Raw genomic sequence first — 144,179 nt, 5'->3', positions numbered from 1 at the left:
GCCAAGACAAGACCTGACAGACATTCCGTTACCAGATCCTGACCTGACACTTTATGTGGATGGTTCATGTATGAGAACTAGTACAGGAGAACTAGTCGCCGCGTATGCAGTGACTACTGACACTGAAGTTATTGAAACACACCGTATTGATACTCTGTCCGCTCAAGCAGCAGAGCTGGTTGCTCTGACACAAGCCTGCATACACGCCAAGAACCTGAAAGTTAATGTTTACACAGATTCACGTTACGCATTCGGAGTTGTACACGACTTCGGAGTGCTCTGGCAGGAGAGAGGTTTCATGACTTCTCATGGAACCAAGATTCAGCATGGTCTCCTTATTCAAGCCCTGTTAGATGCCATACATTTACCGACATCTATTGCTATCATGAAGTGCAAAGCACATACGAAAGTTACTGACATTATTTCCCAAGGTAATGATTTAGCAGACCGCACAGCCAAGCTTACAGCACAGACTCCAGACATTCCAGTTAATCAGACACATATTCCAGATCCGACTATATGCATGACAGTTAAGGACCCTACTCAAGATGTCATAGATATTCAGTCACATGCTACTCCCGATGAAATCAAGAAATGGTCTGTACAAGGAGGGGTCCAGACAGATCAAGGATGGTTAACGAAGGGTAGAGCCACATGGTTTCTCCCCGATTCTATGGTTCAAGTCATTATCAATACCGCACATAGTCCAGCACATTTAGGAGAAAAAGCTATGCTAGACAGTATCCAGAACATTTGGTTCAATAAGCATTTACGAGCTGCAGCCAAGCAGAAAGTCCGTACCTGTATGATATGTTGCCAGTTTAATCCAGGTAAAAGTGTCCCGGTGGAACAAGGTGGTTTCCAGCCCCCTGACCACCCTTTTGAGGTCCTCCAGATGGATTATATTCAAATGGAGCGATGTCGAGGTTTCAAGTATGTCCTTGTAGTTGTATGCGCCTTGTCCAGATGGACAGAAGCATATCCAGTCCCAGATTACACAGCCGCGACCACTGCCAAGCAGTTGGTTCGTGAATTCTTCCCTAGATATGGACTCCCTAGAGTCGTATATTCTGATAACGGTCAGCCATTCTCCTCAGAGTTAATGAAGCACGTTTCCCTGTTGTTAGGGTACCAGTGGAAGTTCCATTGTGTACGCCATCCAGAAGCAGCTGGACTAGTCGAAAGGCATAATCAGACTCTGAAAATCCGTATAGCAAAAGTATGTAAAGACAAGGGTGTGGATTGGTTAGTAGCTTTGCCAGTCGCTCTGTTTTACATGCGTATGGTCGCACATTCCAGATCAGGTCTGTCCCCGTATGAGGTCGTTTTCGGCCGCCCCCCTAATATGTGGGGTACTCCTAGACCCCGAAGTATTACCGATGTTTCATGTAATATGCTGACAGATTACCTAGCTTCCTTGATGTCTGCCCTCAACTCATGTCGTTCACAGGTTGCCGCCGCATTTCCAGACAATACCGAGGTGGCACCGCACGAGATCGTTCCAGGATCCTTGGTGATGATCAGAAATTTTGACAGATCAAGTCCGCTGGAACCACGTTGGAAGGAGCCACGTCAGGTCCTCTTGACCACCCGAACTGCCGTCAAGTTGGAAGGCAGGAAGGGGTGGGTTCATCTTTCTCATGTAAAACTTTTCAAAGGACCGAAATCAGTCTTCAAAAACACTTCCAAGAACATTTCCCAGGATTCGAAGGATTGCCAGAATATTGTTTTAAAGGACTGTCCCGCACCGGACATTATTACAACCCCTCCCTTGTTAGAGAAAACTCCGCAACAGGAGTATAAGTTAAAGCTCAGGTCTAATAAGTCAGCCAGTTTGATTGTATAAGTCCTCCCCTAGGTGAAACGGTTAGACTGTTTCTGACATGTATAAAATAGACCCCCATAGTGAGAGAGTCAGTCAAAGTTCACTTAAATGCATCGTTTTTCTAAGTTTCATATTGTTTCTTAGCATAATGATTTCCTGCACCAGTTATGCTTTCTATCTGTGTTTTCCAGTTCCTCATGTAAATATGTCTGCTCATGCTACAGTAGAGCACACGTTTAGTGATCTGCCTCCTCACGAATATTCATACCGCCTCGCCATGCGTAATAACACATTCATCCGTATGTTACATTATTCACACCAGACCAGCAATGCCACTAATTGTTGGGTGTGTGGTCGACTCCCCCCTTTTCAGACACCGAAGGGAGTTCTGCCACTCTTTCCTTATCCATTCTCACACAATGGTTCGTGTGGAGCATGGTCCACGTTAACGTCATCCTCAACAGATATGTCTTTTCTTAACAGTACATGTTTTCCAGACAAGCAAGGTTTCCCCCACAGAACAGGTTTAGATTTAGAAAATGAAGTATATAATTTAGGAAATTATTCGTCGAATTTCATGGTTCTGAATGTTCAGTCTGATACTACTCCAGACTCACCCGCTATTTCAGTACTACCAGTCAAAGGCGAATTATGTGTCCGTAGTTATGGTTCTGTACATATAGGTCATAGTGAATGTACTACTGTTATCCAGTATAGTGACAGTGGGAAATCTATTTTCAAAGCTTCACGTCATTCTTATTTTGTTTGTGGTCAAACTGCATATGTTCGTCTGCCCCTCGATTGGGAGGGAACCTGTTACATTGCTTTCCTACTGCCACCTGTTTTTCTAGCCCCACCTGACTATCATAGGAATTCTTTCTTAGTACACACTAGACACAAGAGAAATCTCCCGATTGTCGATTATACTGAAACCGCCGCAGAGCAATTCATTGATATAGATAAAGGTGTTTTCCCTTATTTAGGTACAGTTGTAAATAGTAAGCTAATCCGTAGGTTAACAAGAACCCTTGAAGCAGTAGTAGATGAGACTGCCTCCGCTCTAGGTAACTTAACTGAAGAGCAGTCCTTTATGAGAATTGTCGTTTTACAGAATCGTCTCGTCCTTGACGTCATACTGGCCGATAGGGGCGGGGCCTGTAGAATTCTCGGATCCAGTTGTTGTATTTTCATTCCAAATAACGCGCCGTCTGTTTATTCAGCTATAACCAGACTCCATAAAATTGCCCATCTGTTACACCAAGATCCAGGCACCTGGACATGGTCCGGTTGGTTCTGGAATATAATTTCCGCATGGGGATGGAAAGTCCTGTCCTTCTTAGGTATTGCAGTAGCGATCATATTTAGCTGCTGCCTCTGTATACAATGTGGCCCTGCGATTTGCAGCATGTGTGCTACCTCTTGTATTCCTAGTCCCAAGCCCCGTTCTAAATCTCGTTCCAAGACAATTCGAGACGAGCAAATGGTACTGTATGAAATGATAGACGGTATCATGAATATTGATGTTTCCTGATGGAAACGTAGTGACAAGGAGGGAATGTGGAAAAGTAAATTTTGCCATGTTCTGTGTCCCTACGCCTCATCCATCATGTGTTATGTGTGCATGACCAATATGCATATGTTATTCCCTATGCCCGATTAAAGACGCAATTACAGTTGTGTCCACCTCTAGTATGTTAGTTTCCAGTCCTCGTGAATACTACGAATATCAGGCCTATGTAAGTAATGTTGCCACGTTTCTCAGTGTGCACGTTATTCAATTATAAAGTCCCCGTTTCCAGGCCTCAAAAGGGCCCGGACCACAGATTCAACTCCTGTCTCCTGAAAGCCTCGCTGAGGAGCGACACAGCCCCCACCTGTATCCTCGACCCTTCACTCACTTCCTGCCTTGCAGTGCCCGGTGCAGCCCGGCTCTGCCTCTGAGTCTACCAAAAGTATGTTATAGTTCCTGCTATCAGTTCAGTCCTCCTCCTCTGCATTCCTGAGCTACTGAACTGCATCAATAGTTTCCATCATTGTCTAGCCTTCTCGTCTCCACGTTAGAGTAATACTGTATTTAATAGTCATTTAATATTCTTCACGCACTACATGTAGAATAATGCATGGTCCAGTCTTAGAATCAGGTTAGCTTTTCCCCTCATGACTTCTAGTTTATATCAACATGTTCCCTAAACAGTAGATACCAGATAGGGTTTAGGTACATGTCGCTCCGACCCTCCAGACTCTAGTCTCTGCTCCTAGCACAGAGTTCATAGCCCCCAGCTTCTCCTAGTAACACGTCATTGCCAATTTTCGCGCACCATTAGGTTAGAGGTCCCGGCTCCTTAGGTAGCCCCCTCCAATGTTTCCGCCCATTCATGACATATTCTGTTACGTTTGCATCACATGTCTAAGTAAACTCCCAGTTACACCTCTTTTTACTGTTATCTCTCGAGACTGTTACATGTCACGCCTTCTGCTCCACCCACTGCTACGCCTACTGCAATGTAATGCTATGTGTTTGCGCTATGTATATAAGTCAATGTTTTGTTATTAAATGTTAGCGCGCTCATCCCAGACCAAGCCCCAGCAGCTGCTGGGCCTCTTTTCCCCTGCTGGGCCCCAGTTGTCCTGCTGGGCCTCTGTCATTCTGTTCCTATGCAGGTTGTCCTGATCCTGTCCTTATGCTGTAATAAACCTGCAGAAACTCCTACTACCTCGAATCTTGACTCTTATTTATTGAGCTATCTGTTATGCTATAAGTCTAGTCAAAAATAGGGTATTATTTATTTATTTACCACAAGGGACACCATGTAAAATCAGTATCATTAAACATGTACTGGAAGCAAAGTGGATTAAGGGGTAGAACTTCCGTTTTTGATAAATTAAGCTTATAACCTGATATGGAGGAGTACAGACTAACCTCATTCAAAAAATGTGGAAGGGAGGATTCCGGATTGGACATATATATTAGGACATCATCTGCATAAGCAGCCAGTTTCGTTTCTGTAGCGGAGAGCATTAGGCCAGTAATATTAGAGTTAGAACGAATAAGCTCTAAAAAAGGCTTGAGACATAAAATAAATAACAAGGGGGAAAGGGGACAGCCTTGTCTTGTGCCTCTATTCAATGAAAAAAATCTAGAGAATTGGTAGTTAACAAAAATACTGGCACGAGGGGAAGAATAGAGAAGTTGAACCAAGGAAATGAAAGAGGGACCAAAACCAAACCATTTGAGGGTATGGAACATGAATTGCCAATTAATACGATCAAAAGCTTTTTCAGCGTCCAGGGAGAGGGCCGCCAATGGGACTTTAACATGTTTAGCATGCGCAATGACATTGGAAAACAGGCGAGCATTATCAGCAGCAAGTCTACCCTTCACAAAACCCACTTGGTCTGTTTTAATTAAACAGGGAATAATAGAGTCTAGACGAGAGGCAAGGATTTTAGCAAAAATTTTGCAATCATAATTAATTAATGATATGGGGCGATAGTTTTTACATTGCGAATGGTCTTTATCAGGTTTGGGAATAATGACAATAAGAGCGTCCAAAAAGGACCCAGAGGCTTTGGCATCTGAGATAAAAGAATTAAATAATTGAAGGAGTTTAGGTGCAAAAAAAGATTGAAAAGAGGAATAAAACTCAACAGGTAAACCATCAGGGCCAGGAGCTTTCGATTTTTTAAGACAGGTAATAGCTGTAGTAATTTCCTGAAGAGTGATTTCCCGTTCTAAAAGAGCAAAATCCATCGGAAGGGATGGGGGAGCTGGGAGGCCCTCAAAAAATGTCGATAAGTTCGCTTCAGAGGGATGGGTATCATCTGAGTATAAGGCTTGGTAATAATTATGAAATACTTTGGCAATGTCTTCATCAGAAGTAACTAATTTATTTAAAGAGTCATTAAAGATCGGACCAATCGTTTTACGTTCAGATTTAATTTTTAAATAATTTGCCAACATTTTCCCTGCTTTATTTTGGCCTCCATGGAATTTAGATTTAATTTTGAGAAGGGTGTGACAAGCTTCATTAGTAATAATTTTGTTAAGGTCAGTTTTGGCTAGGATTAGCTCCTGGAGAGCCGAAGAGGACTTAGAGGAAAAATAAGAATGTTCAAGACTTTTGATCACTTTAAGCTCGTCTTCATATTTTTGTCTATTAAGCTTCTTCCTTTTGGAAACATAGGATATAGTAAATGCTCTAAAGGAAGCCTTGAAAGCATCCCAAGTGATGGGAATGGAGGTGTCCAAAGGATTATTAAAGGAGAAAAACTCATTGAAATATTCCACACTCTCTTTCATAAAAATGGCATCAGATAAAAGAAAAGAATTAAATTTCCAACGACTGAATTTAGAGGAAATAAGGGAGAGATCCAGGGTAGTATACACAGGAGCATGATCGGAGATAAAAATAGAGCCAATAACAGACTTTTAAATGGAGGGCAAAAGAGATTTACTAACCATAATATAATCAATTCTTGAGCGGGTGCGGTGAACATTAGAAAAAAAGTAGATTCAAGCAAATCTGGGTTGCACATTTTCCAAGAATCATATAAAGGACGAGAAGCAATGGCAGATTGAAAACTCTTATGGGATTTGTCAGGTTGAAATTTACTAGAGGATAATCTATCGGAGAAAGGGTCTAACCATTGATTAAAATCACCAGCAACAATAAAATCAGGGCAATCTATGGACGAGATTAAAACTTTTATATCTTTCCAAAATTTTGGATCAGGGCGGACAGGACCATATATATTAAGCAATACCATCGTCTTGTTTTGAATGACAACCTTAGCCATTGCCCAACGTCCTTCATCATCATTACTAGAAGAAATAATTTGAACATTTAATGCTTTGTGAAACAGTATAGCAACCCCTCCTTTTTTTTTAATAGCAGGCGAAAACACAACCTGGCCCACCCATTGTCTTTTAAGCTTAAGAGATTCAACATCAGAACAATGCGTTTCTTGAAGAAAAACAACCTGTGAATGAAATTTAGATAAATGAGACAGTACCTTTTGACGCTTGACAGGATGACCAAGACCTCACACGTTCCACGAGACAAAGTTACACATGGTGGGAAGAGGGGAGGATGGGTGACAAGTGGAAGATACACATGGCAAGGAGATCACTACAAAAGGGAAGACAAAAAATGCATAAACAATTGAAAAAGGGAACTCCCAAAACGCTCACAATAGCAAGACCAAAGAAAACCATGGATATAAAAAATGACAATATGAAAAACAAAAAGAGAAGTAGAGATCGCTTAGGAATAGAATCGCATAGAAAGTGGGAAGAGAAGCAAATAAACCAAAAAGAAAGAGAGAAAAAGATACAGAAAAAGAAGAAACAGAAAAGAGAACACGGGTCAAGGTAAGATATCCTGACCCGTAAAGAGAAAAGCAACCAAGATAGCAGGGACGTAGAAACACCAGAGATGGGACAGAATCCCGCTTACTACCAATGAAAGGACAAATATAAGAATAAAAACAGAAAAAGATAAAAAGGCTGAACGTTAGGGAAGAAATGAAGAAATAGAAGGAAGAAACCAACAAAGACCATCAACGAGGCATGAAGCACAAAAAGGAGAAGAAGAAGACATTAACGAGCAGTGTCCATATTAGAAGGAGAGACACTCTGAAGGAATGAATGCAGCTTCTGTGGATCATCAATGGAGCGGGTGCGTCCATCGTAAGTTATTTTGCAGAAGCAAGGATGTAGGGTTCCATATTGAATGTTCAATTGTCTCATCAGAGGCCGTAGATTCAAGAATTCCTTGCGTCGAGCATTCGTGGCGGACGAGAGATCCTGTGAGATAAAAATGTTGTGACCAGACCATTGGAGACGTCGTTTAATCCTCGCTGCCTTCAAAACTGACATTAGTTCAGTAAACTCAAGGAAAAGCATAATAATGCCGCGAGGCTTGGAAGAGTTGGAATTTAGACGACCCAAGCGGTGAGCTCTTTGTATGTTTAAAGGATGAGTAGATGGTGAGAGATCCAGAAGTTCCTGTAGGAATTTATGGATAAAAGACACCATATCGGAGCCCTCCAAATTCTCTGGAACACCATAAACGCGTAGATTGTTCCTACGGTTACGATTTTCAAGGTCCTCGGTGTGTAGCTTTAGTTTGAGGATTTCTTGTTCCAATTGAGGGATTTTGGCAGAGACATCTTGTATATCACTAACACGCTGTTCCAAATTCAACACCTTGCCCTCCATACCGACCCACCGCTCTTCTATCTGCCTCAGCTTTTCATTGGTGGCAGACATGAATGGTTGTAGACCCCGAACCTCTTCCAAAATGGAGTCCAGAACAGGATTAGAGGAAGATTGGATGGGGGAAGGGGGGTCATTTTTGAGTCTCTTCGGTTTAGTGCCAGTCTGGGACAATTTTGTGGTAGGTGAAACATTCGCCATTGCGCTATACAAATGATGTATCACTGAAAATGGCTAGCAAGTAAATTGCTCTGGAACGGACACAGCACGAAAGCCAACCAGGCGCAAACCTCCTGAGTGCTCCTCACAGATTCTGAGATATGAATAGAGTCATAGGGGCACGAGAACTCAGCAAGGTAAATGGAAACAGAAAGTACTGGAACTGAGGACAAAGCACTTGAACTTGAGGGAGAGCGCTGGAATGAGACAACTGGTTGAAGCGTCGCAGCTTGAAGAACTGGATAGTGCGTCACTGCCTGAAAAACTGATCAATGCGCTACAACACGAGAAACAGAACCTGCCATCAAGACCTCTTCATGAGCCAGCAGTATTGATACACCCAAGTGATAAAAACCATCCACAGAATGCTTTAATTATGAAGGCAAGGACACTGGTAAGGCAAATAGGGTATACATGGGAAGCATACCGAAAATGGCAGTCATAGTAGTGAAGCAGGAGAGATAGCAGGTGAATAGGAACCTCAGCATCAAACAATGTAGAATAACAGCAATAGCAGAGACATGTGAGGAAAGTACATCAGCGCTGTCATATTAAAATGAAATAACGAGGGAAATCCAAAGCGGCAGAGCTCACCTCAGGAGCATTACGAAACGCGGGATCGGCGGCTCAAAATGGCGGCCACCCGCGTCTCCTGTGACAGAAAGTTACCGCTGGTGAAATAAAGCGCTCCTCGGCAACAAATCAGCCGCCGACGGGTAATATTTGCTCCCCGTACCTTCCGCCGGCATTTATAGACGAACAGCCCATTCAAAAGTCCGAGAAAATGTCATTTGCGGGACCCGGTGTCACGGAGCTCACAGGGAATCCGTCCGAGCTCTCCGGCGCGTTAGCCACGCCCCCCTTAATAAACAACCCTGACATTCATTTTATGAACCCTGGCAGGGACAACTCAAACTTCCATCCTTTCAAGGGCATTAAGTTGTGTACCATTAAAATCGGTAATAATAACACCTCTCATTTCGGGACATTATCAACTTGAAAAATACTGTACAAAACATTAAAAAAAAGTAAGATATTATTTATTATTACAATTACTACTGCTGCTAATATTTGTATTTTTATTATTATTTTAACATTATTATATAGCAAGAATTTTAGTGCTAGCCATATATACGAGGCAAACATCCTCGTTATGTATTAGAGGCTTCCGTACTATGGGGCAGATTTATGTTGGTAATTCGCCACGTTTGCGTCACGCAATTGCGGCGTAAACGTGGCGCATCCCTACGACCAATTTACAACGTGACACATCTAGGCAGATGCGTCACGTTGTAAAGCCCCGCGCCACATGTGGGCGTTCCGGCGCAGGGTGGGCGTTCCGGGGCAGGTGCGCCTCGCAAAAGTGGCTGAGTGAAATCTATAAGATTTCACTCAATCACTTTCAGGCCAATGCTGCGTCAAAACCCTGCGCCTACTTGAAGCAGGCGTAAGGCTTGACGCAGCATTGGACAGATAGGGCACCCCCGAGCCTTGCTGGAGCTGCGTCGCGCTTGCGACGCAACTCCAGCAATGCGCCACCTTTACGGCACAGATGCGTCACGCATCTGTGCCGTTTTTGCACCATGGGTGGCGGAGCAGCGGCGCAAAATAACTGGCGCATCCCTGGGGATGCCCCAGTTATCATAAATCTGCCCCTGTGTCTATAACAGATGCTTGTATTTGGTGCATATAACTGAGACCTCTACAGTGTCTTTTATCAGAGGCTAACACCCTATGCATACATAGGATACACCTGAAGCTTCCATACTAAGGATATGCTAGAGACCTGCACAGTGTACCTGCATCTGAGTCAGGTATTTATAGACACATACTCAAATGTAGAAAAAAGTATTAAAACAATAACAAAATAAATACATGTCTCTTCACCAAATAGCGGGAGCGCAACTTTATGTCGTGTGTGACAAGGCTTTCATGTGACTATAATATAGCCTTATAGCCCGAGCCGAAGGCAGCGGGACTTTACTAGCCATATAGCCCTGCTAGCAAGGGCTATAAGGCTATTAGAACATTCTGCCACTAGAGGGCAGAATGTTCTAACAAATAAAGCAAGGCCTTCAGAGAGCCCGGGGGGATTGGAATCCCCTCAGGGTCCTTGAAGCCTTTGTTCACAGCCAGAGCTGTGAACAAAGAAACATTGGAATGTTGGAGCACGCCATTGTTTTCAATGGAGCTACCAACATTCCAATGTTCTAATATAGCCTTATAGCCCGCCTTAGAGGGCTATACCGGCTATTAAAGGCCCTCTCCAGCGTTAAAGGCCCCGAGCCGAAGGCGAGGGCCTTTAACAAGGGAGAGGGACTTTAATAGCGGTATAGCCCATCTACGAAGGGCTATAAGGCTATTAGAACATTCTGCCACTAGAGGGCAGAATGTTCGAACAAATAAAACAAAGCCTTCAGGGAGCGCGAGGGGATTGGAATCCCCTCAGGCTCCCTGAAGCCTTTGTTCACAGCCAGAGCTGTGAACAAAGAAACATTGGAATGTTGGAGCTCCAGGCTTATCGCAGCCATTATAAGCCCGGAGCACTCCATTGTTTTCAATGGAGCTCCCAACATTCCAATGTTCTAATATAGCCTTATCGCCTGCCGTAGAGGGCTATACCGGCTATTAAAGGACCTCTCCAGCGTTAAAGGCCCCGAGCCGAAGGCGAGGGCCTTTAACAAGGGAGAGGGACTTTAATAGCGGTATAGCCCAGCTACGAAGGGCTATAAGGCTATTAAAACATTCTGCCACTAGAGGGCAGAACGTTCTAACAAAAAAGAACAAAGCCGTTTGGGAGCGCGAGGGGATTGGAATCCCCTCAGGCTCCCTGAAGCCTTTGTTCACAGCCAGAGCTGTGAAAAAAGAAACAGTGGAATGTTGGAGCTCCAGGCTTATACCAGTCATTATAAGCCCGGAGCACTCCATTGTTTTCAATGGAGCTCCCAACATTCCAATGTTCTAATGCAAGTTACATTCAAGACAGACCTGACTGCATGTTAACATGGTTACATGTAAAATAAGAAACTTTATATGTAGGTTGTGGCCTAGAAAAGCAGGCCAGCTGTTTGAATGGTTATGCAAAGAAATGTTTGCTCAGTCGTCATGTTTAAGAAACCCCATGTTTTCTCACATCATTAAAGCTTTATATGCACAGAGAAGGACATTTTCTTGCTTGTCCGATGCATACACTCTTAATGCAGCTGCAAGGAAAGATAACTTTGTAGAGATCCATGTTAGGAGAATTACCTTCCATCAGGTTCTGTGTAAGGCAATTATTTGCACATTTTTGTAGCAAAGAGAGTCCCGAGCACAAGTGACCCTTCCTTACTACATAAGTCACCTTTAGTAAGAAAGATACATAAGGTACCGGTGCAGAGGCAAGTTTAGACACTCAAGATTACATTTACTACTATATCATGTGGTGCCGCAACCAAAATTGCTGCGCTGCTTCGTGTGAGAGGGAGAGAGAAGGACTGAACCATATCTACAGAGATAGGGCACACCTGCTCTTTTCGATAGGTGCACAATTAGTCTGCCTAGTGCCATGCAAACCTTTGCGCCAGCACAGGATGCTACGGGTTTTGAATTGCAGGTACACCCTTCCATAAAAAAATCCTCCAACACTTAGAATGAAGAAATGCAGTATAGTCCTGGCTCTTCTTTAACCCCTTGCGTGCTTGTGAAGGAACCGTTTTGTCACAAGCCTCGGGTGGGCTGTGCTGGTGACGGAACGGTTCCGTCACGGCCCGCTCGCCGCGCCTGCGCGGCGCGAATTCAGCGCCTGCGCTGAGGGTTCTATTGGGTGGGCGGGGCCGTGACAGAACCGTTCCGTCACAAGCACAGCTCAACCGAGGCTCGTGACGGAGCGGTTCCGTCACGAGCACAGGAGCGCCGCGCGGCCCCCCCCCCTTATCACTGCGTCGGAATAGCCCCCGCAGCTAAGGGGTTAATTGCTGGACATCTTATTGTAAACACTACCAGACTAGTATCAGACCATGGCAACCGCAGTGAAGGAAGGTTCTGTAGTCGGTCACCCATGTTCTGCTTCTTTCTGTCCATGATAAAGCACAAGTACAAGTTCACCATGCCACAAAAGGACCATCCCTCTAGCCCTCATGCACAACATCAAACTCTCTGACATAGGCAACTTTTTGACCCTACACTCTAAAAAGCTATCCACAATGAACAGGGTAGTGGTGCTGAGTTCAAATCACAGCACGGCCAACATAGTCTTCAATCCTTCTGAGGTCAGTGAACTGAGTAATAATAACACCTTCTCTTTACAGTGTTTAGGAAACAAAAGGCTGCCATGATAGTGTGTGTCTGCCACACCTTTGCAAGGGCCTGACAACTGAACTATACTCTCAAGTATTTGCTTACTAGGCTGCTTCTGACAACAGGATATATCCTCATTTGTCAACCCACAGTACAGTTTTCAGTTTGATATCCTAATCAAAACCTAACAACACTTTATACCTGCATACCTAGCAACAGTTGAACCTGATGTGTGTAAGAGAGAGGAAAATAATGCAGAATGCACCATAGTTACTTCTCAAATTATAATCCTTACAAAGGTGTAAATGTTATACCAGTTCCCTATACCGTACCCAAAAAATAGGTATTTTGTGGTAAATACCTAAGTCATGCAAATTATTAGAATGGGGCCCGGGGGGATTCCGGCGTCAGCCGGTGTCCCCCTGGGATGATTCGCGCGATTGGAACAATCCACGCGCAGGGGATTGTGGGTAGGTCAGGGCTCGCGGGCGGGGGCAGTCAGGAGGCGCGCGCAGAGGCTGAGGAGAGCGGCGCTGCGAGGAAGAATACGCAGCTGTTATTTTCGAGCGTGCCGTTTTATTTGAACTTTGTTTCTGGCACAGTAAAGTTCATTTAACCTTTAATATCGGCGCATTTCGCCGTTTTTGGCGATTGTTTTGCCGTTTTCGGCGGGATGACGGCAGAAGGCATGCAGGAGGAGGCCCGGAGCAATTTCTTTCTTTCTGAAGCACCAGTGGCAGTCTTTTCAGGCGCGCAGAGGCCAAAGAGGATAGCGTCTGATGGTGTCCTGGATGCGGTGGCAGCCTGCAGAACATTCCGGGGTCGACAGTCCAGCTCCTCGGTCCCCCCTCATTCAGGCAAGTCCAGTGGTCGCAGGGGTAGGGCAGTAAGGAGAAGCCCTGCTGGTAGGCTGGTGTCCAGGAGTTGCCCAGCTGTACCTGCAGCTACTAGGAGGCGGCTGGGGGGGGCACAGGTTTCGCAAGTCAGCAGGCCTATGAGGCAGTCGAAAGGAAAAGGGGCTGCACATGTCATGGTGGGGGCCCCCGATGAGTTACTTAGTGGGGGAGTGTTTGGCACCCAATTTTCACCCCTCGTGGCTGGTGCCCCCAGTGTGCAGAGTCAGCAGTGGTTGGGGCCCGGTGCCTTGCGCCCGCAGGTTTTGTCTAAGGGTGTTCGGCCCCCTGTGGATTTGGCCCCCCCGGTCCCTGCAGCAGTTTTGGCTTCCCCTCAGCTGGTGGATTATGCTGTCGATAGCGATGATGAGGAGGAGCTGGAGTTGGTAGACTTTTCGGGCAGCAATCAGCCCGCCCTGGTGGGTTTCTATGGCGAGGAATGCGAGGAAGGCCAGGTGTTGGATGTTTACTACTGCAGTGTCTTTCACTCAGAGAGGTTCCCAGAGAGCCGGCAGACTGGCAAGGCGGTCGCAGATGCGGCAATATGTTTTGTGTGACTTGACTTCCTCTGACAGGGTCCAATTTTCACCCAGGCCCCAGCCTTCGAGGTCTGCTTCTGGTTTTGCCCTGGCCCCGGATGCGGAGGAACAGTTGCATGGGTCAGCGGATGTAGCGCCTGTAGTTCCTATGTCTGGCACATCTTCTTTTCCTCCACAGGTCGCATTTGAATCACCTTTGGGGCCGCAGAGCGGTCAATGGGTATGGGTGGAGCACTCTGCCCCTCTGCAGACAGTAGTGGGTGTTCGTGGGCAAGTTCCGGCTGTTCCTTCTGGTAAGTCCGCGGCTTCTGTCACGAGCGGGCGGAGGTTGTCGCAATTTTTGCGAGACACGGCGATGCCTGGTGCCTCGGGAGTTTTGAGGTCAGGCCAGGTGTTTGCTCCTGCAGAAGTAGCTTGTCCAGGCGAATCAGGTGCGGATTTTAGGACAACGGCCAGGTTGAAGGACCTTTTACCTGTGACCAATTGGGAGACATATGATGGGGGTGTTGGGGATGGAGTGAGACCAGGGACCAGCAAGGACAATTTGCAATTGAATATGGACAAGGCTTATCAAGACGATGCATTAGACGATGTTGTTGAGGATATGGTGGTGAGAAATGTGTTGGAAGGTGTGGAGGGTTCTTTGTTGCAGGTTCGGGGTCGCCCAGCAAAGGGCGGGGTTGCCAATAATTGTTCTAGTTTGTTGCAGGAGTCAAGCACGGGCTCCTCGACGGTTCATGAGCGGAATCCGAGTTTTCAGCGGCGAGAGGACCTCCCAGAGTTCTCCAAGCGGGCGGCCCAATTACCTTCAGGTGAGCCTTGTTGGTGGGCTGCTTGGTCTGAACCAGCAGTGGGTCCTCCAGTGGGGAGGGGGGGGAGGAGTCGGGTGGGTACGGACAAGTCCACTACTGCCAGAAAGGGGTCTGTTTTGGATTTCCCAAGGGTAATTTCGGGTGGGGGTGATCCCGTCATAACACCTTCTCGGAGTGACACAGTCCTCTCATCTGATGTGTCGGTCTCTAGTGGGGGTAGGACGAAGTTGCCTTATATGGGTTTGGCCATGCCGCTAGGTATACACCTTTCCGACATGACTAGACAGCGTATTTGGAGACATGATTTTGTGGATGTTTTCAAACTTTTACATAGGGACATTCAAGCCAAAGAGGGTTCCAAGGAGGAGGAGTGGGAGATTGCTCGTAGGCCACGGGTTCCTCGTTCTATTGATAACTGGACTGCTGCATTTTTAATTTATGCTAGTGTGTACTGTGAGAAATACCCAGACAGGGCAGTGTCCTTATTTAAATACATGGATACAATACGCAAAGCCTATTTGCAGTTTGGAGGTTATGCTTGGCTGAACTATGATGAGGAGTTTCGGGCGCGGGTGGGGTTGTTTCACGATAAGCCATGGGGGGAAGTGGATCAGGAACTTTGGCTCCAGTGGATGTCGGTGTCCCAGCCTAATGCTACTCTTCACACTGCAAGTGGTTTGCCTATTACCTATCGGCCCTTTCTACAGCGTCCCGCCCACGCAGGGGCGGGTTTGGTGGGGAGGGGACAGCTGCCTCCCTTGGGTGCCTGCTGGAACTTTAACAGAGGATCTTGCATTCGACAGTTTTGTAGGTTTAAACATGAGTGCTCCCAATGTGGTGGAAAGCACGCCGTCACTCAGTGTTTTGCCCAACGCCCCTATGGAGGAACAGGGACCCCTCAAAGAGGAGGAGGGGGTGCTTTTCCAGCAATTATGCCAAAAGGCTCCTACACCCATTAGGTTACAGGCTTTGTTACCATGGTTGGAGCTTTATACGGATTATGAGGCTGCATCAAAACTATTTTGGGGTTTTTTGGAAGGTTTCAGAATTGGTTACCAAGGGCCACGTTCTTCACGATGGTCGGAAAATCTGAGATCTGCCAAGGAGCTCCCTCATGTTGTTCAGAAGAAGCTGTTGAGTGAGTTACAAGCAGGTAGGATTGCAGGTCCTTTTCCACATTGTCCTTTGCCCAATTTGATTGTGTCACCGTTGGGGGTGGTGCCCAAGAAAGCGGCGGGTGAGTACAGATTAATCCATCATTTATCATGGCCTGAAGGACAATCTGTCAATGACTATATTTCCTCTTCTGATTCCAATGTCTCGTACGCGTCTGTGGATGATGCACTCCGGATGGTGAGATTGGCTGGTGTTGGGGCTGAATTGGCTAAGTGTGATGTGCAGTCCGCTTTTCGTTTGATCCCGATACACCCCACAGATTTTGAGCTTTTGGGAATGTATTTTGATGGCGCCTTCTATGTGGATAGAGTACTTCCCATGGGTTGCTCGATTTCTTGTGCTCTTTTTGAGATATTCAGTACCTTTTTACAATGGTGCTTTGTACAAATCAGTGGTCATCAGTCGGTTTGTCACTATTTGGATGATTTTTTCTTCATTGGCGAGGCAAAGTCAGGTCAGTGTGGCAAGGCGATGCAGGCTTTCCAAGGTTTGGCGGAGGTTTTTGGTGTTCCGATGGCTCCTGATAAAACGGAAGGGCCTTGCACACAAATCACTTTTTTGGGGATTGAGATTGATACCTCTGCCATGGTGGCCCGTTTGCCACGTGACAAGCTTTTGGAGATCCGTTCTTTTTTGCTGGAAATCTTGGAAAAGACAAAAATTGAGCTCCGTCAGATTCAGCGTCTTTTGGGCTATCTCAATTTTGCTTGTCGGGTGGTGCGTGCAGGGAGGACTTTTTGTAGGAGGCTTGGCATGGCGATGGCTGGGGCCACTCTTCCGCATCATCGCATTCGGCTTTCCAAAGCGGTAAAGGAAGATCTTCAGGTATGGGTGAGATTTTTGGAGGACTTTAATGGAGTTTCAATCTTTTTTCTGGAGGACGACACGATTTGGCAGATACAGATTTTCTCAGATGCTTCTGGTGCGAATGGTTTTGGAATTTTTTGGGAAGGGCGCTGGTGTGCGGAGCCTTGGCCGAGCAGTTGGTTGCAGCAAGGTCGCAGCATCGCCTTTTTGGAGCTGTTTCCCTTGGTGGTGGCCATGTTGGTTTGGGGGAAGGAAATGCGTGACAGGTGTGTGTTGTTTCACGTAGACAATTTGGCTGTGGTTCACCTTATCAATAAGCAAAAGGCAAAAGACCTGCGGGTGCTTCAGCTGTTAAGACATTTTATGTTTCAGAGTTTGAAGTACAACATTGTTTTCAGGGCCAGGCACATCCCAGGGATCAATAACTCAATAGCGGATGCTTTGTCTCGTTTTAATTGGCAGAAGTTCCGGGAATTGGCGCCAGGAGCGGATCTATGCAAGACTGCCATTCCGCGAGACATCTGGGTCCTGGGGCACTCCGAATAACCGACCTGGTTGAGAACTCTATTGCACCTTCCACCAGACGTAGTTATCGTCAAGCCTGGTTTGAATATTTAACTTTTGCTGATTCTCAAAAAAGTTCGGGGCTAGTTCCTGGAAGCAGATCTTTTATTCTGCAGTTTGTCTTACATTTGATGAATAAAGGTCTGTCTCATACTACGATTGCTGGGAAATTGGCTGGGGTTTCCTTTTACGGTCAGTTGTTTTTGGGGCAGGATTTGGTTTCGGATGTTCTCCTGAAGCGAATGTTACAAGGTTTTAAGAAGGAGCGTTTTTGCCCAGAGAGAGTGCGGGAACCGATAACTTTTGACCTGTTATGTGTGTTATTGGGGCATTTGCCTGTTTGTTGCTATGATGCCTGGGAAGTTTCTCGTTTTCGTCTTTGCATGATTTGGTTGTTTTTTGGTGCTTTTAGGGTTTCAGAGTTGCTGGGGCTTAAAGGGCAAATGGGGATATCTTCCGGTGCCATTCAGATTCAAGAAGGGGTTTTACAGATATGGTTAAGTCATTCCAAAACGGATCAATTGGGGAAAGGGACGTTGATTTCTTTACACGCCAGTGGTCGGGAGGGGTGCTGTCCACTTGCGGAGTGGTCCTCTTTGCTTCGCTCGCCTCATTTTCAGGTTGGTCCTATTTTTGTTCACAGGGCAGGGGATAAAATTACCAGTTTCCAGTTTTTGTCAGTGTTGCGAAAAACATTGTCATTAGCTGGGAAGGACCCTTGGCTTTTTGGGACGCATTCTTTTCGCATTGGGGCAGCGACTGAGGCTTACAACTTGGGTTTTGGTTGGGAAGGTATCCAGAGGATTGGTAGGTGGAAATCGGGTTGCTGTGCTCGTTATGTTCGAGTGTAAGTATATATGCTGTTTTAAGTGCCTTTTCTAACATTCCTTTTTCTGTTTAGGTCGTGTCTACCATGCATTGTCCAGGGGAAAAAACACCACGTGGCTGGTGGGACATTCTTTTATTAAATGGGCTGCGTTCTTTGCAGAAAAGCAGATCTATGGCAGAGAGCTTGGTCTTCCTAGCAAACGCCATGAACTTTTATGGAATGGACAAAGTGGGATGAAATGGTCTCAATTGTTTCCATTGTTGTCGAAATTAGCTTCGGTCAGAGGCATTCCGAATCTCCTTATAATTCATTTAGGTGAAAATGACCTGGTCCAGCTCTCAGGTTTGTCCCTCTTGAAGCAAATGCAGCTTGATTTAGCGGTTCTCACGGAAAATTGGGCTGGTACTAAGTTAGTGTGGACGGAGTTTGTTTATCGACACCATTGGGTGGGAGCACGGAATCAGGCTGCAATGGAGAAGGCCCGTAGGAAACTGAACAGGGCAATGAAGTGTTACTGCGACCACATGTGTATTAAGGTTTTGAGCCATGCAACCATTTCAGGTAAGGATATGGATCTGTTCCGTCAGGATGGGGTTCATCTCTCTGACTTGGGTCAAGCCTACTATTTGTTGGAGGTGAGGGAGTTTTTGTCTGCTTTCTGGGGTGACAATCTGTGGTGCTCTGCTAAACGTGAGATCTAAGCCTCATATTTGCTGCCTTTGTTCCCGGGTTCGGGTGGTTGGGGACCAGGAAAACTCTTTGGTTTTCCTGGGTGGCGCTTTTTTGGGGATGGGATGGTCAGGAGCGGGCTCATCCTTCCCTAGGGGGTGGGGGGGGAAACGAGAAATTGGAAGGAGGAAATAAACTAGGGCATGGTTCTGTTCATTTGGGGAAATTGCTGATGCAAAGTTTTGTGGGGAAGTTTTAAAGGTTTTTGATATTTAAAGGTTTTACATAAAAGAATGTTTTAATGTACAATGTTGCATGGCTATACTGTTTACCTGTCTTAAATAAAGTGACCTTTTATGCTAAAGAAAAACTTGGAGAGTGTGGGTTGTTCTTGTGGCGCGATGGGGCCCGGGGGGATTCCGGCGTCAGCCGGTGTCCCCCTGGGATGATTCGCGCGATTGGAACAATCCACGCGCAGGGGATTGTGGGTAGGTCAGGGCTCGCGGGCGGGGGCAGTCAGGAGGCGCGCGCAGAGGCTGAGGAGAGCGGCGCTGCGAGGAAGAATACGCAGCTGTTATTTTCGAGCCCCACCCTCCCTTCCCTTCTTGTAATGCTGTTACCATTTGTTATATTTATTTATTTATTTTTGTTGTCACTATAGGACAGGTGACAGTGCCATGGTTTTGTTATTTGCTGAAGGCGCTTTTTTGGGGATGGGATGGTCAGGAGCGGGCTCATCCTTCCCTAGGGGGTGGGGGGGGAAACGAGAAATTGGAAGGAGGAAATAAACTAGGGCATGGTTCTGTTCATTTGGGGAAATTGCTGATGCAAAGTTTTGTGGGGAAGTTTTAAAGGTTTTTGATATTTAAAGGTTTTACATAAAAGAATGTTTTAATGTACAATGTTGCATGGCTATACTGTTTACCTGTCTTAAATAAAGTGACCTTTTATGCTAAAGAAAAACTTGGAGAGTGTGGGTTGTTCTTGTGGCGCGATGCAACCTAACTTTGTTGGAATCCAGTACTGATTGTTCAGGGATGTTCCACCTACCGCAAGACCCTTCTTGACCTTTGACAAAACAACCAGGTCTCTGAGCATTATCCTCTCCCAGGAAATGAAGCTTCAGCTGGGTTGATAGCCCTTCTGGCTTGCAATTGAGGCCCCTCTGCTTGGACATCGAGCCACAGACTTGAAGAAAGACCCCATTTGAGCAGTCAAGGGCATGCTGGGACGACTGGGCCTCAGCCTTTGGGATCTTGGGTCGTTTGCATCTACTGTCCTGGGGTCCCTTCGACTATGGCTTTGCAAAATTTCGGCACTTGCCTCTCAGTGATAACAATGGAGAGCCGCCACTGGCTTTTCGGGTAGGTTAGTGTGGGGGCACAAAAGGCTAAGATCTCAACCATGCACCCAGAAGCACAATCATATTTTTGTCAATCCCATCAGCACACATAGAAGTTGAAACATGTAATTGTTTTAATGATTGTTTATGTGCAGTAAGGGGCACCTTCCTGCACATAAACAATCATTGGAGGTGATTTCCCCGTTCTATGCGTGCTGCAGAATTCAGCACGCATATAAAGAGGTAAAGAAGAGGAGGAGAAATTAATACATTTCTCCTTGTTGCGCTTCCCTACGTCTCCCCTGGGGAGGCGTGGCATTCACACGCATTTTCAGATTCACGATTCCTCGTAAATCTAGAAATGTGCCTGGTTCCATGGGTGTTGTGTAGGAACACCCACGGAACTCCGCTTTCACACAAAGTGCTGCGTGTAATGGGGCCGTATTTACAAGGACAGGGAAAAGTGGCTTTTCCTGTCCTTGTAAATATGGTGCAGAGAAATGCGCTGCCAGTACATCACAAAAAGTGACGTACTGGCAGCGAAAGGGGCTTGTAAGTCTTCCCTTCTGCGTGGAGTGCAGAGTCAGCTTACAGCCACAATAACTTAAAAATGGAAGGTTAGCAAAAATAAAAACAAAAACAAAGAATATTATGTAAAGTTTTTCAGCAATAAAGGGACCCCAGATTTAGGGTGGTAAATCTGAAATAGCCCAAAAAACAACCAAGATGCCAGTACTGATGACAATTTAAACAATGAAATAACTGGTGCAAGGATATCGAAACCAAGCAGCCGTAAGCTCGTTAGTAGCCTTTTACTTTCAAATATTCAAAACTTTCTTCAATGGAGAGACGCACATACAATGAACATATTTATACATAAAATACAAACACCATATAATAAATACCTTCTACAAACTACAAATTTCAATCACTATCTGCACTGTTACAAACACACTATCACATCCATTCTATATACAGTCAAACATTCATCGCTCACCGCACTCCACAAAGTCCTTTTTGGGCCAATACGATTTATTCAACTTAGATAAAGGCCCTTACACCCTCCAAACAAAGCATTGATATGCTCTAATTTGACTGCATGCAAATTATAATGGCATTTAATAACCAGCAAACACTTTCTAGATTACTAAAGATAGCATGCTTCACATGATGTTAAGTACAATTGTTTGGTGGTGTAAATAGAACCGTCTACGCGTTTAAAACCCCGACCATTACTGGCATTCTCATCAGACCCAAGAAACACAAACTTAAAGAAAAGCCCCAGCCGTGGACTTCCTACGTTTTTGACTTGCTGAAAATTTTTCGTATCAACAATGCCCAGTAGATGATGTTTAAATGCCGTGTATTCAAACGTTCCCCGCGTATCAGATGCGTAGGCACCTTGTCAATGCGGTGCCTTCACGTGAAGTCACCTATTACTTGCACTTTCCCTTCGCTGTACTCACTTACTTTCGTTCGCGTGATGCTTCAACGGCTGCTAATTCATCCGCCATTGGTCCAAACATTTGTTTTCTGACATATGGGAGTGTGCGGCCCTCGTCGGCCCCCCGTGACTACAGCCCTGGCTCACTGTTGTAAGTTTTAAGAGACAAGGTTTGAAGTTGAACAACTGTGGGGTGGGGAGTGCGTGGCTTGGAGCCCACGGCAGATGGCAGCGCATGGGTGAAGCTCCTCGGCGCGGTGCAAACGGACTGCGTTTAGCTGTCAGCACTTGAGAGTCGGTGAGGCGTTTTCAGCAACAAAGTCCGTCCTAACAAGGAAGGAGTCCTCCGATGTTTATTTCTTGGCTCTTTAATCTGTGTTTTTGCACTATGTGCTCCAGTTCAGACCAAAGAGAGTTGCGGCCACCATTTTGAATATATTTCTCAAGACCTCGCAACAACAGAATGCTGCATCATAGTCTTGGTAAGGCTTGCTAATTTATATATCGCACTAATTATGAAGCACATGCCGTGTTTCTAGCGTGTTGAGAGCTTCAATGATGGTGACTTGGTATTATTATAGAACGCTTTGGAAGAAGTTACTCTTTCCACCTCATGGAGTTCTCTCAGTAGCCGCCATTTTGTACTCTGGATAATCTTGGAGATTTTGCAGTTTGTGAGAAGAAATAGGGGTGATTGCTCCTGTTTCAGGTGCATTGACTTTTTTTTTTCTTTATTTCTTTTTTATTCTGAAGTCGTTGTATGCTCCTACTTTCTCCGAGCCATTTTGATTACTCCTCATCCTATGGGAAGATTAAAAAAGTTTGGGCCACCTGCACCGCGCTCTGCATTATCTTTTGTAAAAAACTAATTTTTTTACTGAATTCACTAAAATGGAGGACTCCTTGGTTTCCCTGTCTAAAGGTTCTTCACCTCCAGGCTTAATTCCTCAGGCAACAGGGAAAGCAACCATAAAATGCTTGAAGAAAGACCCTCTGTCCCCGCCGGAGCCTTCCTCTCCTGTATCCCTAGATTCACTATTGGAGGAGATACGAGCTCTTCGCCCTTTTATAGAGTATTCTAGCAACCAATTGCAGTTTTTCATTGACAATTGGTCAAAAATGGATGAACGCCTCAATACAGTATAGCAAAATGTCTCTTCTTTTGTTCCCACCGTTGCTAAAGTCAGCTTTCTGTGAACAAAAGTTTCTTTACTTCAAAAACAAGTCGAGGAGCTCGAAAACCGAAACAGAACAAATAAACGTTGCATTTAGCTTACTGGACGATATGGAGGGTTCGGACCCCGTTGTTTTCTTCAAATCCTTTCTTCCTGAACTGCAACATCTACCGGAGGATACGGTGCTCAATATTCAACGAGCCCATAGACTGGGAGTTCAACAGGCTGGAACAACAAACTCACAAAAACTAAGAGAAGTAATCCCTTACTTCCTTGAATACACTGATCTGCTAAAAGTTCTAAATGCTGCCAAGTCAATTCAATGCATTGTGTGGTCGGAATCTACCTCTTTTTCTCAAAACTATGCCAAAGCTACTGCAACCAGATGTAAGGAATTTCTAATATGAGACCGGAAGTGCACACGTAGGGGGCCTGATGTGGACTTTTTCACCCTTGCCTCTTCAAAGTTACTTACAAAAGCAGAATCACAACATACAAAGTTCCAGTCAAGTTGCAGAGCTTTATTGACTCATGCAAAACAGAATTCATGGATTTCTCTGGAGCTTTGACTTCCCAGACTATTTAACGTTATTGCGTTCCTACTGTAACCTACCGTTTCTGTATTAACATGTTCATTCTTTGACATACAGTTTAATAGTTTTGAATTGCTGTTATGCTATCCGTTTCCAGCACTTCATTGTAATTCCATAACATTGTTCTTTTTTTATTTAACTTGCAGATTTGTTGCTGTTTGTGCTCGCCCTGTCTCCATGTCACATGTGTTGTAGTCCTTTCCCGGCCGTCGTTTGGTTGAATCTGGGTGGGTCATCCGTTCCCTGTGGCTTCACCTTCCCTCACCCTTTTCATAGTTGTACTAGGTATGTCTCTCTATTCTCATATTTTTCCTTTCCTTTCCTTTTTTCATATTTTTTTTTCCCTTTCCTCTCTGCTTTCTTTCCCTATCCTTTTCATATTTAATCTCTTTCTTTTCTTAAGGCCTTCTTTTTCACAATGGTCTCTTCATTCACTTTTTTCATCTCTCTTGTACTGTATGGTTAATTCATTGTATTGCAGGACTATTTCATGTTTTTTATGTATTCACTGATGGTCTGCCCAAACTGGTGTCTCCTGTTCTCTTTTCTGTTATCTTCATGTCTCTGCAAATTGTTTCTTTGAACGTCGGAGGTTTAAACTCTCCCATTAAAGGACAGCAGATTTTAACGCACTTGGACAATTAGAGGCCGCTGTAGCTCTTATACAAGTGTCTCATTTCACAGCAAAGGAGTCTTTAAAGCTGAGGAGGGGTTGGGTAGGAGAGGTTTTCTTTTCACCAGGAAATGGTAAGCGCAAGGGGTAGCAACTTTGTGTCATAAATCGCTCTCTGTTAAATTAGTTTCTCAAAGTTCTGATGATGATGGAAGATGGTTGCATAAAAAATTGATGTTTGGGAATGCTCCGATTTCTTTATTCAACATTTATGCTCCTACCATTGGGGATCCCTCTTTTTGGTCATCCCTTGCTTGTCGTGTCTCATAATGCATTGATGATAACTTTATCCTCGGTGGTGATTGTAACCAAATTATCAATCCAATCATTGATCGCAACTCAATGGTTTCTTTTCTCCCACATAAAACACACAAAATCTTCACTCAAATGATTCAGCAATACAAGGTTATCGATGCCTGGAGACTCTGCAACCCTACCACATAAGAGTATAATTTCGACTCTCCGACTCACCATACTCAATCACGAATAGACTATTTCTTTATATCTCATAACATCTCCTAATCCTTAAGAGCTGCGGACTGTGGATCTATTCTAATATCTGATCACGCTCCATCCTCTATTCAACTATACATTTTTCATAAACCTAATATCCCCAGTAAATGGCGTTTCAATAATGCTCTGCTCCGAGATTCTAAGTTTACTTCCCCCTTTGTTTCTTTCTTTAATAAATATTTTTTGTTTAATCAAACAGATACCTTACCTTTTTCTGTTGTTTGGGATGCTTTCAAGGCAGCTGTTAGGGACTTTATTATTGGCTTTGTTTCCAAAAAACACAAAACTTCGCGTAAACTAACCAAAGACCTCTTAATTGAAATAAAGCGATTGGAACATTCATATTACACTTCCAGATCAAAAGATTCTTTAAATGAACTTATCAAAACCAAATTTCAATTTAACCAAGAATGGATAATGCATCAACATATTTATTAAAATCTAGTGCAAAGGTTTAAGGTGGTCAAAACAAAGCGGGGAAAATATTAGCTAATTATTTGAAAGTGAAACATAATCAGCTTAACTTAGAGTCAATTTTTGATGATCATCAATCGTTGAAGTTTAAAGATGTTGACATTTTGAATGAATTTCTTACCTTTTACAGAACACTATATACATCAGACAAGTCTTCTTCAGAAACCCACAATTCTCAATTCCATTCTGATATTCAACAGTTCCCTGGCACCCAAATTGATCTCACCACTTAGAATCTGATCTAACACGAAAAAGAGCTCTTGGCTGCCCTACAGACACTCAAAAAAGACAAGGCCCCAGGGCCAGATGGTAACGCCAACATTCAAACTGCAACGCCAGGGCGGACGCAGGTTTGCTACTCTTGCATCCGGACTTTGGAATTCCCTTCCTTTGGGGATGCGTTCCTGCACCGACCTCCTGGCATTCAGGAAACAGCTGAATACCTGGCTCTTCTCATCGGCTTAGGCACTCTCCCTCTTCCATCAGGATGCTCTGTTGGTTAGCGCCATGAAGCCCCTGGGTGTCCGTGCGCTTTACAAAAAACTAGTAACATAACATAACATAACATTACAGATGGCTTCACTGTTGAATTTTTTTTGTATTTCGCACAGTTACTCTTACCCAAATTGCTTTACCTCTTAAATTCTTTTTTTAACTATGGCAGATCCTCTGGTTTGTTTACAAATGCCCTAATTTGCCTTATCCCTAAAGAGGGGAAGGATTTACAATGCTCTAAAAATTATAGACCTATCTCGTTAGTAAATATAGATTATAAAAAAAATTCTAAAGCCTTGGCCATACATTTGGATTCGAAACTATCCGAATTGTTAGGTGCAGGACAATATGGCTTTGTTAAAGGACGTCTCATTACAGACAACACCAGTTATTTTTTTACATATTACCCAAATCCTCTCATTTACCTCACTCGGGAGCAATAGCCTTAGATGCGGAAAAAGCATTTGATCCAGTTGAATGGCCCTATCTTTTTCCACCACTTACATGGTTTGGTTTTGGCCCTAAAATTATCTTGCTAATTTCCATTCTTTACTTAGAACCGCTGCCAGCCGTATGTGCAAATGGCAACATCTCCTCATACTTCAATTTTGGTAGAGGTGTCCATCAAGGTTGCCCACTATCTCCCTTTCTCTTTAACTTTGCCTTAGAACCTTTTTTATTGAGAATACGTCGACACCAGGATATACATGGATTTGATCACAGGGAGCAACAAATCAAATTGGCAGCATACACTGATGACGTACTAACATTTATTTCACAACCATTATCCTTTATCCCTGCCTTTCTACAAATAGTCAAATCCTTTGCTTCTGTGTCTTGATATAAACTAAACAAAGACAAATGTGAAATAATGCGCTTAAGTAAGTATACTGTCAAAGAGGATTTTGCTGCTTCCAATCTTGCCTGGAATCCTAATCACATAAAATATCCAGGTTTATACTTCACCCCTTCCATCCCAACAACAGTCTCTTTGTGTATGAATAAATGTATACAATGTGTCTCCACATTGACTGCTAAATGGCACCCCTTATACTTGGTGGTGATGCCTGGACACTATTAAGATGATTGTAACCTCTATAATACTCTATACCATTTTTAACATCCCAGTGCCAATTTCTTTAAAATATTACAAGAAGGTAAACTCAGTGCTATCTTAATTTGTTTGGAATGCTAAAAAATCAAGTATGTCTATATCGAAGTTATTTAAAACCAAAATCAGTGGGTGGCGTCAAGTTCTCTGATTTTCTGACATATCAGAAATCATTTTTACTCTGCCAGTCTTTAAGATGGCTTTTTGAAAGTCTGTTAGATTGTCACTTATGGGTGAAACTCGAACATTCTTTTCTCTTCCCCCTTCTCATTTGAAGCGTATTTATCCTTTACTCGTAGACCTCAATCTTTATCGACCCCTATTATTAATTACACTGGAAAACATTTGGAATCTCATTCCCTGATACTCCAGACAAATTTAGATTCATTTCTTAAATCCACAATTCGCTTAACAAGATGGTATTGATATGAGGCAACCCTTTGTATTGGAAGGCTTGAAAACAAAAGGGTTTAATCTGGATCCATCAACTCTTTATACATGATGAATTTATGCCTTTTTCACAAGCTAATCAACTATTTGAACTCCCCAACTCCTTTCAGTTTAAATACAAACTTCTACAGCAAACCTGTCAGATTTCATGTGTTCAACTTTTATCCCTGTGAAGGGACTTCATGATCTTCTTCAAACCTATCCTAAGGCATCTGTTTTATATACATTTTTGCACACATCACATAATGATAGAGAAAAAACTAAAGTAGAGCTCTCCTGGGAGCAGGATTTTGAAGTGTGTCGGTCCATATCCTTATTGAACAAAATATGGACAAAAATTAGGAAATCTTCTAAAGCAGCAAACATCACACAAACACTTTCTTTTAATCTATAACAGACTCCTGTTGAGCCCGGTAATCTTAAGTAAAAGACACAATGGTCTCCCCAATACTTGCAGTACATGAAATTACCTATTTGCTGATTTATATCACCTACTTTTCACTTGCCCACTTGATCACAAATTTTGGAAGAGCATCTGGACTCTCTGGAGATTAATTTAATTTTTGGTTCTAGAATCCCTATTTCTAACACATATTTTTTTAGGGAGTCTATCTCCAATATGGATCCTTTCTAATTGCAATACGAAGATTATAGACCTTTTACTGGCAGTTGCTTTTCAACAAATAACCATGAATTGGAAGGATTTCACTAAATTATCTTATCAAGTTTAGTGGTATGCCATGTGTTATAATCACAGACTAGATACAGCCTTTGTATACCCTTTTCGGGAAACAGCGTTTACAACGCTGCTGTTACCACGCAGGTTGGCAACAATGTGGTCGTTACAATGACCGCGTTGTTACCACACGTGGCTTTACATCGAAAGTCATTTCTTTGACTTGTGCTAGGTGGCGTGCAACACCAGGGAATGTGTTGGATTTTACATCTAACACATTCCCTGCTGTTGCACTAACCGGAGTGGGAATAGTAATTTATACTATTCCTAAATCCAGCGCGCCATCTAGCACAAGTCGTAGAAACGACTTACAATGTAAAGCCATGCGTGGTCTCAACATGGTCATTGTAACAACCACGTTGTAACCTACTGCGTGGTAATAGCACGCATAGTAAAGGGCTACATCTCCCTATTCATATGGCCTCGAAGCGCCTGCATTTGTGGGCACCTGTTATATCGTTCATGGATGCAAGCGCCAAGCGCTCTTTTTCCCTAACCCCTGCTCAATAAGAAGTTTCCCAACCTTGTTGACTTTCCACATCTTAATTTTATATTAACTTGTTCATATCAATATCATTAATACGGTTTTTGTTTTTATTTTACAATATCTTTCACTTTGCGGTATACATCATTGCAGCCTTTCTTTCACAATTTTTTTAACTGTCTTTCTTTTTCATATTATTCTTTAAACCATGTTAATTAATCTAATATTTACTCCTTAGAATTTTGGTATGTACTCTAACCTAATATTTTATTATTATCCATTGTTTTGACTATATCATGTACCTTTATCCTAACATTTTCCTTTTTAATAAAGTTACTCTTGAACTTAAAAAAGAAGTTGAACAACTTTGGTATGCAAATGGAATGAAATAATTCTAAACTTTAAAACACCAATGAAAATATCAGTATTTACTGTGAATAAGGCCGTTCACCTACATACTGCCGCAGGATCTGGCCCAGTGGATATGTTTAATCCAGGGAGCTAGGATACTGAACATCTGATCTCACCTTTACCACTTCTCCTACATATTCTCGAAATTACCACGGGATTCTAAAGGTGGGCAAGGACGACAACACAGTGACATTTCCCTGGGAAGGACATTCCATTTGTCTTGCCATCAGAATCACTGCCACTCAAGGTGTGGTCAAGTGGAGTAGTATGAAACCTGAAATCAGGTGACACAATTTTGAATCCAGACATCTGATTTGGCCACACTCTGTGATCTTAAGAAATCACTACCAGAAATCACTTTTCAACTTATTTCTGCGTTTGTGTTTTGGCAACACTGAGCCTATTTGGAAGGAACATAAAAGCTCCTAGTAAGAGTGTGGTTAAAAGAATATGGACTAGATATTATTTGGGGGAGTGGAAAATTGCCCAGTCTGCTGCAATTTGGTGGCAAATGCAGCCAGTAACATTCTCTGGTGTACTACTTTAACAAACTGATCCTGAGCAGATCATACTGTCCTTGTGCCTCTGTCCACTCATCTGACTTCACTCAAATGTGAGTTTGTGTCCTATGCCTTTTGTTCCATCCATCCAACATTGACACACAAAGGCTGACCCATCTTACATTGTTGATTTTAGCCTCGCTATGTACCTTACTGCGCTGTGGATTAGCTTCGTACATGGGATTGTGTGCAGAATTCATGGCCTAGTCACGGTCATCACACAACAGAGAAACATGTTGATAAATCCTATAGTCCAGCTACACCCACACATGCATCCAGTGGCGGCTCCTTCATAGGGGCGTTTGGGCCCCGCCTCCCCGCTTACTCGCAGTGCGAGTAGGCAGAAGCATAAATGGTAATAACTACCATTTATGTTTCTGCCTTCTCGCACTGCGAGAAAGCAGAAGTTGCCTGATTGGGGTGGCGGTCCTGCTCGAGGGCGGGGGGGAGTGGCTTGCCCACTGTTGTGCATAAGGACTGTTTGGTCGGCCCTGGAGCTGACCAAACAGTCTGTATGCACAACAGTGAGCAAGCCACTCCACCCTGCCCTCGAGCAGGACCGCCCACTCTCCCTTTTCTCTATGTAGGCTGCCTACATAGAGAAAATTGCCCAGGTGGGGCGCGCTCAGATTCGCACCACCAGTTCTGATTGGCGGAGGGGAGGGAGGTAGGCTGCCTTTAATGATGACGCGAGGAGAGCGGCAGCTGGCTGGCCCGGAATTGAAAAATGCGGGAGTCAAGACCCATCCAGAAGATGGCGCGGGCGGTAAGTTTTATTTTATCAATATTTTTCCATTAAACCTCTCCCGCCTCCCCCCGCCACACTCCCCGCGGCACGAGGACCCAATTTCAAATTCCACCCCCCCACCCGCCCGTAATGCAAGCCGTCACTGCTTGCCCTCGCAGAGAGGAAATTGGTGGAATGTCTTTAGTGTATTCATACGGGGTGGAGCCGGGTATATTCATTCTTTGACAGGGCTGAGAGTAGAACCCACGTGTTTCCCTATGTCAGCCTCATGCTACCACTTACCGTCTGCTTTACTCCTTAGACATATTTTGGTAATGGGACCTATTGATGTGTATGTTTGAATTGTGATGTTACAGATGCACCGTGCTTTTTACATTTTTCATTTAATGTGGTATGCTGCTGAGTTCCTTTCTTTCGGTGCTAGGTTGTGTGTTGGGTGTTTGCTGATCCTTTTGTTTAGACGTGCCTGAGGTGAGTGCTAAATGTAGGTCTGCATCATTTTTTGTTACTTTCCAAATCATAGCTATCCATATTGCTATTCATCTGCTGACTTTGCCAAGCACTGACTAAGGCAGTAGGTCTGATTGTGATGTGGTATCGCATGCACACTGTGACATACACACATGTGTACATTGTGTGAGAAGTCTTTCTGCAATGTGTCTTGGCCTGCCTCTTCATGGCCATTGTATTGTATTACCCAAGATTGTGGTGCGTGCATTAGCACATTAGGACAGGCCTATTGACTTTGACACTGGTTGCTACTCTTTCTAATCAAGCAAATATTGCAATACAAAACTAGGAAGTAGTGAATTCACCAAAGCCTGTCTAGGCTTCCTCCTAGTCTGTCCTACATGTATGTTCAAGTGATGTAGGACTGCAGGGATGTGCCTAGGAAAGCACTCCACTGTGTTTGTGCTTCATCTTTAGAGGGGCTTTATGCTGAAAATGTATCTATATTTTTTGTAATCAATTATATACTGCAAAAAGCATGGATTAGAGAAAAGAAAGTACCCTCGATTTATGATTAAATTTCTCCTATGGAAAGATACGACTTCTCAGGAATAAGATTCCCTATTTTTTACTTCATAAGATATATTTTTAGTCCAAACATCCAGAAGCAGGGAGTACAATATTCCAACTTCAAAGCCTCCTCTTTCTCCCTTTATAAAATAAAACCTTTAGCTTGACTCTTTAACAATTAATCGAATTGAGTTGCAAGGAAGGGTCCAATGCTACATTGAGGGTGGCAACCTGTGACAAATTACATAGCTGCCATTGTATAAGGGAGCACACAAATGGCAAAATGTAATCTTGCACAAGCCAGAGAAAATCCATAACCCTGAGCAGCGCATGGAAAGTAATTTCTCTCACACATTTGCTGGCCACAGTCGGGGGAATATTTTCTGGGTGCCTTTACGCAGGGCACTGCTTCTTCTTCTAAGCTAAATACAAATTCTTCATGGTCTGACAGTTTCAAAGAAGGCCTCAGACAAGGCTTCTCCTGATTTTTATCGTAGGTCTCGTGAGTTTATCAGGTCCTCCTGGGTAACCTTAAATTGCACTGAGGAGTCATAACAAGAAGTCACCTGTACTGCGTCCCCACTTTCTTCAAAATCACCCCAGTTCTGTTCACACACCACCACCTCTCATCGATGTTGCTGAATTTTTTCTTTTGGTTGGCCAGCTCTGGCCATCTGTTGCCCCCTCAATCGCACTCCCGCCCTGTAGTGAGGGCAGGGTCTTGCTTGCGTACATTGCTATGTTAGTATAGGCTTATTAGTGCACAAAGAGCAAAATGCAAAACAAAATCCTGTTCCCGAGCATGATGCAAATTTTTAACATCAGAGAATGAATCCAAGAAAATATCAGTCAAAATCTTATTATATGTTAATAGTCTTCTTTATTCTCGCATCATATTCAGAGCCTTAGATGTGTTACAGATGGCTCCTGATAGCAAATTGGCGTACCTGGTATAGCCAAGTTGTAGACAACACATGTTTCGTTTTGGCTATATCGCCTGTTGTGTTGTGGGGCCCTAGGCCCACATGCTGGAATAACTGCGACACAGACACCAGTATGTTAGTTGGTCAATGAGCCACGAGCACGTGCGCTCGGCCCTATTTATTAGCTGTGTCACGTGATCTTGTGACATCAGTGATGGGTGTGTGTAAGTGTAGCATTACAGTAAAACAACTAGACTGTGTCTGCTAGGACACAACATTCCTCCCAAAATTTGATAAAAATTAAGGAATGACAAAAGTCCGACTCTGTGGGAGGAAATACACAAATATACAATAATTACAAATTTACATTGAGTCTCTTCAGCTGCTTACTTGACGATGATGGTGGAAATTGCTGCTGAGACTTTATTTCTTCTTGGCTTGACGTCTTGGTTCTCGGCGGGCGTGTTCTTCTTTACTTGCGCCGTGGAAGTGTGTTGGTCAGTCCACTGAGATCTTGCTTTTGAGGATGACGTCAAACAGGATGACCAGACGTTAGACTTGGATGATGTTGTCTTTTGCTGATCCGTCGGTTTTCTTCACTGTAGGCAGCTTGGCTTTACTTGACAAAGGATGGAGTGTTCGAAGGACATTCTTTTCACTAGGACGTCCCTCTCTCGGGTGTTCTCCTGCCACGAGATGTCCCGGAGGCCCTTTTCATCAGGTTTCCACTGGGCCGGGTATTATTCCACAGCGTGGCTCCAACTCCACAGTCTGCGTGTGAATGCAGGAGTCGATGGGGGTACTACCTCACAAAGTCCGTAGCTCCACCTGAAGGGTAGTTGTTGACTCTTGCCTTTGCACACAAGTTCCTCATCTTCCTGGGACGTGCAGGATAGACAGCAATGGATTCATCTCTCGTGTCGGGACTCTCTGCCACCAATGTCCCTGAGGCCTTTGCCCCTTGAATCTCCACGGGCTGTTTCCAGACTTCCGCTCGATCCCAAAGGTGGGTGTTGCCAATGGTCCGGCCTGTGCTTTCCTGCAGTCCACGGGTCGTCGTGGTCATGGGAATAGGTGCCTGTTCTGTTCTTGGTGTTATCAGTGTTCTCCTGGACGTGCGTGTCACTGTACACGATGTTGTGGTGTGTCACCTCTTCTTCTTCTAGGTGTGTGGACTTGTTACACCTCTCTTCACCTTTTCCAGATGTTCCTGATGATGGCGTCGTGCCACATGACTTCTTACTTCAGTTCTTTTCTTCATGGCGTTGTGCCACACTTCTCCCTTCTCCTTTTCGCGACACGGTGCGGTCACCTTTCTTTCTTTGTCTTGCTGACCAGGCTTCTTCAAGCAGCGTGCACTCCTGCCTGTTTCCGCCTGGTCTTGTCCTGTCTTTAGGACACTGTCTTCTCTCCACTCTTTGGTGACTGGACCGGTCATTACGATCTTCTCTCTTTCCTCCTATTACTTCTAGTTATTGTTGGTGTTGCGTCCATCTCACTAGGTCTTCTGATTTCTCAGTTCACGGACGTCTTTTGGCAGGACATATTCATCCTGACTTGGCAGAATTTCTTGGGCGCCCCTCTGGCTTGTCGGATCATCCTTTTCTTCTTGGGCAATCTTCTTTGCTACTAGATGGGGTGGACAGCTTCCTCTTCGTGAGTGTTTTCGCTGTCCGCGATCATTGGGATCGCCATGCGCTTCTGCTGCAGTGCTTTTTGCGTTGGCGCAATTTCTCCTGCGCTCTTCATGTGCTCTGCGTAATTATTATTTTTTTTCCGGAGGGTTGACTTCACCTGCTCCATGGACCTTCTCCGGTGGGTGCACTTCACGTGTGCGCTTCCGGTGAGGCTCTTTAGCTTCTTGGGGCGTTGACCTTGCTTGGTTGTTTCGCCTCCTTTTGGCTGCGGGGTAACTTTGCGTTACTCTTCCGGTGCATGTCAGTGTGCAGTGTAGTGGCAAGTTCTTGCTTCACTTGGTACCGTCATGATACATTTTCAGTGTAGCTTTGTTCCTTGCGGTTGATTTGATTCTTTGGGCATTGTTGCTTTTCAACTTGCGTGTCGCACTTTTCTTCTTCACACTTGGGTACTTGCCTCGCACGTCTTCTGGTGCTTTGGGTGTGGCTTCCTTACTTTCAGGCGCTGTCTTGTACTGTCCGCGTCTGGAGTACACTTGCATTCTTCCAGTTGGTTGCCTTTGGATCTTGCTGCTTGCGGTAGACGTTTCTGACGTTCCCTCGACGTCCAGCGTGAGGTTGTCTCTCCTGCTTTCGCGATGAACACCTGTGGCCACAGGCGTCACTTCTGCAGTGGTGATGTGTCTCCGTCTACTTCCGCGTCGCTGCAGGCTTGTTCTCCCTCGTAGGCTTTCCCTTGTGCTTACTTGTGCTTGTTTGGTTCTTGTGGCTTCTTTTGGGGTGCACTGCTCACCAAAGTCCACTAGATGGCAGTGTAGCTTGGGCTTTTCTTCATCAGCAGCTTTTCTTCTCTTGGTGACTTTCTTTCTTGAAGTCCCGGGCTTGCTAGAATCTGCTGCTTTCCCTGGAGTGTGCTTGAGAGGAGGGGGTTGGAGTCACTGCAGGTAAGTCCTTTCTTTTTTTTTCTTTGTAACTTGGGGCAGTTGGGCACTACAGTGTTCTTGGTGCAGGCATCATTCTTGTTCTTTTTGTTTTGAATGGCAGATTGCACTTTCTTTCTTTTGTCTCACGTTTGTCTTCCCCCTCTGTCCCTGCTCGCAGCCGCCTTTCAGTGTTTACACTGCGCGGGGGAGAAGACACCGGGCTCTTGTTTCTTCTTTGGCTCTCTCGGTGGCAGCTATCCTTTGCAGCTACTTCTCCCTCCCTGCCCTCCTCCACACAGCGCCGCGCATGCATTCAGTCCACCGCGGCAGCAGCTCCGGTCACACGCTGCGCGGCAGGGCTCTGGGTCCATGCTAGCAGGCCGCGGGTGGACTCCGCTGTCCTTGCTGAGGTAATTGTTCGTGGGGGTCGCCACTGGCCGGCCGCGGGTGGGCTCCGCTGGCGCTGCTGTACAAAGTTTATTTGTCGGGCACCATGGCCACGCGGGTGGGCTCCGCTGTCGGCCTACAGCGCCTCGCAGCACCTCACACGCTGGGGGCGTTGTTCTTCACCCCGCCGCCGCACTGCTCACACGCTGCGCAGCAGGGACGCTGCAAGCAGGCCGCGGGTGGGCTCCGCTGGCGCTGCTTTAAATTAACGTCGATTCTCGGCTGCTTCACGCCCGGCGGGGCGCCTGACCATGCGGGTGGGCTCCGCCAGTGTTTAATCACAGGGGGGATCGCTCCTGGCATACGCGGCCCCCCAGGGGCATTCGCAGTCCCCGGGCTCACCTCCGACCTACGGGCCTATCTTCTCCTGCGACCGTGGCGAGTGGGCTCCACCCGGTCAGCACTCCTCGCATGGGCACTGTCGCGGCCGGTGCAGGTGGGCTCTGGCCGGTCCGCTATTCGTCGGTGACTCGGCCCGGGGCACAGCACTCGCCCCACGGGCCTCCCGGCGGCCGGCGCCACCTCACCAGGGGGTGCCCTTCACACGGGCGACATTCTCCCCCCTTTTTGCAGTGGCTGCGTCGCGTGGGGTGTAGAACCACTCCTCGTCGCCAATTGTTGTGTTGTGGGGCCCTAGGCCCACATGCTGGAATAACTGAGACACAGACACCAGTATGTTAGTTGGTCAATGAGCCACGAGCACGTGCGCTCGGCCCTATTTATTAGCTGTGTCACGTGATCTCGTGACATCAGTGATGGGTGTGTGTAAGTGTAGCGTTACAGTAAAACAACTAGACTGTGTCTGCTAGGACACAACATCGCCCATCAACTTGCTCAGGGCAAATGTAAATTAAGGAAAGGTTCTGCCACAGTCCCGCAAACCCTGTCAGAAGTCCCATTCAGCATGGGTCTTGGTAGGGCTTGTATCCCAGGGGAAAATAAATATTTTTACATGCGTATCAGCAGATATCCAAAGGCAGAGTCGAGCAAAGAATCGGACCATCGTCCTTGTGTTTCCTTGTAGTCCAGCAAGGTCGCTTTATGTATATATACATATATATTGTGTTCCGGAGAGTGCTCCAGCCGTAATCCAATACCAAGTATGAGTGAAAGACAACAAGTCACTGCTGTCCCAGGTAAAGACCTCGAGCCAATTATAAGGGAGGCTGAGAAAGGGGGGACTGTCGTGGTCATGAATCAGATAGACTATCTGGGAGAAATAGTTAGGCAACTATAGAATCTTGACTACTATACCAAACTGAATGAGAACCCCATTAAGAATATTAAGAAAAACATTGATGCCTGTTTATGAGACTTGCATGAATCATGCCTTATATCGGATAAGGAATGCAAATATCTCTGGCACATGAATCAAGACACCCCTGCATCTATATCCTCCCTAAAATTCATAAAGGGGGAGGCTTCCCCTGTAGACCAATTATTTTGGGGAACTGGGGTCAGACAGAACATCTTTCCGGATATGTTGATGGGTTTTTACAAGATAGTAGGGACGTACTCTGTAAGACTTTGCCTGGGGCAGCAGCGACTTATTATTTGTCACTATGGACGTGGAAAGTCTGTATACGTGTATCAAACTTGAATGTGGACTGGATGCCCTCAAACAATTCTTGTACGAATGTAATGCATGTCATCTGAAGCACACGCTTATGTTGCTTGAGATGGCTCGCATGATTCTAATCATGAACGCATTTTTGCATGACGGTCCGTCTTATGCAAATCTCTTTATGGGATTGTATGAGAGGGAGCATGCCTGGGGACCGGGCTCTCAAGACTGGAATAACAACCTTATAATCTATGGGAGATACATAGATGATGTTCTACTAATTTTGAATGGAGGGGTTGAGGAGTTACTTGCCTATCATGAATATCTTAATAAAAACAGATTTAATGCTAAAATGACTATCACCTACTCCATAGAATCCATAGACTTCCTTGACCTGAAATGATACATAGCTAACAATAAAATACATAGTGACATTAACAAAAAAACAACGGCCTGTAACAGAGTTTTACACATGGAGAGTGCCCATCCTAAAACAACGATTGATGCAATACCATATGGGGAAATGATTAGAGCTCGACATAATTGCAGCGAAGAAAGAAATTTCCGAGTAAATATTACAAATATCAAACATAATTTCTGGTAAACGGGGTACACCAAGAAATGTTTAAACCAAGCTGAAGCTATGCCTTACAGATAGATTGGAAATCAACGCTAATGTCCAACAAGGGAGGAGATAATAAAAAAGAAACATCTCAGGGGATTATGTTTATAACAAAATACAATGCATACAGCATTCATGTATATAACATTTTATGTAAAAATTGGCATCTAATCGCCTCAGGCCAAATGCCCGCTGGCACAATCTAAAAAAAAAACCATGGTGGTATAAAGGAGAGGGAATACTCTTAAAAAGATATTGTGTCCCAGCTATGTCAAGAGAGCAGCACCATGACATGGCTACCGTGTAAACCCCCTGGCTTCCATGTGTGTGGAACATGCAATATCTGCAAATTTGGTTGCAACAAGAAAAAGAAATTCAGATATAACACTAGAAAAAAATACACATTTAATACATTTATTAATTGTAACACCACTCACACCATTTATGTACTCGGCTGCGCCTGCAATAAAATCTACATAGGCAGCAGTATTCAGAGTCTCAAGGTCAGAATCCAGGAGCATGTAATGGCTGACAAAACAAGGATGACAGATACCCTGTGGCTATGCACATACATGAAGACCACCCGACTGAAATGGAAATATGGTTCCATGCTTTGGAACATATAATGATATCAGAAAGAGTTGGTGATAGGGAAGCAGCATTAAGAAAAGCTGAGGCGGACTGGATATGCCACCTGCAGAAGACAGTATTTGGACTTAATACAAATCATGAATGTTATCATTTTCTATAGAACATGATTACTAGGGTGCTCCACATTATCACATAAACATGAATATAATGACATCAACTTGATTGATGGTTTGAGTAACTTCCTAAGCCAGGAAAATGGGTTCCTGGGGGCGACACTTGCAGAGTGTTCGCCCCCGGGCCATTTCGGGCCTTGGTACGCCCTTGGCCTCGTGGGTTGGGAGGCAGCTGGGGACAGGGGCACGAGACGCGGAGGCCGGCCCTGACGTCAGCGCTGATTGCACAGGTGGCGCGGGGCGCGAGAGCCGGCTCTCCAGTGTCGCATGTTCCAGAAGCAGCTCTCGGTGCCTGAGGAGCGGAGGGAGCTGTATTTTTGGGACATTCTTTCAACGGAGCTTTAGCGCGATATTTCTCGGGCTATTGTGCAGCATGGAGCGAGTTTCTTCTTCTGTTCGGGAAGCGCTCCGCATGCTTGCTGAAGCAGGACGAGAGGACCTCCTGATTCCTGGTACTCTCTCACAGGCATGGGTTGACCTGGAGAAAGGGGAGCGTCCGGCCGCCACACCTGTCGCAGCAGAGGTTCCAGCATTGTCGGCGAATGTTGCCTCACACGGTAGTTCGGGGAGAGGTGAGCCTTCGATGCTGCATGCGTCTGACGTTTTTTCTCCTCAATTTCCACAGCCTATTGCTCCTCCAGCCCCTTCTAGCGAGGTGAACACTGCTAGACAGAAAGGGAAGGTTGGTAGGCCACGCACTACCACAGGACAGGCCAAGAAAATGCCCTGTATAGCGAATACGAACAGTAGCAAACCCCCTTTGAAGCTGGCTACTGTTTCATTGTCTCCTTTGCCACCGCCGCCCTCTAGTGGTTCCATAGAAAATGAGTCTGCTTTACCTGACGCTATGCAGGGCTTGTCCGAACCCCTTTTCATTTTTGGGAAAGTGAAAGATGCTGACAAGTTTTCTTTTTCTTCAGAGTCATCGGATAGGGGGTTATCTCCCATTATTTCAGGAGTGCAAGGAGATTTTGTGATGCGTCAGGGCCCTCTTTCACGACGTCCTTCCAGAGACATTTTTTGCGCCAGTAATAGTGTCCCATCAGACTCTCCAGCCCCTGCTGTTCCGTTGTCATTTGTGCCAACGCCCACTGAAGGTACCATCAATCCCTTGGTGGGTGGTCCAGGTTTGGTTTCAGAGAACTGCGAGGTCCAAGGAGAGTGGGTCTGGATTCCCAAAGACATTTTGAATGCGACTGGACTGAAGAAGACGCAGGGAGTTTGTTCTTCACAGGCGGCAAAGTCCAGCGCTTTGTGGTCCCACGAGGGTTCGACGCTGCCGGCCTTGTTAGAGGGCAGCGAGAGTACTTCTGGCAGGTTTCTGGCGTCCTGCTCCTCCAACGCACAGAACACTCGGGGAGTTGGGGCGGCTTTCTCGGCACCGGTTGACCCCAAGAGAGCAGTTCGCTTCCAGAAAGCAGTTAATTGGAGGGTTTTTGATGGAGGTGTGGGTGATGGGGAAATACCGGGGAGTAGTGGTTCTGGTACTAGGTCCAGCAGGGACGGGGGGAGGCTTTCTGGCTCTGAAGAGCAGGCTGCTGGTTTGTTGGAAGAGGGGGATTTATCTGAGCAGTTTGATGAAGGAGGGGTGTTCACAACAGCTGTGGGGGGTCTGGGGGGGCCTCTAAAGATTTTTCCAGTTTTTATTCCTCACAGGCTAGAGTCCAGGACACAGAGGCTGCCAAGGGATGGAAGAGAAACAAGGTGATGGCGGGACGTGTGGCTGACTACCACCTTACGAATACGTCAGGTGAGCAGGACTTACAGGTTGTTAAACGCATGAGATTGGACAAGGGGGTAGGCACTGATCCAGGTGATGCTATCGCTAGCGTGGTTTCAACATTGCCTGCCAAGAATGCCGCTACCACGCTAGAATCTGATGCCAGACAGACTTTTCCTTTCAAACGCTTACCATACATGGGTGTGGCTATGCCCCTAGGTGCTCATTTGAGCAAGACTACTAAAGATGAGATATGGAAACGTGATTTCATTGATGTGTTTAAGCTCCTTCACAGGGATATCCAAGCGAAAGAGGGTTCTAAAGAAGAGGCTTGGGAACTTTCCAAACGGCCAAGGGTTCCTACTAATATAGAATCCTGGACTTCGGCTTTCCTCATATTTGCTAGTGTTTACTGTGAACAATTTGCTGACAGATCTGTTTCCCTCTTTAAATATATTGATGTCATTAGGAAAGCAGCTCACGAGTTTGGGGGGTTTGCATGGCTTCATTATGACGAGGAATTCAGGGCCCGGTTATCACTGCTGCCTGACAAACCTTGGGGGGAAGTTGATAATGAGCTATGGGTTCAATGGATGTATCCTCAACGGCCTCCTCCTTCCTTACACACGGCCAGTGGCTTAGCGGTCTCATATCGGCCCTTTCTGTCTAGACCCACCCCAGGGGGGGTGGGGGGGTGGAACAAGCCTCAATCCTTGTCGACTGGCGCATGCTGGAATTTCAACAAGGGTTTCTGCGCTAGGAACCCTTGCAAATATAAACACGAATGTTCCAGGTGTGGCGGCCGGCATGCGGTCACTCAATGTTTCGGGGACAACGTGCAGTGGGGGACCAGTTTTGCCAACAGGGGGCGAAGCTTTACACCTCAGTTTGGCAACAAAGGCTTTTACACCAATCAAAGTGGACATTCTATGTAGCTGGCTGCCTTTGTATCCTGATGCTCAAGTTGCTAACTTGCTGCACTGGGGTTTCAAAGAAGGTTTTCGGCTGGGTTATCAGGGTCCACGGAACCCCCGTTTCGCACAGAATTTGAAATCTGCTAGGGCCTTTCCTCACATAGTTCGGGGCAAACTTCTGTCCGAAGTAAGTGCAGGTAGGATGGCGGGGCCTTTTAATCACTGCCCTTTGGATAATCTGATTGTGTCTCCCGTGGGCGTGGTTCCCAAAAAGACGGAGGGGGAATACAGAATGATTCAACACTTGTCCTGGCCTCAAGGTTCTTCTGTGAATGATTTCATTGCTAGGGAGGATTCCATGGTTCACTTTGAGTCCGTGGATGCTGCTTTGCTAATGGTAAAAGACATGGGTGAGGGATCACAGTTGGCAAAATGTGACATTAAATCTGCTTTCCGATTGTTACCCATACATCCTGCAGATTTTTCCTTGCTAGGAATATTTTTTGAAGGGCACTATTTTGTGGATAAGACACTTCCTATGGGCTGTGCCATATCTTGCAAACTGTTTGAAGCATTCAGTTCATTTCTCCAGTGGTGTTTTTCTTTCCACACAGGTCATACAGGGATTACACATTATCTGGATGATTTTCTTTTCCTGGGTCTGGCTAATTCACAACAATGCGCACTTGCCTTACAGGATTTTCAATTGCTTGCAGAGACTCTGGGTGCACCGTTAGCTGAGGACAAAACTGAGGGTCCTTGCTGTTGCCTCACGTATTTGGGCATTGAGATAGACACTATGTCGATGCAGGCTAGGCTCCCCACATCGAAGATTGCAGACATTAGGCAGCTGTTAGAACATGCTCGCTCTGTGCAGAAATTGACTCTCGCGGAGGCACAACGTCTGCTAGGTCATTTGAATTTTGCTTGTAAAGTCATACGTGCTGGCAGGTCTTTTTGTAGGAGACTTGGTTTCTCTATGTCCGGCCTGCAGCTTCCTCATCATAGACTCAGAGTGACAACACACATGCGTGCTGATTTTGAAGTGTGGTCCACATTTTTGTCTTACTTCAATGGCATTACGCTTTGGTCTCTGGGTGATGATTTTGTTTGGCAACTGCAGCTTTTTTCTGATGCCTCTGGCGCATATGGGTTTGGCCTTTTTTGGGACGGTCATTGGTGTGCGGAGCGATGGCCCGCCATTTGGTCTACCGAGAAGAAGTCCATTGCCTTCCTGGAGTTTTTTCCTCTTATTGTCGCGCTCAGGGTATGGGGTTCCAAATTGGCCAATAAAACTACTATTTAACGTAGACAATAAAACGGTGGTTGATCTGGTTAATGGTCAGAAAGCAAAAGATAAGCAGATGTTGAAGTTGTTACAGCGCTTTATGTTAGGATGCTTACGACTTAACCTTGTCTTTAAGGCAAAGCATATTGCAGGTACAGCTAATAATATCGCGGATGCCCTGTCTCGTTTTCAGTGGGAGAGATTTCGTGGTTTGGCGCCCGGAGCAGACTTGCACAAGACTCCCATCCTCTACGACCTCTGGAATTTGGGGATATGACTGCTTATCTGCTCATCGAGAACTCTCTAGCACACAGCACCAAAGTGGCTTACAGAAGAGCTTGGCTGGAATTTTTGGGGTCAGGTGCCAGTTTTAGACCTTGCAGTGGTCCAGGTTTATGTCACCGTCGAAATGATATAGTGAAGTTCATTCTGCTTAATATCAAAAAGAACGTCTCCTCTACCACTATTGCTGGGAAACTGGCAGGTATTGCCTTTTATGGGAAAGCCTTTTGGGGTTATGAGCCTTCCGCTGGTGAAATGGGTAAGCGCATGCTCCAAGGTTGGGCTAAGTCCAAACAGCGGGGTTCATTTCAAAGGGAACCTATATCTCTTCAACTACTTGCTAGAATTATCAAGGTTCTTCCCCAAATTTGTTTTTCCCAATTTGAATGTCAATTGTTTAAACTGTGCATGGTTTGGCTTTTCTTTGGGGCATTCAGGGTTTCTGAACTGTTGGGGTCTTCTCTTCATGATGATTTGAAACTCCTCAATGTTTCAGGTTTTTCTTCGCACATTGAAGTTTTTCTGGAACATTCCAAAACTGATCAGATGGGCAGGGGTTGTTCGGTTGAGTTACAGGCTACAGGGGGTCCCCTTTGCCCGGTTCAGGCCAGGTCTGAATTTTTGCATATAGGTGGTGCTTTCTCCAAGTTTGTTTTTCGCCACCAGAATGGCTCTCGCCTTACAGCGCCCCAAGTTCTTGACCTACTTAGGAAGTCTTTGCACCTTCTAGGAGAAAATTCCCGACATTTTGGTACTCACTCCTTTCGCATAGGGGCGGCTTCTGAAGCTGCGAGGTGGGGGTTTTCTGGGGGCGACATTAAGAAGTTGGGTAGATGGTCTTCTGATTGTTTTTTGCGTTATGTTAGACAGTTGTAATTTAGATTTCATTTTTCAGGATATTAATTATCCTTTCTTTTCAGGCTCACAGTCCCATCGCAAGAATGTCTGGGTGATCGGCCATTCCTTTGTTAAATGGGCAGCTACACAGGCTAACAAAAGACACTATGGCACGAGCCTAGGTTTTGCCTCCGAGGCCGTTGCTGTTTCCTGGTGGGGTAAGAGCGGTATGCGCTGGGGGCAGTTGCTGCCTTTGATTGCTGAATTTCCTCCATCACATATGCCAGACTTTTTATTAATACACCTGGGGGAGAATGATCTCGTTCAGTTATCTGGCTTAGGTTTGCTGATCGAAATAAAGACTGACCTTGAGCTTTTACTAAAGACTTGGCCGGGCATGCGGCTCATATTCACTGCTCTTGTGACTCGCAGAGTGTGGAGAGGAGCGGATAGCTACACGGCAGTGGAAAGAGCGCGCCGGAAGGTTAATAGAGAAATGCAACGTTTCTGTTTTTTCAACAAAATTGTTTGGTTGCTCCATGATGAGATTCAGTCAGCTGATTTTCAATTTTTCCGCCATGATGGGGTGCACCTGTCGTTCATTGGGAATGAGATATACTTGTTGAATATAAAGGACATGCTGGCCAGCCTGTTGGGCATAAATCCATGGTGTTAAGTTTTTTTTCTACTGTTATAGCGACAGCTGGTACTTGTTTTTATACTGTTATCAAGAGTTTTATGGTTGTTAATATTCTGTCCCTGTCTCTCTTCATTCCTCTTTCTACCTTTGCTTCATCTGAGCCTCCTTTTCCTTTCCGGATCCTGCTCCTCTATGCGACTCCTGCTTTTATCTGCATTTCCTATTTTTTCCTCGTTTTCCTCGTTTTCCTAACATTTCTATTTTGCCGCTTCCTTTATCCTTTTCAGAGTGCCTTTTATGACTTTTGCGCCTTTGTTACAATTGTCGGACAACATGATGTTTTCGCTGTTCTTAACGGCAGTGTTTTTTCCCCCTTTTCATCATGTTTTTGGCTCACGTTCCAATAAAGTGTTTTTTCCTGTTTGGCGACAGTGGTTATTGTTTCTGGTGGTACACTTTCACAGGACTATGCAGTTGCCGGAAGGGGGGGACAGGAAAAACACCCGTGATGGGGTTTTTCCTGGTGGCAGATTTGGAAGTAAGCAAGATAGGCAGGAAGGGTTGGGGGGCATTAGGATTAGGTTTGGGCAGAGGGAAGCAGGGGAGATTAGTAGGAGCCAAGAGGTAGGCAGGAGACTGAGTTAGGCGTTAGTTGAGGAGCTTTGGGATGGACAAAGGGGGAAATAGGTTGAGGGGGGTATTAGTTGGGGAAATGTATGTTTTTGATATGTATGCATATTTATTTCCTGCCTACCTGTCCAATAAAGCGGCCTTTTACCCCATTTTGGCGTAGGGTGTGGTTATTGCCCGATGGAAGAATATTCACACACTTCCAATTAAAATTACATCTATATTTGGGCACCACAACTGTAATGAGATTGCCGTTCTGATTGCCATGATGTTTTTATGCAACTTGATATAATTGTCTCATACTTAAACTATGACATCGTGATGGCGGGTGTATATAATCGATATCATTTCTCGCCTAAATCTAAATATTTTTTCATAATCCTTATTTCTCGTTATAATGCGTTTACGTGAAAAAGTCCACAAAATGCTCTTGCTTTAGAATTTCCTCATTAATTAGAACTAATCTTTGTTTTTTTATTCAATTACTTAACATAAAATGTGAGTAAGCACCGGGTATTTTGAATCGTTTGCATAAACTCAGGTGACAAGACCATGCGTGCTCCATTCTAATATGACGCCGCTGGAAAGATATAATGGTGTAGTTCTTAACTAAGTGACGAATATGTACGAGTGCTGTGATAATCATCTACTGACTATTTTGTTAACATAATGATCTTTTTTGAATATTTTAAGCAGCACTAATTTTGGGTCGAATTATGATTAAAAACAGAAATTCTTATATAAACTCAATTTTGAAAAATATCGAGTGAGTTTGTATATCGAACATCTACTCCAACAGCTGCTTAAATCAGTAAACCGCAGCCTTCATGCAAATGATGATCAGGTGAAAGTAATGCGACCTCCGTGAGTGGGCTATTTAAACCGAATGCCCTCTTATTATGGCCATACGAACACGGACCCCATGCTACTCTGCCGGCCGAACTATCGTTTGAAGTAAGTCCTTTTTGAATGCCCGGGCCCTGAACTGATTTTTTATTGATTTTAATGTTAGCTTCACGAATTAAGGGTCGTGCGCATTTTCAAGTTTATTTTGATAGCTGCCTTCAGACTTGAAAGTACCTTTTTTTATTTAAAAAAATTCTTTATGTAAAGAAATGTAACATTAAATACATCTGGATCGAGTATTCAAAACTGGCTCCTAATACTTCTCTTGGCTTTGACCATTCATTGACTTAGAGACAGCTTTTACTATAAAGACACGAGCTCTCTTTATACTGTCTAAACATGTCAGTCTATCAGAATTGAGCATATTTTCATAGGGGTATCGGTACTGCATGATATTGCAAGTGCGGTTTTATAATACACATCCCTCAACAATCAATCAAAATAAGCTTTAATCGAAATCACAAAATGAATCATAAAAGCTACATATTTCATCCATGAAAATAGAAACTTTAAAGAGACCAAGATACAATTTAAAACAAAGTGCAAAATTCTTCCAAATAAAAAGCAAGATGCTCATAATTTTCAAAAGACTGACATCACAGCACAATCATATGTTTACTATTTACAGCTGCTTTCTATCGGTGATGACAGCCAGCAAAAAATGTGACATTACTATACAGGTAAAAATATTTGGTAACATTTGCAGATACATATAATCCCTAAACAATAACTATCAGAGTTGGTAATATTCTGGGGTCTGGGAGAAATAACAAAAGTGGATAAACATAGTAAAGACCTTTAGACAAGAGTGTTCTGTTCTGGTAAGAACTGCTAACTTCTCTTGCATGATATAGGATTAATATAATGTGTTCCAAACCATACACTAGTATACTAACCCACCAGGACTGCTGTTGATAATACTTGGTATCCAGAGAAATTAGCATGTTTGGGCGTAAATCAATGCATAGAAAGGACGGGAGGAAAGAGAAAATATACACACGGAGCAGCTTTAAATAATGTGCTCTCTGCTTCATGCTAAGTGCAACACAGATTCTGTTGTTTTTTTAAAGGAAAGAACTGAGGAGCGAGCCAAGTCCTCCTGCGCATGTGTTGGCCGGGGCGAGGGCTATCACTTGGCCTTGAGGCACACACGGGGAGAGTGATGTCAGCATGATAGGCCTGGCCGGTAGAAGTGGCAATAGTTAACTTTTATATGGGGCGCTTATGCTGTGGGCCAGGCGTTTTCAGCTGAGCGCCATTGAAATAAATGGTCGGGGGCAGGGCTGGCCTACATCGAGGAAGTGAAGTGGGAAGCATCCTGATTGGATGTTGGAAGCTGGGGGAGTGGGCTGTGGAAGAACTCATCTACGCAGCTCCAATTTCATTTCGGGGATAATCAGAAAGCAGGAGGTGTGCTGTATTTTACGTGTTCGAGTACCATGTTGGCTGTTTATTATCAAGGAGGGACAACGGCTTAAAGTATGTACTGCATAGCATTACGTGGGGGGAGGGGCTGCTCGCCCGCAGGTACTTTATGCCCCCTTTTGTACATACTCCCAGACAGACATAGCAATGTAACAAACAGATATCACAGTTACCAAATTATTGACAGTACGTTTATAGAGCGCTGCATGATAAAAGGCTATTTGCTTCACTCTTCAAATATGAACTTTGCAAACGTCAGCAGTGAGCGTGTATTTCATCAGGCCACTTTGGGTCTATGAACAGTCAAGCGATAATATTGTGATTGTTGAAGTTTGTGTGTGTTTCCTCTGCGTGCATGCATGTTTGTGTGTATCTGTAAGAAAGTAAATCTTTATTAGAGTTAATTAAATCCATAAAGTGTATCTGTGTTTTTTGAAGCGAAGGGCTGCACGGGTTGAGTTTAGGTTTTAGAGCAGATAATTGTCACGCCATCATGAACACCATTTAATAAAACAATATAGACGTGAATGATGGTGAATGTGTACATGTGCTTTTCACAAGGATGTCCAGTCAGGAGATTCCTACATAAAGCAGTTAATAGCTAGTAAATGAGACACTACTTCCCTGAGAGGAGTTCAGGCCCTAAATGCTTGCCTCCATTCCGCTGGTTGTTGCAGTGATCCAGCTCGGCTCCCTTTTTAAATGGATGTCTGTTGTACCCGCTCTCAGTCACCACTCCTTGGTCATTCCGACAACCTGTGAAAGTGTCTGCAATGAATGCCCCCTCATCCCCACCTATGACATGGCAGACTGTGCTGACTATAGGAGAGGCTATCCCCCCACCTCCCTCCCCCGTGCAGGGCGGCAGCAGGCACTCCTCATGGAGGGTCAGGGAGTGTTGTCAGGGCAGCACGTGAAAGGAGGGTAATCTAACTGACACCTGTGGCTCACACACCCTCAGGCACCAAAGGGCTTCTGGCATCTGCAACTACAGCCCACACCTTAGAGACAGCAGTGCTTAACCCCTTGCCTGCGGGGCTAATTCTCCCGCTGTGCTGGGGTGCGGGGTGCGCACAGCGCCCTGGTGTTCATGACGAGCTCAGCTCGTCATGAACCACACTGGTCGTGTGCTCATGACGAGCTCAGCGCGTCACGGCACCACCCGTTTCTTCAGAACGTTCAGCACAGCGGGGAAATTAGCCCACCGTGCGAGTGTTGCGGCCCTTATGACGAGCTCAGCTTGTCATGAGCACACGGCCACCGTGGCTCAAGACTAGCTGAGTTCGTCATGAGCATAGGAGGGTTGAAGTAAGAGTGACTTCCTCTCCTTGGGCTTACATGACAATGTTTAAATATATAAGGCTGTCATTCACTTATGTTCTAGTGTATTTTCTATCCACGTGTGACGTTTGTTACCCAAGAATAGAATCAAATGCAACTGTATTTTTTAATCATAGTTGTTTCAACTTGAAACAACTATGATAAAAAAGTAGTGTTGTTTTCAACCCAAGAAGAGCATGCGCTGTGTAAGGTTATCCATTAAAAGTAATAGGACAGGGCAGCGCAGAATGGAGGTGCGTGCCTGCAGAGGGCCCTTTTGTTTGGAATTGTCAATAAATCTGCCATTGTCAGATATAATTGACTCTGTTTTGCATGATTTGAGCCAGGCCAACCTAACAGATAGAGCATATTTTGAAAATGTAACTTGAATTATAATGCTTGCTGCGTTACCCCCTGCATCAAGGGCGGCTGGCTATAGTGTGGATCAGGCGTTTCCAGGATGGTCAGAAGGGTTTTGTAGCAGTCCAGCTGTTTTAAAAGCACTGCAGAGCTCCTTGTATCCAAGAGTTTTCAGGCAACTATAAAAGTGGCAAGATAACTCTGGTGATTAATGCACCTGATGGTGAGAGATCAGAGTTTTGTCTGGTAGCAGTGTAGGCTCGTCTAAGGAAGCGCGGAGGGCTAATGTGCTGCTGCAAAGACTGTGTACTATGCAGATCAGAGAAAAGTATTTTATTGGCAATGCTCAGTGGGTACTGCTTTTGTCACAGAGGTCCTTTTATTACTGTGCAGTTCATAAATTACAATCACAATCTAGCACAGTGAGCTGTGACTGTCAAAGAGCTGCATCCAAACTCCCTGGACAAACAAGTAAACCAGGTAATAACTTACTGACCCCTTCCTGCATGTTACTCTTAAAGATCTCCCACTTATGTATTCTCAGCTTGAATTTCTTATATCTGTAGAATGTTATATCAAAGTCAACTTTCTGTGACCCAAGAACTACTTGTCATCTTTGTAACTAAGGTACAATAAGTTGCTTTATAAGAGGAAGTTCTGTGGCATTAAAAAGGCTCATTATGGGGAATATGTTGTGAGTAAAGCAGGTTCGGTGGCATGTTGTATGTCATTTTGATATGTTTGGGTGTTGATGCAAACCAGATCCCAATGCAACGCTTGGTAGTTTTCAATAGCTTTGACTGCACACTGCATGTACCTAAAGCTACCTACGTCATCATCATATGAAATGCCTTTATTGATGTCATATTTACATGTTCTCAATTGCTTTATTAACTTTCTTGCTCTCTCAAATTTGCTTGAAAATGCACAATTTGCCCAATGTTTTTTTAATAAATTCTCAGGGACACCCCAACCACCCCCGCCCCAAACTCCCCTTATGACTGTTGAGTTTGCTCGCTACGCTCGCTCACACACACAACACTTTGTACTTTTACGCCTCACCACTTTCAAATGTCATCAGCTGCCACTGTTCAGCTCATCAGCTGTGCAGGCTCCGCCGAGTGTAACACTTTTGCGTGACAATCTCAGGCAGCGCGTTAATTCGGGGACACTGCCGAAGATGCGTGACACTTGACCGGGCCTCCTTCGTAACTTCTCGAACATATGACATATTCACAAACAAATAACGTGTGTAAAGTGATGGCGGTTAAAAGAAGTGGTGATGACAATATTTTGTTGCACATGATGTAGCAGCGCCGCCTAGCGGCAGAGGTAGATCTCTGCATCCTCAGTGCTGCAGGTGTGTTCAGTCATGAGGACTCTTAGTACAGATGTAGGGTCTGGGGAGATGACACCCATTCACCCGCAGGGCTCCAGCTCCGATGTAAGCGCAGTCCCCAAAGTCTGTGATTGTACATCTGGGAAGAGAGAGAGAGACAGAGACAGAGTCAGACAGTGTGAGGCTTGTACCTCTACAAAGGTTTATTTTATTTGTACCATGTCAAGTATTGTGTTCTTTTACTCGTCAGTTGCACACAACAAGGAAGTTGGAAAAATCTGACTGTGAGTGCATTAATGCTGACTCCGAAGTGTGAGCAGGTGGACTAGAGCCTGGGTCAGTGCCTGTGGCGATGGGCCCTGTCAAGCACCTCGTTATATTTCTTAAGACCCAGGCACTCTGCTTAGGGCCCCACAAGGCTGTTCTGCGATATTGTAAGCATTGCACCCGCTGTTAAGGGCAGACTGTCAGCAGGAATGTTCCAGAAATACACCGCAAACTCATGTGGGCGGAAGATTCAGGAGATGATTAACACCCCTTGCACCATTTTTGCGTCACTTTTCCCATGTTAAAAGTGAAGCAAAAGTTGCTCCAGGGGCTTGTAAATCTGCCCCTCACTTTCTAAACTAGGAAAAGTTTGACTCTGGAAAAAGAAAATGATCCATTCCAAGCTTTTCTGTTGAGCCAAAGTTTACAGGAGGTGTAAGTCACTGATTAAACCATTGGCAGCCTGAGCAAAAAACACTAAAGTAAGAGCACCTATAAAGATTCGTATCTATGGGGCTTATTTACAAGCCCCTTGCGCCACCCCTACGTCACTTTTCCCATGTCAAAAATGACGCAAAAGTGGTGCAAGAGACTTGTAAATAAGCTCCTTAGTCCGTAATCGTTTCTACTTGTTTTATTCCATGGTCATACGTCCATTTGTCAACCTTCTTAACATTTGTTGTCCAAGCCACAAAAATACCTGGCTGTTAGGAAACTTGTTTTATTAATTCCAAAGTCGGTATGATTACAAATATGGGAATGATAAGATGGAAGTTGACTGCGGTTTAATGACCCTGCCTTCCTTCTTGTGCTCGGTCTACATGTTGCTAGGCATGGTTTGTGGCTTGGACAACAAATGTTAAGAAGATTGACAAATGGATGTATGACCATGAAATAAAACAAGAAGAAACTATTACGTACTAAGAGTTGAATCTTCATATGTGCTCTTACTTTAGTGTTTTCTGCTCAGGCTGCCAATTGTTAAATTTGTATTATATGTGGACCTTGTTCTACATCTTTACAACGTGGGGTACTCATTGCATGTTAGCCTTGAAGCATTTACACTTATTGGAATATTTGACCTGTAGAAATGTGTACACTACCCTGTGCAGGATTTCCCCTACTACCTACCTTTGTTCAGTTTAAGTCACTGATTAGTAAACAACGGTTTACAGATGGTGTAAGTCATTGATTAGTCAACATAGGTTTACAAGGGGAGGTGTGCCTGATTAAAGTTTACTTAATTGTTAAGTGGTGCACATTAAGTCATTTTAATACTATCATTGAACAAATATCTGTTACAAACGGTAAACAAATAAAGATCTGAAAGTAACATGTCAGGGACTGGATTGACTAAAGTTAATTGATAGTGACTGCCTCTTAGGCTAGTAAACTTATCCGTCTCTCAACATATGGAGATCAGCGCCATCTATCGTCAGGACGATGAACCGCTTCTATAGGTGTTTCACTGCACTGCTTTGTGTGCTTGTACCTCTTGCATACGTCATACGCTGCAGGTCCCCACCCGTACACCCATGTAGATCGAGGTGATTTGCAAGCAATGCAGAGTGGTGCAGAAGGGGGTTCATAAAGGAGAACAATCTACCGACTGAGAGTAGAAGAGACACAGAGCGGTGGACTTCACGCTGCTCTCACATCCGGGCTCTTTCCATCCTCATACTCTTAGGGGGGTGGGAGCGCACCAGACACGCCCCAACGTAATTACCTCTTGCATGATGGTTCACGTAGTTCATAATTTCTCGCTTAATTCAATTCAAAGTGTTTATAGCCAGTGCTGTATTATTAGTTTCAATTTGTATACCTAGACACGTGTTTCATGATTCCACTAGGTCTGAGAACAAGAAGGAAAGGGGGTCGGGGGGAGCCTAAAGCTAGACACAGAACGTCCTGCAAACCCAGCACCGTGTGACTGACGGTACAGCTTAGTCTCAGCAGACTGCATGTGCAGTAAACCTCCCAGCTGCACAGCATATTATCTCTTGTCAAGCACATGCCCACAGAACACCACTGACGCTGCACGAGCCCTCTGTGAGAGCCCACCCGTGCTCGAGTTGGGGTACCACGCGGGTGGACGGCGTCCCCCCACTTATTTTACAGGGAGCTCGATAACTATAAACTGCATCTGAGTGCAAGCCACCTTTCGTGACGTCACTTCTTGTTGTGACGTCAGCGTCCCCCCACTTCTTTTTTTAGGACTTGTGGGTTGGTGCCCACAGACACCCGGTGGATGTTGGGCTCCATGGAGAGGGCAGAAATGAGAATACGAGGCATTAGGAAAAAACAACAAAGAGGTGTGGCGCAACGGCCAGGGCGCTCTCTCCAGAACACGGGGGTTCACGGTTCGATCGCCGGTGGCAGGTTAGCCCAGCACCATGTGACTCTGGGCAATAGCTCTCTTAATCTTCCCGACGGCACCCAGCCCAGGGACACCTCTCCGGAGGTAGCTGTGCGCTTTAAAAAAAAAGAAAAACACATGATGGACATGAGAGACCGCACGTACATCTTTCGTGACCATGAGAAAATATTCAATCATTTATTACATAATAATAACAAAAGCCCTGGCTCCTCAGATCGAATATACTGATATCAAACTACGCCTTGAGATCTATACATATTGATTTGGCTACGAATCAGAATAAACCTCTTGTTTGGCATCAACACTCCTCAGGAACTAAGGGGCATGTGTATGAAAATCCGTTTTTGCGATTCTCAAATAGCAATTTTTTGAGAATCGCTATTTGAGAATTGCAAAACGGGATGTATTTAAAAATTCGCATTTTTTTGCGATTTCTTAGTATTCCTTAATTGCGATTATCAAATTGCGAAATCGCAATTAAGGAATACCTTCCCATTTATTCCCATGGGCCAGGAGGCCCATAGGAATGAATGGGAAGTCATTCTCAAATTGCGATTCGCAATTTGAGAATTGCAAATTAAGAATAATTTCAAGGGTTCAAGGGTGTCATAAGGACTCCCTGATGAACCCCTGAAATGAACATGTGTGCACATATGGCACACATACATGCCCTAAGGGCATGTATGTGCGCCACACGGCACCTTTAAAAATACCAAAAAGTGCATTTTTGAAAGAAATTGCAAATTGCCACCAACTTGAGGTTGGTGGTAATTTACGATTTCTTAGGGAGAAATCGCATAACTTTGGTGCTTGTTGCATAGCATTTAAGGATTCGCAATTTGAGATTCCTTAAATGCTTATGCAAAATTAAGGAATCGCAAATTTTGCGATTCCTTAATACTGCGATGCGATTTTGCTCATACTGCTAATTTTTAGTCGCAACCGCTGCTTTTTCGCGATTCGCAGCGTTTGCGACTATAAATGAGTTTCATACATATGCCCCCAGATGTTTAGAAATAAACTGAGACCCACATTAAAGAATAAGTTGACCTGAGTGAGGGAGTTTGCGTCTCACCTCGAGAGTTATGGGGCAGATTCAAAGCAGTCTGGAGGGGGTGAATCTCTATCAATGCTGCGGGCCTTTGTAGATTGAGGCCTTGTAAACACGCGAGTGAGGCAGGACCATGACAGTGTGAGATGGAGAGCCCACCCTGGGGAAAAGGTGGCAAAGAAGGTGCAGCAAAGTGGAAACATTATGTGGAATGGCTGGGGCCTTACCATGTAATATTAACACAATACCCAAAAGTGGACTCCAGGATCGTACTAGCAATCCTCTTCGTCCTGGCTAGAGTGGCAAAGGCAGGCTTACTTAGAGGAACACGTGTAAAGCATTTGAAAGTACCAACAGTGATGGAAAGTAATTGAAACAACTCAGAAGAAATCCAGCACTTATCTTTCGAAATAGAGCTTATTTGTATGTAAATTTAGACACCAGAATGAAGTATGTACAGTTTTTATACCCGGACTAATAGAATTTACAGGGTACTTTGTAGAGCTGTCAAACTTTACCATTCAAGTCCATGAGAGAAATACAAGGTGACATTGGGTCACTTGCGGGGTGAGTTCAACAGAACCCACTTGGAGTTGAGGTCTTGTGGGTCCTCTAACCAAGAGCTGAGACTTAACTTGCCCAAGGAGTCCGGGGGCAGGAGTGACTTGGCTGTCCTTGGTGCTAAACGGGATCTGCGGGAGCTGTCAAAAACGACACTCAACAAAACAATACTTGCAAGTTGAGTTCAAAGGGGGCCCTTGGAGATAAAGTTTGGAGGAGCCACAGACCAGGAATCACCAGACAGAACATCTTTGGGATGCAAGGGTTTGACAACTGTGCCACAGGAGAGGTGGGGAGATGATGCCCGATGTCCCTTCTATGTGGGGCGTTGAGTTAAGCAGTTAGTAGTCAGATATACCACCAACAAGCCTTGGCCCCGGTAAGAGTCATAACAAGGTCAACTTCCGTTCCGAGGTCCGGGTAATGCTGTAGAGGGCTGAGACTCAAGGAGGTTCAGGATTATGCTTCACAAAAGGCAACTGGCTGGTTACTTTCAGGCTGGTCCACAGTAGGTCCCGGTGGTTGATCCTTCTTTAGATTGTGGAAGTGCGGTTTGTGTCTGCTGACTACAGGGGGGCTAGTAACCCTTGCGATGCAGGGGGCGCTACGAAATTCGTTTTATTTATTAAATTGCTTACTTACCTAACATTATCCATATTCTGGTGTTTAGCACCCCCTCACCCTGCCCCTCCCTGCCTCGCCTTTCTGCCCCACGGAACTCCCTCCACGGGCCTTGGCTGATTACGCATCTACCTACATTGTAAAAAAAAATTGATTTTGCTGTTTCAAGTGTGATGTTTTAGGTCGCGTTTTGGGGCATCTTGTTATATGGAGGCTAGGCCCAGCCATACAATTGGGGCACTGTTTTTATCAGGAGACATGTGAAAACAAGGAATAGTAGAACATTTGTTATTAGATTTGTCTGAATTTTTGGTTTCCAACTAACAGAATATTAATAGTGTGAGCCCTGGAGGCAAGTGTTGTAGTTTATGTTGAATACATTGAAAGTTAAACAAAGCACCGTATGAAACTGGTAAAGGTTATTGTGCAAGTAGTACTCAATGTCAATCAAGATAAAGGCCAAATCCACCTGATGTGGGTTTGAGAGTTATGTTTCAAAGTAGTTTTTGGCCCATTTCAAAAGTCTGACGGTAAGCATCTGAGAGAAAAGATTATTAACAGTGAGTAACCGGCAGCTGCACTGGTCATTCAACCATCTGTTGCGGGGCTTGAGAGAAGTACCCGGCCTTCTGGTAAGTCTAGCGCCCAACTTCCACTTGGGTCAATTTCAATGACCCGCTTTTAATGCTAATCTACGTTCTAACTTTCTGCCACATTTGGTGTAGTTCTATTCAGCTGTTTTTTGTGTATGGGAGAGCAAATTTTCCTATGGTTATTAACATTGGCGTACGTTTGACGGATCAGCACAAAATTTCCATGTAGGAGCTGTCATGAATCAAAAAATACTCTTTCTATGAAAACTCTTATATGTTTATAGTCTTTTAAATTACATTTCAGCTCATTTTAAGTAATTAATGTCTAGAGTAATGAGAAATATGAAATAATATGATTTAATATTTATAATTAGGATAATATTTAAAACATTTTACAAGTATAATTTAGTGCATGGCTATATGGTTTTAGTTTTTTCTATTTAGATCAGGGTGGCAAGGAATTTTCAGGGTTCAGGTAGGAGTAGTACAAAGGGATAGTAAGGAGTTTTAAGGGTTCAGAGATGGATACTGAATAGGAATACTATGGGGCTTTTATGGTTCAGGAATTGGTAATGTGTAGGTAATAGTAATGGGTTCTTAAGGTTCAGGGATGGGTAAGCAGTATGGGATTTTTAGGCGCTCTGGTAGTTATTGTGTTAATTACATGTAATTAAATTGAAAAGAGTATTAATTTAGTATTTAGTATTATTTTAATTTGGAAATAAATTCCTAGTTTAAAACAGTTGTGTGAGTGTGAGTTAAGAGAGGAGGTGATGGGTTCTGATGTTTGTTGGCAGCAAGTTGCTAACAGATATTGCGGCTCAAGATAAGTATATATTCGGTTCTAGGAGGTCTTCAATCTAGGAACATGAACTTCTTCCTACTCTGAAGGTTTCTTTGGCCGCCTGAGATGGGTGGAAGAGATGAGAGGTATGTGGGGCAGTTGGGGTGCAAGGCCTCATAAGTGAGGCAAAAAAGTATGAAGAATATTATGTTGTGCTACAACATATTTATAAAGTTCACATACATGGAAATGGTTGATGGCACTGAGGCATAGAGACAAGGAAGACCCAAAAACTTCGCCATGAGCCTGTTTAAAGAGCCAGGATTTCAATAAGGCCCTGAAGCTTGTTTATGGAGTTGTGGCTTTAATATGTGGGGGAAGAGAATTCCATACATTTGGAGCAATCACAGCAAACCTGGTACCACCCAATCTCTTCCTGTTTAATTTGGGGACTTCAAATAAATTTTGGTGGGCTAATCTAAGATTACGTTTGGTAGTGTATTTTTGGACTCTAGAGGTCACACAAGTTGGGCTTTTTCCATGTTCAGATTTAAAGTTGGTACACTCGGTTTTTAACAGAGCCCTCTGAGTGACAGGATGCCAGTGTAATTTTGCCATTAGTGGTTTGATGTGGCAGTTTCTGGGCTGGCGCAATGCAACCCTAGCTGCCTGATTTTGAAACAACTGCAGTCTCTGACTAAATCCCTTTGGAAGTCCCATATAGAGGGAGTTAAGGTCATCAATCCGGGACATAACAAGGGCAAAGATAATCTGAATGATGACTCTAAAGCCAAGGTCTTTATACTTTTTGATGCCGAGACCCCCTTGTTTTTAGGCGTAAGTACCCCGTTTTGATTAAAATTTCTTGAACCTGGTACTCCTCATTATAGACAACTATCGAAAACTATAAACGCCTACAATTCCCACAGCAAATCATTTTTCAGTGGGGTAATAATATTAAACAATATTTAGCAAACCAAAGCTCAGGTAATGTGGGGGCGTAGTCAAAGGTGTAGCTAAAAACAAACAGTCTCATTTATGAGGAACTGGCATAGGGCAGTGGCACAAGTCTTCTTGCTGCGCTGCCCTATGCAACATAAAATACGGCGCATTTCTGTCCTTTTCCTTTGTGTTGGCGCATAAATTGCTGCCTAGTACCAACATAGACAAGATTGTTTTTGTACAGGAAGGGGCGCCTTCAACAAAACAACACCAAGAGGAGTTTTCCTTTTTCGATGTGAGCTGCAGAATGCAGCACACATGGAAAGAGGAAAAAAACGGAGAAAGGAAAACATTTCTCCTCATTACGCCTCTGCTGGCGAAGCGTCCCTTTTTTAGCTTCCCCAGGTTAACGTGATATTGTATATATGTGGCAGCATTAAAATTCATGGGTGTTGAGTGGGAACCCCAAGCAAAGCCCATGGAACACCTCTGTGACGCAAAGTAAGGCAACACAGTGACTTGATCTGCAATGTCTTACGTATTCAGACTCTCTTGGCTACCCTGGTGATTAATAACTCATCGGTATTAGTCCTGGGGGATTTTAACTTTTGGCCCAATGACCCTGCTGAGAGCCTTCAATCTAGGGAGTTTACCAACCTCATGACCAGTTTAAACTTTTCATCTCTGGTTCACAGTCCGACTCACACGCATGGCCATGTACTGGACCAAGTTTGGGCATTAAATATCCCATCTACACCCCCCATAATAGCCCCTTGTTCCTGGTCGGATCACTCCACCATCACTTTCTCCCTTGCCTTAGCCCCCTTGACCAAACCCCAACTTCCCAAGAACACCTGGGTTAGGAAATGGGGGAAAACTGACATGCCTTCCCTTCTCTCTACCTTGGCCAAAACTAGCCCTGAGCTAGCTGGCCTTACAGCCAATTCCCAGCTGTCTGCCTTCGACAACTGGTTGACCTTGGCAGGCGATGAGTTTGCTCCCTTAAGGCGACTCACAGTCAGGCGAGCCCATGCAGCCAACCGTTGGTTCACCTTGGATCTAAAAGAAAAGAAACTGGCTGCACGGAGGGCCGAGCGAGCTTGGCGCAGAACTTATAGTCCCGAGCAAAAGACAGTCTACCTGTCTGTTCTACAAATCTATAAAAAGGGCATCCTTGATGCTAAAACAGAGTTCTACACGAGTAGGGTAATGGCAGCAGAGTCTCATTCGAAAGAAATATTCTCGACTGTCCATGAACTCGCATCATCTGGCAGAGCTACAGCCTCTATTCCTCCCTCCCAGTCCCTCTGTAACTCACTCAATGAGTTTTTTATCGACAAAGTCGCAAAAATTAAACTCAACATCTCCCTTCCTTCCCCTACATTTATAAACCCTTCCCCACCCCTCACGGTTTCTAAACTGTTTTCTTTTCCTTTGTTGACCACTGATACTCTCTCCCCGCTGCAGGTCCGAGTCAAATCAGGATCTCCTCTGGACTTTGCCCCGGCCCATATCCTTAGGGAAATTTATTTAAACTGTCCTATTCCGCCCCTGACCCTCCTCAATGATTCACTCATATCAGGCACCGTTCCCAGCCTACATAAATCAGCGGTTGTCGTCCCAATCCTAAAAAAAAACGGCGTCGATTCATCTTCCCCCTCTAATTATCGTCCTATCTCCCTTTTGCCCTACCTAGCTAAAATTCTTGAGACTCACGTCACGACTACCCTGAGTGCCCACGTAGAGGCAAATCATTGCCTCTCCTCCTGCCAAGCTGGGTTCAGGCCCCTGCACTCTACGGAGAAGGTGGTAATCTCGGTAATGGACAGGCTACGGGAGGGTATTGATACCAACGTACCACAAGCCCTGATACTCTTAGATCTGTCCGCCGCTTTTGACACGGTGGACCATTCCATCCTCCTCAACCGTGTCAGGGCGGCGGGCATAGAGGGCCTGGCCCTCTCGTGGCTTGAGTCCTTCTTGGCTGGGAGAACCCAAGCGGTCCATCTGGCCGGCTTCGCTGCGGCCTCCCGCAAGGTGGAGTGCGGGGTCCCTCAGGGATCGTCACTTTCCCCCCTTCTATTTAATTTATACATTTACCCCCTCATTTTTATGTTACAGCAGCTGGAGGTCACGGTGTTTAATTATGCCGATGACCTCCAGCTAATCTTTAACCTTTCCCACTCCCCTTCATCTGCCCAGAATGTCCAGTCAGTCATGACGCTTGTTCAGGATTGGATGAACTGCAACCACCTCAAACTCAATCCAGACCAAGACCGAGTTGGTCTTGACCGGAGGTGGTTGCAGTCCATGGTCTCCTTCCTTCTGGCCCCCCTCACTTGGTGCCCCCCCACTCCCTGTTTCTAAAGTTAAAACTCTTGGGATTTTCTTAGATTCACAACTCTCTATCCATTCACATATTGGTTCAGTTGTTTCTTCTTGTTTTTTCTCCCTAAGAATAATTAGGAAAGTGTCTCGTTTTTTTTCTCTCCCTGCTCTGAAAATCATTGTCATGGCCATGGTACTGTCCCGTATTGATTATGGCAACGCAATCTACAACGGGGCTCCAGCCTACGCGATTCACCGTCTGCAGTTGGTGCAGAATCAGGCTGCCCGCCTGATTCATGGCCTCCCTAAATATGATCGGGCTACTCCACTACTTAAAGCTCTACACTGGCTGCCGGTGCGAGAGCGTGCCCTTTTTAAACTTGGCTGCCTCACTTTTCAGGCTAGGTCAGGCACTGCCCCTAAATTTATATGTTCTGCCATTGTGCCTTACCTCCCAGGCAGGGAGCTACGCTCCTCTCACATGGCCCTCTTAGTCACCCCCCGTTTTAAAAAACAGAGGGCGGGTGGAGCGAGGTTCGCTGTCCTGGCCCCAGCATTTTGGAATTCTCTCCCTGCCGCCCTCCGCACAACGCCCTCTTATACTCAATTTCGGAGGGATCTCAAAACCCTCTTATTCGGGCAAGCTTACTCTGTCTAACCCCCTCCAACTGCTGCCGTCTACTGCAATTTAAATAGCGCCATGACACCGCTGGGTATAAGTGCGCTGTATAAAAGTTTTTAAATTCAAATTCAAATTCAAATTCTATATTAATGAGGTCATTCAAAGCCATGCAGGGTGACTTTGCACAGCCTCATGGGTATGGATGAGATGTTTGCGCCGCCGGAGCGACAAAAAAATGGATGCTCTGGCAATGAAAGCGTCTCATAAATAAGCCCCAAAATATTCTGTTTGTCTTTTAGGTCTTTCATGATCAGGTGTCTACATATAAAATAATTGGCAGAGTAAATGAAAAATAAATTTAAAAAGTTGTACTACTTTATGAAACCTCTATTACTGCAGATGTCTGTGTGTAACCAGAGAGCCACATAATTAAATCTTAATTGGTGCAGTGGAGAAAAGTAACACGTATTTTTAGTGCTTCGTGGTCACAGCCTATGACAGAAGCACTGGAAATATGTAAGTGATTACTTTATAGTTTCATTACACACAGTGTAGGATAGAATGCTGCAAAATGTGCAAATAGTTTTGCAATAAAATGGTGCTCTCAATATGTAGATTTTAGTACTACCAGAGAATATGAAATTCAGGGGCATATTATCAAGGGGGTTTATCTCAGCTTTTTTGGCTTTAAAAGCCAAGAAAGCGGAGATAAAATTATCTCCCTATTACCTAGCTGTCGCTAACACCAGTTAGCGACAGCTAGTATGAGATAGCGACCATCTTGGGCCCCGCTTTGCATGTTAGTGATATTTATCACTAATGACATGCAAAGTGGGCGTACCAAGATGTTAGCGACTGGAAACAATTGCTAACATCGCTATCTCCTATTATCAACTTTTGGAGATATTCGCGCTAAGCACGAATATCTCCAAAAGCTAACACCTGCCCTGAGCAGTTCTTAGCCATGTTATCCAATGGTAGGTGGATAACATGGCTAAGAGCATTAGCTCGGTAATGCATGAATATCGCTGACCTTTCAGCGATATTCATGCATTTCGGCCGATTTTTATCGCTTAGGAGATATACCTTGATAATAGCAAGGTTCCTAAGCGATAAAAATCGCCGCAGCTTGGCGATAAAAATATCCCTCAGTTTTCTTTTTTACATAGTTGTCCCTTCAACACACCTTAGGAATACTAAGGGTGGTGTATATGCAGTTAAAATTAAAAGCGCTCAGTTCACAGCTCAGTTGTTATCTCTTTGCACTACCACTCAAAAAAACAAATCTTTGTCATCCCATAGCTTGGAGTGAGTTGATCAATTAAAGTCAGAACTGGCTCCCAGGCACCCTTTACCCTTGCAGATTAAGTGATAGGAACATTTACATTTCACTCGGGCAAGCAGGCACCTTGGCACAAACTCTTTTCACAACACAAGAGACTCAATTGATGGAACATCAGCTGATAACGATCTAAGTTAGCCATCCCAGGACTGCTGTCTTTATCCAAAATGAAAGCAAACATTTTAGATTGCAGGCACGAGTGAAGCTGGGGAATGCGTGACCCCCTTTTCAGGTCTCCACTGGCCCCTGATTGGTCACGCCACACAGATTGAAGACTTTTGCTCTAGAGTAAAGTATTTCTGAATTTTTTTATCTTCCGGAGCTGGAAAAAAACCAAGACGAAGTTACTGTGCCTATCTGAGGCTTAATAGAAAGGTATTCATCAGCTAGAATCCCAAAGCTTTTGACAGTTTTTTTGGAACAGGAGGATCCCCCATCTCTGAAGGCCAGAGGGAGGAGTTCCAGCTATGCAGTTTGTTTTTATTCATCACAATTTCAGTTTTTTCAACTTAAACAGATGGTGGTCCATCCAATTTCGGATGTATGGAATAATTCTCTGAAAGCACTCGGTAGATACCATCGTATCATCAGTGTTGAAGAGCAACTGCATGTCGTTGGCGAAGTTGTACATTTTCACCCCTCGCCTCTGTAAGGTGTGAACAAGCAGCCGAATACAGATGGTAAATAGATGGGGGATAAAGAAGAGCCCTGTGGTTCTTCGCAATTAAGCCTGACCTTGGATGAGCAGAAAGGAGCAAGACGGACTGAGTGAGAGCGGTCTGAGAGGAAGGATATCTTCCAATCTAGTGTGGATCTCTGCAAACCGGCGTCGTTGACACACTTAATTAGGATATGATGATCTATGGTGTGAAATCCCACCAATAAATCCAAAAGAACAAATGCATGGGCCAATCCTTTGTCTGCACCTTCTTTTATATCATATCATCACCTACAGATAGTATGACACTTTTTCGGAGAGTAGACGGGACAGAAAACCCCCTGGTGGTGATCTAGAAAGGAGGACTCCTTTAAGAATGAGGAGAGAAATTGGACAATATGTGCCTCTAATGCCTTGGTTATATAAGGAAGGAAGGAGAAGGGATAATCGATCTTCAAAACCACATGATCTCCAGAAACATATTTTTGAAGTGGAATGACTACCATCTTCTCAAAAGTGTGGGGAACAATACCCAAGGAGATCACTGGATCCGGAATGTGTGAATAAGCATATCTGAGCTCTAAGAGTTAGCCGGTGAAGTTCACCTAGGATGGGCAAAATTTAGGTAAAAGTTCCTTGATGAAATCAATAGTTTGGCTGTGGAAGTAAATGTGGCTTTCTTTGAGGGAGGGGGCAAAATTCGATTGGGGAACCCCAACTAGCAAAACGTTATCAAAGTCCAGATGAGATATCACTAGGGATTGGACAGCTGTTTGAAATGTTTTTTGGAAGTGAGGTCTCTTACTGTTTTGAGGTTGTTGATGAAGACGTTGGCACTATTGGCCACACTGTTAATTTTGGGGGCAGAGAATAAAGGAAAAAGCAGGTTTTAAAATAAAATATTGGAGTTTCACAGTCGGCTTTAGGGTGGGGTGAATCCTTCACATTTTAGGTTCTCCAGAATTCAGAAGTTTAGTCTGCATTTCCTTGAGCTGGAGAAGAGAATAATTTCAGTTTTGTTTGAAGTGAGCAACAAGATGTTTGTTATTACCTCAAAGCTACTGTATTTGATATCCTAGAGCATTTAGTTGCTTCCTTCATATCGAATAATTCTAGATCTAGTTTCCTGCTAAAATTCTTATTCAGTCGTGACCCTGAAAGAGGAATGGATCTACACGGTTTTTGGGTATATTATCTTGCAATATACCTAAGCAGAGATCAGTAGGCCTGTATGAGACATAATATGGAGGAAAGGGACCTGATACTGGCCAATGCGTATCTCAGCAGATTGGTGGCCTCGATTCTCAGATCCTTGAATATACAAGTGATTGGACTTGGAATTAAACTTTTCCATCAATATATAGCAAGATACATTTTATCTGTGAATTCCCAGTAGTGATGAATTTAGGCGAATCAGAAAAGTTAGGGAAGGAGCAACAAATCATTTCAAATTTATTCCGGGGAGGTTCCATTTAGTAACTCACCAAGAGTGACCTGGATTGTCAGTTGCATGAAGCTGAAACAATCCATCCTTGGGCAATGCATCTCACTTTGGAAATTACAGAGAAGAGGAATGCTCTTCCATCACAGCAATACGGTTGTAAAATGTCAATTTTATGCAGTTTTATTAGAGTCTAGACTCACACAAACATGGTCTTATGAGTAAACGAGAGAAATACTCAGGAAGGGAGATTGTATGTGAGGAGTGAGACTCAGTAGTACATACATGCAAGCACCACATGTGTGGTTCACCCTACCATATTCTATGTTTGGTATCACAGACCAGCTATGTAGCGGCATATGTGCTCAAGTACTAGTCCACATTGCAGGAGCGAGTTTGGGCAAACACCTTACATGTATGGTGTGGATGTCCAAAGATGACCCAGTTATTGAAGGAAGTGTTCAAGGCACCGAGGGATGTATTACGCTATCTATCAAATGCCATCTGATACAGGTGTAATACTGAAGGAATTGACTGATGGGGGTTTTATGAGGCTAGATAGGTCTCTGATTTGGAATGTATGGAGGTTGCAACATTGGGAATCATGTCCATCTTGAAAAAAAGAGACACTCCATGAATCAGTGGTATTGGAGGCTGTGACACAATGTGGCTTTGAAGCATTTGATTGAAGACAAAAGAGAACACTTGAAATCTGATATGAAATATAAACTACTGCTGGAACATATGTGATTTGTGCTGTATCAGCCTAGGTACAGAGCTCTGAGTATGTTCTCCAGAGAGGGAAGTGATGGGTTGAGAATGAGACTTTACTGGAAAGAGTTTGGTGGGCCTGCTGGGTTTCTTATTTTTTTTAACTGTACGCCATGTGATTTAAGCAACTGATTTTTGGGGAGGATGAGCTATAGTTGGGGCTATATGTGTCCTGGTCAGAAGTGCAGACATATGAGGTACTGCACCTATATGCAGTTTATTTTACTGGAAATTATTGTACTTAAAATGCCCTCCCCAGCTTTCCAAACAAAGTTAGGACACAGCCTCATCCAAATTAACCCCGAAACCCAAACACAATTATATCACAACAGCGTCAAAATCACCTGACCAACGGCAAACATATTATCCTCCAGAAAAGAAAGTTCAGAGCTTACCACATTCCTGGGTTTGACAAACACATTAAACACACTTGTGACAGAAAGCCAAAGTATGCAGATAGGCTGGTGCAAGACAACAACACTATCTCCACGATACACTTCCCAAACACATGCACCACTGACCACAAACTAATACTTCTCTGGAAGAGTGAGAACATCCATCATAGTCTCTTGACTCTTCAAGCTGGTGCAGCTACACAAACACTGTAATGCATGACAACTGACATCCTTCACACTCAAGAACATTGAGGCATACTTCTCACTTTATTCACTGACAAAGTTTAAGAATTAAATTTGCACATTGCACCTCCCTACTACTACTGTCACCTACCAACAGTTTCTCTGTCACACCAGCCAGCCCTGCAGAACACTAGCACCACAACATCTTCTTTTCTATGATCAGTTATAACAAAGGAGCAACTCGACTGGCAGCAACAGGTAAGTTTATTCAAGAGAAAACAAGAGGTGAATCAATAAGGTGTAGCATCTTCAAGCTCCAGGCCTGAACTGAGTCCGAATTCAAAGTTTTCCCAGCATTCTAACATCTTAACAGTCACAAAGAACCCGATAACATTCAAGGCTATGTGAGTTCAAGAGCTCACTACAACAATATGGGGCACATGTACAAGCACCTATCGCCACCACAACCTCAACTATATTGACGTTGTGGTGGCAATGGGGGCCTCACCTTATTTACAAGGCAGCGTTGAGCCGCTTAACGTGGCTTAACCCTGCCTTGTAAATAAGGCCCCCTTTCACGATATGGTTAGCATGAAAGGGGTGGGCAGTGGGTGTTGCGGTGGGCATTCCATGTTCGCATAGGAAGGAGCTGAGCAATTTCCCATGGAGGGTACCACATAGTTGCTGAAACCAGTTGTGGTTGACTGTAAAGTAGCTATGGTACAATGTAAATCACATCAACTCCATGAGTAAAACTTTCAAGTCTGTGTCCAATGTCGATCCTGCTAGTTCTTTTTCTACAGCTTCAATCCCCAGGTCGTGGGGTATGGACGTGTATAGGGAACACACGTCCACAGTGTACAGCACTAGGTCTTGATCTGTTAACTCATCCGTGCATTTTTCTAGTTTAGCCAAAAAATCGGTGGTGTCCCTGATGTATGAACTGTTACTGAGTACAAACGGTTGCAGATACTTTTCAAGGAATTTGCCCGTAGCTTCATGTATGCTCCCTTTGGTGGATACTATGGGCCTTAACGGAGGACGGGTGGGATGTTTATGTACCTTTGGTACCATGTACAAGACCGGGGCAGATGGATTGTTAGGCGTGAGATATCTTCTTGCTCTATCTGTAATCGTGCCATTGTCAAATGCCTGTTTGATGATTCCATTAAGTATGTTAGTGTACTCATTGGTACGATCCATAGGGAGAAGAGCATATGTGTTCTTGTCTGCTGTGTGAGCTTCAACTTGTACTAGATAGTATGTCGCATCCATAATTACTAGAGCTCCCCCTTTGTCGGCCGTTTGGCAAACAATGGATTTATTATTGGCCAGCTTCTGTAGGATGTTTTGTTCCTTCTTTGTTAAGTTTCCACGTTTCACAGGCTGTTGAAATGGAAGGGTAGCAATATCATGTATGATCAAGCTTTCAAAGGTGTCTATTATCTTGTGGCTTTGTGGAGGCAAAAATTTGCTGTGGGGACGAAGTCCTCTCAAATCATCTTCTACTTGTATGGGTGTGGACGCCACATTTTGAAAGTAATGACGCAAACGTATGTTGCGTACCAGTTTGAAGGCACTAACTTCCAATTCCAATGTGTTAGTCTTGGTTGTAGGAACGAACGATTGACCTTTTTGTAAGGTATGAGTTTCCTTTTCAGTGAGTTGGTACGACGAGATATTAATCACCAAGTTGTCATGCTCATTTATCTGTGGCGAGTGCCCTTCTTGTTTTTTGGTTTTGTTGGTGTTTTTTCCACCTCTGCGGGTTTTTCCCCGCCTGGGTCGGTGGGTTGTTCTAGACCTGGCTCCAAAAAATGCACCGCAGCATTAGATGTGCCAGGTTGTGGATGTTCCAAACTTGTGGTCTGCCGGGCAGGTTTTGGCCTGGTATCTCCATCGGAAGATGAAGTTTCCTGTTCGGAATAGGGATAGTAAGACCGGTTCGGGCGTCGGCGGGCGTACACTTCTGCCCAAGTGTACACCTCGCCGAGCTTGTAGTCGATGGTATCATGCTCGAACTTGCGGATCTTGCGTTCTTGAGTTTCACAAATGTGTTTGTCCAATTGGATGTTGATGTCTTACAACATTTTGGTTAATGCGGTGGCTTCCAAGGTATTGGTCAGCTCGGCACTTGTATTCTTGATTTCTATGGCCAGATCTTCTAGCGTCTTTGACAGTCCCTCAATTATAAGGAGAATTAAATCCAGGGAACATTTGTTGAGTATGGCGTACCAACGCTCAACAAACCTGGTGTTATTCTTACAAAGAAGAGGTTTTAAAGGGACCCTGAGGCCTCTGGGAATCCGTTGGGCCCGGTGATACCGGACGAGAGTGCTTGCGTGCAGTTTTTGGTTGGACTCTTTCTTTAACAGGTAGAGTAGTTGTCTGATGTTACTTTCGGTGCTGCGTGGGTTGGTGGTTGGAGTTATGTTCTCCTGAATCATTTCATAGATTTTACTCGCATCATCCGAGGTGAAAGCGAAGTGTCCGCTTTGAGGTCTGTCATTCTGGTGATAGAATCGTAATTCATGGTGTAAACCAAGATGTGCTCAGTCCCAGGGACAGAGGTCGTGTGTACACAAAAATGATAGATGAGACTGGCACCGCTGGGTGATTTCCAATGTGTGCTAGAATGGTTAGTACATTTGCGTGCTCCAGTGGAATCGCTGTCTGAACCTCACAGCGTAGGTATTCACAGAGACTAATACAAAGCTTCCCCTGTCAGAGGGGAAGACTCCTCCGTGCACTGCTTCGAAGATTGAGTCTTTATTCTGTTTATCCAAAACTAAATAAAGTTTAAACAATAACTGTGCATTCAAAGTTTCTGATTGTTCTTCATGGGTCTATTTATTTTTCTTTGTCACGTAACTCATTTAATTTCATGGTTGTAGCCAAAGCTTATATATCCTCGTAATCTCAATGATGCCAAAATAATGTCATATTTCCCAATGCATTTCGGGCTTCCTGGCAGCCCTTCGTCAGGGGATTACTCTACGGGTAAAGAAAGTGAACATCCGTCAGTGGTGGTATATTAAACGGTTATAAGTGCGCGATGCGTAGTTAATGGGTGATAGGTGATTCTGCGCTGCAGTATAAGGTAAACATGCATATGAGCAGCATGCTTCAGTTCGGCGTGTATATTCAGGTGCAAGTAAGTGACTGGAAATAACACACTAAATCAACATGTGACCTTTTAATACAGGTGGTGTTAAAAACCGCGTGATCGCTAGTGCTCGGTTCTGAAGGGAATGTAAAGAGAAAAGTGACCCCAATTAGACCCCATGGGTGAATGCTCTGTACTCACGGAAGGAATTCAAAGCATGGTGAAGCCTGAAATAAAGATAATGTCTCAGCGTGCTGATAACTGACCGTGCTCGAGGGTTAAAGTATGAAACCGGTCCTCATGCGAGGTACTTACTCAGGTGAAGACAGTTCTGCGGCGTGTATGGGCTTGAGTGTGACTCGTGAAGAGGTGTACGGAGCCCGGGTGAAATGGAGAGTGTAACCGACGCGTTTGTGATTAAAGACTGAGAAAGGACTAAAACGGAGCTGGTGCTAACAGTCGCCATGTTGGAATGGAGTGATGGAACAGTGAAAAGAGTCTATAGTACCCGAGGGGTGTGTGGGAAAACAAATACTGATGACGGGATTCTCAATGAAAAATAAAGAATACAAACAGAATAACACATCTTATATAAGAATACTGCTAAGACCAAAATAACAACATTGCAAACAAAATGTACAGTAAAATTCTTAAAGATAACATAGGACTTCCATCCTATCATTCAACCCGTTCGGTTGCATCGTGGCCATGTACCGGATCCAATAGTTCTCACGTTTTAACAATGTGTTCTTGTTGTTTCTGCCAGGTTTAATCTGTTCCAAAACCAAGAATTTCAATTGTGCCACTGTATGGTGTTTTTCCAAAAAAAGTGCTGCGACTGAAGATTTCAAGTTGTTAATTCGAATGTTACTCTTGTGTTCGAGTATACGTACTTGAATTTTTCTCTCCGTATGCCCTATGTAGCAGAAAACACACGGGCATTTCAGCATGTAAATAACATTGGCAGTGTTGCACGTGGCATTGACTTTGAGTTTGACTTTGTGGCCTTTCATGGGGTGGTTAGTAAAGTTCTCTGGTATTATATTATGGCAATTGCTGCAGTTATGACATGGCAAAAGTCCTTTATATGTCTCTGGTTGTTGTGGTTCACTGGGTCTCGTCAAGATCTCCTTGATATTCCTTCTTCTTGTATATGCAAAGATAGGTGGTTGTGCGAATGCGCCTTGAAAATCTGGTTCAGTACTCAAAAGTGGCCAATGTTTGGATATAATTTTCTTGAACTGATTGCTGATGATGGTACCCCAAAGTACACTCAACGAAGCGGCCTCCCGCTGTAAGAAGATCACACGCAAAGAATTGCTACAGGTCAAACCCAAGACAGAAAACACACACATGGTGGTGGTATCCAAATACACCATCATCAGCAATCAGTTCAAGAAAATTATATCCAAACATTGCCCATTTTTGAGTACTGAACCAGATTTTCAAGGCGCATTCGCACAACCACCTATCTTTGCATGCAGGTACAGGGGTTTCTCTCTCAGGTTAAGCCTCCTCCCGGACCATGGAAACCTATGGGGCAAGTTTCCTGTGCCCCCTACCCTTTCTCTTGGCAGGAACCTAGGCCACTGTTTCAGGCTCTCGGTCCTTCTGATCACCCTTTCCGTCCTTCGTTGACCCAGTGGTCACGCATGACCACTCTGGCAACCCAAGCATCTCCAAGTGACATCTGAGCTCAACCTATGATCGGCGTTCGATACAGAAGTTACTAGAATGTCTTGAACATAGGACGGGATTAGGGGGAACTGTCCTTTAATGGTTTATATCCTTCCTCCAATCACAATCGGAGTTTCCCAAGGTTCAAATGTCTCCCCTATGCTTTTTAACCTCTATCTGGAACCGTTAGCTGAAATTCGGTGTATTGCCAACATCTCTTTCCACATGTGTGCAGATGACACAAATCTATATCAAAATCCCATCACTAGAAGAGTTCAAAACAATGAACGAAGCTCTAAAGCTAACCGTGCGATGGATTGATAGCAACCAGTTGAATGCGTAAAAAACAGAAATCTTGCTAATCTCCCCTCCTTTAAAAGTTCACCTGACATACTAGAATGGACCAACTCAATCACCGCACTGAACTGCACCCCGACCATAGTGGACTCACTCAAATCACTAGGAATCAAACTGGACAAAAATTTGAATACGAGAGCCCACCGCAACACACTGGCCAAAAATGCTCAACATTCTCCACCCTACCCAAGATCTCAATGGCTCCCCTAAAAGCTTGCCTCAACACAGCCACAAGACTCTTATCTCTCTGTACCTCAAAGCACCAAACGGTCTTTTGTACGAAGCCAGAATACAACTCAAATTGGCCTGTGTCATACACAAATTGTTACACTGTAACTCTCCAGTGTATGTCACGCAGAAAATCGTGGTCTTAGGAGGAGAAAGGCATTCCTGGTCTGCCAGGGCTTTTGTTCTGAAACCTCCCCTCTTCCGGAAAAAGAAAGCATACAACAGAGCTTTCTCTGGGGTCGCACCCAGAATCTGGAATTTGCTGGCACCCAACATCAGAAGTATACCATGCTTGTCTAAATGCAAAAAAAATCGCAAAGATTTTCCTAATGGGCACATTCCTACCTTAACACTCTCAGCACATATACAGCTTAGCTGCCTAGCAATATGCTCTCTTCTTGACTTCTACCAGTGTATTCCAATCTGGATTTCCTTGATGTTGCCTATGCAATGTCTTGTATCATGGTTGTTGCTATTTCCTTTTGCTTCATTCATACTTCACTGTCATTTTATTGGGCAGAAACTGGCGCTGTGCAGTCTGTCTCTGCTCCAGCTGATGTTTTATTTTCTCCCTTAAGTTGTACCCATGTTGCCTATTGCCTCTCATTGCAATATCCTGTTTAGCAAGGCACAACATTCACATGATATCAGTCTGTTCTTAACTTTTGTAAGCGTCTTGCATAGCCTTGCAAAGCGCTCTGACACCCTAGCGGGTCACGTTTGCGCTCTATACAACACTAAATAAATAAATAAATAAAATAAATAAACATCCTTGCACAGGTAGTGCTGCCGTTCGTTACCTAGCAGAAAATCTACAGGCATGATAGGGCTCACAACCACCCTCAAGGGACCTAAGACCACCCCATTCAAAGGGAACCTGCGTCACCATACACTGACACTCTGAGTTGTCCACAGCAACTACTTTTTGGAATGCCCCGGGGACTACTTGCTCCTCAGAGACCAGGTGACACCGGACACATGTTACACTGGTCCTAGTATCTCTTAGAGCCTCTACCCTTTTCCCATTGAGGGATTTTTTTGTTAGCTGGCACCTGGTTTCCTGAGACCATCTCAATTTCCCCCAGTGAGACAAGGGTTATTTCTGCGGGATCCCAACCCTCCTGTGGGCACCCTTCCTACCCAAGTGCTACACTAGCCAACACCTTGATCTGCCCTCCCATGGTTTGCTGTGCATCTCAGGACATTTAGGGTCCCCCTTCAAGTGACCCATCTGCTCACAGGCATAGCACTTCAGGGGGCCAGTCTCTGCAGGCTTTCCTGAAGAAGACCACTGCTTTCTTGTCTCCTGGGGGATGGGAACCTTTACCCTGGGTGTTACTTTGGGGCCTTTTAGAGAACTCCTGTGCTTTACCCTTGTTCGCCCCCACTGTTCTGCTGAGGACCCTCCTCACCTTTGGCTGAGTCTCACCCAAATCCTTTCTGGTGGACCATGGTACTCACCCAGCGGTCCGCCTCCATAGCAAGCTTCCTGGGGTCAGTCAGCTAACTATAAACCAAGTGTTGCCACAGCTTCTGCAAAACAAACTAGACAAGTGGTCCCATGCAATGAAATTGTAGAGCCCCTGAAAATCGGTCACTTCACTTTCCTTCACCTAGCCATAAAGTGACCTGCAAAACAAATCTACACATTCTAACTAAGTGTTCACATCAGTTTTCTTACTGGATCTAAACTGATCCCTCTACTTTTCTGGAGTTAGACCATACCTGGTGAGAAGGTTCTCCTTCATGTCAGCATAGGTGAGGTACAACCCTTACCCAAAGCCACTAAAGTGTCCCTTGCTTCTTCTAGGAAAAGAGTCTACAATCCTGCCCCCCAATTTGTTCCTGCCTCATGCTTGTGATGTAAATAATACAAAGAATAATACAACGCTTTAAATTGCACAGGGTCCTTAATCAGCCAGACCTCTTGGTCCAGATAAAAAAAAGTTTCTGCTGACGCTCTTACATGCCCTTGGTGTTAACTAAGGTACAGCTCGGTGCAGACAAGTTTTACTATCCTATTATTAAAGCAGATTTGTGGAGGTTGTAATCTGGAAGAAGAATATGTGTGAATATTTGTTGCAGACATGGAAGTGGGGAAGTTTAGTGATTTATTTAATTTTTATTTCATTGTCTTATTGTGTTAGTACTGTGGTTGTTCTCTTGCGCTCTGTTTTGACTGTTTTTTTGCTTTGTGCTATATAGTTCAATATTATTTTGTGGTGTTCTCGTATGCTCTGTAAATATATTAGAGATGTAAAATGAAAAGAGGCACATTCCTTTAATGTTCTAGTGACAAAGTGCTTAATTAGTTTCCGACCCCGTTTGGGATGCCACCGGCCAAGAAGGGCTACAGGGCCTCAACGGTGGAGAGTGAGGTTGTTTGCCTCTGAATCCTGTGGTCCATCTACTATTGAAGTACAACTGGGCAAAGTACAAACCTTTCCTCATTTGAATCAATGCCCAACAGGGGCTGCTTAAAAACTGCAAATCCTGCAAAATGCAGCAGCCCGCCTGATCACAGGTACACCTAAATTTGCCTCTGTTGCCCAGGAACTGGTAAAACTACACTGGCTACCGGTACGCAAAAGAATAGCATTCAAAGCTCTCTGTGTAGTTTTTAAGGCGCTCAAAGGTGTGGGCCCTCACTGCATGACTCAGCTTTTTCAGTGGTACACACCAGCGAGATCACTTAGATCAGCCGACCAGGGGCTGAAGAGTTAAAAAAGCTCGATGGGGGGGGAAGAAGTTTTTCCCTGGGAGCAGCCAAGGCCTGGAACGCTCTGCCAGTGGCCCTCAGGCAGGCACCAGATTTGATGTCCTTTCGGAGAGCCCTGAAAACTTGGCTTTTTAGACAAGAAGTTTCAGGTCTTGTTTTGGGAGTGGTCAGTCAGCGCCAGGACACCGGCTGGTAACAGTGCGCTTTACAAATGTAAAAAATAAAATAAATAAATAATCTCAGGGGTGGTAGAACGAAAAGTCACAGGTGTATAAGGGAGGTAGTGTAGGAGTGTTTGACCTCAGAGCTGTACAACTAATCTTCAATTCTGTAAGCAAATGCCCAGTAGATTGCAGAGGTTTGAAGAAAGAAATAATTGTATTGGGAGCTATTTTGTGTCTCTTGAGGCTATCTGGGTAGATACTGTGCTCTCCCACTCCCTCACAGTGCACCCCTGTTCCCAGTTTTGGGGGGTTCTCACCTCTTTCTAAGGGTATTACAGGGGTCACATGAACATAGCTCAGATGTACATGCAATCACTCCGACTATTATAGGAGGATGAGGGAAGCTTGGTTGGTGTTGAGATGGAAAAGTCCTCTGAATAGTAAAGTCAAGTACCCCTGCCTTGAGTGCCCAATTGTACTGGTGTTTGTACCCATAATGCTGATTTTTGTCTTAGGTGAACACAGATCATGCATGTGCGCCATGATATAGGCCCGTCTCATGGACAGCGGTCTTGTTAGACTGAGAGGGACCCCCAAAGCGCTACCCTCATAGTGGTGGAAGGCTGCTGCCTGCACCCAGAGTTAAACAGCACAAACACAGTGGTGGCAGCATGCAGTACAATGATTAGTAGTAGTGACCAGGTCCTTTTCATCCTGTATAACTAGAGTGATGCCTACAAGCTCACTCACCATTTTACATTTTTGCTTCTGTGTGTTTAACTCAACCTTGGCCTACATCAGGTTGATGTAGAAGTGTATGGGTAGCAAAACATGTGCTGAGAGCATGTGAGTGATCAAAACAAACTACACAGAGGGTGCAGTGTGAAAGTGTGCACATGGTAAATATGTGTGTGCTGACAGAGGGTGTTTAAGGGGACACTCTGGTGTGGTTCAGAGAGACTGTAGTATTGAACAGTGGGCACAGACTGAGTGCATGTGCTGTGTGTGGAAATGCTGGTGGTAGCATGGTACATAGGCACAACAATACCAGACAGTGGAGTGTGCTGTGGATGTAAGCTGAGTGCAGAAAGGCCTGCATTAGTACAATACAAGGAGGAACTTGGGTCCCATTTTTAGGCCTGCCTTATGGAAACGTGAGGAGCAAAGGAATCTTCCCCAGACAGAATTGTTTATTGCTGCATTCCTGTAAGTTAGGTGAGACAAATACTGCGCGAGAGAAAGCTAACGTCTACCTGTCGATTTATGAGGGCTCTTCGATTCAGTGACAGATCCCAAGGAAAGGGCCTGGACACATCTGAGGAAAAGGGAGATAAGGCTGATAAAAGAATCATGAAGGGTAGGGTTGACCTTTGATTGACATCCACTTGTGAACTCTGGTATCTCCTATAAATCTTGTTGTGGGTTAATCAGCTTCAGAGTCGTGTCTGCTGTGACAGACGTCTTTCAGAGGGAAGAGTTGTCCAAAGTCTAAGAGGGAGACTATATGTCCCAGGAGGACTGAGGACTGAGGAGACGCCGTTGGAGCCCCCCACCCCTCCGGAACAAGAAGACTGATCTCATCCCCAAAGAAGGGAGAATTAGACTTACGGCGTATGGCTGGAGCCTTTGCAACTCCAATAGAGAGGGCATTAGTGAGTGCGAATCAGGAGAGAGAGAGTTGACGCCTGCCAGGAGCTGAGCCAGTGAACACATGCAGCCCAACTTTGTAGACGCAGGCCACGACCACACGGTACTGCTGCCAGGGTTTGTACAGACAAAACGGGTAAGCAGCGATCTGGGCCTACAAGGCCCAAGTATAGTGATACTCTAAGTATTGACCAGGGGCCACATGCAACCCTCCAGGGGCCACATGCAACCCTCCTGACCTTTTCATGTGGCCCCCCTATCAAGAGCAGCACTGGGCTGTTGTTCACTAAACTCAGCACCAACATAAAAAAACAAACTATACAGGCAAGCTTTTATCTAAAGATTAATTGACGTTTAAAAAAGTAAGTAACTAGGTTGTCCTACACCACTTAACTTCAGGAACACCTTCATTTTCAAAGCTAATTTGCAGCAAAAGTGCACCAATAGGATAATGTATGTTAAAAATTTTAAAAGTGTATTTTATTCCACACAATTTGGTAAAGTGGGGAAGCTGGGACTAATCTCAGGTTTTCTGGTTTCACATTGTGCAGTTCAGCCACTAGATGGAAATGCTTTGCTTTCCCTATACCCACCTCCCCCGCCCCCAAATTACCACCCTGCTGGTATTGATTCAGCCCTCATCACATAACAGACCAAACTTTGTGGACCTTGAGAAAATGTTTCTGAGTACCCCTGCCCCAGAGCATACACTGCCTTTGGCTTTTGCAACTCTACTTGACTCTAAGTGACTACACCTTACAGACTGAGTCAAAGAGGGCCAAGCCCCGTGAACAGGGCCCAGTAGTTTACATTCCCTGGATGTTTCCACATGTGAGTGGGACAGAACAGCACACCAATTACTTTGGCACTTACTAACCCATGAGGTTGGCCTGACAACTCCAAAGGGGCTGTGGCGTTGCTTTTGAATGTCATTTAACCTTGCATTTGTAGAATAACAATTAAAATACTCCCCAAAGAGATTTTGTCTAAAGTCAAAGCTACCGAAATTTATCATGGGAAAAGCCCTAAAAAAAGGGCTATCTAGCTGAATAAATTCAAAGTGTTATCTACCAACTATGGATATTATGCCTCATTTTCAAGTTGACCCCAGTGGGTATTGTTTACTGGGCATAGTAAATATCACTTTATATCCTGTATATCTTGTAACAAAGGCGTAAGGTAGTAAAATAAACATCCAAGCTGCTTTGTGTCACCCACAAAGTGATCCATGGAACAGGGACGCTCTTCGTCAGGAATAAAATCACCAAATAAGTTCAAGAAAGGAATCTCAGCTCCAGAGTGGCACCTCACCTCCAAATCCCACCATACACAAAAGAAAGCTATGGGTGGCAAATCCTTCTTGGTTCAAGCAGCCAAACTATGGAGCTCTTATCCCCCAACACAAGATCCAGGGATAACTACCTTATCTTCATAAAACTACTAAAGAATTTTCTCTTCCCTACATAAACACCAAAATCTAACATGAATATACCACATTTCCCTCTGTATATAAGAAATTATTTGGACTATAGATGTGCACCTAAATATGTGTATTGCTTTGTAAAAACGGCTATAATAATTAGGTTTTAAAAAATATAGATAATTATTAGTTCTGCTTAACAAATTTACTTAATACATATAGTTACATTATTCTATGTTTTTAACATGTGTATAGGTGACTGCATAAATACGTACATCTTTTAGCATACTTTTCCTCTACCTCCACTCTCTCATTCATTCCAAACTCCATACCACTACTATGATGCCCAAAATAACCCTTTTTAGACTCTTCCTTCCTCTACTCCTCCTTGAATCATCTCATACCCCTTTTACTAACCAGATCTCCCAAACAAGCCTTATTAAACCCTTTCGTTTGAATCTTCCCCCTTCACCTCATCTTTACTCATCCCAAATACCCCCTATTGCTAAGAACTCAAAAAAAACAAATACAATTCTAGACCCTGCCCTCTTCTATCCCTCTTTCCGTCTTCTATCCCTCCACTATTCCTTTTCAAATTAAATAGCAGACTAACATGTCCACCACTCAAATTAATTACATATTTCCTCCAACTAATTTCCCACTAATCCTTTTTGAGTTCCAGAGTAGTGTGATACTCACCGAAAAGCACTTCAACACATCATAAGGGTTAGCAAGCTCTATATAAATGCAAACCTTTTCTTTCTTCTATCCATCAACTCTCCTTTTCAATTCAAATAGCAGACTAACAAATCCACTGCTCAAATTACTTTCATATTTCCCTGACTAATTCACCACTAATCCATTATGGGTTCCGAAGCAGTGTGCAGCTCACTGAAAAAGCTAATTGACGCCTCATCAGCGGTAGTAAATGCTATATAAATGCAATTACAATACAATACAATAAAGCACTATGAGTACTTAAAACACAACTCAGCCCAAAAGTGTGGTATAGAACAGGGGTACTCATAGTACGGCCCGCGGGCCGCCAGCGGCCCGGCAAGCCTACCTTGGCGGCCCGCGGACCTTGCAGACATTGCACCAATTTAAAAAAAAAAAAAAAAAAAAAAGTGTCAGCCTGGACTGGGAGAGGCTCTGTTCTATGGAGGCCGGGCTGGGAGTGAAGCTGCAGGGGCCTCCGAAGAGGTGAAACAAAACAAAGCCTCATTACCAAGTTAATGGTCTTTTAACGACCAGTGAAGTGCTCCGGTGCGGCTGTGCTGTGTGCGCGCCGGGGAAGGAGGGGGGGAGGCGGAGGGGATCGGGAGCTCTTTGAACTCAATGGGCGTTGCACGCCTGTATGTGGCACATGTATTTTCTCAGGGCTTTGGCCTGGCAGGCAGGTTTTTGGTGGTCACATATATAAGCTTGCTTGCCCCTGGCTTAAGGCAGGGCTGTCCTTCACAACCTACTCTTAACAGTGCCCAATCTTCACTTTTACACCCAGCGCATGGCTGGAGCCGGGCCTTGGGAAGCATCTGCGGTTGCGGGGAGCTGCCCTCCCACTTTGCTTCTTTTCCTGCTCTCATGTAATCCGAGAATTGTTGGACAATTACAGTGATTGGACTCAAAGACAAACCCCATGACTGATTGAACTGAGCATGAATTTAGACATCACTCTGCGCAGCTCGTGCTCCCCCCTAGTAGCATTTATTTTATCGACACTGAAGGGATGAAAGTCTGAGTCAGCCCAGCCTTACTTGGAATCTCTGCCCTCCGGATTACACCTGATCTTTGACGCGGCGGTCCAGCCAGCTCTCTTGCACCCTCTACATTAGGGTATCATTAATGACGTGCTGCAGATTTTGAGAAGGCTGGGGAAGGTGGTTCGATGTGTGAAGCAAAGAGCTCTTACTTTTCGTGATATTTACAATAGAATTATTACACCTCGCCTAGACAGAGATAGGGAGAGGGAGAGAGTTAGGGGAGGGCAAGGGAGGGAAAGGGGGAGAGTCAGGGAAAGGCGAGGGAGGGGGAGAGAGGTAGAGTCAGGGGAGGGCGAGGGAGGGAGGGAGAGAGAGGGAGGGCGAGTCAGGGGAGGGCGAGGGAGGGAGAGAGAGAGGGAGGGAGAGTCAGGGGAGGGTGAGGGAGAGAGAGAGGGAGGGAGAGTCAGGGGAGAGGGAGGGAGAGAGAGAGGGAGGGAGAGTCAGGGGAGGGCAAGGGAGGGAGAGGGAGGGAGAGTCAGTGGAAGGCGAGGGAGGGAGAGAGTCAGGGGAGGGAGAGAGTCAGGGGAGGGCGAGGGAGGGAAAGAGACGGGCAAGGGAGGGAGAGACAGAGGGAAGGAGAGTCAGGGTAGGGCGAGGGAGGGAGTGACAGAGGGATGGCGAGGGAGGGAGAAAGAGGGAGGGAGAGTCAGGGGAGGGCGAGTAGAGAGAGGGAGGGTCAGGGGAGGGTGAGGGAGGGAAAGAGTCAGGGTAGGGCGAAGGAGGGAGAGAGAGGGAGAGTCAGGGGAGAGAGAGGGAGAGTCGGGGAGGGCGAGGAAGGGAGAGAGAGGGAGAGTCAGGGGAGGGCGAGGGAGGGAGAGACAGAGGGAAGGAGAGACAGAGGGAGGGAGAGTCAGGGGAGGTCGAGGGAGGGAGAGAGTCGGGAGAGGGAGAGAGTCAGGGGACGGCGAGGGAGAGAGTCAGGGGAGGGAGAGAGTCAGGGGAGGGAGAGGGAGAGACGTCCGCTGCAGGGGCCGGTGTTCAACCTCATGGTCAGTTTTTTTCGTTGCTCTAGCCCTGCCCCCTCCCCCACTGACCCCGCCCCCACCGGTGCGGCCCTCGGTCACAAACCACACTGTAAATTTGGCCCCTGAGGGAAAGTTTGTGAGTACCCATGGTTTAGAACATGTCTTAGAACAGCACTTCTAGTGCTCACTTTATGTAATACGAACCCGTGTCTGTTCCACGATCGCTGCTTGTTACTTCCCACTCAGAGCCTGTCCTAGTGTTCATTACACACTGATATACATAAAACATAGTGTTTATCCAGGTGGGACACAAACACATAATGTTTTATTATCAAATTATTAACAAGTGACAGAATCTCACAGGCTGCTGCTGCAGGCGGTCCCATTGGCCCAGTGGATTCCATCCTGCCTCTTCCTCAGACCGACCCAGATGTGGTGCTCGCAGGAAACAACCATCAAGAAATTCTGCATCAGAAAAGAAGTGTTATATATTAAATAATATTAAACGGAATGAGCAAATCAATTAATATTTCTATGAAACACGTCTTTTCTTACGCGATATAGTAGGAACCTCTTTTTTATTTTTTCTCATTTCTTTTTTGAAATTTTTTATTTATGAACGTTTTGTACAGACATAAACATATTACACATTATTGTGCAGTTTTGTGTCTAACAGTTCTTAGTAGTATTTGTATCCACCCATGGCTAACTTACAAATGATTACCAAATTATATCACATTGCACCATGCGAAACCATAAATGTTTAACATACAGTGTTTACTTGTCCCTCCAAAGCACCGGTATATGAAGGGTTTGATTAGGGGTTGGCTTATATGTCTTGAAACAGTTACAGACAGTGTTTACAAGGCTAGTTAAAACCGTGACATAGCATTTTCTTGATACATGCACTGTGTGTTAACCGTGGGATCAAACCAGCACAGGGGGCAGCGACTCCTGTCTATTCCAAGTCACAACAGCAGAAAGTGTACGTTTAGTGTTTCGGGATTAGTGACGTATTCTGGGCTAACGGTGAGAGTCTCTTCTTTTACTTTTAGCCAGGACACAAAGGGTTCCCAGATGTCTTTAAGGTGAGAAGCCATGGGCATCAGGTCCCAAAACGCGGCAAGTGCTCCTGACAATAGATAGGGGTGGGCAGACATCTCCGTTCCGCCCACGGAATGTGGGGAGATTTGCCCCTTCCGCCTTTCGCAATGTAGGCGGAAAAACAAGGCACATCTCCGCACACTCAGGGCATAACAGAAGTTGGCCGCCCGCAGTATTACATAACATTAAAAAGCCTTAAAATAACATTTAAGATAAAACTTACCTTATCGGCGGCCCATTCGTGTCCATTGCGCCTTCTTCTGGGAATGCGCATTCCTGATGAAGGAGGCGGGTGTCGCGTAATGGAACTGTGCGGAGACTGCGAAGATTGGTTCAATCTCTGTGCCTCTCCGCATAAGTCCTTTACGCGACTTACGCCAACCCCTAACAATAGACAACATCCTGTATCCAAATATTAATGCAGGGTGATTGAAGGGCACCCCAGTGTATGGCCATTCCACGCTTTGCGAGTAAGAGCACCATTGCAATGAGACAGCACTTCTCTAGCGGGGCTTCCTCAATGTACACACAATTGGCGTGCAGTCAAGTGTCGGCCCTGTGACTTCCCCAATTGTAACATATACCTCCTCCCAGAATCTAGCTATGGAAGGACATGCCTATGCCACATGCAGAAATGTTGCATTGTCCTGTTTGCACTTCCAACACCTAGAGTCCAGGCGCAATCCTAGCTTCTATAGCTGTGAGGGGGTGCTGTACACTCTATGAAGGAATTTAAAGTAAATTAGTCTCCGTTTATAATTAGGGGAGAGGTAACTCAGCTGGGAACAGCAAAATGACAATTGCTTATCTGTGGGCAGTTCATCCAGATCAATTCTCCACTTAACCAGGGCTTCAAGGTAATTTGTAGGGTGCTTTGATTGTGTGTGATTGCATAGTCTGATAATCAGTTTCCGGGGGGACGGAGTGACTAATAGGTGCTCTAACAGCATCATAGTGGCCGGAGGCACCGTGAGAGTAGAATGAATCATTTTGCAAGTCGCTCTAAGCTGGTGATATAGTAATAATTCAAGATTAGGAGTTGGGCTGCCCTCTTGGTTTTGTGGTGTCCCTAAGAATGTATCCTGTGGGTATAAGTCACCCATCTTGGAGATCCCCATTTTGCGGGTGCATTCTATTGTGCCTTTTTCCTGAAGAGTCAGGAACAGTGGTTGATGTGCAGGAGGGGTTGAAGGAGCATAGAGCAGTCAGGCGCCGACCCATTTTCCTAAACCCTCCTAGGCCCAATGGAGAGTCTCGACTGTGTTCACCTCTCCAGTGGTTCTGTGATATGGTTTGTAAACAGCAACGAGTAAAGGAATAGGATCCTCCATATCCTTTTTGTCCACTACATATGGCTGAAATGGGATCGGGTGTATCCAGAAATGGAGAAATTGAGCTTGTGCACATAGTGCATAGAGTACAAGGTCCGGGGCACCCAGCCCTCCCTGCGATAGCAGACGGGTCAGTAGTTCCCAGCTCTCACGAGGCTGCTTACCAGTCCATACCAGGGCTATAAGACTAGAGTGAAAAGAATTCGAAATGGCTCTGGTTAGGGGGATATGTATATTCGCAAAGAGATATAGAAACTTGGGGAGAACTATCATTTTGGTTATGGCAATCCTTCCAGCTAAGGACAGAGGGAGGGCGGACTAGAATTTTGATTTATTTTCTAACCATTCCATCAGTTTCCCGAAGTTAAAACGCCAGACTTCTTGCAAGTCTCTGCTGAGCCACACCCCTAGATATTTTACAGTGCCGTCAGCCCAAGTCAGCGGGAATTCCAGGTCAGTTTCAAATGGTGCATCGGTTAGTGATAGGATTGATGATTTGGATCAGTTTATTTTTATGCCTGACATGCCCCCAAACTGAAGTATTTCCTGCAGCACAGGATTTAAATTTACAGCTGGTTTACAAATATATAGGATGATATTGTCCTCATACATTCAGATTATGAGGCTTCTACCTGAGAACCCTAGTATGCGGGCGGAATGGTGTTGTTGTATTCTAGCCTCTAATGGCTCCATTGCTATTGCAAAGAACAATGGCAAAAGTGGACTGCCTAGTACCTCGTATTATATAAAATGATTCTGAGTGAAGTCCATTAACTCTTAGCTGGGCCATAGGTCTAGTGTAGAGTAGTCTGATGAGTTTGATAACGTTGGGGCTGGGCCCCAGTCTTTGCAATATTGTAAATAAGATGGGCCATTCCAGGGAATCAAATGCCTTAGTGAAATCTAAGACCGTGGCGATGGTGGTAGTTTGGGGTCAATTTGGTGGACTGTAGCGAAGGAGGTACACACATTATGGGTTGTTGATCTGCCCAGAATTAATCTGGATTGGTCAGGTCTAGCTATAAGTGGTAAGATCGGGTGTAGCCAATTGGCAGTCAGCTTAGCGAGGATCTTTGCATCCACATTGATCAATGATAGGGGTCTATATGAGTCACATAGGTTGACCTGTTTATCTGGTTTCAAAAGGGAGATGATCACCTCCTCCCACATGGTTGGCAGCAGCAAACTGCGTTCCAGAGATTCCTGATATACATCAAGCAGACGGGGTGCAAGCTCCACTACATACATTTTGTAGAAGGACATTATCAGCCCATCTAATCCAGCCGCCTTAGCGCCCGGCAGGCTATTTCTAACCTGGGTGATATCTTTCACAGAGAATGGGAGCTCTAGGTCGACCCTATGGGCTTCGCTCAGCCAAAGAAGTTTGATGTAATCAAGATATGCAAGTAACTGAGGGCGTGAAGCGCGCTTTGTGGCTGTTTATAAAGCAGAAAAAAAACATATGTGAGGTGGTTTTGTGTGGCTTGTTGTCCCCTGATTGGAGTCAGGTCATTATCTAGTAACTTTATTTGAAGGCTGGAGATGAGTGCTGTTTAAGTGTGGTGGCAAGGGTTCTGCCTGGCTTGTCGCCTTTGCCATAATTGTGTGCTTAAGCGTCTTTCCCCAAGAACCTGGTCTCCCTGACAGTCCCTCCCTCAAATTCTGATATCTTCTCCCTCATGGAAGCAAGTTGTGTGGGCGCCGCCGACTGGTAAAACATCAATTCCGAGGATCTGATCTCAGTTTACAAATGTAATAGTGTGGTCCTTATTGACTGTCACTGATTGTGTGCGTTACTCAAATGTAGACGCATCCTTGAAACTGGGCACACCATTGGGGTTCATCATGGGAAGACAGACTTCGTTTTGTTTTTAAACAGTCAATTGTTTATTCAATCATTTGTTGAAAAGTTCCAAGAATCATATATTCCACTTAATTGTTAATTCACAAGAAAATCAATGTTCATGATTTCAAAAACGGGCTCCGATGCATTTCGGGCAGGAAATGCCCTTTATCAAGGAGCTCTGTAAACACAATGATACACTTTTACAATGCAGAACACAACTCAAAATAACATTGCATTCAGAAAAATAGCGTTTATCTCAATATCTGGGAACATGCAAGGATGCATGCGAAGTGTCGGGTGTGGTAAAAACGAAAACCTTATAAACCGATGTGAGAGAAAAAAAACAAAAGCCTTATAGACCGATGTGAGTAAAAAAACGGGGGGGGAGGGAATGACACTTACAATCCTTAGTCATTAGCGATGTTTCTGAAAGTGAAAAGGTGAACATGCGGTTAAAATGCAGGTCAAACCAGGAGTTAACCAAAAAACCGGGTCTCTGTCGGAACTTCGACTTACTTGGTGACAAAAGTGGGGTCGGTCAGCTCAAGGAACCACGGCGCGGAGGCTCGTAGCTTGCGGAGTTGTGGCGGAGTGAAAGTGAAGGTTAAGGGGCGGCTCACGGAGTGAACGTGGTGAGATGGTGAAAAAGAAAAGGGGACTAACCCGTGGCGGTAAAAGTGTCGGCCATATTGGAATGGGGGACTGACTAGAGGTGGCTAATCAGAGGCCATGTAAACAAATTAAATAGCATGAATGCTCAAGCTAAATGATACGAAAGAAACAGTGTGAAACATATGTACCACGTAGGGTACTACAAGAAGCAACTAAGTTCAATTCGGTCAATAAGACCGTGTGGCTTCATCGCCTGTAATCTATAGATCCAAGCTGTTTCGCGTTGTAGACTGTAGCACCCCAGCATGCTTAGAGATACAAGCTCCCCCAATAATTGCCTTGAAGGCTTCCCATAGAGTGGAGAGAGAGTCCACCGACCCCTCGTTTGTGGAGAAAAATTTAGTTATCTCGGTTCTAATCTCATCCTTAAATGCTGTGTCCAGGAGAGAGTGGGGGGGGGGGCTCCAGCTGAAAACATTGGGATTAGTCTGCGGTATCGTCCAGCGTAATGCAACTGGGGCATGGTCTGAAAGTGTACGGGCAAGTGTAGTACATCTATGGTCCGGACGCCCATGTCACCAGTGACCAGCCATTAGTCAAATCTGGACCTGTCCCTGTGATCTGAAGTGATACATGTTCCCTCCTTAACTGTAGGGTTTCTGCTGCACCAGATGTCAATGAGATAATGGTTGAGGATAATAGTGTTCAATTGTTGGGCTGCTCTAGTATGCGGGTTTGCGAACAGCTCCCACTCTATCTAATGCGTTATTTAATGTGACATTAAAAACGCTGCCCCAAATGACAGTAAATAAGAACAATTCCCAACAGGTGTCAATTAGAAGACAGTTTCAAAGGTGTATGCAATATGCATTACAAAAAATGAACAGAAAGGAGTCTCTGCGTTTTTTTTGAAAAAAGGGTATTATTCACCACTTTAAGAGCAAGGCGGGTCTATAGCATAGTAATACAGTTAAACAGCACTGTACAGATCAAATCGTGTGACAACCCGGTAGCACTTGGTGAAAAGTGATATATACATAAATATATACAGTGGGTGATAGTGATAGTGCAAGTGCTGGGGTGAAACAGCGTGGTTGGCGCGTTGTGACAATTGGTGAAATATATACAGTAGTGGCTCCAAGGATCAAGTTGTAATCACTTAAAACAAGAATAGGTCAAATTTCCAGGAGTACAAAACATAATGGGCGCCATAGAATTTAAGCTGTGTGGTCGACGGCGTTTCGATCCCCGTCAGTCGGGATCGTCATCAGGACTGGGTTGTCGATGAATAAGTGCTGTGGGGGTAGAAAAGGGCAGGTAAGAAGGGGGGCAGGGAAGCGAGTGCGGGATGGGATGGTAAAAAGCCGCGCGTATGTTAATTGGGAGCGGGAGGCGCGCAGATTGGTGGTAATAGCCTCCCGCTCCCAATTAACATACGCGCGGCTTTTTACCATCCCACCCCGCACTCGCTTCCCTGCCCTCCTTCTTACCTGCCCTTTTCTACCCCCACAGCACTGTTTCATCGACAACCCAGTCCTGATGACGATCCCGACTGACGGGAATCGAAACGCCGTTGACCACACAGCTTAAATTCTATGGCGCCCATTATGTTTTGTACTCCTGGAAATTTGAACTATTCTTGTTTTAAGTGATTACAACTTGATCCTTGGAGCCACTACTGTATATATTTCACCAATTGTCACAACGCGCCAACCACGCTGTTTCACCCCAGCACTTGCACTATCACTATCACCCACTGTATATATTTATGTATATATCACTTTTCACCAAGTGCTACCGGGTTGTCACACGATTTGATCTGTACAGTGCTGTTTAACTGTATTACTATGCTATAGACCCGCCTTGCTCTTAAAGTGGTGAATAATACCCTTTTTTTTTAAAAAAAACACAGAGACTCCTTTCTGTTCATTTTTTGTAATGCATATTGCATACACCTTTGAAACTGTCTTCTAATTGATACCTGTTGGGAATTGTTCTTATTTACAGTATACACCCATCCCAACGTGGTCTCTGGGTCCCCTCCTGTTATTCTTATACCAAATGACAGTGTCATCACCAGCTGAAAGTACCTTGGCCCAAGCTGTTAGGAAAAATTGTGGGTCATCCACATTTGGACCATATGTCGTCACCAGTGTCATTTTTGTGGACATCAGCATGCCTCGTATGATAATGAACCTCCCTTCCGGATCAGTCTGTACTTTAGTGGTAGTCCAGCATATTCCGCGCCTTATCAGCACCGAAACCCTCTATGTGCAGTTGCAGTATGGGGCTGAGTGCACCTCTTCACAATATTTATTTCGCATCTTGGGATCCGCGCTCCCCCCTCAAGTCCGTTTCCTGCAAAAAACACACATCTACACGATGTCTGATTAGATATGCAAGCATTAGTCTAGACTTCCTGAAGTCGTTAAGCCCTCTGATATTCCAATTTATAAATTTGACCTCTGTCATATTACTTAGGGACGCTCTGAGATGTGTGCTTGTGCAGGACATTTTCACCATGAAACTTGAACCAGATTCTTTGATCTTGAATCATAATCTTTAAGTATGCATAGATCAATACAACAGGTTGACATTTGGATAAACTTTGATCTGTGGTAAAACAAGTCTACAAAGAAATGGACTGTATGTCTGTCAAAGTTATAACCTCCCCCCCAGCTCACCGCCCACACCAACCTCCCAATCATGTTGTGACTTGGTACTGCCCCCTCCCTGAACCCCCCCCTGTTAATACAAACTAAGGAACACATGGGAGATGTCCCCGTGGTGCTAGGGTCACCGGCATAAACCTGCCTGGTGGCAGGGTGGCCAGGCCATGTCAGGTTTTATGGAATCTGTTAAATTTAAATGTGAGGCATTAAGAAATTGAGACAGAACAAGGTTGCTCCTGACATTACAGTGTTGGAAAGCAGTTAGGACTAATGTTGTTGGTACAGTACATGGTGCATATCCAGGGGGTGCCAAAAACAGATAGTATAATCAGTTATTGTCGCTGAGATTTAGTTCTGGACTGGGTTCCTGCTAGGTTTGAAGTGGCGTCTTCTTGGCACATATATGCTTTGTGTATTTGAGGGCCGCCTTGGCATCCGTGAAGAAGTGAGCTTGATCGTCATATGTTATCTTCAACATGATGGGATACAACATCACGTATGGAATTGAGGCGCTTTGTAGTTTGCGTTTTGATGGTGCTAACTCTATGCGTGCAGCCTGCACTGTAGTCTGGGAAACAGGAAAGTGTGTTACATAGATGAGTGATAAGGCTCTTGGTTCTAGTGGCTTTTAGAATCTCATCTCTGTCCCTATTGTTCAAAAGCCTCACTATTATAGGATGGGGCGTCGCGGTTTAGGGCCCAGCGAGCGATGCACGCGTTCAACAATCTTTACTGAGCACCAACCCAAATAATTCACGCAGTAGGTTCTCGATAAATAGCTCCATTCTCGGGATAGCAATGGTCTCCAGCAGGCCAATATTTCTAAGGTTGTTGCGCCTAGACCACGCTTCTAAATTCAAATTTTTCGCTTTAATAACAGCCAATACTTTTTCCATGTCAAGGATTTGTGCCCTAGATTCAGTTTGGAAGTCATGGGTGTCTGAGAGCCTGTTCTCCAGGGTATCTAGACGCGTTTCATGAGAGTCAACTCTTTTTTTGACCTTATCTAGGCTCGTAGTGAGGGCATCGATCTTGTTATCAATCTTTTTGATACTGGAGCGAACATCTAACAGTATCGTATATAGGTCTTCCTCTTTGCTCTCCCCCATGTCCCTAGTGCCATGATCTGTGTCTGGATCGGAGCTGGCCTCCATGGTGCGCGGTCTGGCGTTTATTTGCGAATGGGAGCTTTGATTGTTGGGGTCTGTCTTCCTCATTGCGCCTGCTGTCCCACCTGAGCACGCGGTAACTTATATATGCAGTCAAATTTCCACTCCATTGGTTTTTAGCTAGGTGCACTAGTTTGAGGACTGTTAGCAGGTTACCAGAAGTCAGCTCTGCACAATTTCAAATGTATGTAGTATGGCTGATATTTTTCGGCAGAGTGGAGCACAGGGAGCAGCTGCAACTCAGAGTATGCAACAGTTGGGGGGTCTCACCCAAGTGGTCTCAGAGGAGGAGGGTCCGCACCCCCACACATGAGCTAACCGCTGACCATGCGTGGAGGATCGCAGAAGCTGGCCTGCAGCCCCATTAACGTGCACAGGAGGCCCTATAAACAGAAATTGCCCAGTAGAGGGGGCTGCACTGAGCGCCACAGAGCACGAGCTCACACGCGCCCTCTGTCTGCCTGGTCCCAACGCCACAGTGTGGAGAGCCCAACACATCAGGCAGGCTAGCTTGAATCCAGTGGCAAACTGAGCTAGGGACCAACGTCTGGGCATACTCTGTCAAATGACCTGAAAAACTACCGACCCATCTCTCTCCTCCCTATTGCGGCCAAAGTCACAGAGAGACTTGTGAACGCCCAGCTGACCGCCTTCATCGACGAGAACTCCATCCTAGACGCCTCCCAGTCTGGATTCTGCAGCAACCACAGCACCGAGACCGCCTCCTCAACGCCACTGAAGACATCGCATGCTACTCGACCAGGGACACACTGCGGCCCTCATCCTTCTAGACCTCTCCGTAGCCTTCACCACCGCCTCCCATTGCACGCTCGCAGCCAGACTTCAAGACACAGGGATACAAGAAGCTGCCCTCGACTGGATCCAATCCTTTCTCTCCAGCAGAACCCAGAGGATCAGACTCCCTCCCTTCCTCTCGGAACCCACCGATATCAACTGTGGAGTACCCCGAGGATCATCGCTCAGCCCCATGCCCTTCAACATCTACAATGCCCCCCTCGCCGCCATCGTTAGACAGCATGGGCTCAGCATTGTATCTTACGCTGACGACACCCAGCTCATCCTCACTGGCTCCCCGTCTAGAAGAGGGTCACCTTCAAACTCCTCACCCATGACTACAAATCCCTCAACAACATCAGACCCAAATACCTCAATGAGAGAGTTTCCTTCCACGTACTCAAGAGGAACCTCCACTCTGCCGACCTCGCCCTGGCAGAGGTCTCACGCATCTGGAGAAACAGAACTGGCGGGAGAGCCTTCTCCTACATCACAGCCAAGACCTGGAACGAGGTCCCTATGAACATCAGACGCTCCTTGACCCTGCACACGTTCCGGAAGTACCTCAAGACCTGGCTTTTCAACTGATCCGGACCTGCTCCCCTCACCCCAGCACCTTGAGAATCTCACGGGTGAGTAGCGCACTTTATAAACCCCTGATTGATTGATTGATATGCTCTTCTAACATCCCTCAGACCGATGAGCTAAACAATCCTAAAGGAGGTAAAGCCTTGCAAAAGCCAGATGTGACGACACCTTCCCAACCCAACAATCATGCTTTCCATGCCTTTTCTGCCCTGACGCTAGATCACGTTACAAATTTGTTTAGGCAAATCAAGTCTGGTTCACCACTGGAACCTTAACCGCCCAGAGCTATCCAATTGGGAGCAAGCATAGTTTCTGAACACCTCCTAGGAGTTTTTAATCTTATGCTTCGATCAGGCTACTTTCCCAAAAACTGGAAAGTCACGTCAAATCTCCCTCTTTTAAAAAAGGCTAACCTGGACACAGACAGTCCCAGCAACTACAGACCAATATCTTGACTCTCCTTTCCAGCAAAACTGATAGAGAAAGCCATTCTTTCTCTATATTCAGGAACACGATCTACTGGATTCCTCTCAGTATGGCTTCAGAGGTCAACACAGTACGGAGACTGCTCTTATTACAACCTCAGAGTATGTCAGAGCCACCTTAGACCAAGGTGGGAATGTTGTCTTAATTCTACTTGAACTCTCAGCAGCGTTTGATTCCGTAAACCATCAACATTTGATCTGTTGGCTGCTGGAGATTGGTGTAGGAGGTGCTGCACTCAAACTTCTCAGCTCGTTCCTCTCGGAAAGAACACAGTTCGTGGAATGTAACGGCCACAGATCCACTCTGTTCACCCTTCCCTGTGGGGTTCCACAAGGGTCTTCATTGAGCCCTACTCTTTTTTATTTGTATGTTACACCTCTGGCTATGATAATCAAAGGCCTAGGCTTTTCAGTCTCCTACGCTGAGAACACACAGATTGTGGTGTCAGTCATGGAAAACATCGACAACACAGCCAGCTGTTTCCATGACTGCATGTTGCAGTTCGGGACTTGAATGTCCACAAATTGTTTGAAACTAAACTCCGACAAAACGCTTTTGTTTGGCAATAATTCATCATTCTGGGGCCTCAGCTGGTGGTCTCAGGAATTGGGTCCAATTCCCACTCCTATGCAAAAGGTGAAAAATCTGTGCATTTAATTTGATGGAAATCTTTATTTTTGTGGGACATGCTAATGCTATTACTTCATCCTGCTTTTACATCCTTAAATCACTCAGGAAGAATTTCCTGTGCATCCCTCTGAACCTGGGGAAAGCTGTGATTACCACCTTAGTCTTTTCCAAAATTGACTATTGCAATTGACTCTTCCTGACGGCCCACAAGAAAGCATTAGACAGACTGCAACTGTTCCAGAATGCGGCAGCTAGGCTGCTGTTAGAGATCCCAAAATATCAGTTGGTATAAAAGTTTCTTCCCTCACTTCACTGGCTCCCGGTTAAGAAAAGCATTATGTTCAAAGCCTTATGCTTAGCCTTCAAAACTCTCCACTCAAAAGGACCTGCCTCCATTAGGCAACTCCTCCATCGCTATATCCTGAGCAGAAACTTAAGTTCGGCCTCCCAGGCAAAACTGGCTGTCCTGAAGTTCAGAAGGATCACTTGGGGAGGAAAGAGTTTTGCAGTCACCACTGCTAAACTATGGAACACCATGTCACACACACTAAAAATCTCAAGTAATCTGCACTTTTTTCGTAAAACACTAAAAACCTGGCTTTTCAATAACTAGATCCAACCGACCTCTGTACTTGGCAGCTTTCCACTATCTGGGACTGCCACACAGTTTTTTTCCTCCAATCATGAAGCTTCAGTGCCTAGACACCCGCAGGTATTAGTGCGCTATAGAAATTATATTTACATTACATTTCATTTCATGGACAGAGTGCTGAAAATTTTCAGACACTCACTTTTGAGAAGTAAGGGAAGAGGTGTGGGCTTGAGGCCAGGGAGACTGACATAGAAACTCAAATCCAAAAACGCCGAGGAGACCTTACCCGAGGAGACCCTACCTGGGACGTTGCTGCTGATCTCCCTTCTGCATTCACCTCTACGACTTGCTGTTTGCCGCTTTGGGATCTTGCTGACTGTGCCTGGGGCAGAGGAAACATCGTACCAGGGGCGGTGCGCTGCAGGGACTCCATTTCCCAGGAGTCCCTGCCTGACCTGGGTCATCTGGTCTGCGCCCCCTGGTAGCCCCGCCCCCCGGACGGCACAAACCTACAAATCTCTCAGCACTTCCTGAAACAGGCGGGAAACTCAACGCCGAGGAGACCTTACCCGAGGAGACCCTACCTGGGACGTTGCTGCTGATCTCCCTTCTGCATTCACCTCTACGACTTGCAGCACCCGCTTTGCGGGTGCCGCTGCGCGGCTTGCTGTTTGCCGCTTTGGGATCTTGCTGACTGTGCCTGGGGCAGAGGAAACATCGTACCAGGGGCGGTGCGCTGCAGGGACTCCATTTCCCAGGAGTCCCAGCCTGACCTGGGTCATCTGGTCTGCGCCCCCTGGTAGCCCCGCCCCCCGGACGGCACAAACCTACAAATCTCTCAGCACTTCCTGAAACAGGCGGGAAACGTAAATCCAAAAACGCCGAGGAGACCTTACCCGAGGAGACCCTACCTGGGACGTTGCTGCTGATCTCCCTTCTGCATTCACCTCTACGACTTGCTGTTTGCCGCTTTGGGATCTTGCTGACTGTGCCTGGGGCAGAGGAAACATCGTACCAGGGGCGGTGCGCTGCAGGGACTCCATTTCCCAGGAGTCCCTGCCTGACCTGGGTCATCTGGTCTGCGTCCCCTGGTAGCCCCGCCCTCAGGTCGCCCTAGCAAACAATCATAAAGGTTCCAACCACACGCTGCGCGGGAGCGCGCGGGAGTGCCCGGGGCGAAGCCCGGGCAAAGGGCGGGCCCTCTACGGCCCTCAGCGGCCAGAAGAGGCTGGGCTGGGGCACCCCCCTTACTCTCTTCAACTACCGAGTGTAAAAGGTCAGGATCCATTATTGTATTAAGACTCTCTATCCCTTGTGTACTCTGACTTTACCCTTGTGATTTAATACAGTATGAGGAAGGGTTTGAAAACCGGAAGAATGCCTATTCTACGATCTAAAACTAGACAAAAGGAACCTACCCCTCAATCAGTCCCCACCCTCACTGCAATCGACATTATGTTACAACAGACTATAGGGGTAGTATCTTCCGCTATTGCTAATACAGAAAGGAGGTTATCTTTGCCACCGACAATATGTGTGCCCGACTCCCAGGAGGTAGCAGCTGATCCCTTGGCTCTATCTAAAGATGCTACTGATGAACTGGACTTAAGCCTTGGAGTCACTGCCTCGTTTGCCGATCTTCCGTGTGGCCAGTCTCTCACTGAGCATTTAGGGGGTTCACAAAACACCCCGCTCGACTTAAGTCCCACAAGGGAAGGTGGAATGACAAGTAACACACTGTCAGGAAAAGGGAGTATAGGTCCTATAAATAGCGAACTTAAGACCAAGAAAAAGCCCAAAAATAATACACGGAACCACAATTTAGTGACTCCCGCTCCTAATTCCGCACCAGGCATACCGTGTTGGGTAGAAAACATGGTAGCTGACCTTAAATTAGATCTCGAAGCCACGATTATTGCTCACATTAAGCCTTTAATGTCTAAAATCGACAGACTGACATCACTAATTAACACCAAAGGGATTGGCTCTAGCAAATCAAGCGGAAATGTGGCCACAGTATCTCATGGAAATTCGAAAGGGGTGACATTGGGAGAAAGTACTAGTAAACCGTTAAAAGATGTTCCCACCAAACCCAAACTGCTTCCAGCAACTACAGGAGCAGCTACTCAACACTCGACTCAAACTGGGGCAAAAGCTGTTCCTACTCCTTCAGCGCCTAACACTACTGGCCCTATTCCGGTGATCCAACAGGATTTAGCTACTAGAAAACCGCCTAACCAATCAACAAAGGTTGCCCAAAGCATTAGTAAAAATGCAACATTAGCCCCTTCTCCAAATAAAAATCAAGAGCCAAAGACAAGATCGGCTCGTTTTAAGACAATCAATTTGCCACCGGAAGCTTCACCCTTTGTGGTTGTATTAGAGGGTGTACCACCACTAAAGGAGGGAAGAAGGGAATCCTTTGTTGAGCTAAGAAATAAATGTGCACAGTGGCTCCAGCTACATAGACCTTTACCCCAACACATGTCTGGTGAAATACTTGCAGCTAGAAGAGGAAAGTGGGTTGGAAGAAACACTAAAACTATATCAGGGGACGTTATAACTGTTAATTTTAGGGACACAGAGGTAGTAAACTACATATGTAATGCACCCAGTAGTGGACCTAATACCCAAATCCACCCATTCCCTCTTTCTTATTTCTACCCTGTGGCACCAAGACAACAATTTCCGAGATTCAGCTTCCCAACAAATAGGGCCTATACACATGCTCCCCATCATACTTATCACCATTGGCAGACACCTTGGCAGGGCCCCCCTGTAGTTGACCCCTTCTTATCTCAGTTTGCACATTGGAATAGATTCTGTGCCCTTGACGAGGTAGATTGACTCTCTCTCAAGGAAACTAGCGGCCCACATTTGGACTTGGACTTGAATCGGGGCGAGGAGGAGCGCGCGCCGATTGTATCACAATCTGCGTGCTCTAATCCTCCAACCATGACAGTCTCTAGTACAATCCAGCTAACACCTTCTATGATGGTAAGTGAGTGCCTGGAACCCCAAAGCTTCATTGATACTAATAAAAACAACGGTAAACCCGCCAAGGATTCTATAAAAATCCTTAGTTGGAACCTCGCAGGCATCCATAGGAAATTGGGCCTGCCCGAATGGAACGATTTGGTTGAGGCACACAAAATCTGCCTGTTCCAGGAGACCTGGAGTATTGAACCGCTCCATCGGGTCGGATTTGTAACCCATTTTGTGCCTGCTGAGAAAACCACGCACAGGAAGGGACGTCCCTCGGGGGGTCTTCTTATCTGGGTAAGCATTTCTCTTAACTGCTGTATAACATCTAAGCAGGTCAATAGTCCAGATATATTAGGAATCCTATTGACTAATCCTAGTGGGGGGCCTATCCCTTGTCCTATATAATATCTATGCCAGAGGTACAAAAAATGTGTGTATCTCTTTGGTGATATCTGACCTCGAAGCACAACTCAGAGATCGTGCTGAAGCTGACCATACTCTAGTAGCAGGTGACTTTAATTGCACCTATGAGCCACTCCCTATGGAGGACATCCCAGATTTAGGTGAGGATGATAGTAGATGGGGTATCCCAACACTCAATATCCCCCCGATAAAAAGATGGTCCCGTAGCGCCATACAGCTAAATGCACTGACGCTAGAGTTTGGTTTAAGAGCTACGAACGGTCGCACAATTTCAGATCGCCTGGGCGCTCCCGCATTCAACAGAGTTGATCATACCTCAAGGATTGATTATATTCTGTTGGACTTAAAACTTTGGAGATTGGTACAAGATATGGTAGTTATACCTACTGTGGAGAGCGACCACAATTCGCTTTCCCTATCTTTAACGAATCCTTGGCTTGGTAATGCATTTATAGCCTTTCCTAATTGCCCATATAAAACCATTGTTTCTTCCTGCGGAAGACGTCTAAAGTGGAATAAAATTGCTACTGATGTTGCCAAACTCTCCACTATAGACGAATTACTTATGGCCTCACAAATAGAATTAGATAATACTAATTCAGCTTTGCTAGCTGAAAAGGCAACATCTATATTTGAAGCAGCTGTTAAGTCCATAGGTGAAGTTTTCTGGGCAAGGAGCTCTGCAGGGAGGAATCTGTCCTACCATAAACCCAGGGGAAAGCATGATTGGTATACACCAGCATGCAGACGGGCAAAGTCTCTCCTAATAGAGGCCGTTAAAAGCAAATCTCAATCCCTGATTCAGATAGCCAGGAAAGAGCATAAGAGAACACTGGCACATGCAAAAAAGATTGGGAAGAGGAGTACTGGCGTACTCTTAAAGAAGCTAGTTTTAAAAAAGACCCAAAATGTTTCTGGGATACAATTAGAGCCAGAAACAGGCCAGATAGTGATCTTATAACATGCAATATTCCAAGCCAGGCGTGGGTTAACCACTTTTCAAAGTTATATACCCGCCAAGATGATTACACTACCATTGATGCCCCCAATGATGCTGAAGGGAAGGAAGTGGCCTTAACTACGATTCAATTGGACTCGGGCATTTGCCCCGAAGAAGTTGACTTCACAATAAAAGAAGTGGAGTATGCTATAAGTACCATCATGCCTCAAAAAGCTGCCGGCCTGAACGGCATTCCTGGTGACCTATTGAGATTAGACATCCCGAAGTGGGGGAAATTCATTCACTGCTTACTTGTTGCCATCTGCAGGGGTGCTCCGATCCCCTCATCTTGGAAAGGGGCGGAGGTGGTCCCTATTTTTAAAAAAGGTGCCAGAGAAGACCCGTCCAACTATAGACCTATTAGTCTGCTAGACATTAGTCAAAAAGTAGTCGGCACGGTTCTACTGGTCAGAATACTGGACTAGATAGACGAAAATAAAATCCTTTCGGACTACCAGGCAGGTTTTAGAGTGGGTACTGGCCCAATTGAACAAGCTTTTAGGCTGATGATGGTGTATTGGAAGGTCGTGGTTATAGGCAAAGGCAGTCTTTATCTCGCGTTTATCGATTTAAAGACTGCCTTTGACCTTGTACCAAGGGAGACTCTGTGGAGAGTTTTGGCCGACATGGGGTTGCCACAATATATACTTTCATTACTTGTCAGGCTTCATGAAAACAGTTTTGCTCAGATAAGGTGGGGTTCAGGAGGGGGAAAAACTAGCAGTATCCCGGTCGAGAGAGGGGTCCGCCAGGGATGTGTTCTAGCTCCCACCCTTTTTTCCCTTTATATCAACGGGGTGGTTGAGCACCTTAGGGAACATCCTTCAGACGAACCATCCCTGGCTGGAGAACGTATACCTACCCTTCTCTTCGCGGATGATACGCTCTTAATATCGAAAACCCCAATAGGCCTTCAAAGGCTCCTGAACAATTTCCAATCTTTTTGTTCTGAACGGGGCCTGGTAATTAATACGGGTAAAACGAAATATCTTGTTTTGAATCCCCCAAAAAAGCCAGTACGCTCCCCTACTTTGAATGCAGAACCATTGGAGAGGGTAGAAGTATTTGACTACCTTGGCATTCGCTTATCCCACAAAATGCAATGGACCCCACATCTTGATAAAATGCTATTAACCCACGAGAGGATAACAGGAGCCCCTTTGAAAGAACAGCGCTCCTGTATAATTAGACCGATAGCTGCTGTCCTCGAAATTTACACAGCCAAAGGGGTTAGTTCTGCTCTTTATGGGGCGGAGCGATGGGGTTCATCCGTTACTAACGACTTGCCAAGATCTGAGAGGAAGTTTTGTAGGGCGATCATGTCACTCCCACAGGGCACTCCTATGGTCCCACTAATGTTGGATCTAGGATGTCGCCCTATTGACGATTTAGCAAAACTTCGGCCACTTTTATTGTGGGCACGCCTGTGGCGAGTGCAGGAACTTGGCAAATATGCGCAAGGTCTCTCAGAAATTATGTCACTACCAGGGTGGCATAAAATTAAATGGCTGAGCGACATGAAAACCTTGCTACTCAACTTGGGTCTAAACGAAGCGTGGGCAAACAGATCTTCTCCCCCAAAGGCAACCCTCAAGAAACTTTACTGGAATTGGATTGCGCTACAACGGAATACTAATGTTTCCTTGGGCAGACTCACTGAAGATTTTCTGAAGTTTAAGGACCTACCAATACGGGAACTATACCTAGATGTTATTGAAAAACCTTTTGATAGGGCCCTTAATTTTAAATTAAGAGCAGGAACTCTCCCTTTGTATGCTTTTTCATCACGGTGGAAACTGCCTGCACAAACTACAGAGTTCTGCCCAGTATGCTTAGATAGACCAGAGACAGTGGCGCATTTCATGTTTGAATGTGGAGAGTATACCTTACCCAGGAAGATATGGCTCAAACATTTATGCCGCCAGCTGGGCACTAGGCGTTATGCGGAGGCAATACGCATACTAATGTCTGATAGTCGCACTACTTATGCTTGTGCTCTCGCTAAATTTTTATCATGGGCTTGGTCCATTAGATCCAAAAGGCTTAAATCAATTGTTTAATTCTTTCTTAAATAACCTATGAAATGATCTTTTTTAAAATATTGAAATCTTTTTTTAAACTGTTTGCACATAAATTCCTTGTACTTTGTTTATTTTGTCTTTTTAAATGCTCCTATGAATTTTATGTGAAGCTTTTATGATAATTTTTATCGAAATAAAGCCTTTTTGACTTGACTTGACTTGACTGACATAGAATGCTGGGGTTCACGGTTCGATCCCTGGCACCGGCGGCAGGTCAGCCCACCACCATGTGACTCTGGGCAATAGCTCGCTCATTCTTCCCGATGGCCCCCAGCGCCGGGATGCCTCCGGTTAGCTGTGTACTTTAGAAATACTGGATTTACATTTACATTAAACAGAGCGGTGCCCTCTTACCTCAGTTAGTTGTTCTGTTTGCCTGCTATGCATGCTTGATTCGATACAAAATAGGGTTGACCCAACAGTACTGGGACCTGGGTATTCAATGTAGCAAAAGGGAAGGGTCCCAGTCTATATAGTTTACAAAACAGCAATTATTCAACAATCGTGTACATATAACTCATAACACAACTGTAGTGAGTGATGTTGTTTATTCACATCCTCACTTGTATAACCTCATGTATATATGCTCTATACAGATTAAGGTTGTGCCCAAAGTGAGGCGAAAAGGAAGAGGGAAGGGAAGTGGTAAGTGTTTGTGAGGAATTGGGGTTGTGTAGATCAGTTTCAAAAGGCAACTGTGATCACATAAAACATTTATTTTTGACACTTGTGAACACCCACAGCGGCACCAATTGAACAGCCCTGTCACGCAAAGTGCTCAGTGTAAAGGTGCGATATTTACAAGGACAGGAAAAGTCACGCAAGATGGCTTTTCCTTTCCTTATAAATATGGGGCAGCAAAGTGCACTGGCGGTGCGTCAATGAAAGTGACACACCAGCGGTGCAAAGGGCTTGCAAATAAGTCCCAAAACACTTTTATAGATACTCAGCAGTTATGCAAGCTTACAGGCTTTAAACCTTCCTCTTGAAGAAATGGGGATACGAAAAGGGAATCTCCAGCAGGAGGGACACCAAATTGTTTATAAAAGAAGTAAATGGGTCTCAATTGCCAGTAGAGGGGCAGGGTGGGGAGCAAGGTGTGAGTAGGTGTGTAGCAAATTGTGACTGCCTCGGGTGCCAAGCATCCCTGCATGACTCTATATGAAGGATACATGATCCTACATGTGTTATCCGTGTGTTTCTTGTCCTTACCAGCTCCTCTTGAGTGTCGAAGACAGCGAGGGACCCGTTGTGTGAGGAGCAGAACCTCTGGCTCTCGTCCCAGTCCCCTTCCTTTTCATACATCGTGGAGAAGTAATAACATCTGTTTCCGCTGTGGAGCCAGTCCATGGGGCAGGGCTCTAAGCGAGGAGGCACTGCAGCATCTTGTGAGGAACAGTGCCCTAAAAGCAGAAATGTTTTAAGTATCAGCAGCAGTAAGAGACAAACCCATGAAATGAAATGATGGACAATGAACAACAGTGTGAATCAGCCATACATGCAGTGCTGTGAGTGGCCTGTGGCAAGCAGACCTTGTGTGTTGTGCACGGCTTCTACATGAGAATAGATAAATGTGTTCCAGTTTTTCATTGCTGTGACTGCGAAGCTGTACAGCACCCATTCAGTATAATATACAGGACTGGATACAGCAGAGGAATGGCAGCTGGTGGTCCACTGCCTGTCACAGACCTACACAGACCTGAGGAACAATGATTCCTGCATCCTAGGGGTCTCCCAAAACCTGAGGGGAGACGGAAATAGACCCAGCTTAAGCATGGGGTAGGTGGGTCCAGCGACTGCGAGACATAATAGCTCTACCAGTATTGACACGTTTCTGCTGTGACAGAGCCGCCTGTAGCTTATTTGGTGACAACAGGGATTGAAAGCCATACAGACGTGGGATTGAGGGATATAAGATGTTTTTACATATGTGGGAAGGGGAGGGGAAGGGAATACCTGAGAAACACCGGAGGGGAGAGGACATCTGTAATCCTGGAAAGGACTGAGAAAGGGCTTGAGAAATCCTGCTGATGACAGGTGAAGATGGGAGGACATCAGGGGCTGTGTTATCGAAAGTGCTGAGGGAGCACATCAAGTGCATGAGCTTGTTTTTTCACTCACTGTGACACTCTGCTATTATAGAAGAGACAACCCTCACTTGTGTAGTCCTCTCTGTATTACAGATTGCGTCAGTGCACGTGCAGCACTGATTCAAACTCATATGGGCAGTTCCTCATTTGCATTGCGCCATGACTCTTTGCAAAAGAGATTGTGAGGAGACGCCGGGTGATAAGTACAAAGGAAAGTGGATCCCTTACCGCCCTGATGAAAGTGAAGACGGCAATTCCCCCATCCTTTTAAAAGCTTTCTTCCCCGCCTCGGCTTGCACAATAACCACGCCTCTTTTCCCCGCCCCACGGTACGCCGGACACAACCATAAACGATTCTCCCAGGAGGCCGGCCCCATCGAACGGGCCAATCGGGAACGTCGCAGGAAGGTCAAGGGATGCAGAAAAAGCCGGAAGAAAACACAGTCGGCCCGCTCGCTGAACCTGGACCTGCAACGCTAGGAGGAGTCGCCGACCTCACAACGGACACCGTCAACATCACCAAGGACCCTGCAGAAGGAGCCAAGCACACGGACATCACCCGAGAGGACAAGGAGGAGACTACAGTGGAGGAGCTCAAGGATCCTGACGTTTGGACTGAAGACTGGTGGAGCCCGGGCGACACATACGAGCCGCCACAACTCAGGAGAGTTGTGGCAGACAGGGTACATAGCGGTTGCCATGGGCTCAAAAGGGAGGGAGTGCAGTGTGGGAGGCTGGGAGGCTGGGAGGTTGGGAGGCAGAGAGGGATACCGGGCACTGTTTGGTTTATCTCCTGGCACCTTTCATAAAACTGTTCGGTGTAAGCTCCCTAGCTCTGTCAGCAACTCTAAATGATAAATCACCCCTTTCATAAGGCAACCTCTCCCACACCTCTCCTTCACACTTGATAGCATTCCTATTTACACACAGTGTGGTGACGAACTATCAAAGCCTCATTAAAACAGGGCTAAACAGTCACTGCTGTTCTCTCTTTTTTCGAGTGGCTCGGTACCCCGTGGAAACCCATCCAGGGAGAGAAGATCAGGACTCCTAGGACCACCTGACACAATAACAGAAGAAGACACTTCCAGGAGAACACTGGAACCATCTTTAACCTGTTTCTGCCCAAAGACGATCACCTTTTTAACTACTCCATTCACTAACAACTGTCATAACAACCGAAATCAACCTACACTATTCAACTCATACGGCCTCCTTGCTTCTGTTTCCGAACTTCCATCCGACATTTGGTGTCAGAAATGGGATCGGAGGAAATGGAGGCCGTAGTTATGAAAATGGCAGAGGGTCAAGACCGCCTCGAGAAGATAATGGAACGTTTTTTAGAAACTGCAGAACATGAGAGGGAAGCTCTACACAAGACCCTTACAGGGCAACGACAAACACAGGAAACCACTATAGGAAAACTCGCAGAAGTATTGGGACAACCCCGGGGATACACTGCTCCTCCCTTTGTGGTCGTGCAAAAATATGTGGCTGGAGAAGATCCAGATTTTTTCATGTCCAATTTTGAGAGACTTGCCTGAGCAGCCCTTTGGCCTGAGGATAGGTGGGGACAATACTTAGGACCCCTTCTTTCCGGGGATCTTCCAGACGCCTACCAAGCCGCCAATCCCCTTGGAACCACCCCGTATCCCGAGATAAAAAAATGTATATTAGAACGTATGGGCATCGATGATGAGACATACAAAATGCGACTCCGCCAAATATATACAGTTAGAAATGGACCCTACAATGGAGTTTCAGACAATTCTATCTGAAATCTTGAAAAGAGCCAGTGAACTGGGAAGGATTGATGAACAAACCAAAAGATATTTGACTACAAACCATCCACATAGGCCGTATATATATATGCTGCCTAAGATGCACAAAGACCCGGCAGACCCACCATTTCGACCTATTGTGTCGGGATGTGGGTCATTACATGAACCAGTGGGGAGATATTTAGACCATTTTATGCAACCTTTGGTGCAACAATGGTCGACTTTTGTACAAGACACAACAGACTGTCTGCGGAAATTACAAAGTGTGCCTATTGTAAACAATGAGGAAGTGTGGTTGTGCACGGTTGATGTTTCAGCCTTGTACACCTCAATCCCACATATGGAAGGTTTGGAGGCAGCAGAGTGGATGCTGTTGAGACATGAGTATGAGGAGGGGCACAATATCTTTTTGCTTGAATTATTGCAATTTTGTCTTTACCATGGGTACTTTGAATGGCAGAACTGTTTCTTTTTACAAAAGACGGGTACCTCAATGGGGTTTACCGGGGCACCGACATATGCCAATATGTTTATATCCAAATTTGAAGATGAGCATATACTACAGAACGAAAACTGGAAACGGCATCTAGCACTATACCTCAGGTATATCGATGATATACTAGTTGTATGGAAGGGTCCAGAAGAAAAGTTAAGAGCACAACTCCATGAATTGAATAACTGTCATGCTTTTATCAAATTTACTTACACCATCAGTTCGGAACAAATAAGCTATCTTGACATCTTGATCAAAAGAAAGGGGAATACATTAGTGACAAGTGTATTCAAAAAGCCAACGGACAGAAATAATGCCTTACATTTTGGCAGCTTTCATCCAGAATCACTGAAAAGACACCTACCACTGTCACAATTCATCAGGGCAAGAAGGATTTGTTCAGATGAGAAGCAAGGGTTTGAGACTATCACCAGTATGCGCACAGAGTATCAGACAAGGGGGTATCCAGACAATATCCTTGAACAAGCTGAGATTAGAGCAAAAACCATGCCTAGATCCGCTATGTTGGAAAAAAGAGAAAGGAGCAAAAATAAGAGGGAAGTCTACGTGCTAAAATTTTCCACAGCCACGGCGGCCATAAAAAAATGTGTAAAGAAACGTTGGGAAATCATTGAGCAAGAACCTGACTTTAAACAGGTATTTTTAGACAAACCTCTATTTGCACACTCAAGGTCCAGGAACATTAAGGAATTTCTTAAGGATCGCAAACTTGGAAACTCAGATGTAGGCCAGAAAGGGATGAGGAAGTGTTTAAACTGTGGGCATTGTGGGAATGTATTGGTAGGTAATTCTTTTTCTCACCCTCAAACAGGCAAAAATATTACCCTGAGACACACGTCAGATTGCAACTCGAGTGTTCTAATATATGCAATCAAATGCCCATGTGGTTTGGTCTATGTTGGACGTACTAGCAGGAAGGGGAAGGTTCGGATGACCGAACATAAAAGTATGATACGTACTAAGAACATGAAATCATGTTTGGCTGCACATTGGCAGGAGAAGGGACATTCAATACCACAATTGAAATTTACTGTACTAGAAAGACTGGTGGAACAACCACATGTTGACACAAACAGAATGTTGGCACAAAGAGAAACGTACTGGATTAAGTCCCTTAGGACGCTGACACCCTATGGACTCAATGATAAGATTGAAATGATTTGTTTTCTATAACATTGTAATATGTAGCTGTATTTAATATGCTTGTTTGTACATGTGATTCAGGTGGTATTTATATTCACGCTCACAAAACCTCACGTTTTTTCACGTTTTTTGTCATGAGTATTTTTCACAAATATTGATCTATATAATGATTGGTAGCGAGAGCATGTTCATTTTTAGCATTATGAGTTCAGTTTGATTTTATTTATGCTCCTCCAATTGGAATGCAATAGTTGACTCGCGTTCCATGCGAGTAGTAAATACATGGGGGCCATTTTGGATTAGGTTGTTTACACTGGTAGTCCGTTTTTGATGTTTACAACGGTATGACGTCAGACGCCATATTCCGGCGTCTTTGCACAGGGTTTGGTATAGCGGGAAAGCGGTAGGAGAGACTCACTCGCAGATTAACGCGGAACGTTTACATACAGATTGAGGTAAGATGACGGCAAATCCTGCTAGTTAGAGGCTATTTAACAATGTAAACCGTCTAGATACTAGGGAGTATTCTCCTTGATTGTGTTACAGATTACGAAATCGATTGGATTGAAATATAGCCTGAGTGATTAAATAGCGCCGCAGTGATTTAAAGTTGGGGTCTTCGTGACCAAGTAAGTACCGGCTTGTTTTGATACAACGAGGAAGGAAGTAATACATGCACAGTACTAAGGGCTGCATTTTGTGTTTTTTAGCATAAGAATAGCACGGACCCCGATGGTGGTCAAGCTTTTTGCTTGATTGGTTCAACAAAGGTAGGAGTTTGGTATTTTTAGGTGATACACATGACGATGTTACTTTTGGTTAGTTTTGTAAATTAGTGAGCACAAGGTGGCGGTAACTTTGGGTTGCACAGCTTGTTTCCGGTTTGATTTAGATGGTGATAGGTGAACTTTTGTGAGCATGACTTTTGAATACATATCAGATGTGCAAATCACATGAGGAGATCTTCTGGTTGCTATTTAAGTGCAAAAATTATGAAACCATTGTATGTATGATTGTAAACAGAGCATGTATTGGATATATATATGACATTTTTTTTTTGTTATTTATAGTGCATTCCCCTGACGAAGGTGCATACCGAAATGCATTGGGATATGGCATCATTTGTTGACTCGTGGAGAGTTGTTTGAAGAATATACTATTGTATTCATTGATGAACAAGAAGAATTAAATCATCTCTGAAGAAAAGAAATACGATTATTGTTTCATGAGCATTTACTTTTGAATGGGTTAAGGCTCTTATTTTTGAACAAAAAGACTGTGAATACATTCAGTTTCGAACCCTTGATGAAACAGAGGCTGTTTAATTTGTGATTTAATTTGTGATGTTTATGTTGAATTGAACATATGGATGAATAACACGAAAAACTAATCACGTTATTGTGAACGAGTGCATAGTGCTTCCCATACCACAGGCTTCTGTGGATACTTTTCATTTTTACCAACTTGACTAGGAGCTAGTCAAGATATGGGTCAGCACCAAATATAATGTGTTGAAATAGTTAAATAGTTAAATTGTTAAAAAAAGGAGTGCATATCGCTATACATTGTAGTAAAGAGGGTCAAGACCGCCTCGAGAAGATAATGGAATGTTTTTTAGAAACTGCAGAACATGAGAGGGAAGCTCTACACAAGACCCTTACAGGGCAACGACAAACACAGGAAACCACTATAGGAAAACTCGCAGAAGTATTGGGACAACCCCGGGGATACACTGCTCCTCCCTTTGTGGTCGTGCAAAAATATGTGGCTGGAGAAGATCCAGATTTTTTCATGTCCAATTTTGAGAGACTTGCCTGAGCAGCCCTTTGGCCTGAGGATAGGTGGGGACAATACTTAGGACCCCTTCTTTCCGGGGATCTTCCAGACGCCTACCAAGCCGCCAATCCCCTTGGAACCACCCCGTATCCCGAGATAAAAAAATGTATATTAGAACGTATGGGCATCGATGATGAGACATACAAAATGCGACTCCGCCAAATAAAAGAAGGGCCACAGGAAGATCCCAGGGCTTTGTGCTACCGCATCAAAGATATTGCTGACAGGTGGCTTAAACCCCTAACCTCAACAAAGGAAGCCATACTGCAGAAAATGTATCTGGAACAATTTCTTAGTTCCTTACACCCTCCCATTCAAAGATGGGTAAGACAACATACGGATCTAAATCTGGAAAAGGCAGTAGAAGTAGCCGCCGCCTATTTCCGAGCACAGGAAGTACAAAGGGGAAAAGAAGATAGTAATTGGAAACAACCTATTGGCCATGTGACAAAGAATCCCGACCCCCCCACCTATCACGGAAACTGGAAACTATAACCGTAGTCCCCAACCCGGTATTACCAGTACCTCGGCCCTCCCCTCCTCTTGGGCCTCAGTGTTTTCATTGTGGTATCTTCGGGCATATAGCCCGTGTATGCCCCAAAAAAGAGGAACCCATGGAGATTGGGTATGTGAGAGCTCTCTATTGTCAAACAGAAAGAAACCCTGGCCCCTTTCAAAAGCAGATCGCTATTAATGGAGAACCACGGCAAGCCCTAGTTGATACAGGCAGTCGCCAAACCTTAATAAGACCCCAAGTAATACCAGGTGGCCCTCCCCCTACTACGGGTATTGTCAACATCCAGTGCATCCACGGTGATTACAAGACCTATCCCATGGCTAATGTCAACATTCAACATACACCTACCAAACGTCCAGTAAACATGCAATTAGGACTTCTTCCACATCTTCCAGAACCAGTGCTCCTTGGCACAGATTATCCCCATATTAACCTCTTCGATGCTAATGACAAGGTCAGCTCGTCATGCAGGTCCACTGGAGCTGTGCTTATGACGAGCTGACCTTGTCATGAACAATGGGAAATTAGGATCTTCAGCGTAGGAGAAAAATACCCTGTAGCATTGAAGGTGTTAACAACCTACTTCCTAGCAAAACATCAGACAAGGTAGAATGGAGAGAAGAGGCACCATTCTTCTATGACTTAGATCCCGGGTGGTAACAAGGAAAAACCAGGAAGAGTAGACAACAAAGAAGATGGGAAAAAAGAAAAGGGAAACCCTTTCTCTTGATCCAAGCAGATTACCCACTATGGAGTCACAATCATAATTTCCACATAGCCCAGAGAGAAGACAACACCCTACAGGAGGCGTGGAAACAAGCAGCCGAACAGGAAGACCTGCTACAAGTATGTCCCTAATTCTTTACAAAGAAGGGGTTGTTATATAGAAAAGGAGGGAAGTCTATGCCTGCCCAATTATTGGTACCCCTACTCTATAGGGAGAAAGTTCTTTACTTAGCACATAGTCATCTATTGGGTGGTCACTTTGGAGGAGACAAGACAGAAAAGGCTATTTTGGACAGATTTTATTAGCCAGGTATATATCAACAGATCACGAGATACTGTCGTGAATGTGCAGTGTGTCAGAAAACTAGCCACAATATTCCACCCCGTGTGCCCTTAAACCCTTTGCCTATTATTGATGTGCCATTCACGAGGGTAGGAATGGAAATCATTGGACCTCTTTTACCCTCTCGCAGCGGTTGTCGCTACGTGTTGGTACTAGTTGATTACGCTACCAGATTCCCAAAAGCCATAGCCCTTAGACAACCCAATACAACACCGATAGCTAAAGCCATGATCAACATCTTTTCACGAGTAGGTTTTCCTAAAGAGATAATCACGGATCAGGGCACCCCTTTCACCTCTAAATTGATGAAACAAGTACGTAAGGAGTTAAACATTAAACAGATCCGTACCGCCGCCTATCACCCTCAGACGGGTGGATTGGTGGAGCGCTATAATGCAACATTAAAAACCACCCTCAGGAAATTACTCAATTTGGAAGCCCGTAAATGGGAGGATATGCTTCCCCTTGCCCTGTTGGCTATAAGATGTAGTCAGCAAAAAAGCCTAGGATATTCTCCATTCGAGTTATTGTATGGCAGACCACCGCGTACCCTCTTGGACATGGCCCGAGAAGAATGGGAAGAGGACGCTGACACTTCTAAGCCTTTATTAGATTATGTAACTAATCTTAAAACCCAGTTGAAACAGGTATGCGAGATAGTGAGAACAAACCTTGAACAAGCTTAAAATGCCCAAAAGAATCAGTATGATAAAGCTGCTAAAACCAGATCCCTTCAGATAGGAGAACAGGTCCTACTTTTACGCCCCACATCAGAACACAAGCTATTAAGCCAGTGGCAGGGGCCCTTTAAGGTAGTCGATAAGGTAACACCTGTCACCTACAATATAGAAATGGATCCCTCTGGTACTACCACTCAGATTTACCATATAAATCTGTTAATAAAATGGGAAGGTAAGGGGGTCGGTGGCAGCTTCCTCCCACTCCGCTTGGCGCCATTCTGTGTGCAGATTTGCTTGCACTGTTTTATTGAATCAAACTTGCTCAGTGAGCACGAAAATCCGAATTTTACTGTGTGAATTTAAATTGTATTTTAAAGAGTGATAGGATCTGTAAGAGCGCAGAAACTGTTTATTTAGTTGTACTCTGTGAAATCAAGTCCGCACTCCCACACGCATTGAGGGACCAGCTCCTCTGTAGCCAGACCTGTGCCTGCACGCCCAGTCCGACCCTTCAGCCAATCACGGGTGCGGAAGGCGGGGCAGAGCCAGGAACATCCAGGGAGGCGAGCGGTTAGCGCTCCAGCTCTCCCCTACTCGAGGGCTATAAAGTTAGCGAGGAGGCGATCACTTTTGCGATAAGGGGGTCGGTGGCAGTTTCCTCCCACTCCGCTTGGCGCCATTCTGTGTGCAGATTTGCTTGCACTGTTTTTTTTAATCAAACTTGCTCCGTGAGCCCGAAAATCCGAATTTTACTGTGTGAATTTAAATTGTATTTTAAAGAGTGATAGGATCTGTAAGAGCGCAGAAACTGTTTATTTAGTTGCACTCTGTGAAAACAAGTCTGCACTCCCACACGCATTGAGGGACCAGCTCCTCTGTAGCCAGACCTGTGCCTGCACGCCCAGTCCGACCCTTCAGCCAATCACGGGTGCGGAAGGCGGGGCAGAGCCAGGAACATCCAGGGAGGCGAGCGGTTAGCGCTCCAGCTCTCCCCTACTCGAGGGCTATAAAGTTAGCGAGGAGGCGATCACTTTTGCGGTAAGGGGGTCGGTGGCAGCTTCCTCCCACTCCGCTTGGCGCCATTCTGTGTGCAGATTTGCGTGCACTGTTTTATTGAATCAAACTTGCTCCGTGAGCGCGAAAATCCGAATTTTACTGTGTGAATTTAAATTGTATTTTAAAGAGTGATAGGGTCTGTAAGAGCGCAGAAACTGTTTATTTAGTTGCACTCTGTGAAAACAAGTCCGCACTCCCACACGCATTGAGGGACCAGTGTGATGTATTCCTATAGGTTCTGAATCGATCCCCCTATTCCTGACCCTATTCTGGTTAAACAAACCAACAAGTTAACTAGCAGTCAGCCCATGAGGCAGAAAACCCCCATGATGCAGATACCGTTATCTGACGCAGTCACACTACGGCACAGGAACGTGTTATCTGATTAGGTCATAACGCTTGCGATCTAATTAGACAAGCGATATTCCTCCAGCCCCTGATAAGGCATACGGAGTTCTCATAACAAATCAAACCTATGACAACCTGGGCAAAACCCTGCGGCCATTGTTTTGATTTCACCGAGAACTTCAGCAAAAGAATGTGCTAACGAGCAAGTCGTATGACATCCTTATTGACGTATCTATGTCCATCCTTACGTCAATCTCGGCACCTTAAAGGTATAAATATTACCGATATTGCCCTATGCAAACACACGCGGTGGTGACGAGACGGAGCAGCCATACTTGCCGAAGCCCAGAGCAGAGCAGACCCCGCTGGCGCAGCCCCGCCTTCCTGACGCGCTGAGAGAAGCTGCTTTCTCCTGCCGAGAAATCCAGCACCGGCGTTTCTGGGTAGCCCTCGCAGGCAGCCTGGAATATTGAGACCAGAGACGAGAGATACCATCCCTCATTCAACCTAGATTCCAGGTACAGAACTGAATAACCCCTCACAGAGAATTCCTTAGTTATTCACTTGGCAAAAACAAACTTAACTTAAACTGTAACTTTCTATTCCCGCCCACGTATTAGGCTTAGGTCAGGTACACGGGGTAGGCGTATTTAGAAACACCAGTTGAGTACGTTTAGTCAAATGTATATGTGTATGTAATATATTTTATTCATTTTAAAACATCTTATGGCTTAGAAACCATATCAATGTTTTTACAGTATTATTTTATACTATTGCTTTTAATGTATGCACTTTACTTAGCTATAAGTATTGCAATAATATTGATCCATTTCTCTTGTATGAGAAAAGAGACTGATCAATAAACAACACCTTTTTATTGAACACGCCCGTCTCCTCCTTTTCTCTACAATCTGATGAGACTAAGAATGCACGTACTGACTGAGTAAAATAAATTGCCTTTTGTTCACACGACTCTCGAGATATACTCTTGATTAGGGGAGAGCAAAGTTGTCATGTTCTATGGTTGTCAGAAACTAAATCCCTTCTTGTCTAATCAGGGAAGTTAAGTCCTTCCTGAACATTCGAGAAAGTTTCTAGTGAACTCTGAGCTAGCTGGCAAACCCAAAACTTTAAGTCTAATATCGACAGTAGTAGACCTAGTTAACGTCTGGTCTAGGCCTATACTATTGAAGGTATTATTCCAATGCGCAGAGCCTATTGGGATAATAGGAACTACACTACATGGCGCCCAACGCGTTTGGAAAGGGCGATAAAACTAACGTAAGACATTTAGAGTAACTCAGTCGTGCTTTCTCACTCAGACCCCTTTCTCCCATAATACTCCAAAGACGTCTGGAGTGGGTAAAAGGTTATATCCGCCAAACCTCGCAGGAGGAAACTCCTATGTATGGTACTTGGTTTAGTCAACGTTGAAGGATACACTGTTCCAAAATATTGTGCATCTAATCTTTGTTTCCATAAGAAACCTGATCTGCAAACAAACAGAATAACCTTCCTGTCAGTAAAATGGGAGACAGTGATGAAGAAAGAGAGGCAGTTAGATTAGCAACTGAACTCGCAGCAGCTGATGCTACCATGCAGGAAGCAGACCAGGATATAATACTCATCCCGGTCATTAAAAGGAAATCTATAACCATAAAACTTATAGAAAATGGACTAACACCTAGAGGTGGTACAGTCATATTCGTAATTGAGGCACACGAATATCGGCAGACAGAGGTATACTATTCATGGATACATTTTCCAGCAGCAAATCCTGTAACAAAGTACTTCCACTATTACAAAATAGAGGAACCTCCTGAAATGTACACTCCTTTCGAGGAGGTGGAAGTACCACTTAAATTTCAAGAGCATTTGCTCTTATTTAATGGCGCCCTAAAACATAATAATCACATCACCAGGCTCGGTCCTTTAGGTAGACCAGGAGCAACGTGGCCGGTCCTAGCCGGATACACACCACATCCAGACATCGACGGGATGTCTGCACCACACCTGTTAACACAGCTAAAACAATTAATAAAAATACATAGACAATTAGTCCAGTATGTGATGCGGACTTCAACAATTCAGCCAGCGATTAAACTCCCACAGCTGACCCCTCACCAGGGGAACACAAATAAAATTACACCACAGAACATCCAGTCCTGCCTAGGTAAAGTACCGACTAAACGGGAACAAATACCATTCTGGCTAGCGCAGAAAATCACCCAAATAGAGGCGGTGTTTCCAGACACCACCCCGCTAGAAAAGCACAGGATTCTGACTATCTGTCTCCCAATGGGAATCGCACCACACATTGAGGACTGTGACACTTGGGGTACAGTCTTTGCTTCCATCTACACAAAAACGCACGGTGTTCCATCCATTTCGGTAATACCAGATGTGCTAAAACAAATTCAAGACGAATACGGTCCAGAACCCGCTTTAACTCTTGGTATGAAATTACTAAAAGACTTCAAGCAGGTCTCGGCTATATTATTAGCCAACATAAAGGGAGAAGCAGCAAACGTGGCGATCCGCCAGAGGTTAAAAGAGACAGATATAGCAGACCAACCAGCTGAAATTGCCAGAATCATAGAAAAATCCTATGAGGAACTAGGTAGAGATAGTTTAGGTGGAATACCAGTAAAACCACAACTAATTGAAAGTCCTGAAAAAATATTTTTTAATAATAATTCAACATCACCAAAAAAGAACTGGGATGGAAATAAACAATCCAGTCCTAAAGAAAAGAAATTCCAGTCCAGAGGAAGGTCTCCTAGGCGAAGAGAAAAATCTCCAAACCAAAGACAGAGGTCACCGCAGAGTGACCCCTCTGGGAAAAGATATAACCTTAGAAATAGGGATAATATTAAGAAACCTGATAGATATCAAGACATTGATACACGTCCCTCTCAATCTTTTCAGACTTCCTCGCAGAAATCGGAAAGAAGAGGACGATCAGAACAAAGAGAAGAGCACGCCAAGTCCAAAGACAAGGAACCTGCTCAGCTAAAAAAGAAATTACAATTTCCAAAGAAGAAGGTAGCCAGCATTAAAATAGTTAACAATGCCGAGAATTCTGAGGACACAACTGAAAAACGGGGAATGGGCTCAGACAATGCTAGACAGCGCAGCAGAAGTGAGCATAGCTCGCAAAGTCCTTATGAATCATCTGGAGACAGTGGACACGAATGAATATCTTCAAGTGGAAACTGCGGACACCAGAGTTAGCAAACCTCACAAAATATACGAAATAACATTGCGTATAGAGGGGGATAAGACTAGAAAAATAAGGGGACTATTTTGGGATAATCTCTCCAAGGGCTATGATATCCTTCTAGCTGAAAAAGACTGGCCACCAGAGTTTGTCAGGGATTGCCCTCATGGCGAAGAAGTAATTATGCCTGCCTTCTCAAATCATATCCCAATTCATAAAAAATACACACTTGCTAGAAAGTGGGCAGTGGCTCTAGCTCCTGCTTTATATAAAAATCACGTGGGATGGGATGAGGACTCTCCTCCTCACAAAATCCAGTTAAAATCACAACCTACTGCACAAAGGCAGTACCCAATTAAGCAAGAAGCTAAAAAACAGGTAAAAGAAATACTAGATCAGCTAGAATACCAGGGGGTGATTGAAACTTGCACCTCACAAATGAACAACCCTTTGTTTCCGGTCTCCAAACCAGACAATTCATATCGTCTAGTTTTGGATTACCGACACCTTAACACATGTTGCAAAACTTTTGCAGTGCAAAACTCACATAGTGCTGCACTAATGAATAACATAGTGCGCAAAAAATACAAAACAACATTAGACATCTCTAATGGATTCTTTTGTCAAAACATAGCACCAGAGAGCAGATATTTAACTGCATTCTCAATAAATGGCACGCAAAAACAATTCTGTCGGTTAGCCCAGGGGTACAAGAACAGCCCGGGAGTATTCTCAGCGAGAGTAACAGAATTACTACAAATATATGATGATGAAGCATTATCTTATGTCGATGACATTTACTTAACAGATGATGACTTGGAGACTCACTTGAAGAGAGTGAACACCATAATACTTGGGTTCGCAGCAGAGGGTTACAAATTCAACTTTAAAAAATCCAGAATTGCCCATCTGACAGTCCTGTTCTTAGGATATGAATTATCAAGTGTAGCCTGGCTGACAATTTCCTAGAGAAATGTGCCGTAATCCAAGCGCCTAGAACACTAAAAAACCTGCAGTCGATTCTAGGCTTCCTAAATTTCGGAAGAACATACATTGTAAATTACGCAGAAAGGGTCAAACCCCTTTATGATCTGATAAAACCAGATTTTAAAAGATCCAATTGGACTCAAATACACACAGAAATTTTGAGATCCTTACAAACAGACATGCTAATTAAAACAAAATTAGAAACACGTGATAACACACGCAATCTTGTGATTCGAGTCATCCCAGGGAGATGCGGATTCACATACCTGACCTCTAATGAGGGAGAAAAGGTACCAATTGCATTCAAATCACACTTGTACACTAAGGCTGAAATGAAATTTAGCCCTACGGAAAAAATTCTAACTGCAACACAGACAGCTATAGCAAAAGAACGAGCCCTGGCACAAGGTAAAGGAATAATAATCGTGACACCGATACCAGCCCTAGAGGCGGTAACAAAGGCAAGCATTCCAAATGCTAAAGCGCTCCATCCGAGATGGATACAATGGGATAATTCTCTTGCTGCAACGGACGTGGCATACGAATTTGATCTTAACTTAAAAACACAAGAATTTCTCCAATATGAATTTGAATGTCCTCCGCCGACCGAAATTCTGCCTCTAGATCATTACGGCTGTATAATATATACAGACGGATCAGCACAACCCGCAGTAGGGGGTAAACAAGCTTATAGTGCTGCGTGCGCGATTGTTAAAGGTCGCTGGCACGAGGGGAAATTTAAACCAACCCTCACTAAAACGCAATCTCTAGGAGATTGTACAGCTCAGCGAGCTGAACTACTGGCATTCAATATGGCGCTTGAAAATACCGATCGAGAATTCCCCACACTCATTTTTTTATTTAAATTTGTTTTTATTGTTGCAGTAAGGTATTTCAGTACAGAATAGACAGTCCGCCGACGTGGCCTCAACATTCAGCCACGAACAGCTATGTGTGCAACGTTTTCTTGCTATATAGAACTGGTACACATAAACATGACTTCGGTGAATCAGTGCATTATAATCATGTAAAGGCTCCTGCAGGCTGAGAGGTGATGGGACGGTATCGCCATAGGGGCGATGAATAAGATCAGATTGGTACTTTCATGCCGTAACAGCGCCGAATCTGGATCTGTACCGTGCACATAACAGTGTTACCAGTGAACAGGGGGGTAACGGAACTGTGGGAGGGAAGCATGTAGGCGCTAGCAGGGTCTAAGTAGGGAGATAATGGCGGCGGGTGTCAAGGGGGGGGGGGGGAGAAACCCATGGCTGGCCGGACATGCGAGAGGTTGCCTAGGACGTGGGGGGTTATCTGGGTCCGACTCTGGGGTGGCTCACTTCAGGTCAAGGCTACCGGTCTTCTCGGGTGGGGGGAGGGGAAGGGTCAGGCGAGTCTCCAGCTTGCGTGGACTGGCGGAATCTGTGAAGGAGCATGGCCCATTCCATGGAGATGGGAAGTTTGCGCGCGCCCTTGGCTTCTTCTTCCCTTAAAGCATCTTCCTCCGCTGCCGCCCATTTGCTAACCGCCCCTTTCCATTGTGCTATGGGGGGACCCTCTGGGGATCGCCAGCGCATGGTTATACATCTATTGGCTAGTAGGAGCGCTAAAGACACGAAGCGCCTATGCACCGGTTCACGCTTAGAGATGTGGAGGATGCCTAATGCACTGGACTCCCAGGTGGCTAGTGTAGTGAGACCCGTGAGTTCCAGTAGTGTGTTGTGCACCCCCTGCCAGAAAGGTTGGAGATCGGGACAGTCCCAAAACATGTGACGGAAGTTCGCAGCTGGGGAACAGCATCTGGGGCACAAGAATGGCGTGGAGGGGTAGAACTTCTGCAATCGCGCTGGGGTGAGATATGCCCTGTGTAATATGTAATATTGAATATTTTTGAAGCGGGCGTTCCTAGAGACGCGTTTAGGGGCCTCAAGAGCTTTAGTCCACTCCGAGTCATGCAGAACACGGCCTATGTCCTCTTCCCAAGTGGTACGTAGGGTCGTCAGGGGGGTGTATGAGAGTTCCCGGATGGATTTATATAGCCATGTGACCAGGTGGCGACCCACCCCCATATGTAGGATAGTATGTATTACTGGATGCGTGTCTGGCTCGCCATTTTGGAGATTGAAATGGGCTCGGTATCCGTCGAGCAGTTGCCTATACCTGAGGAATTGGCCTGGGGGGAGCCCGGATTCTGCGACCAGGCGGTCCAGCGGTTTCAACTGACCCTCCTCGAAGAGTGATTCTAGATCTGTGATGCCACAGCGGGACCAGTCGGCGAGTAGTGGGGCCGCAAAGTAGGAATCCTGCTTGGGGCTGCCTATTAGCGGCAGCAGCGGGGAGTATGGGGGTCTAGCGGGGGACAGCCGGTGTATCCGCAGCATACATCGGCGCGCTATCGTCACCTGGAGGGGGTAAGTGCGCCGTGTCTTGGTGCCCGGAAGGAGCAGACGGGTGAGTTCCGGAGTCGTGATTCTACCAGTAGGAGTAACCGTCTCCTGAGGGTAACGGTCCGCTGTCCAGTAGGACAGCCACTGGAGCTGTGCTGCGAGGAAATATGCCTCGAAGGATGGAGCTCCGAGTCCCCCCTGTGTTGTGGGGAGTTGTAGAGTTTTCAGGGCGACTCTGTGGCGGCCTGCTCCCCAGATGAGAGTTCCTAAGAGGGAATCAACGTCGCGAAAGAAGGATCTGGGTGGTATCACCGGCAGGTTCGTGAAATGGTAGAGGAGCCGGGGGAGCATCACCATTTTAGCAAGGGCTATCCGTCCAATCGGGGCCAGTGGTAATTTATTCCAGAAGGCTACCGTCGGGCGCAAACTCTCGAGTACCTTGCGGTGGTTGCCTTCAAAGATGTCCGTCGGAGAATGGTATAAGCGGACGCCGAGGTATCGGGGAGCTTCCGTGGACCATGAAAGCCTATGTGGTCCAAGGTCGATGTCTCGGGGGGGTAGGTCCGGGTGTAGGGGGTAAACCGTGGACTTGTCCCAGTTGACTTGTAGACCCGAGGCAGTTGCAAAGTCCGCCAATGTGGCCCCTATGGGGGTTAGGTCCATTTCAATGTCTCGGACATATATGAGGAGATCATCCGCGTACATGGACACACAATGGGTCCCGTCTGCAAGTGGTACTCCCCAGTCCACACCCTCCCGACGCAGCCGAACCGCCAGCGGCTCGACTGCTAGCGCGAACAAGAGGGGCGACAAGGGGCAACTTTGTCTTGTGCCTCGTCGGACTGCAAACGCCGGTGAGATACGTTTCCCGATACGTACTCGAGTAGTGAGGTCGGTGTATAGGAGGCGGGTATATGCCATGAGCGTCGGGCCGAGATTAAGGCGCCGCAGGACCGAAAATAGGTAGGGCCAGGTGAGGGTGTCAAACGCCTTCTCCAGGTCCATAATGAGGCAGGCAGCGCGGGGAAATCTGTCGCGTACCTGATCTTGGATATGGAAGACTCGGCGGAGGTTCTGGGAGGTATTCCTCCCGGGGACGAAGCCGCATTGGTCGGGGTGGACCAGCGGGCGTATGACCTGCGCATAACGATCAGCTAGGATCTTCCCCAGGATCTTACAATCAGCCGACAGGAGTGTGATAGGCCGGTATGACCCCATGAGAAGCGGATCTCTGTGGGGCTTAAGAAAGGTGACAATCACGGATTCCCGCAGCGACTGGGGCAGTTTCCCCAAGTGGAGTGACGCCCCGAACACCCGTGACAGACGGGGAACCACCAGGGGAGAGAATGTTGCGTAGTATTCTAGTGGGAAGCCGTCCAGTCCCGGTGCTTTATTTCGGGACATGGCGCGTATCGCTTGGGTGATGTCAGAGGGAATTATCTTGGCGTCGAGCGTGCGCTTGTCGGAATCCAATATCGTGGGCAGCGTCAGAGGGTCTAAGAACTGATCCGCGGTAAACGGGGTACAGCATGCCGGGGCTTCGTACACTCGTGTATAATGGCGTTGGAATGCTAGGAGAATCTCAGCTTGTGATTGCACCAGTACACCCTCCGGGTTGAGAATGTCCGTGATCGGCTTGATTTCGGTGTCCTGCTTCGCCATCCAGGCCAGAAGCGCCCCGGTTTTGTCTCTGTCTTTGTGCACCCGAGAGGCGTATGCCCTGAAATTATACTTACGGAGGTCAGCGCAGGCAGTTTGATATTCCGTTTTGGCCTCTGCCGTAAGTACGGCGTGTTCCTCCGAGTCGTCAGGCCGTTTGGTGAGAGCAGCTAGAGCTTGTTCCGTCGTTAAGAGCGACCGTTCTAAGGTGCGGCGGACCCCCACTATCTGTTTGATGCATTCTCCCCTTGCCACCACTTTATATGCGTCCCACTCCACTAGTACCGATGACGTCGTGTTCTCATTGTGTATAAAGTAGTCGCGTATGCTGGTTTTGTGCGCGTCCCTGAAGACCGGGTCCGTTAGGCAGTCTCTGGGGAGGCGCCAGGTGGGGACCGGTGGATGCGGGGGGCGCCAGGTAAGCCGTATTATGTGGGCATCATGATCTGAGAGGATCCGTCCCAGGTAATCTGTAGATGTAACCTTAGGGAGGATCAGAGCAGAGCAGAGGAAACGGTCTAGGCGGACCCGAAGGTTGTGTGGAATCGAGTGGAAGGAGTAGATGCGAGCCAGTGGGTGTAGGTGTCGCCATGCATCAGTGAGCGCCCAGTGTGTGGTCCATGCCTTGAAGAGGGCCGCCTGCCGGGGGGCCGGGGAGTGCGTGGGGGGAGGATGTGAGCGGTCCAGCGAGGGGTCTAGTGTGCAGTTAAAGTCGCCTCCCAGCACCCATGGGACTGTGGTGAACTGGGCCAGGACGCCCGTAAGGTGATCCCAGAACCGGTCCTGATCCGTATTAGGGGCGTATATGCTGCCAAGAAGTACCCCTTGCTCATCAAGAATTCCCTCCAGAAGCGCGTATCTGCCCTCTCTATCTACTATTCGCCGGAGCGCCCGGAAGGGAGTACCAGGTTTCACCCAAATTAATGCGCCGCGTGCGAACGCTGAATATTGCGTGGCGCAGATGGTCCCTCGCCATTTGGCTTGTAGGCGAATGAGTTCAGTAGCGTTAATGTGCGTCTCTTGTAAGAACGTTATGTTGGCCGCCATGCGCCGTATGTAGGAGTATACAGAGTAACGCTTGCTGGGCGTGTGTAGGCCCCGTACATTTAGTGTAAGGATACTAACGTCAGAGTGGGGGACAGCCATTTCTAGGGTGACGTGTTTGGGGGAGGGGCACCTCTACAGTTCCCGTGTGCCGCCCATGTGTGCGTGTCGTATATGTTCCTGCGCGCCAAGCTTCCTTAAACGTGGGGGGGGGACTGGGGAGGTGAACAGCAACTAGAACTTCGGGTGGGTAACCGTCCCAATACTGAGGATACGTCACTGGGGGTGGCATATCCAAACTAGTGTCCCACTAGGGGAAAAAAGTCAATAGAAGTTTGCGGGGGTGGCAGCATGTGTCGTTGCTGGGCCTGTGCGCGGGTCGGGCTCTAGTAGGAGAAGTATCTATCGCTCGCTGGCGCTTACATTTATCTGGTAGAGCAGTCTAGGCTTCTAGACGTCGCGCATCATCACAGGCATTCAAGAAAAGGATATGTCAGGTGACAGTTCAGTTGTTCACGAGGAAGTGACAGGTTGGCTGGTTAGGGCAGCATCCAGTGTGTGTGCCACAACAAGGGGGGAGGAGATCGGGCCAAATCCCGACATAGTTCCATCGCTGTCCCGATCTTTCTCTGGGGTGAATAGGTGTGGCTGACCTTCCAAGTCCGAAGCCGGGGGTGACGAATGTAGTTCAGTGACCGCCCGCAGGGCGTCTCGTCGTTCCTGCATGATTTGGGTGAGATCGGGTGAGCCCGCTGGGGAGGACGTCTGGCTCTTGGGGTGGCCAGATCGCTCATGGTTAGCGCCACGTTTCCTGGGCCGTCTGTAGTCAGTATTGCGCGCCTTCCGGGGTCCGGGCTTAGGGATCAGCGGGCAATGAAATTCGGTCCAGTCCTGTGCGTCTGCCGCCGTGTCGAAGAAGAGGGCTTTCCCTTTGTGGATCACCTTGAGGCGGGCAGGGAACAGCAGGGAATATTGAAGATCGTTTGCGTGGAGGCGCCTCTTGACTTCTAGAAACGTGGATCGACGCTGTTGAACCTCCCTGGCATAGTCTGGGAACACCATAACGTGTTGGTCCTCCACCTGTAGGGGGCCCGCCGTCCGGGCCGCACGAAGCACTGCATCCCGGTCTCGGAAGTGCAGAAACTTGGCCAGCATGGGCCGCGGGGGAAGACCAGGTTTGGGCGCCCGGGCCGGGACCCTGTGTGCCCTCTCGATGGAGAAGTATGGCGACCGGTCACAGTCCGGGGTGAACGATTTAGTCCAGGATTCCATGTAGGTCAGAGGGTCCGAATTTTCAATCCCCTCCGGTAGGCCCAGGACGCGAATGTTGCAGCGTCTCGAGCGCCCCTCCAAATCCATTGTGCGTTCCTCCAGGGTCGCCACGCGGCGTAGGATCTCCCGCATGTCTGCTGCCTGCGATTGCACCGTTGGTTGCAATTCAGTCACGACCCGCTCACCCTCCTTCACTCTATCCGCTAGTTTACGGTGTTCATCTCGGATTAGGCTAATGTCTGTTGCCAGGGTGCCCAATCTCTCCTCCATCGAGAGGCGAGACATTTCTATTGCTGCCAGCACCTGGTCCAGCTTCGTTGATAGCGTAGGGTCGGCTTGCGACGTATTGGACTGTGTCCATGCCCTCGTCTGGGGGGGGGGGGCATCTTCTCGACAGCCGTTTCCGGGACTGTCGTCCCCTGGGTGCTCCTCGGCTTCCCCATGGGTGCTGTTGAGGGGAAGAGGGGGGGGTGTCCCCTCGGTCGTCGCGTGTCCTGCGGGTGGTAGGTCGTCGCCACGTGGTATCGGTGGGTGAGTGGTCCGCCACTCCGGTTCCTCCGGGTCCAAGGCGAGGCTCGTTTCACCCCGGGGGGCCACCACCAAGGGCGTCAAGGGTGGTAAGCGGTTTCCGGGGTCGGTGGATTCGACCGTGTGGGGGTCTCTGCACTCCACGGGGCGGGGGCCAGTGCCCGCGTTGACCGTCAGGGCAAGGTCGGGTGGCGTGGGCTAGGGGAGGCGCTGACAATGTCTTCAATGCAAGTGGAATGCTCTCGTCCCCAGAGCGGGACTCGTGGCTGTTCCCGGTGTCAGGCCTGCACAGGCGCCATGTCAAGGTCAGGCACTCGGATTCACTGGGCAGTTCGTACATGTGAGTGCGACCTGGGTGTTCTGGTCGGGTGGCAGCGTGCTCTGTGGCTGTCCTCGTGGGTGGACGTGAAAAGGGGCCACCGGGGTGTCGACTTGAGATCCTCGGGGAGCAGGAGGGGAAATGGCAGCACAGCACTCACCGATGGCAGTGGCGGGTTCTCCGAAGCGCTCAGCTCCGTGTGAGTGGCGGCCCTCCTGTAGTCCGCGATGGCAAGCTGTCAGGGTTTGAGGGCTGATTCAGGCTTCTGGCAGGGAAACAGCTCCGAGGCGTCGGAGCCCCGGGGTGGCGGCCGCCATCTTGGGAGCCGGGGCCCCGGGGTGAAAGAGGGCTCCGTTCGGTGTTTTTGCCCTCGCAGGGGTGGCTCCCGGTCGTCGGCTGGTCGAGCTCTCTGGGGCCGTTGTGCAGGGATCCAGCGCCCGGGGGTTCAAGGGTCCGAGGCTGAGGCGCCGCAGTCAGGATCTCCGGGGGTGGGGCGGGAGAGACCACCATTCACCGCCCACAATGAGGGCGTCGGACACCTGGGATGGTCTGCTCCGCATCGGTGGCGTGCACGCCGGCCTCTCGTGGTTAGCGGTGACAGGCCGTCCGGGTTCGGGAGCCGATCAGGCGTCTGGTGGGTGTCCAGCCTCTATGCATCGGAGCCCCGGGGCGGCGGCCGCCATCTTGCGTGTCAGGGCTCCGGAGTGTAGAGAGGCGCCATGCAACAAGCCCCTCCGTGGGCCAACGTCGTCCCTCTTGCAGGTTCCTCTGTGGCCGCTGCTGGTCGCGTCGTCAGGTACCGCTGTCCAGGGAGTCGGGTCTCGGCGGCTCACAGATCCGCAGGTTCAGGTAGCGCCTGCCATTTTCCAGGGTCGGCGTCCCTCGGACCCGGCAGGATACAGCTCGGCTAGTGTTGTCCGCCCGTTGTAATTGCTGGTCACTCGGGGGGTGCCCCAGTGTGCGGGGGCATCCCGAGCGTTGATGCGGGCAGGTTGAGGCTCCCAGCGATCACGGGAACTGGGCAAGATGCTAGCCCGATCGCGGAGCCTCAGCAAGACACAGCCGCCATCGTGGCTTGCTAAGCCACGCCCCCCCGAGAATTCCCCACACTCATAGTGTGCGATTCGTATTATTGCGTTCAGTCTTATAATGAATACTTGCAGATCTGGCTTCAAAATGGTTTTAAGGATGCAAAAGGAGGCACAATCAAGCATAAAATGCTCTGGGAACAAGTAGTTCTTTTACAAAAAGAACTACCAAAGACTCACGTGATACATACACTGAGTCATCAACGTGATGGCGTTCACGTTGCAGGGAATTCATTGGCTGATGAGGCCGCGAAGGCAGCTGTGCAAACGGCTTCCGTAGCTGCCATCACCCGGTCAAAAACAAAAATAGACAGCGAAATACTACAAGCTGTCAGCGCTTCAGAAAAGGATTCGATAGAAACACTCCCGAAAGGCTTTCCAGTAAAATACTCAAACATAACTGATGCGAACAATGTTCCTTTTGCTCGAATCCCTGCAGTGGGGGATAGGGCAATTCCAAACATGGAAAACAGGTTAGGACTAATAATAGCGGCACACGAAGGGCTTGCTTCTATCCATGCTGGCGTCTCAGCCACAGTATCATTATTGAAACAGAGATACTGGTGGCCACAAATGAGAAGACAAACAAGGAACTATGTTCTAGAATGTGAAATATGTCAAAAAATGAAAGTATCAACGGTGAGACGTCCAGCGCAGACGCCCCTTCTAATCTCGGATAAACCATTAGCCTGTGTTTATCTAGACCACTGTGGTCCCTTACAAAGGGATGGTAACTATAAATATATCTTGGTCGCAGTGGATTCATGCACGAGATTCATATGGATGTGGCCCCAGCAAACGGCTGACGCCAGAGCTGTTATAAAAGATTTGCGAGTCTTTATCGGCACATACGCAATTGGCATGCTGCATTCGGACCACGGTCCTGCCTTTAGCTCTAGAGCTTATAAGGAGGCCATGGTCAGCATGGGCGTGGCATTGCGGTACTCTTGTCCATTTCACCCTGAGGGGAACGGAATTGTTGAAAGAAAAAACCGTGACATAAAGCAATCTATAACGGCAAAGGTATTAGGTTCGGGAGCTGGGTGGGTCAAACATCTAATAAGTGTCCAACGTAGTCTAAATAACTTGCCAAGAAATTCTCTGAAGGGATTCAGTGCGTACGAATTATTATTTGGAACTAGGATGTTGATCTCTGACATTGATAGTCAGACTTCAGTGGTGAAAGAAAAAAGCTTTGATATCAAAGACCGTTTGGCTATTTTGCAGGACTTAAACAAAACAAGAAAAGACCTGAGCAACATAAAATTGAAACAACAGCCAACAACCACTGAAGAACCACCACCTGTCCCAGCAAGACCTGTCTGGATTCCAAAAGTCGGGGATCTAGTCAGAGAAAAGATCGCGGTAAAGAAGGAATTTGGGCCTTCTTACAGAAAAGCAGTTCCTGTCTTGTCTGTCAACGGGACAAGATCAGTTGTACTATCGCCACTTGCTGGTAAAAAGGAGAACCGAGTTGTATCCATCGACCTGGTAAAACCACAATCATGTGGCCGATAACAAACAGTAGGCCAAGTGGACTCCAAATAAGTAGCAGAACACCAAGGTTTGCTACCAGTACAGAGGTCCTAACAAAGAGGCTCATCACATTCGAAACGCCTACAGAAGAACAACAAGGACTATGCAACAATGCAATAGAACTCAGACCTCTGAAAACCCAAATAAAAACATTTAGCAGAGACACACCAATCTATAATGAAGTACCAAGCGAAAATGCAAGAAACAGAAATCCTGAAGCAATTGGAACAATTGACAGAACTGCATCCGGCTACTTCATAAACTTCGATGATTCCTCTGAAGGCTTCAGTGAATCAAAGACACAGCCATCATCAAAAACTTTTAAAGATAAAGCTAAAGAACTTTTGAAACAACTAAAAGAAACATATCTGATTTCTCCATGGATCGAATTTTGGGTGGGTTTTGGTGCATTTATCCTCATACTTTGGCTCATCATGGTACTAACTTTGGGACGCTTCATTGAGGGAAAATATGCTAAAATGGACACAGCAAGTCAGAAAATCAACTTGATCCTCAAACCACACACATCTTCACACGTCGAGAAAAGAGAACTTTCTTCAGTCAACTTCACAGCCAATCCGATACCGGGTGGGGTAGCCTGGGACAACACTGACTATGAAATTTATGGTCCGGTCGAAATCCTGAAATATCCACACCAAATTAAGATCTCATTGAGTGACTTTGCAAAACCAAGCTCATTTGCTGATGATTGGAACTTCGAAAGCATTAATAATATGATGTCTGACTTAGTAATGTCTGCTAAATTTACCAAACATGATTATTTGCAGGGTTCTACAAATTATGATAGTATGTACTGTTATAACCACTATGGTAACCATTTTTTACATAGATCTGCACAACCTAGAAATGTTTTAAATTATAATCAATGGGAACATTGTGCAACCCCTCCAAAAGGAAGCTCAAGAACCTTCTATGACAAATATTCATATTTTTCAGGTTTTAACACAAGTAATGCTGAAGCATTTTATTTCAAATTGTCAAACAAGACAGGAACTAAGACCATGATAACAAACACAAAATTGATATATTCAGACTCATTCTTTGAAAAAATGAATACTTTTGGTTTTGATTATTGGGACAAAAATGTTGAATTGAAAAGTGTTTGGGGTACAAAAGAATGGCAAGTGCAGGGTATAGAATCTTTGTTTAGAGCCTGCATGATCCCAGAACAAATGATATTTTTAAATGACACTGTTCAACAAACTACCTGTCTTGGCCTAGCCAAAATCAAAGACTTAAATAAACCGTCTATTCCAAAGCCAACAATGTTCAGCAATAGCTCTACAGATGAAGAGATAGACGTAAATTATGTATTAAACCAAAACAGAATACATCCTGATTGGAAACAGTGGTTGATCTGGCCCACAGATACTAATAACTGTCAAGACAGATTCCTGAACAAAACACAGGGGTTAAAAATGACCAGGCCAGACCCTAGATATTCCCAAAGACATCACCCAGGGATAATAACAACCTACAGTGTGGGCAAATTATGCCTTCAATGGCTACAAACTTCCACACTGACAGAAATTAAGCAACACCTAACTTTACTTACTGATGGTGCTGACTTGCGTGATTTCATTATGGGACCGCGCAAACAGCGTCAAAAACGTTTCATAGCAGCCTCTGTATATGCAGCATACAATGAGGCCTGGAAGGTTACTCAAATTGAAACAGCAGAGAGAATACGGGAAATTGACCGTATTAATTTGGAAAAATCACTTTCTGTAGTGGACAATGGGTTAATGACTCTGTCCTCCAGAATTTTTTCTTCGGACAGCATTGTGTCTTCAGCAATCGACATATTATCGCAAGACTTACTGTTGCTACAACACGGTCAGTCTCAATTGCGTTCTATTGTACAGCTTGGCTGGACGTTACAAAATCTACGTTCAGGCTATGTGCCTTGGCGTTTAATCAACACAACGTCACTATTCCAAATCTTCAACCTTACTGATAGACAAATCAGTATGGCACAAAAGGGTGCTGATTATACAATCTTGAGCATTGAAAAACTCGAAAGATTACCAGTGACAATGTCAGAACGACCTGTCAGTGAATGGATAATACATGGGATAATAAATATTCCAATCTCAACCTTCAGGTTTCAATACTGCCAAAAATATATACAGGCTGGCATGTACGAGAAATTGGGAAAGGGGTACATTAAAACAACATGGAACCTGCCCTATTCACATGCATGTGTCAGTAATAAAGGACAGAAAGTGTTTCTTAGTGGCAATAATTGTGCGATGTCACTAAGCGGCACGCTTCTGTGTAACGGAATTAGTTTGCATGGAGCCTGTGAAGGGAATTCATACAACCTTTCATGTCACCAGCAAGGCGCACCTGCAACAGAAATAGAACCATTCTTTCAAAGACTCTATAATGGGAGTTACATTCTAATTGTAGACCGCAGATGTTGTAGTCTTATGCCCGGGACTCCTTATCTCGTAACTACGACTGCGAAGGTCAAGTGCTGTGGACGCTCATTGTTCCCCAGCTCCTTTCCAGACAGGGAGGCAAGGGCATGGCCCAATTTGAAAATTACTTCTATTCGAATAGATACTTTAAGCAGAATGAAAACAGTGCTTCTTCAGACGCCTACAAGGCTCACGTCATCAAAAGAAACGTATGATCTACAAGTCGCAAGGACGACTGCAGAGATACATTCATTGTTATCAACTAATCCCCCCATACATTTCGCAGAAATCCTGAATGAAATCTTAAATATTTCTGATACCAATGGGGTCTCAAAGGTATTTAAGACAGTATTTTCAATGGCATTAACACCATTCAAAGCCATACTGGGTATTTTTCCAGATTTCGTCCATTCGATTTTTGGCGGACTTCCCCTGATCTTGGGACTAATTGCAGGAATCCTATTCTTAGTCCTTATTTTTCGTTATGGCAACCCATGTCACAGACAAAACTCTTGCGACAAGGGAAGAAACAATCCTAGCCATTGGATACCGGGACCGGATATCAAAAATCCTGGGACTCTCCCGGCTTAGAGACCTGAACATGACTTGGTTTCTATCATTTCGACCAATGTGGCAAAGATGTGTTTTACCTGTATTAAGGTGTCTGCTATGCGGAGAAGAATGCGTGTTAGACACCTGTCTGACGCTACAATCGGATGCGCCAATGGATGCAGAAACATTGTTGAGCCCGATCAAGGTTCATGCTTTGTGCTGCCCTCAAAGGCTACCAATCCTGATGACGGCATTCGTGGAAGCTTCACCACTACGATTGATGGGTAGTGAAGTTCAAGATGAAAGCAGAATCGATCAGGTACGACCTTCTGTCAGCAATGCGAATCAGAATGTCAATGGAGACAATCATGCGCACGAATGCATGATTACACCTATTTCTGAGTTAGTGGAACTTTCCCAGGAAGCTGTTGACAGTTTTTTCGAAAGCCTAAATGATATGATGTTCTCACCAGAGCAGAAATAGAGACTTTTGAGCAAGCTCGCACACGGCGTTCCCTGAATTCGGCCATCAACTTTAAAAATAAAGTCACATGAACAATTTTCCCTCCAGTTCACGGACAGCAAGTTTTTCAGCAGCCCCAAAATATTTTTTCATATTTATCTTCTGCTTAAAGTAAGAACTATTCTTAGAGAACTAAGGTTTCTAAATTTTAGATAGCTTATAGACATTAGCTGCCCGCTGGTATGTTCATAAATATTTTATTCTGTGATGGAATGGTCTCGAACCTTTTTTTCTGTATTAAGAGCCATTTCATGTGTAAATTCTCATATACCAAATAGCAATAATGTATACAAATGTGTGATTACTTTGGCATTATTCTACAGCTTGAGTGCATACATTACATATGACTGCAAATTTTCCGTATATTTGAAAAATTTCAAAATGCATTTATGTATTTTGGGGTGGTAAGGTATACACTATACTCTATAGTATGTTTTACTATGCATAGATTAGTAAATATGTCCATAGTTAGCGTGGAGTGGGTGTGATGTATTCCTATAGGTTCTGAATCGATCCCCCTATTCCTGACCCTATTCTGGTTAAACAAACCAACAAGTTAACTAGCAGTCAGCCCATGAGGCAGAAAACCCCCATGATGCAGATACCGTTATCTGACGCAGTCACACTACGGCACAGGAACGTGTTATCTGATTAGGTCATAACGCTTGCGATCTAATTAGACAAGCGATATTCCTCCAGCCCCTGATAAGGCATACGGAGTTCTCATAACAAATCAAACCTATGACAACCTGGGCAAAACCCTGCGGCCATTGTTTTGATTTCACCGAGAACTTCAGCAAAAGAATGTGCTAACGAGCAAGTCGTATGACATCCTTATTGACGTATCTATGTCCATCCTTACGTCAATCTCGGCACCTTAAAGGTATAAATATTACCGATATTGCCCTATGCAAACACACGCGGTGGTGACGAGACGGAGCAACCATACTTGCCGAAGCCCAGAGCAGAGCAGACCCCGCTGGCGCAGCCCCGCCTTCCTGACGCGCTGAGAGAAGCTGCTTTCTCCTGCCGAGAAATCCAGCACCGGCGTTTCTGGGTAGCCCTCGCAGGCAGCCTGGAATATCGAGACCAGAGACGAGAGATACCATCCCTCATTCAACCTAGATTCCAGGTACAGAACTGAATAACCCCTCACAGAGAATTCCTTAGTTATTCACTTGGCAAAAACAAACTTAACTTAAACTGTAACTTTCTATTCCCGCCCACGTATTAGGCTTAGGTCAGGTACACGGGGTAGGCGAATTTAGAAACACCAGTTGAGTACGTTTAGTCAAATGTATATGTGTATGTAATATATTTTATTCATTTTAAAACATCTTATGGCTTAGAAACCATATCAATGTTTTTACAGTATTATTTTATACTATTGCTTTTAATGTATGCACTTTACTTAGCTATAAGTATTGCAATAATATTGATCCATTTCTCTTGTATGAGAAAAGAGACTGATCAATAAACAACACCTTTTTATTGAACACGCCCGTCTCCTCCTTTTCTCTACAATCTGATGAGACTAAGAATGCACGTACTGACTGAGTAAAATAAATTGCCTTTTGTTCACACGACTCTCGAGATATACTCTTGATTAGGGGAGAGCAAAGTTGTCATGTTCTATGGTTGTCAGAAACTAAATCCCTTCTTGTCTAATCAGGGAAGTTAAGTCCTTCCTGAACATTCGAGAAAGTTTCTAGTGAACTCTGAGCTAGCTGGCAAACCCAAAACTTTAAGTCTAATATCGACAGTAGTAGACCTAGTTAACGTCTGGTCTAGGCCTATACTATTGAAGGTATTATTCCAATGCGCAGAGCCTATTGGGATAATAGGAACTACACTACACCAGCTCCTCTGTAGCCAGACCTGTGCCTGCACGCCCAGTCCGACCCTTCAGCCAATCACAGGTGCGGAAGGCGGGGCAGAGCCAGGAACATCCAGGGAGGCGAGCGGTTAGCGCTCCAGCTCTCCCCTACTCGAGGGCTATAAAGTTAGCGAGGAGGCGATCACATTTGCGGTAAGGGGGTCGGTGGAAGCTTCCTCCCACTCCGCTTGGCGCCATTCTGTGTGCAGATTTGCTTGCACTGTTTTATTGAATCAAACTTGCTCCGTGAGCGCGAAAATCCGAATTTTACTGTGTGAATTTAAATTCTATTTTAAAGAGTGATAGGATCTGTAAGAGCGCAGAAACTGTTTATTTAGTTGCACTCTGTGAAAACAAGTCCGCACTCCCACACGCATTGAAGGACCAGCTCCTCTGTAGCCAGACCTGTGCCTGCACGCCCAGTCCGACCCTTCAGCCAATCACGGGTGCGGAAGGCGGGGCAGAGCCAGGAACATCCAGGGAGGCGAGCGGTTAGCGCTCCAGCTCTCCCCTACTCGAGGGCTATAAAGCAACTCGTCGGTCTAAACGCGCAGTGTTTACGCGCAGTGTGGCGCCTATTCCTGCGCCTAAGACGAGCCGAAGTCCAGCCCGTCTGCGCCCGTCCGTGACAGGACGGGGCTAGGGGCAGGGGGCCATGGCGGTCCGTACCCCTCCGGTAGAGAAGGGCTACTGCACTACACTGCCATATTCCAGTCAGTCTCTAAGGGATTTGGGCAGGTATGTAACTACACTGTGTCCCCACAGGACTCGGTCCAGCGTGGGGGGACCTTTCTCTTGTTTGATGTGTCAAATGCAATTCACCAGTAGCGCGGTAATCACTCCTTGTCATCCAAAGCCTGTCATGTCAGCTTTGAGCACCGACCCACCAATATTGATTACCAATGCCCCTAACGATCCGCCCCTAACTTGTAAAAACCTTTTGTGCAATGTCCGCTCCCTTGTTTCTCATGCTACGCAGGTCTGGGATCTCATAACAACAGAGAGACCACATCTGTGTTTTCTAACAGAGACTTGGCTTAAGCCTCACACAGTTCCGGCCATAACGATGGGAGTGCCGACTGGGTACAAAATAGTAAGGATGGATCGCCCAATTAAAACGGGAGGAGGTATAGCTATTGTTTTTAAACAAGAGATGGAGATTGTAGTCATCGAAACTGTGTGCACTCCAGAAATGGAGCTCCTGATTTTTACGATCAACCCTACTTCTAGGGAAACCAGGAAGGGTGCGCTAGTGTATCGACCTCCTGGTCCATGTGGGACCTTCTCCATTAAATTAATGGAAATTCTGGCACCCCACATGCAAGCTAACTCTGAGTTTATCCTGGTGGGGGATTTCAACATCCACAGTGAGATTACTACGTGTACTGATGCACAGATCGTGTTAACGGATCTGGCCACACTTGGACTCAACAAAAAGAATCAGGGGCCTACCCATTCTGCGGGCCATACATTAGACCTAGTGTTCTGTAACTCCACAGCTATTAACTGCTTGACTCCCAATTAAGTTGATTGGACGGACCACTCTGTTATTGTGTTTTATACTCGCTCCAATTATAAAGCTAAAGTCATCCGTAGGACTATGGCCGATGTCAGGAGACCCTGGAACAAACTAACCCCAGAAGGTTTTAGGGAAAACTACGCTGAACCAAAATGGGAAGCATGTGGAGAAAATGCTACTCTTGCTTTATGCACATTTAACGAAGCTGTGACAACAACTATTAATCATGTGGTCCCGCTTAGAACATATAAACCCCGACCTGCCCCAAAACAAGAAGTCTGGTTTACTGGGGATCTTAGACAATTAAAAATGACTACGAGAAAATTAGAGAAAAAATGGAGAGTCACACGTAAGGCAGAGGATAAGGAGGACTTTAGGAGGTCTTTCAAAAGCTACCATAAAGCAATTCGAGCTGCTCGAAAACAACATATAGCAGTTCAATTATCAGCGGCTGGTACCAACGTGAAAACCCTGTATCAAATTCTACAGACTTTTACCAAGCCCACTGCCTGTGACACCGAGGGGATTGAATCCCAAGAACTCTGTGACAATATTTCACAGTTTTTTGTTAGGAAAATTGAAGCTATTTATACTAAGATACTAACGTCTAACTCCATCTCTAATAATTCAGTAACAACTAACTGTCGAGTTCAGCCATCTATTATGACAATAGAAAATAAGGCTAAGAAACTCGCCGTTTTCTCACCCATCTCTATGGAAGAGTTGACTGTTCTTGTCACTCAAACAAAGAGTGGGTGCCCCACAGACACCATCCCGGCACGCATCATGCCACTTTTGTTGGATGATCTGGGGGTAGGAATGCGACATGTAGTCAATTTATCCCTGTGCACTGGGGAAGTCCCCTTAGACTGGAAGCAGGCCCTGGTGAGACCCCTGCGGAAAAACAATTTGATCCCCTGGTCTGATTTGACAAACCTGAGACCGATCTCTCTTCTCCCTTTTTTAGGGAAGCTCACTGAGAGATATGTGAATCAGCATCTGTCAAAATTCATTGAAAACGTGGGTGGACTTGATCCCTCTCAGTCGGGCTTTAGGCCTAGGCACAGTACTGAGACCGCCTTGCTGTCCGTCGCTGACAATCTTCAGATGTTACAGGACAAGGGCTACTCCGTTGTCCTGGTACTTTTAGATTTGTCAGCGGCGTTTGACACTGTGTCGCATGACATCATGACCTCCAGACTAGTTGACATCGGTCTGGACGGCAAGGCCCTGGCCTGGCTAAGGAGTTTTTTCATCAAACGCACTCAAAGAGTCATCTTGGGACCATACCAGTCATAGGAGGTGGCGATCTCGAAGGGGGTGCCACAGGGCTCTTGTTTGAGCCCCACGTTATTTAACATCTACGTGGCACCCCTAGCTAACATCATGAGATCCCATGGGTTCATTCCAGTATCATATGCGGATGATACCCAACTCCTCTTCCCTTTTAAAACCATGACTCCTGAAGTGCGTGACTTTTTCCGGGGGATGAAGGATGTGGCACGTTGGATGGCAGCAAACTTCCTTCAGTGTAACATCTCCAAGACTGAGGTTATGCTCTTTGGGGAAGCCAAACGCCTGTGGACTCCGGACTGGTGGCCCCAAGACCTTGGCCCCGTCCCTGAGCCCAAAGTGGTGGTAAAAGATCTGGGAGTAAAACTGGACCAGGAGCTTGCCCTAAAACAACAAACCAATCAAGTGGTAAGCTCATGTTTCCATGTTATTGGGCTTCTCCGGAGAGTATTCCCCCTGTTACCTGATACCAACAGGAAAACATTGGTCCAGTCGCTAGTGTTGAGCAGGCTGGACTATTGCAACGGTTTGATGTTAGCTGCCAATGAGGGGATCTTTGCCAGACTGCAGGTTGTGCAAAACACTGCTGCAAGATTAGTTCTCAATGTCCCGGCTCGTACTCCCTCGAAACCGTTGCTGACTAAACTTCATTGGCTTCCAGTGAAACAGAGGGTGATGGTCAAGATCTGCTGTGTCATCCACAAATGCCTCATTGGAAAAGGTCCTGGTAACCTAACTGAAAAATTCATTCCTTACGTTCCATCTAGATACCTGAGATCGGGAGATCAGGAATTGTTATGTGTTCCCAGGGCCATGAAGGCAAGAAAGGGGGGGAGGGCCTTATCAGTAGCTGGCCCCAAGTTGTGGAACCAACTCCCGAAGGAAATTAGAGTATGTAGGGAACATTTTTCCTTTAGGAAAAAGCTCAAAACATTTCTCTTTAATTATTAGATGTCCCTGTTGGTATTCAAGAAATCATGACTAGCCATTTCTGTCTCTCAGATGCTGCCAAAGGCGCGGAGATACTCCTTCGGGAGTCGATTCCCAGCGCCATACAAGTATGCAAATAAGGCTCCACACCAGTACTATTCGCAGAACCGGCTCCTGCCTTAGTAGATCAAAGCATAGACAGTGATCTACCTGACACCCTTAGGCAAGAGTTAAAAACCTCCTTACAATCCGTAGAAGACGTGTTCTCTTTAGTCCCAGGTAGAACCAACTTAATAGAACATGAAATCCACACAGTCCCGGGAAAACGGTACGTATGAGGCCATATAGGATCCCAGAGGCCAGGAGAGAAGCCATGGAGCAGGAAGTACAACAAATGTTAAAATTGGACATTATCGAACCCTCTAAAAGCGAATGGAGTTCCCCTATAGTACTCGTACCGAAGCCCGATGGGTCCATTCGTTTTTGTATCGACTTTAGGGAGGTAAATAAAGTATCACAGTTTGACGCATAACCCCTCCCTAGAGTCGATGAGATGGTTGGGAGACTCGGAAAGGCCCAATACATTAGCACCCTCGACCTCTGTAAAGGTTATTGGCAGGTTCCCCTAAAGCCTCAAGACAGGGAGAAAACAGCATTTTGTACCCCTACTGGCCTGTACCAATTCAAAGTACTGCCCTTCGGATTGCACGGGGCCCGGCAACATTTCAGAGGCTCATGAATACCATACTACAGAATCACAGCCAATAAGCGGCTGCTTACTTAGATGATATAATCATCTATAGTGATTCTTGGGAAGAACACCTTCAACACTTGCTATCTGTAGTTCATACTTTGGGGGACAGTGGATTAACAATCAATCCCACCAAAAGCAAACTAGGTACTACATCGGTGAAATATCTGGGCTTCCTCCTGGGAGAAGGGTGCATCAGACCCCAGGAAGAAAAAGTAGCAGCCATTTCTCAGGTACCCTTCCCCAAGACCAAGAAAGACTTAAGGGTATTCCTAGGCCTCCTAGGTTATTATAGAAGGTTCATCCCCCACTTCTCACAGATTTCCAGTCCGCTAACAGACCTCCTAAAAAAATCTGTACTGACAGAAAAACACTTAAAAAATCCCTCTCCCACAGAATTGAGGTCCTTCCAACAGCTAAAACAACTCATTGCATCCCGACCCCTTCTTGTAAATCCCGATTATGAGAAACCTTTTAATTTACAAACAGACGCATCGGATAGTGGAATTGGGGCAGTACTATCCCAAACAGATGAACAACAACAAGAGAGACCAATTCTTTTTATCAGTCGCAAGCTATATCCCAGAGAAACCCGACATGGGTGATTGAAAAAGAAGCACTAGCTATTAAATGGGCGGTTGAGTCACTCAGTTATTATCTTGACGCTAGAGACTTCTTCCTTTATATAGATCATGCCCCTCTTGAATGGCTCTCACAAAACAAGGGACATAACCCCAGAATTTTACGGTGGTTTCTGGCTCTTCAACCCTTTCGATACACCGTCCTTCACAGGAAAGGAAGGGATCAAGCTAATGCAGACTTCCTCTCTAGATACCCCCAGGATCCTTTTCTTGTGAACAAGAAAGATAGGGTGGGGGGATGTGAGGAGACGCCGGGTGATAAGTACAAGGGAATGTGGATCCCTGACCGCCCTAATGAAAGTGAAGACGGCAATTCCCCCATCCTTTTAAAAGCTTTCTTCCCCGCCTCGGCTTGCACAATAACCACGCCTCTTTTCCCCGCCCCACAGTACGCCAGACTCGAACCGGAAACAATTCTCCCAGGAGGCCGGCCTCATCGAACGGACCAATCGGGAACGTCGCAGGAAGGTCGAGGGACGCAGAAAAAGCCGGAAGCCGCGCTCTCTGAACCTGGACCTGCAACGCCGGGAGGAGACGCCGACCTCACAACGGACACTGTCGACATCACCAAGGACCCTGCAGAAGGAGCCAAGCACACGGACATCACCCGAGAGGACAAGGAGGAGACTACAGTGGAGGAGCTCGAGGATCCTGACGTTTGGACTGAAGACTGGTGGAGCCCGGGCGACATGCACGAGCCGCCACAACTCAGGAGAGCTGTGGCAGACAGCGGTACATAGCGGTACCACGGGATCAAAAGGGAGGGAGTGCGGGGTGGGAGAATGGGAGAGTTGGAGGCTGGGAGGTTGGGAGACAGAGAGGGATACCGGGCACTGTTTGCTTTATCTCCTGGCACCTTTCATAAAACCGTTCCTTTATACCTTCCCCTCAGTATAAACACAACCCCGGTTGAAGCTCCCTAGCTTTGTCAGCAACTTTAAACGATAAATCACCCCTTTCATAAGGCAACCTCTCCTTCACACTTGATAGTATTCCTATTTACACACAGTGTGGTGACGGACTATCAAACCCTCATTAAAACAGGGCTAAACAGTGACTGCTGTTCTCTCTTCTTTCGAGTGGCTCGGTACCCCGTGGAAACCCAACCAAGATGATAAGACCAGGACTCCTAGGACCACCTGACACAATAACAGAAGAAGACACTTTGAAGAGAACACTGGAACCATCTTTTACATGTTTCTGCCCAAAGACAATCACCTTTTTAACTACCCCATTCACTAACACCTGTCATAACAACCGAAATAAACCTACACTATTCAACCCATATGGCCTCCTCGCTTCTGTTTCCGACCTTCCCTCCGACAGAGATGTATTTATCTCTGCACCTGGGCAGCATTATGGACACTAGCACAGAGGTAAAGATGTCATCAGAAGGCACAGTTGGCTGTGCTTTACGGGGAGACTGTACATGCCCCCCAGGACACCCCTTGGAAATGTGGAAAGAAGGTACCATGGACTCTACAGACAGCCCTTTGCAGGTGGGTGCAGTCATTCACTGCACTGCTCTGCAGGGGATCTGTGCTCCTTTTCAAATGTAGGCCAGCTGCCACCTGCACAGCAAAAGGAAGTCTAATGACTTCAAACACCCAGTCAAACTTTCACTAATATACGCCCGCCCACGAAAGAAGACAACACATTAACTGCAATATAGCGCACAGAGCACCCAGATGTACATTAATCCTCTAGGGCAGTGTGCCCCATTAGTAATACAGCAAGGTATCTATTATATATACTGAACAACTAAGGGTGAAAGTATTTTTATGAAATGGAACATCTACTCTTCTGTTTTTTTAAACTGCCTGCGGAGCGAATTTGGGTTACAAAAAAGACAAAAATACCAAATTTGATCTAGAGGTGTTATGTGGCCCTTAGGGACATTGTCACCATAGCTAAGTTAGCACGAGCTTTGCTGCCATGCTGCTGCTTTTGCGCATGTTACTACATGAGTTTATTTTTGCAAGCCTCTGTTTATGCCTTTCAAATGAGAACTGTCTGCTTTTCATGTTTTCTGCTGAGTTCCTGGAGTTTAGTCTGAACATGATGTGCAAGGTCAAAAAACAATGTCCCTTGTTATTCTGTTCTGGTCAGTCCCTAGCACCTAGACACAGCATGCTAAACACAGCTGCATTGCTGAAGACTCATTCTTTGATTTTACGAGGATGCATGTTGTTTTAACACACGCTTGGAGAGAGCCCTTTCCATGGAGAAGAGCTATGCTGTTCCTATGATGTAAACCTTACATTCAGGCTTTAAGGTATGGGGTCTGCTGTCAAAGCCCAGAGATCTTCCTTTATATAAATAAACGTCTTCCAGTCAAGGGGAGGGTGGTTAAGCTTTATAGTCCTTTTTCCACTGTCTTTATAAAAGGACTTCTAACGTTGTGTTCTTTGGAATTGTAACAATGCTAATTGTTTTGAGTTTATGCATTTTGCTGCTGGTAGTGGCTCGTATACTGTATTGTAGAACACGATAATGAAAGTAAACATTTGGAACTATTACAGTGACTCTGCCAAAATCTTATTGTGGACAAGTACGAGGAAGCGAGCAAAAGGGTATTTCTTGCTACTGTGATTCCTGAGAGAGTAGGGGGTGTTGTGGTCTGGGTTGTCTAATCATTTGTAGCCCTGTGATTTTTTGAGAACGAATGAGACACTATAGCTAGTTGGTTTTGTGATTATGGGTACTAAGGTGATAGGTTGGTACACCCCTATACACCGAGGTCCTGTTTTCCTGTGCATAGTTATGTGTATGTGCAAAATCCCAGCAACAGAGGAACACCTCGAAATTAAAACAGGCAAAGTTTTTTTTTCAGGTTAGTGCTGTTTTCATGAGCACAAATCTGAGAGACAAACCAGTCAGTTAATTTGGCCTGTATGGTTCTCACTGGACCTCATTTTGATAGGGGTTGCTTTATGTCCTGAGCATTCCAGAATTCTCATTGTGTGTGATATGTGGACTTCTGGAATTTCCAGGTACAGGTGGACAATTGCAAATACAGCATTGGGGCCAGAAGATGTTTCTTGACACTGCTGTTATTCTTTTGAATAAAACTCCTCACCTGATGACTCCAACACCAGCATCTTTATTTGTCGCTGTAAGACTGGCGGCGACTGGAATACCTATGCGTGTGACGCTTCATAATTGTGTCAGGAACCAGCATGAAATCTGCCACATTTAATTGGAAGGAGTGTTGACACAAGAGGTAAATTAAGAAGGGGGCAGTAATGACATGGTTTACTTGTTTTTATGAGCACCCAACTAGCATTTTCAATTTTGCGGAGTTTTTCACAATTATGCGTCATTGTGCACATGTGCATTGTTAACCACCCTATTTAATTGACACATACAGCAGCCAACTTAGACTGGGCATTTTCTCGTCATCAACTTGGTGTGTTCATGTTCTCCTCATTGACACGGTGTGTTCAGCAGCCATTTCGGATTGGGCAATTTAATTTACGGCTTTGGCAACCATTTTGGCTTAGACTTCTTCTCCAACATGGTATGTTTTCAGCCATTTTGGATTGGTTTTCTACATCCTGCTAAAGCACATTATATATATTTTTTGGAGGACTTTACCAGATGTTTTGGTTGGACTACAGTATACTAAATAATTGCACTACTAATACTTTCAAGTTGAGTTATATGGATTTCATGTGAACTATTTTCAAATAAACTTTAATGTGTATATAAGGTTCATTCTGCTATATTGTTTTTCTTTCCCTATTTTCCAAATACTTACTGTTTACTTCATCAATACTTGTATCCAGCCTCACTCCCACACTGAACTATCATGCAGACCACAAATCCTGCACCTCTGTTCCTTAAAGTGCATTTTGAGCCTCCCATAAGGTGGAAAGTACAGTTTAGAGTTTTTAATATATATTTTTAGGGCCATAGAGGTGTTTAAATCTAAATCCAACAGCAGATTTTGGCTTTTGGAAAATTCTCTTGGCTTGGAAGTTCAGAAGGTTTTCAAGCACTTACCTGTTTTTGTCTGGCAAACAACACGCTAATGAAATTTAGACAGGTTTGTTGCATTTATGAGAGCTTTAGCTTCAAAATTGGAACTTTTCAAACTTTACTGATCATCTTTTTAAAGAGCAGGTAGCCACCACGCACTTTAATAAGAACATACAGGAGAGACGTTTGACATGCAAGGAACCTTCTTTGGATGAAGCAATTGATATTACTGACAGTATTCAATATTCCAAGGAGTTTGCTATGGTTTTATTAACTCTCCTGAAGGTACAGTAAATGTGGTCAAAAGTGCTAAGACGTGTTCTGCTAAGGATGTAACTTTCAAACAGAATAGTGCTTTTTAGTGTTTTTGTTTTAGATGTGGTTTGAAAAATCATGTTGCGTCGTTCATCTAAACCCTCTAATAAGGTTAATACTGTGGGTGAGATGCAATATCAGGGAGTGTGTGACAAAATGAACAGCTTGGTTTGGTGCGTGGATGTCCATGAAACAGATGTGCGTTTAGCTAAGGATCCTATTGGAAAAAATGTGTGCGTGTGTGGGTGGGGGGGGGGGAGTACAGTTCACCTGATAACTGAGCCCGGTTCTAGGATTAGCATAACGTAAAGTGCTACTCTTGATCGAATATGATCTGCAACATGATCCCAGTGCTCCTGATATAAATCCTGGAGGATGCAATGGTTCTAATATTGAGCTACAGGGATTTTTTTTTACGAACTACGATTGAGTTCAAAGGCAGGGTTGTGTATAGGAAAGTGTATGTATCAGTGGAAGGACCCGACATTCATGGTTGGCATAACCACCACCCCAGGTGTTTGTTTATCATTCTGAAACCTGGATGTTCACTAAAGGTTTAGTAGTGTTGGGGTGCTGAGAATGTTATATTTGAGAACAATCTTTCCAATGTATTAGGTTCCTTTTCTGAAAATTTCTAAGAGGAGTTAGGAGAGATATAAGGGGTCGAGCATATCTTTTGAGTGAAAGATGGATGTTAACCAGGTACACATAAATTTAGATCAGTTTTTTTGAGTGTATGAGATAAACTGTCAGGGCTTTTGCAGACGTTATGCAAGGAAGGGGTAATAGACCCCATTGAAACCTCTTTGTGGCTTTTGCACATTGTAGTGGTTCAGAAAAAGAGCATAGAATAGAGAATGTGCGTTGGCTTACTCAATCTCAACAAAGCTGTTTGGGTGGTAGAGCATCATTTGCCCAACCCTTATCATATAGTCAACACTTTGGGTGGAGCAAAGGTTTTTTACAAGCAGGATTTGCACTCCGCTTTTCACTTGGGAATACTTGCAGAAAACTCTAGCTATTTAACTGCTTTCTCTACCTAGTATTGTGTATTTCAATTTTACAAAATGCTGTCTGGCTTGCTTCACTGCAGCAGTTTTCCAGCAATTGATGGGACACCTTTTACATGGGATAAGTGGAGTGTTTGCATTTCAAGATGTTGTTTTGATTTATGGGAAGGATGAGCAAATGCATTTGAAGAGACTAAGCAAGGTTCTGAATGCTTTCAAAGTTAGCGCCATTAGACTCAGGAAGGATATGTGCGATTTTAGTGTCAATGCTATCAAGTATCTGGGGATGGGATTAAACCAAGGTTTGGTCTCTTGAAAGCGGTGAAGAAGGTGCCTGTTCCCACTGATCGTGATCAATTGTTAATTCTCATTGGAATGTGTACCTTTAACTCTAAGTTCATTGAGCTTTTTCCAATTGTTGCTGAGCACATGTATAGGTTACTTTAAAAAGTGTCCAGTTTGTGTGGGACAAGGAGCAGCAACTTGCTTTTGCTTGAATAAAATCCTTTTTGCAGCGGGTCCCACTTTTGAGCCCCTACATTCCTGAGAAACACTGTATCAATTTTGATGCCAGTAATGGAAGTTTGGGGGCTGTTCCGTCACAGGGTAAAAACACCTGTGACCACACCATTGCTTTTGTGTCTCGCACATTGAAACCACATGAATGTCAGTATTCTCTAATTGAAAAAGAAATGGTTGCCTGTCCCATGGGATGTTGAAAAAGTTTGATCATATGTTTGTGGGACAGAATTCAATGTTTTTATGTGGCTAGAGGTAATGTTTTTAAAATAGCCAAGAGGAGTGACTAATTTAATTATATTTTATCCAGGGAATATTTTCCATTTGAGATTCTGTTGGACACTGGGATGCCATTCACTTTCAGCACAATAGGTGTAGGTTGTATAATCCCCAAAGTAATCGCCACGTAGAAAGGATGAATAGTTTGATGAGTGAATTTATTAAGGATGCTGCAGTTTCAGGACCTTATGTGCAAGATTATTGTGGAACAATGTTGTGGGTGTATCACAATACACCTCATAGTATCACTGATGTGCCACCTTTTATGGCTTTAAGGAGAAGAACAGTTTGGGGCATGCTGTTTCCCAAATTGTTAAACCTGGTCAATTCAGGTTTGAGTATGTTGTCAGAGGAAGGATGTGATAAGATTCTTGACAATGCAAAAAAAATCATGATAAGTCATAAAAAAGCAAGACCATATATGAAGTGATGAAAGGTACAAACAGCAGATTGTGGGTATTGGTAATCTTATGCGTATAAAATTACAGAAGATTCAGGTTAAGAAGGGTCATCAAAAGATGGTTGTGCTGTAAAGCTGGAGAATAGTCAGTGGTGGAATTGTGAACAGACCCTTGCCCTCCATAAATCATGCATGTATCACCTGAAACTATCACCATCCCACAAACAGTGATCTTTATTTCAATGTTCCTAACTGGCAAATTTCCAGTGGAGTGGAAGAAGGCCTCTGTTCCTCCTCTGTTGAAGAAGCCTTGCCTAGATGCCAATGAGACAACTAACAATATGCCAATATCCAGACTTCCACTGGCAGAGTTACTCTCTGTGTATGTGCAATAGCACCTGACACATCTGTCACTGGTTCTACCTGTGTATGTGTGTGTGACAGCACCTGACACCTCTGGCACTAACTCTATTTGTGTGTGTGTGACAGCACCTGACACCTCTGGCACTGACTCAACATGTGTATCACAGCACCTGACACCTCTGGCACTGACTCTACGTGTGTGTGACAGCACATTACACCCCTAGCACTGGCTCAATGTGTGTGTGTGACAGCACCTGACACCTCTGGCACTGACTCAACATGTGTATCACAGCACCTGACACCTCTGGCACTGACTCTACGTGTGTGTGACAGCACATTACACCTCTAGCACTGGCTATATGTGTGTGTGACAGTACCTGACACCTCTGGCACTTGCTCTATGTGTGTGTGACAGCACCTGACACCTCTGGCACTCACTCTACGTGTGTGTGACAGCACCTCACACCTGTAGCACAGGCTCTGTGTGTGTGTGTGTGTGTGTGACAGCACCTGACACCTCTGGCACTGGCTCTATATGTGTGTGTGTGTGTGTGTGTGTGTGTGTGTGTGTGTGTGTGTGTGTGTGTGTGTATGTGACAGCACGTGACATATCTGACACTGACTCTACATGTTTGTGCCAGCAACTTACACCTCTAGCACTGACACTATGTTTGTGTGTGTGTGACAGCACCTGACACCTCTGACACTGGCTCTGTGTGTGTGTGTGTGTGTGTGTGAGTGACAGCACCTGACATATCTGGCACTGGCTCTGACACCTCTAGCACTGGCTCTATGTGTGTGTGTGTGTGTGTAACAGCACCTGACACCTCTGGCACTGGCTCTATGTGTGTGTGTGTCTGTGTGTGTGTGTGTGTGTGTGTGTGTGTGTGTGTGTGACAGCACCTGACATATTTGGCACTGACTCTACGTGTGTGTGACCGCAACTGCCACCTCTGCACTGACTCTACGTGTGTGTGTGTGTGATAGCACCTCACACCTCTGCACTGGCTCTATGTGTGTGTGACTGCATCTGACACCTCTGGAACTGGCTCTATGTGTGTGTGAAAGCACCTGACACTTCTTGCATGGGCTCTATGTGTTTGTGACAGCATCTGACACATCTGACACTGGCTCTACATGTGTGTGTGTGACAGCACCTAATACCTCTGGCACTGTCTCTTTGTGGGTGACAGCATCTGACACCTTTGACACTGGCTCTATATGTGTGGGTGTGTTGCAGCACCTGACACCACTGGCACTGCCTCAATGTCTGTGTGTGCGACAGCACCTGACACCTATGGTACCGGCTCGGCATGTGTGTGTGTGACAACACCTGACATCTCTGGCACTGGCTCTATATGTGTGTGACAGCACCTGACACCTCTAGCACTGGCTCTACATCTGTATGTGAGACAGCACCTGACACCTCTGGCACGGGCTCTGTATGTGTATGACTGCACCTGACACCTCTAGCACTGGCTCTACATGTGTATGTGTGACAGCACCTCACACCTATAGCACTGGTTTATTGTGTGTGTGTGTGTGTGTTTGTGTGATAGCACCTCACACCCCTGCACTGGCTCTATGTGTGTGTGACAGCATCTGACACCTCTGGAACTGGCTCTGTGTGTGTGAAAGCACCTGACACTTCTGGCATGGGCTCCATGTGTTTGTGACAGCATCTGACACCTCCGACACTGGCTCTATGTCTGTGTGTGTGACAGCATCTGACACCTATGATACTGGCTCTACATGTGTGTGTGTGACAGCACCTGATACCTTTGGCACTGGCTCTACATGTGTGTGTGTGTGTGTGTGTGTTTGACAGCACCTGACACCTCTGGCACCGGATCTATGTGTGTGTGTGACAGCACCTGACACCTATGATGCTCGCTCTACATGTGTGTGACAGCACCTGACACCTCTGGAACTGGCTCTATGTGTGTGTGACAACACCTAACAACTCCGGCACTGACTCTACATGTGTGTCTGTGACAGCACTGACACCTCTGACACTGGCTCTATGTGTGTGTGACAGCACCTGACACCCCCGGCACTGGCTCTACATGTGTGTATGACAGCACCTGACACCTCTGGTACTGGCTCTGCATGTGTGTGAGACAGCACCTAATACCTCTGCACTGATTCTAGATGCATGTGACAGCACCTGACACCTCTGGCACTGGCTCTATGTGTGTGTGTGACAACACCTGCCACATCTATGTTTGTGTGTGACTCCACCTGACACCTCTGGCACTGGCTATATGTGCGTGTGTGTGAGCACCTGACACCTCTGGCACTGGCTCCATGTCTGTGTGTGTGACAGCAACTGCCACCTCCGGCACTTGCTCTATGTCTATGTGAGGTAACACAATGAAACTTCTGGCGCTGGCTCTATGTGTGATTGAACCTGACAGCTCTGGCACAGGCTCTATGTGTGTTTAAGACAGCACCTAACACCTCTGGTACTGGCTCTACATGTGTGTGAGACAGCACCTGATACCTCTGCACTGACTATAGATGGATGTTACAGCACCTGACACCTCTGACACTGGCTCTATGTGTGAGTGTGTGTGTGACAACACCTGCCACATCTATGTTTGTGTGAGACTCCCCCTGACACCTCTCGCACTGGCTCAATGTGTGTGTGTGACAGCACCTGACACCTCTGGCACTGGCTCTACTTGTGGGTGAGACAGCACCTGCCACCTCTGGCACTGGCTCTGTGTGACAGCACCTGACACCTCTAGCACTGGTTCTATGTGTTTGTGTGACAGCACCTGACACCTCAGGCACTGGCTCTATGTGTGTGACAGCACCTAACACTGGATATATGTGTGTTTGCGACAGCACCTGACACCTCTGGTGCTGGCTCTATGTGTGTGTGTGTATGTGTGTGTGACAGCACCTGACACCTGTGACACTACCTCATTTTGTGTGTATGAGACAGTACCTGAGACCTCCGGCACTGGCTCTACATGTGTGTGTGTGTGTGTGTGACAGCAGCTCACACCTCTGGCACTGGTTCTATGTGCATGTGTGTGTGTGGGTGTGTGAGTGTGTGTGTGTGTGTGTATGTGGGTGTGTGTGTGTGTGTGTGTGTGTATGTGTGGGTGTGTGACAGCAACTGACACCTCTGGCACTGACTGTGTGTGTGTATGTGTGTGACAGCACCTGACACCTCAGATTCTCACTCTGTGTGTGCCTTTCTGACAACACCTAGCACTACATATGTTTGTGACAACATCTGATACCTCTATCACTGACTCTATATGTATGACATCACTTGATACCTCTGGCACTGGCTCTACAGGTATGTGTGACAGTACTGGACATCTCTGGCATTGGTTTTAAGTGTGTGTATGCATGTTTGCTAGCACCCAACATCTCTGTTATTGGCTCAACATGTGTGTGGCAGCACCTGACACCTCTTGCCCTGCTCAGTTTGTGTGTGACAGCACCTGACACTTTTGGCACTGACTTTAAGAGCAATCTCTGAAGTCATCTACTTTGGCGGAGTAAGAGCCTTACCAGTGAGTGCAGCCAAAGTCACCACCAACAGCAGCAATGAAAGTCCACAGACAGCACAGAGCAGTGTTGCAGGGTTTCTGTACTCACACAGAACTGTGCACAGAGGAGTGGAACCTCGGCAAATTAGGGTGTCCCAAAACTTACCTTAGCAACCAACTCACCCCTTACCGAGCTAGCTACAGTGTCTCATTGGACATATCAAATACCCAATGTTTAGACAAACCAGAACATGAACTTACAGTACCTCAGGGTACGTGGGACTCATGAACACTCTTTCGTTATATTATCATTACAAACCAGAACATGGAGTAAAGAAGACACATGTGCATTTGAAATGTTTATTTACTAATGCCGTCTTCTCAGGCGCAGTATCTTTGATAATACAAGTATACTTATTATCAGTAGCAAAATTATCAGCATAGTTACTAAGACATAAAAAGCGAATGGTGACAGCATGTTAACATGCTGTAATGAATAAGAGTTAACAACACTTATATCTCACCCTCCCTAACACATATATTATATTATTATCTAAGAAGGTCTCTTTGGGTTGTTTTAGGGCGGGCCCATACCTTAGTGTCCTAGCATGAAGGAATCACATCAGCATACACCAGCTCTCTCTGCATGTGCACCGCATCAAGTGTGTTAACAATTCTCGTGCAAAGCAATATCAATCCCGCCTCAAGCCCAAGTTGGCAAAGGCTGCACTTGTGTTATGACTATGAAGGCGTGGAGATCAGACCTCATAACAATTCCATATCGTGTTGCTCCTGAAACTTCAGCACTCACCGTGCAGACATGGTTTATTAAACAAAACTGATATCAGAGCAATAACATATTATTCTCACATACACCACGGCAAACCACTAGGTTGAAAGCTAAGTCAACAATTAAGGGTCGTGTGCAGAAGTTGCAAGAAAGGAAAAATGGCGTTTAAATCCGAAATGTACCTATGCTAACTTAACACGATATAAGGATATATAGGAGCTATACAACACCCCCCCATGATCCGAGAACGGACTAAATAAGGTAACAGAAGTGCCATCACATGAGAGCAGAATCCATGTATAAACGAGCATGAATAAAAATTCAATTATAAAAATTAATGCCAAAAAATAGCCCACAAATATAATGTGGCTCAAGCCAATAGGCAAGCAAAAAATAAAATGTCTTGACCAAAAGTCAATAAAATCAAGGAAATGCTATCAATCAGCATGTCAATTTGAGGCAGTGTCTATGATAAGACTGTATATGAAAAGTAAGCTGCAACAGCCTCCAGGAGGA

The 144,179-nt window shown here is 45.5% G+C and overlaps 1 protein-coding gene across 1 annotated transcript; it reads right to left on the bottom strand.

Moving 5' to 3' along the window:
• Nucleotides 1-47,606: 47,606 nt before the first annotated feature.
• Nucleotides 47,607-118,767, bottom strand: LOC144827848 (C-type lectin domain family 2 member B-like). Its single transcript, XM_078686012.1, has 5 exons — nt 118,683-118,767; nt 99,524-99,563; nt 98,107-98,338; nt 78,942-79,045; nt 47,607-49,737 (listed from the first exon to the last, which is right to left on the bottom strand). The coding sequence occupies exons 1-5, from the start codon at nt 118,765-118,767 to the stop codon at nt 49,626-49,628; spliced, it is 573 nt and encodes a 190-aa protein (XP_078542138.1). The 3' UTR covers nt 47,607-49,625.
• Nucleotides 118,768-144,179: the final 25,412 nt, after the last annotated feature.

The sequence above is a fragment of the Lissotriton helveticus genome, chromosome 4_1 (genome assembly GCF_964261635.1).
Source record: "Lissotriton helveticus chromosome 4_1, aLisHel1.1, whole genome shotgun sequence".
Classification (NCBI taxonomy): Eukaryota; Metazoa; Chordata; class Amphibia; order Caudata; family Salamandridae; genus Lissotriton; species Lissotriton helveticus.
The sequence above is the reverse complement of the archived record's forward strand: the minus strand, read 5'-3'. Positions and strand labels throughout refer to the sequence as shown.

Excerpts from the sequence above, each read along its gene's own strand:
- LOC144827848 (XM_078686012.1), bottom strand. The coding sequence starts at position 118,767 with ATGGAGGAGAGATTGGGCACCCTGGCAACAGACATTAGCCTAATCCGA. Across the intron at positions 99,564-118,682 it reads AGCGGATAGAGTGAAGGAGG|TCTCCTCCTTGTCCTCTCGG; the intron begins GTGAGCGGGTCG and ends CCTCCACTGTAG. Across the intron at positions 98,339-99,523 it reads GTGATGTCCGTGTGCTTGGC|TCTCTTACTGCTGCTGATAC; the intron begins TCCTTCTGCAGG and ends TTCATGGGTTTG.